General features: G+C 39.2%; 1 protein-coding gene across 3 annotated transcripts; it reads right to left on the reverse strand.

The window, feature by feature from the left end:
- Positions 1-18361: 18361 nt before the first annotated feature.
- Positions 18362-81294, reverse strand: fam222aa (family with sequence similarity 222 member Aa). Of its 3 annotated transcripts, XM_051894323.1 has the most exons (4): positions 81189-81294; positions 80248-80302; positions 44318-44475; positions 18362-21636 (listed from the first exon to the last, which is right to left on the reverse strand). In XM_051894323.1, exons 3-4 carry the CDS (start codon positions 44421-44423, stop codon positions 20174-20176), a joined length of 1569 nt encoding a protein of 522 aa, XP_051750283.1. In that variant the 5' UTR covers positions 44424-44475; positions 80248-80302; positions 81189-81294; the 3' UTR covers positions 18362-20173. The 3 variants fall into 3 exon arrangements, with proteins under 3 accessions (XP_051750283.1, XP_051750284.1, XP_051750282.1); XM_051894324.1 differs by lacking the exon at positions 80248-80302 and having other exon boundaries at positions 81189-81292; XM_051894322.1 differs by having other exon boundaries at positions 80248-81270.
- Between the last annotated feature and the right edge of the window lie 33805 nt (positions 81295-115099).

The following is a 115099-nucleotide window of genomic DNA, read 5'->3' on the forward strand; positions in this document are numbered from 1 at the left end:
TGAAGAGACTCAAAGAACGATTCGTTGACCAATTTCAGAACATGAATGCATTTTTAATCATGATTTGTTGAAAAAAAAAATGAGACCATTCATGTGGAAAACACACTTTTAGAAGAAGAAAAAAATAAACATTTAAAATCCTACTGTTGCATTAAAAACATTTTTGTCCTATGGTCAAAGTATGCAAAAAGTCAAGACTAGCTTCTAGATGTTTGTTAGTGTTTTTATGACCACTAGATGGCCATAGAGTGCCATATGTTTACTGCTGCTGCTGCTGCCGTCAACTGAAACTACACTTTTCTCCTGTGCACACAGATGACAGCTATTGTAGTTTTATACTTTTTTTTGTGTGTGTGTTTAATTTGTGTTATGACTATTAATTGGTCATGTTCGGCTAAGGAAATTAAGCAAAGTTTGTAATATGTATTTACATGTTACCCTGATGCTACATTATGATGCCAAAATTTTTACTTTTTTGTTAGTGTAAACAGAATGAAAATCACACATCTTCAGACCAGACCAGTATTATACTTCAGAATTTATAACCTTCATGCACAAATATCCACTCATACATGAACAGCTACGACTCCAGGACCCGGAGACCCGCTGAAGATGGTCCAGTGCACCGTCCACCGCAAATCAAATCACTGCTGGAGTAGCCTACTGATTCGCAAGAACACCTGCTACAACTCCCTTTGTCTTTGCCGTCATTTTCCACCACCTTGGTGACAGGCGACATTTTGACCAACCTGCAAGATACAATTGTTATTTTGCATGCTCAGTAGCAACCTGCGAACTCCCCCCTCTCCCCCTTCATCCTTCTCCTCTTCTGCCTCCACCGCTGAAGGACATGCTGGATCTATTGCCACCTCTCCGAGGAGGCTAATCCTCTTTAGCTCCAACTTTAACTAGGCCATTAATCCCACAGGAGTTTATCTAAGCACTGAGCACCTCGCACTGCTGACACTTTAGCCTACCCACCCTCCTTCTTTCCCTTCTCTCTCTCACACTCTCTGTAAGTAGGGCACGGTCTGGGCCGGCAAGTGTCACCGTCAGCACCTCTGTAACCACAGCAGAACCTAAGCGGCTCAGCACCCGACCGACAGCGAGAACGACAGACCACAGGTGAGAACTGCAGGAAAGAGAAAATGCGATAGAAAGACGCAGGAAGGAAATGAATTAGAAAAGAGATGGATGAGACGAAGAAAGATGAATGTTTGGCCTCAGAATTATGAAGCAATAGCTGTGCGATGTTTGCCAGCGCTGGACTAACGTTGATTTAACTCTGCCCCCCAGGCCCGAGCAGATGGCTTATTTGCCAGTGCACTGATACTGTGAATATAAGTGTGAGACTGTCCTCAGAACCCAAAGAAAATTGCCCTTTTTCATCTGTGTGGGAAAATGAACACTTGCAAAAGATGAATCCTCTTTTTAAACAATATCTTTGTCTTGGTTTCCAGTAAAAACATACAAGCCATACATTTAGTGAGGTTTATGCAACTGCCATTTCTTATTTTATTTTAAGTGAACAAATACAATTAAATCTTAAAATACATACACATAAAGTACATTTATATTCAACAAAATCTTAAGTTCTAAATATTATAATGCAGTTTTTCCTCAGGTAAACTGATTTTATAAACTGCTGAGATCCGTTTGGGGTCATTGACACAGCGCCCCCTAAAGGGACATGAAAAAAAAAATGAAATGGGAAGAAACTTTGTTTGTCTGCAAAACTTTTGAGATAGAAATAATTTGAAGTGGGAGATAAAACTATATTTCAGTCCTTTTGCAAGCAGACACAAAATTTCTCAGGGGAATGCAATAGTTTTGCAAGAGAATGCAAATTTTCTTGGGGAACACAATACTTTTTCACACAATTTAAGTATAATTTTTCCTCATATCTTAATTTTTTTTTTTAATGTCCCAGGGGCTCCATACTCAGAAACCCCAATTATATAAGTGAAAAATATTAACTAGTAATTTCAAATTCTTATTTTCCCTTCAAATTCAAAGTTCCTTTGACTAATTAGACTAATCAGTAGACAGATATTATTGAAGCTTTAAAGTTTTACCATAAGCTCGATGCATTTTTCAATATCAGGAAAAACACTGTAGAACAATGCAATAAAAGAAACCAAAAGAAACAACTGGCGCAGTATGTAATTTTGCAGTGTATATATACCAGCTAGAGAATGATAGGATCTGGAAATTCATTGTATTTAATGATGTTTTATAGCTTCAAACCAATGTAACACTTTTTTTTTTTTAACTGAAAAAACAAAGATACCGATTAAATACAGAATAATCTTTTTCAGTGAATGTGTGGGATGCATTATAAACATTGCACACTGGGATGTTTTTCCATCAGAATGAGCTATACAGTGTCAGTCCTATTTAAAAGTCAAATCTAACTGCCCATGGGTGTATTATTGGATCCATGACTTATCTGAGCACTCATTTGCTCCAACATATGGGCAAATGGCTCGGCTAATGGCTAACATCGGCTGGCGTTGGCCCTGCTGACCTAAAGGCGGCAGATAAAGAAGGTTATGGTATTGACACCGTTTAACCCCTCTCTGTTCTTTATTGGTTCAGACATTCCTCTTCTCCCAAGTAAATGTGTCCTTTCTTTGAAGAAGGAGGACGGCAGAGATTTCAGACACAGTGGTGAGATTCGTCGCCAAAGTGAGACATTTCTGAATGAATGAGATTTGCAATATGAGGCAACAGAGATGGGGGAGAAGTGGGAGTTTCCTTGTTTAGAAACAGATTTTTGTGTTCTTACATCACCTCATTGAAAACACAGATGCTTCAAGTCTTAATCTGCTTAATGGGGGAAAAACCTTTGTACTTAATGATACAAAATCAGCAGTGAAGTTCACAAAGCAATATCCATCATTTTGGCATATTATTATCATTTACATGTATCATTCAAGATGACAACTGGGTTTCATGTGACAATCATAGTGAAGTCATGTGTCAGTATAGTAAAAATTAGGTAAAAAAAAAAAAAAAAAATCGCTGGATGACCTAGTGTCATCTGATGGACACTTGACTATTCCATGAGGACATGGAGGAGGCGTTGTGATATTTGTAAATGGCAAGCAACAGCAACATGGCTGATGTCATAGGTAACATCAACATGGCGGATTAGTATGTCGAAACAGTATTTATACTACACACTTTTGATGTTTACTGTACTTTATTAATGGTCAAGTTCTTCATCAAATGCAGTACATACTCTGACATTATGTGATTTCAGGGCTGAATTTGGAATTTGGAAACTACTTATGTAATGTCTTCATATGCAGAAGTAGTAACCTAGACAGCAACATAGTGTGGCCCAGATCCGGCCCACATCTGGTACATGTGGTTTACATGCGGACCAGATGTGGGCCGGATCTGGCCCGACACTATGTTGCTGTCAGGGAAGTATGTTATTCCAAATTTAGCCATTATCTGTTGTTTACTGAGGAGGAAGTTAAGTTATAAAAGTTACAAGTAGCCTATTGAAAAAGGTTAAAACAACTACTAATCCACCACATGTGACCAAGAAGAATTTAGTTAAAGTAGTAAATCAAGTAGCAAATACAAAAAATGTATTTAGTATACCAGCCTAGCCTTCATCTTGTAAATGTAGTTCAATTATTCATTTTTGACAGCCGTCGGTTTGCTAATTTGCTGCTGGCTAAAAGGCAGGAAGATGTGCAGGTGAGTGAGTCTGGCTGATAAAAGGCTTCCTGCTCACTGAATTTGTTCTTCTGACTGATTAAGTCAGAAATCATTGCAGAGTTAATCAAACACACTCATGTGCAGCTGCACCTTCGCTCGCAAGCCTTAATGAAGTCAGACACTGCTCGGCTTATGGGTGGAGTGCTGATGGCACAATTTTAGGTGCTTGAAGTTTGATTTGTGAGAAATTTCTGCACAGTTGAATTTTCACGCTGTTATTTTTCCACGTTCATGGTATTTGCATTTCTCCCTCCAAACCACAAACACGTACCCTCCTCCATCCCCCCAACAGCTTTCTCGCTCTCTCTCTCTCTTTTTTAATAGTCTTCTCACACACAGAATGATAAACCATTTATTTGTGCACCCACCAGCACCAGGAAAGCTACTTTAAAACTGTATCTTCTCTTTATTAGTATCTTTTTAAGTACATTGCTATCTGATAATGTTTTTTCTTTTGCATTTTTTTCATGAACAACCATCCCAAGGGTTTACAGAGAATGGTCCAATAAAGAGACAATATCCAGTGAGTGGTAGTTCTGTGTGTGAAAGTATCTTGATTATGCCAGAGGCCAGAGGAGAATGGTCAGACTGGTTCGAGCAGATAGAAAGGCAACAGTAACTCAAATAACCACTCATTACAACCAAGGTCTGCAGATGAGCATCTCTTTCCGCGGTTGAAACAACATTCCTTCTGATGTTCATTCATGTTTATTTGATGCTATAAATGAACTAGTAGGAAGAGATGATCGGTTCACAAGCCGCTTGAACTGAGGTGCTAAAGCGATCTGTCACGACACATTAAAGAGCCACAAAACGGTATTTATTGTTTAAATTTCTTTTTAAAAAAAATTACAAAATTTGAAATTTGAGACTTTGTTTCATATCAAAAGTAACCTGTCTTGTCTGTCGACGCGTTGTCAGTGTCCGCTTTGTTGTATCCATCTGCTACTTCCAGCAGGATGACACACAGAGAGCTTGATAAAGGTGAAAGCAAGCAAGAAAGCTTGTTTTTTTTTTTTTTTTTTTGCTTTTGTTTCTTTCTTTCTTGGAATATTTTAACTATTTCAAAGAAGTAGAAAGTTTAGAAGTTGAACTGGTTTGACCTCCAGCTGATCAGAGCTAAAACTGGGTCAGACTAGTCTGGAGTGAGTCTGGAAAGATCTTTACTGTTACTGTGACTGCATTACTGATTTAAATGGGATCAATCATGCCTTTTACAAGCGTACAAAATATAAAGGCTATCTCCATCTATATTCCTCTCTTTCACCCCGTCCCTTCTGACAGTCCTTCACTATGGTGCTAAATATGATGTTGAATCATATCTGATGTTAAAGCCCTGAGCAGCTTTTTTTCTGTTTGGCTCTTTCTGTCCTCGTTTGACTATATCACACAGAGAAAACCAACTAAAAGCTTACAACGAATCATCCACAAGACCAATATAATTCAAATAAAACACTTGAGACACAAATGAAAACAATTAGCCTGAAATATAACAGAAAAACACAGACATTTACAATTTATGCATTAGCCAGACGCTTTCAGAGGAGGGGAGAGTAAGTTATCAGCATATCGTTCATGTCCTCTTTGTCTTCATCTTTCAAATAGTCAGACTAACAAGGTACATCTCTTTTAAAAGATAAACAGTGTCTTTGTCAAGCATTAAACTGCATGTATGACAAGCAAAGCCAATCCTCTGAATGTCTAAATTCATTGTTTAAAGCTTTTGATTAGTTCTCTTTTGTTTTTATCCACACATTCTTCATTTATGCGTGCTGAAAACATCGCGGAACTGCTTCTGCTCAATCACAGATGTATTCTCAGTGTGAGCCCAACAAAACAATACAGCAATTAATGGGAAATAAAACTGCTGAACTAATCTCCAGACTGTCTAGTGCTCTTTTTACATTAGACAGTGAGAGAAACAGCGGCGTTTTGAAAAATTTTCAAAGGGTGGGAAATTTGCCAAAAGTGCAGTGAAGTGTAGTTATGGTAACATTAAAAGGAAACTGCTCATCCCGTGGAGATTGTGTTCAGCTCAGCTGAATGCACTTTGTTCGGTTTCAGTATTAAAGCTCTTTGAGTGAGAGAGGCTTCTGAGCAGCGTTTAACTCTGCATACATTACTACAAATGATGCCAGCTAAATCTTTAATCCAATTTAGCGACAAATACAAAGCTCTTTCACCCTCCCTCTCTCTCTTTTTTCTGTGTCTCTTTCATCTGTGGCTCAGCTATCTTCAGTTTCACTGCAATTCCTCCGAGGAAAGGCCAGTGAAGTCCACGCTAAAATCTTCTGGCTTGCAACTTGGCAAACAATGCAATTGTTCTTTTTGTCTTTTAGTTTTGCTGACTGTCTGACTAAAAAGAGACTGCGACTTTCAGTTGCCTTTCGTTAAAGATACCAGTACAAGAAGTGAAAAAACGAGACTTGTACTGAATTCAATGAACTTCTCATCCATTTATGAAGCATGTCTGTGGGTGTAAATACATTCCTGCATGTACTATATCTGCCATGTCGACACTGCACTTTGATCCATGCGTTCAACAATTTACTTCTTAAATGCACAATTTAACCACGAGGAACATCTTTCTTGATACGTGAGGAACTTAAAAAGAGTCGCTCGGCTCACAGTTCACCTCCTTTTTCTGTCTTTTTGATGCATCTGATGGTTCCTCAGCCCCTGTGGCCTTAAGTGGTTGCACACTTCAGAATGAGTATTTATTCATACGATATTCTACTCATTTTGCATATTGTGTAACAGTGAAGGAGGCATATTTGGATGCAGATAGAGGATACAAATAACAGATATAATTTTCATTAAAATGTGTCACTTGCACTGTGTCCTAAATAGTATGCAAGATTAAAGGATTAGTTCACTTTAAAATGAAAATTACCCCATTATTTACTCACCCTCAAGCCATCCTAGGTGTATATGACTTTCTAATTTTCTGATGAACACAATCGGAGTTATATTAATAAATATCCTGATGTGTCCAAGCTTCATTATGGCAGTGAACGGGGGCAACGAGTTTGAAACTCAAAAAAGTGCATCCATCCATCATAAACATACTCCACACAGCTCTGGAGTGTTAATAAAGGCCTTCTGAAGCGAAGCGATGCGTCCAAAATGTCCATATTTAACAAGTTATAAAGTAAAATATAGCTTTCGCCAGACCGCCTTCCATATTCAACTTGAAGACGTAGGAAGTAGCGTAAGCATAGCGTAAGCATAGCGTAAGAACTGCGAGAGGCGTTACACTTTCTTTGTTGAATACTGAAGGCGGTTCTCGAACTAGTAACGTACAAAACGTTAGACAAACCTCTAACTAAAACGTTTCAGAAATAAGACATTTTATTAACATATAAATAATGTTTTTGTGCTAACATTTCAAGAAAACTTTAAAAGTGATAACTCTGAACAAACATTCTAATAACATTACTAGAAGAATGTTTGTTCAAAACTTTTGAGAGAACCGTGCCAGAACTTTAGCCAAAGTTCTAGTTAGCTGGGCTGCATGACTTTCTATATTTATTTATACAATGAAATTCAGTGGGGTCCAGTATTGTTTTGTTCTTCAAAACATATCTGTTTGTGTTCCACAAAAGAAAGAAAGTCATACGGGTTTGGAACAACATGAGGGTTGGTAAGCAATACAGGAAAACTCTTTTGCAGTACATACTTCCGCTTACCAGTGAAGTGCATACTTTCAGTGCATACTATAAGTAGGCGTATTGGGATGCAGCCCAGTGAACTCCTGACAGAACATTAAAACATCTAAAAATGTTATACCATCAAAGGAGCGTTAGGTTCGTATGGGCCGAGTTACCCAGGATGCATTGAGGCCCCTGGCATCGATCGGTTGGATGAACATCGGGCCTGTATCTCTTGTTTATATGCGTAGTATGTATGCTGGAGTGCAGCCAGATCACAAGCAAAGCTCTCCATCAGAGTACATACATTCTGCTCTAGAGGCAACACTCTTTTAAAAGCAATGTGTTGGTTTACATGCACCTCACTGAGTTTGAGCCACAATGGGGGCAAGACCTACAGTTTGTGTGATTATGTGTTTGTGTGCGTGCCACGCTCGAAACGCAATGCCAGAGATCTGCGGTGAGAGCAGCTGCCCTTATTTTTATTTCGTTTTTCTGAGCGAGATGGATAAGGAGAAAGGCAGAGGGATGCTTTTATCAGCACGCCTTGTTTTTTGGCCTTGTATGCACACGCACACTGAAGGTTTAGACCCTGCCATCAAGCACACAGGGGAAAGAGTCTCTTGTGGTTTGAACCAGAGGGATTATGGGCTTTAGCTCTCTATCAAGCTCACTGTGTTGCCATATCTCTCCCCCTGTTACTGGCTCCTGTCTCTCTCCCACAGGGCCTGTGCCCTTCAAATACTTGGCTGTGTAACAATGGCCTGCTGTGCACAACGCCACCAGTGTTGCCTAGACGTAGACGTGAATCTAGATCTAGATAATGCTGATATAGACAGGCGGGGCAGAAATGCCACTCAATTCATTCCACTGGGGAAAAAAGAACTATTTTGACGCATAGTTGTTTGCTGTGCACGTATGATTTCAACCGAGTCACATTCACTGATAATATAAAGCAGAGGTATTTGATTAAAGTTCCAAGAGGTCCAATCTCTACATCTCCTTCCCAGCAGGGACAGTCCAAACAATCATAGCTTACACTGTATATATGTAGTATGGCTATGAAACAAAAAACAAGCAATGCAAACCATTATAACTTTTAAAGTCATTTATAATATTACAAAAGATTTCTGTTTCAAATAAATGCTGATTTGAACTTTCTATTCATCAAAGAATCCTAAAAAAAGTATCATGGTTTCCACAGAAAATATTAAGCAGCACAACTGTTTCAACCTTGATAATAATAAGAAATGTTTCTTGAGCACCAAATCAGTACATTAGAATGATTTCTGAAGGATCATGTGAAAGACTGGAGGAATGATGCTGAAAATTCAGCTTTACCATCACAGAAATAAATTACTATTTAAAATATATTGAAAAAGAAATCAGTTATTTTAAATTGTAATAATATTTCAAAATATTACAGATTTTTACTGTACAGATGTTGCATGAACATGTTGGAGATTAATATTTTGTAAATAAAGTGGTAAATTATGCCTTTTTTGCACAAACAAAGCACTCATACGGAGCCTGACATGCAAGAAAAAAAATTAAATCATGCGCACGATTTACTAATTCGTTCCCTCGATTTACTAATTTGGGCGCACGATTTACTAATGCATTCCCTCGATTTACCAAATCATGTGCACGATTTACTATTTCGTTCCCTCAATTTATAAATTGTGCATGATTTATAAATCGAGGGAACAAAATAGTAATTCGTGCGCACGTTTTAGTAAATCGAGGGAATGAATTAGTAAATCGTGCGCACGATTTAGCCTACTATTTTTTTCCTGCATGTCATGTCATGTCATGCTTCATAAAATTGAGATTAAACCAATGGATTCACATGGATTAATGATGTCTTTACTACCTTTCTGGGTCTTGAAAGTGGTAGTTGTGTAGGCTGTCACTGGAGGGACAGAAATCTCTCAGATTTCATTAAAAATATCTTCCATTTGTGTTCCAAAGATAAACGAATGTCTTACGGGTTTGGAATGACATGAGGATGAGTAATTAATGACAGAATTGTCATTTTTGGGTGAACTAACCCTTTAAATGAATGGAGCTTTGTTGAGCAACAGAGACTTTTTTTTTTGTGAAATGCGTGTTTCATCATCATGTAATAGGATTCAGAATTGTGGTAAATAAGATGGTTTACTGTAGCACTGGCTCTCTGTATGTTGTTTGGGGGTTACTAATCTCTAAATTTACCTAAAATTTACCCTTAAATCAACTCTCCTCATAGAGATGCCATGCATGACAGGCAAGGTTGTGGAAAAAAATGATGCTGTCCATGACCAGGATGCAAGGGCACGCCAATCATCATGTGCAGGAAATATTAAGGCAACTTCATTTTTCTGCTGCCAGTAATTGATTTGAAATATTTTGCACAGTGTGGAATTAGAAGTATGACAGATTTGCTAATAAGGCAAAAAAAAAAAATATAAAGAAAAAAATGCAAAACAGTTCTCTTAATTAATGTACTTGTGCACAGTTGTTTTACTCTATTAAATATCACTAATTAATAATATTTTCCTATGAGTTTTGGTACCCTAATTGCTCAAAGTAGCCTTGAGGCAAAAATTATTCATAAAGATATTGATATGAAATGAGATGTAATATAGTTTTTTAAATGGAAAAGAAATGTGTGCTTTAAAGGTTAAACCTCAAACTGATAGCATTAGAAATGTTTCATCAGCCCTACCGTACACTTTGTGTAGAGATGCAGCTGCACTTCTGCAGTATAAAAAATAAATAAAAAATAGAACTTCTGAGTGGAGTGGCTGTTTATATCAATATGAAAAATGATTCACGGCCCAGGTGGAACCAATACTGGGTTCAGATGTGGAGCACAGTACACTAATTGGTGACTTCTGATATATAGGATGGATACATACAGGCTGTAAGTCCTCTAAAATCATGTTTACCTTATAATGGCAGAGAAGAAATGATTCATATGGTAAAGTCAGAGAGCTAAACCCAGAGCTTTTTTGTCTGACAGCTGAACAGAACCAAAGATGAACTAATTAATGACTGTAGCACTGAACCAGCAGAGAAGAACAAGAGTGCTGCTTTAGCCATTTAAATTACAATGAGAGGGTGAGAGAGACAGAAAGAGAGTGCGACAGACAGAGAGAGAAAAAAGACCCCTCAAGAGAGACCGGGTATTGAATGAGAGCCCACATATGGATCTGTTAATGGGATGCTCTGACCCCCTCTGCCACTTCAATGGTTAAGTGACAACAAAATCCGCTCAAAGTGGCTGAGCATGTCAAGGTATGTGGGCATAAGAAGGAGGAAAGTGAAGCAGTGAGGCTGAAAGACAAAAACTTCTACAGTGAATTCAAATGAAGACAGAATGCAAAATCTGCCTCTCCAGCAAAGCCACCTCAAAATCAACATGAAACGGCCTACACAGCCCATTCTACTTTCATATGTGATGCATTTCATAGTATATTTCTGAATATTTATCAAGATAAAAGTAGGCCAGGGCTTGATTTAATTCATGTGGAATTCATGAAAATTGGGCGTTCCTCACCAGAACCTACTTTTAAAAAGGAGATGTGAAGGTTAATTTTCACGTTCACCTTCCAGAGCATCTCAATATATCCCAATGGTAGCGCTACATTTGCATTTACAGTACATTCATGCATTTGGCAGACACTTTTATCTAAAGCGACTTACAATGCATTCAAGGCATACGTTTAATCAGTTCATGCAATCCCTGGGAATGTAACTCATGCACTTAGCATTGAATCATGATGTTGCCTTGTCAAACCTTTGTTATTTGCTAATACTTCCATTATTTTTATTACATTATCATTAAATGACTGTCAACTACTGGCAAGATTATAAAAAGGCTACATTATTTACAACAGAAGCCTAAAATGCTACATTATTTTTTACAAAACATTATTTCCAGCCTAAAGGCCCATTCACACCAAGAACGATAACTATAAAGATAACTATAATGATAACTGTATTTGCGTCCACACCAACGAACGATAATGGTCTGTTTATTCCAAGCTTGCTCACTGCAGTTTCAAAGTGTGTAACGTTACAACATGTTTTTACTGTTCTTGTTGCATTTACACGGCTTTAACCAGCCGATGTCCTCAGCATGCTATGTTTCGAGTGAATAGCTAGTGTAATCAGTCTAATCTAACACTGAATTTAGCTGACAAAGTCAATATGGTGGAATAAAAACAACACCTAGTCCTTTTCACTGCAACTTCAAAGGAAGCAAGACATGTTGCCGAAACTAGCGCTGGATACTGAAGTAATTTTATGTTACACTCAGATTTTTACCATGTTTACTGTGTTTTCCATATATCCATTTTCTTTAAAGTATTCTTGAAAAGGGGGTATTACTTGTCAAACAGTGGTGGCTTATTCTGGACCTCGGCGATTAACTTCTCCGCAATGTCGTCTGCCACTTTAACAAAAACGTGTGAGCCTTTAAAGGGTTAGTTCACCCAAAAATGAAAACAATGTCATTTATTACTCACCCTCATGTCGTTCTACACCTGTAAGACCTTCATTCATCTTCAGAACACAAATTAAGATATTGTTGATGAAATCCGATGAGTCAGTGAGGCCTCTATTGAGAGCAAAGCCATTGAAACTCTCAAGGTCCATAAAGGTACTAAAAACATATTTGAAACAGTTCATGTGAGTTCAGTGGTTCTACCTTAATATTATAAAGCAACGAGAATACTTTTTGTGCGCCAAAAAAACCCACTACTTCATGAAGCTTCTGAGCTTTATGAATCTTTTGTTTCGAATTAGTGATTCAGATCTCCTATCAAATGGCTAAACTACTGAAATCACACGACTTCGGCGCTCCAATCAACTGATTCGATTCGTAAAGCCCTGAAGCAGTGTTTTGAAATCGGCCCATATAGATATTGTTGAAAAGTCATTATTTTGTTTTTTTGGCGCACATAAAGTATTCTTGTCGCTTTATAATATTAAGATAGAACCACTGAACTCACATGAACTGAACTTGAGAGTTTCAATGGCTTTGCTCTCAATAGAGGCCTCACTGAGCCATCGGATTTCATCAACAATATCTTAATTTGTGTTCCGAAGATGAACGAAAGTCTTACGGCTGTAGAACGACTTGAGGGTGAGTAATAAATGACTTTATTTTCATTTAGGGTGAACTAACCCTTTAAATTAGAATGGATTCAGTGTTTTATCGTTTAACAGCTGGAAAAAAATCTTTCTGAAAGTGATCCCAATGATATCGTTTTTCTATATCATTGTGGTGTGGACAGTGGAAGTTGTTTCAGAAGTTATGAACGAAAACAAAGACATTTTTTTTTCTTCTGAATAATGCCCACCAAAAAATTGTGCACAATAGAAATGTGCATTAAGAATGTGAAAAGGGTCTAATTTTGATTTTGTGTCGACTTGAATAATGTCACAATAGTGTATTTTTATCAGTTTTATGATCCTCATTAAATGAATCTGATAAGTATGTCTAATAAGACAGGCCTGAGGTGGAGTCGTCTCACTCTCCGTCTCTGCAGAAGGGAATTGCAGTGGCCCGGTTCACGGTGCCTGAGGGGCCAATCTGCACACGGGGCCACAGAGGCACACACTCAGAGACTGGAGACTAGAGCACTAGCAACGCTGCAATTATCCTGATTACCAACCAGGACGACTTCACGCTCCAGGGCTGCTCTGAACCCCCTGCCTGTTCGGTCTCTTTCTTTCTCCAAAGTCTACCTTCCTGTAACACTGCAACAGCACATCTGAGTGCCAGTCAGCGCAAAGCGTAATCCTTCTGAAAACAAATGATCACTCAAAGAGATGGTGCTTCAAAGGACAGGTGCAGCTGGTGATGGTCCATATGTCTTCTTAAAGCCAAATAAGATGAGAGGACTCGGCTCTCTGAGATTCTATACGGGGTCTAATGCTATTATTCGTATGGACGCTAAGAGGCCTATTGTTCCTGACACCAATCTGTCCCTCTGTTTGCATTAGGGCTTGGGCCAGTTCAGCAAGACGCTAAACAGAACTGGGTTACACTTAATAAAAACTTTAATTCACATAATAGAATGCTTAACAGATCAGCAATTTACCTATATATATATATATATTATATATACATATATATTAAACACTTATCTCAGTTTAATATGCAGAGACAACCAAAATCCTTTGTAGGTTGACTTCCTGGGAAGTGTAAACACTGTCTCTCTGTGGTGCTTTCAAAACATTGTTCTGCTTGAGTGGTCCGACAGGTCAACATATGGCATGAGTTTGAGGCGGGACAAAGTATTTGTCCAAACAATGGAGTGGTTGAAAAAACCTGTTTGGAAAAGATAATCATTTTTGAGATTACATTTGGAGCTGCTAAATATGTTTGACAGTCTGTTTCATGATATTTCAAACTATTGAATGTACAGTACATCAACTTGTTTTATTAAAATAAATAATAAAACAAAATTATAAGTAAAATTATTTTAATAACTTTACTGTAAAAATATGGAAGCAACATTTTGTTTTACGGATTGAAATTAATTCACAGTAAAGAATGCATATTTCATTAACTGAAAGAATGTTAATATACCAAATAATTACTAACATTTTTTACCTTTATAATATACTCACAACCACCTTGAAAACACAGGTGGTAAAGAGAAAGCCACATGTAGAACCAAGGTTCATTACAAGTTGCTTTTCCATATGTATATTGAAAATATTATGACCACCATGCCTAATATGCTGTTGGTTCTCCGGGTGCTGCCAAAACAGCCTCTTCAAGACCCCTGAAGGTGTCCTATGCTTTCTGGCAACAAGATGTTAACAGTAGATCCTTCAAGTTCTGTAGGTTGCGAAGTGGAGCCACGTGGATCATACTTGTTGGTCCTGCACATCCCATAGATGCTCAGTTGGACTAGATTGAGGCCAGGGCAACACCTTGAACTCTTCATCATGTTCCTCAAACCATTCCTGAACAATGTGTGCAGTGTGGCAGGGTGCATTATCCTGCTGAAAGAGGCCACTTTCACCAGTGAACACCGTTGTCATGAAGGGGTGTACCTGGTCTGCAACAATGTTTAGGTAGGTGGCACGTATCCACATGAATAGCTGGACCCAGGGTTTTCCAGCAGAACGTTGCCCAGAGCAAGAAGGCGACCTTCTTCCCCTGCTCCAAGGTCCAGTTCCAACGCTTGTATACCCTTTCAATGGTGGACAGGGGTCATCATAGGCACTCTGATTGGTCTGCGGCTACGCAGCAGTGTGAGACGTTTCTCCCATAACCATCATTAAAATTTTGTGTGACTTGTGTCACAGTAGACCTTCTGTTGACTCGGAATAGAGAGTATAGCCTTCCTTGCCTTTGTGCATCGATGAGCCTTGGGAGCCCAACACTCTGTTGCTGGTTTGTGGTTTGTTCCTCCTCGGACCACTGTTAGTAAATTCTCACCAATGCTGATTGAGAGTAACCCACAAGCCTTGCCATTTCAGAGATACTCTGACCCATTTGCCTTGCCATAACAATTTGGCCCTTGTCAAAGTCGCTCCATTTCTGCTTGTAATCATCATGTTGATTATAAGAACTGATAGTTTGCTTACCATCTAAAGCCGGGTGCATACTGTGCGATTTATAATAGTCCTTTTATGATCATTAATCGGCTGTCGGTGAACATGTCAAACTAGCGATCAAAGACTACAGATTTTCGCCTAGGATTATAGGAATCTTTTAGGATTCTCAAAATTTGTCTCAATCTGTCATAGTGCTATCTATCTATCTATCTATCTATACACATCGGCCACTTTATTAGGTACACCTGTTCAACTGCTTGTTAACGCAAATATCTAATCAGCCAATCACATGGCAGCAACTCAGTGCATTTAGGCATGTGCTGAAGTTCAAACTGAGCATCAGAATGGGGAAGAAAGGTGATTTAAGTGACTTTGAATGTGGCATGGTTCTTCTCAAACTGGTTTCTTGAACATGACAATGAGTTCACTATACTCAAATGGCCTTCACGGTCACCAGATCTCAATCCAATAGAGCACCTTCAGGATGTGGTGAGGAATGTCAATTTACATTTTTTCACTGTAAATTATAAGATGACGTGCTCTTTTTCACTTCCAAAAACTACATAAAATTACATGAAATGTCACATTAGGACATTTATGATCATGTTATCTGAAAAGAGTAGTATGTCCAAATTCACAGTATATAAAACAGTAGGCGAAAAGTACCCAGATGACCTACTATTCCTGGTGAGATGCATTCGATAGACACTTTACTATCCTATGAGGCCATGGGAGACAAGTTGTGAATGGCAATGAAGCAATGCAACTGATGCTGGTGGGTCACATTACGAATGTAGTATGTCCATATTACTTTCATACTACACATATCCATATTATATAGAACATAATTTTTTAGAGGTTGTGAAGTAATTGCTTATTCAAAAGAAGTACCTATGGTGTTTTGGATACAACCAGAATGCAGCGACTGACCAATCAGAAGCAAGTATTCTAGAGAGCTTTGTGATAAAATACTTTTTTTTTTTTTTTTGATAAACTGCCTAGAGTTTTAAATTGTTTAAAAAGGTTTGTTGAATGGCTACAAAGCTTCTTGTCAATATATTAAATTTGACTTTTTTTCAGATCAAGTGTATCTGTACACCATTAAAAGAGAGAATGACTGTTAGAAGTTGCACATTGTACAGTATGAGAGCACCATCAGCATCCAACTGATTAAACCAATTGTAAGTCTAGATAAAAATAAAAGATGCACTCTGAATTGTAGAGGGCAGAACACGAGAAAAAGAAAGAGTCCTTTGCTGCAGCGGACTACTCAAATCCATTAACACAGCAGAGATAGAACATAAAGGATGACAGCAGCAGGGAGGCAGAGAGGAAAACCCCCAGGGATGTGATCAGACGCACATCTTTCAAGCTGACAAAAACTACACACGGAAAAAAGACAGCGTGCACTCTGAGATGTTTATAGACTGTTACAACTCTGGTTTCTCTAAACCAACATGAGCTCACATACTTCAGAGCACATTTATCTAGGATATCACCCCTTATCTAGCACAAACACAGCACTGGATGACTAAAAAAGTGAGAAAAAAAAAAAAAAAAAAAATCAGCTTGAAGACTTTAGTATTTTGGAAACAGAATGTAAGCATGGCCAACTTCAGGTGTATTGCCTGTATTCCCTGCAGGTCCCCTTGTTTGTCTTCAAAGCAAGCGGTGCACTATTATGAGCTAATCTACAGCAGATCAATACGGCACACTCCAAGCATGCTCAGCCTGACTAACACAATCACTTCTTACATGGGTTCTCTGCAGAGACACAATGGATCTCTGAGGACATGCACTGTAGCGTATCTGCAGATTTCTGAGGAGAAACACTTTAACAAAGCATTTCAGCTACTCCACGACAATGTTTTTGCATTAGTCTTTCAAACTGGGAAATGGGAAGTTACATATTTGATGGAGCAGTCAAAATATTTTTGAGGACTATGTTTTGGAATGTAACTAAAGTCAAGATGAGCGGCTGAGTTGAAAGATTGTATATTTATGCATTTTACAAACACTTATTTACTCACTCTCCTATTATTTCTTTGTTCTGTGGAATTTTAAAGAACATTGGGGTCCAAACAACAGAGCAAGTCATACAAGTTTGGAATGATGACATGCTGACAGTAACCATTTTGGGGTGAACTAACCCAAGATTGTGGTGCCAAAAGTTTGTGAAATTCTAGAATGGCACAGTAGCGGTTTAGAAAATAACCAATTATAAACCATGCTGCATACCTCTTAAATATTCGTGCATAAAAGTATCACATGCTGTGTATCTTTTTTTAGTGTTTGAGGGAAAATGTTGAACAGTGACTGAAAAGCAGTAATTACAACAGGTTGCATGCTGTACTTGTCAAATCAATGTTGTTAACCTCATAAATACGCAAATAAGAATCTTAACCCAGGTTTTGCAGTGTCAAGTCTCAAAACCTGACTACTCGAGACTAAGGATTAAGTTAACCTAGGGTTAAAAATGACACTGGGATAATGATTTCAATTGTGAGAAACTCACTAATGCGCATTTACTAGAGATATTTATTCAGTTCAAGCAGTGTTGGGGAAAGTTACTTTGTAATGCCTTATACCGCATTACTCCTTAAAAAAGTAACTATTGGCATTACTTTTTATGGAATTGTTACTTTTTGCGTTACTTTTTCTCACATGGGCTGGGCTTGCTTCTTTATTTTTTATTAAAAAAAAGTTATATTTTTGGCAAATGTAAAGGCCCTTTCTGAAACAAACACACACACACACACACACACACACACACACACACACACACACACACACCAAAAAATGAATATGAATAAGCCTCTGGCTGAAGGAAATGCAAATTCATACGTGTACAGTAGAGGGTGCAGCTCAAACAAACCTTTCAGCTGTGCTGCCATTCTGGATTGCAGAAGAAAAGGATGCAGGATAAGTTCATCACTTACTTTAGCAAAAAATGAAACAAATGTGATGTTTATCAAATCATTTCTGCTTATTGGTATGGTTGAATTTGGATCATTGAGGGTCAGCAGTAAAGACATTGGTTAATCAAATGAGATTAAATACATAAAGTATTTTTGTGAAATTTAACATTTCATTACTGCAGGTTTGTGTAATATTCTGAGTTTGCATTTCACTGTTTTTATTCATTTTGAGGAATACTGAATCTGTTTTTGTGCAAGTGCGATGAGTAAATGCATGTTCACATTTAGTCTAGAAATACACTAGCCATGTTTACACAGCGCACACAACGCCTCTGCACTTCCGATTTCTCTCAACATGGGGACAGAAGCTGTGTAAGTCGATAAATGGGAAAAAAAGTAACTTGCGTTACTTATTTGAAAAAGTAACCCAGATATTTTCATTATTGCTATTAACAATTTCATTTTTGTAATACAGACAAGGTCGAAGCAAAGACATGGGTTTCTCAATAAATTCTTGAAATCATTTTATTTTGCACCTCAAAACAAGAAGGGAATGAGTATGTGGTACATTGGGAATGTAGACACAGCTGTAGTTTTACATTTTCTTTTTTTTTTGGTGTAAGCTCAGAGAAAACAAAATTGTTAATACAGTCATAATAATTGCACTTCATAAATCTAGACTGTAGCCAGCTTTTTGCCTCTGCCAGAAACACCCCGTCGCCTCTCTCGAGTTTCTAAATTCAATTTACCAATGAAATTTGACTGACAAAAGAAATGCTAATTTAACGCCAGGGACCGCTGTGCCCATCCAATTTTTCTTTATTTCCCCCCTCTCTGTCCCACAAGGCATTAGTCTTCTCAGTAATCTAAGTGCAGTACATTCACAGGAAAGTCACAGTCGGAATAAATATTTCAGTGTTGAGACAAAGCTTACGAGCGGCCTCAACCTGGCTCGACACCGTTAGCACAGAGCTGAGAAAAACGCTCGTCCCCTCTCCTTCCACCTCTGTTTGAGAGAGGCACCACAATGATTGTTTTTATCGTTTCAAAAAGAGGAATGGTCAAGCGACACCTCTGATAGGTTAACTACCCTCAGGTCTTCGTTTAATGGAGTCACTTGTACTTCTAAACTTCAAAGCCATGAGGGAAAAGTAATTTGATCCCTAACCAATCAAGAACAAGATTTCCAACAACAGACAGCTCATTTTCACAATTCCAATTCAGATTACTTTTGGCATGTCAGAATGTGTTCATTTGATGTTTCTTTTCAAAAAGACCTGATCGGTCGAACCTTGTTAATGAGGGTGGTCTCATTTCAGAGCTTTACTACAACCGATTCCTTTTATATCTGCTTATTTGGAGATTTGATTCCAGTGTAGGTAAATAAATGAGCGTTCTGTTGTTTAGTTCTCGGTGGTGATTACACCTTGAGAACAGCAGGAACTTATACTGCAGCCAAAGGAGAATAAAATCAAAATAAATGACCCTTAACGAAACATTAAAAAAAACTAAGCATTTTACACTCTTACTCCCTTAGCAGCCAATGCATATTATATACTACAAATATATATAAAATAAAACAACAAAAATAGGTTCAAGTCTTCAAGTTCTTTAAATACATTATATTCAAACGTGTAATTTCCAACCTCCCAAGACTTTCACACATTTTTACACCCCAAACAGTGCAATTTCTATGAAAAACAATTATCGCTAAGGTTTTTCCATCTTATCCATTAACGTCACCTAAAAGCACTGATCTAGTTGCCTTTTTGGTCTTTGAAATGTTGTAATGTGCGAATACCGTTACCTCTTACAGTGTTTTGTCAGCACAGGTTCAACCGTTTCTTTTATAGACAACCGTGGTGCTTAAAGACCATCATTCTTCATCACGTTAATCCAATCAGTTACTTGCAATGTGGGGAGGAGAAGAGGCCATTTACTTCATTTAAACCATTGACTCTCACCAAAAAATTATTAGTCTGATAAAATAATTCAAAAAGAAAAAAGATAAACAATTGGAAAACAACCAAAAAATCCCTCTTGGTAAAAAAGAGAGAAAAGAAAAGAATCACAGAATCCACATTTAGGAACATTCCAATTCCCAGCCAGCAATTCTCTCCCAGCTCTGAGCTGAGAGGCACCGATTGGCTTTCCAGCATTCACCCAACCATGTTTTGATCCAGATCTCCCCCAGTCTGCTTTGAGCAGGATCAAGAAACTCCACTGCAAATCTAGGCAATGGCAACAACTGCAGTTCGTGATTAAAGATTTTCCAGTCGCTCTTTATATTGGTCAGCCCGGCTCTTCTTATCTGTAAACAGGGAGGCGAATGTGTGCATGCTGGTGGTCCAATAGTCTCGGCACAGACACAGTCTCGTATCCCTTCCCCAACATCTGCTCCTTGATGCAGGGTGGATGGATGTCATTGATCAGGTATTCCAGGGACTGCAGACTGCTGCTCAACACTGATGTATTACATAGACTCTTACTGGGCAAACTGCAACACAGACCACCCGTGCTGTCGATGGGGGGGTGGTGGTGATGATGATGATGGTGGTGGTGATGATGAGGGTGTTGGTGATGGTGGGGGAAAGCCAGCTCCCTGTGCCCTGTCACCGGTCCAGCTGTGGTGGTAGCTCCTGGGAGCTCTTGTGGGTTGTAGCAGTCGCTGTCTGGCGTCACCAGAATGCTGTTCCATGGAGGCGCAAAGTACTGGCCGACAGAAAAGTTCCCATGCATCCCTACACAGTTCAAAGGGGAAGAGCTGACCTTGTCCAGTCCACCCCCGCCACTCGTACTGGCTGTCATTGGATAACCTCTGGAGGAGGACACCTGTGCCCCTCCGAGCATGATGGACCCTCCTGGGGCACAGGTTTCGGGTGACTTGCTAATGGCACCTCCACCTCCGCTCCCCCCACTGTACATCCTCAAAACTGCCTGCTGCTGCTGCTGTTGTTTCTGCCACAGCAGGTAGTCCATACCTTCAGGATACACCCCAGCCTTCATCACCTCCCCATTCTGCCCTGGTAGCACCGTCCCTGAATAGGCCATGTTTCCCTGCGGAGCCACACTAGTGACGTAAGTCCCCCCTGAGGAGTTAGCGGTGCCCTGTTTGGATGGGCTGGGGTTCGGAGGTCCTGTAGATGCCCCATTCTGACACACCTGCTGCAGAGCCTGGGCTTGGCAGTGCTGGTTGATCTGGTAAATGATGCTCTGGATGGAGGGAAGATTTGACTGAGGAGGGAGGTTCAGTCCTCGGCCCCCTGCCACAGGGATCACAGAACCGGCCACAGTGACATTAGGGGGGACTGACAGAGTGGTGGCCTCTGGCGGTTTGGGATGCCCTGTATGGTACACAATCTGTCCGTGGCAATGACCTAAAGTGCTGCTGTTGGGAGGCGGATAAGGAGCCACTGCTATCTGCGCCGGAGACAACTTAGTCCTCCTGCCCTCTGAGTTTTTGAGGACGCCCTTTGTTGAGGGTATGAAAGATGATGAGGAGGATGAGGATGATGACGATGAGGATGAGAGTTTGACGATCGCTAATAGACCCTGGTAGCCCCCAGTGTGGAGATGGGGATAGGGGCTGTAGCGCTGTCCAGTGGTGTCGTATCCATTCACAGTCCGGTTAAGGTGCTTGTGTTGGGGGACCCTGATGTTGGTGGGGAAGATCTTGATGGACAGAGGGCTGTTGGCTGTCTTCTGCGCGTAGGCATCCAGCTCTGCTGCACTGGGGTAGCGCGGGGAAGGCATGGGGACAGTCAGCTCACCTGCAAGACAAAAAAATATAAGAATATCTTTAGTCAGACTTTGGTAGAGCTGGAATATGGCGCACGAGTGTAGACTTTATGGCACCTTTTTGTCATTTTGGCAGATAATGATGCTACCGGTCTGGACATTCTTCTAAAGACTTTGGCACTCTATAATACAGTACTTGTGAGCAAATCCCAATCCATTTTAGTAGAGACAAGTGTGCCAAGCTTCCAGTAAAGACCTCCATCTTCGGTTGAAGGTCACACAGTCGTTGCCTTCAGGTGTGTAACAACTCTTGGCATCACCCTAAATGACCTGCTCTGCTTGGTGGATCACATTACAACAGCAGTTCTGCCTTTTCCACAACACAGACAATAAGGCCCTTCCTCAACTTATATACATGAATTGTATGTTCTCAGCTACCCATTTAGTATTTGGCATTGACCTTGTGTGAGTAGTTTCTTCATTCCAATCTTCACTGGTAAAAAAAATGTCTGCTAAGAATGAAAAATGTAATTGTACAAACCACAGATACATAATTCACAAACGATGTGAATACTGAATGTTTTAAATTCAGCCTCTCTATAGAAACTATATTTAATTCCTTACCCAGTTCTCTCTCTCTTTCTCACTTTATATTCCAGTAGAGGTTTATCCCTGGATAAATAGCTCTTTTTTAACTTGAAATCAGGCACCTAAGGCATTATTAAACCAGTGCTTTGTGAAATTAATTTGGCCTTTCTATTGTTCAAAATTGGGTTACCCTTGGAGACGGAAAGGAGAGCGAGCAGGAAGTAAGGAGGATAAAAGACTTGTTTAATTGCACTGACACATTTGAGATTTATAAGTAGCACCAGTAGGTCTTAGCCCTGGCCAGGCCAATTTCTCAATTATTCAATCAGACCATCTCCAAATGAAGAGACAGACCTACATTACCCCTCCCACAAACCCCCAAAAACTCTACTCCCTGGGAATTCGTAACCGGGTTTTTTTCAGCCTGTACAGAGAAACTGTGAGACAAAATGTACTGCACAAGCTTTGTCATAAAACATGATTGAGATATCCATTAAAAGCTGTGCTGCTAAAACTCACTGACTCACTCCTATTAAAACGCAAAGACCCACATGTTGGGCAGGGCAGGAAATGATAAAAAACCCAATAAGCCTTAATGTCTAATAGTACCCAGACAGCAAGACAAAGTGTCCTTGTAGATGGACTCTGTTTTGGCTTGATCAGGGTTTTGAATTAGGCGTTTTCAGAGAAACCTGGGGCTTTTGGGATTCTGAGAAAAACGAGTTGGGGAAACAAGGAGAAAGAGCAGCGAGAAGCAGTGCAGAGGATGAGCGGAGGTGAAGGGCCGTGGTGAGATTGGATTTAAACGACATTATTCAGGCAATTTCATGGCTACTTAGTTCAGTGCTACAAAAAGGCAGAGCGGGAGCAGGCAAAGCACTCAATTTACAAGTGATAAATCAACTGCCACAAATGACTACCAACCCTCTCAAAAATTATATTTTTAAGAAAAGTGTGCACATTTATTGGTTGTTTTTATCATTCTGACTAAAATTAAACTGCCATAAATGACTGTGTCAGCAAATGTCAGAGTGGTTTTTCCAGAACTCTAGGGATCCAGCTGTGAGGAAGTTGTTGCATTTCTGATTGTCACACTTTAAACATCCTTTACTCTCTGGCTTCCATTAAGCTGGCACAAGTCAATCACTCAAGAAGCTAAATCTACACCATCCATGTGCTCTAAGCCCTTAAAATCTAATAGCACATGGTAGAAGTAATTCCCAGGAGATAAGTGATGAAGTTGCATATCTAGGCAGATACCTCGCATATATATATATATATATATATATATATATATATATAACAAAAATATAATATTATAGAATAAAATACAAAACATTATTTTATATTTACATTATATATCATTTATAAAATAAGCTTTTAAAAATAGTTTACAATTATAATCACATACTGTATAAAATATTTTATACTGTTAGATTAAGATGTGGCACTCCAAAATATTGTCTATATTAAAATTTATTTTTTAAAGATAAACAATACTTCATAGTGCCTTGTCTTAATTGAACAGTTTGAACAATTAAGATGATAGAGGAAAAAGAATTTTAAAAGAAATTCAAAACAAAATTTCAAATAAACGCTTTCTTTAGCTGCTGCACAAACTTTTCCAGTGTATAGAACAAATCTGACACATCCCTCTACCCAAAACAGTTTTATTTCATGTATATTTATAGGATGTCTTGCTTGAGTGGCCTGCCTCAGACCACAGCATTTCAAATGGAATTGGAACCGAGACTCCAGAGAAGGCCAAAAAATGCAAAATTGCATCTGTTTGTGCTGCTGCTGTTGTTGTTGATATACATGTCATGTGGCATCACCCTACTTCTTTTGGGTTTTAGATCACAGACAGACACCCTGATTTTTGCTCAATGACAGCAAGATTTCCATAAACGTATTCACAACATAGCATGGCCTTTCACACATTATTGATTTTTTTTATTATTATTTTATTGCTGCTTTTATATCAGAGTCACTGTCTGAACTGACTGATGTTTTGTTTCATCTATGACCACCTTTTTATGGACATCATTATTTATTTTCAGGCTATTTACTTAAGTATGAGAGTTAGGTCATATTTTAGGCCACATCCAAGCAAACAACCTCGTTCAACATTCACTGTCTCAGACTAGCTCTTTCATGTCTAATAAGTCTTTTTAAAGCATTCCTGAGGCTACAGAGGTCTGCAGAGTGTTTAAAGCGCGTATGTTAGCTGGCATCTTCTTGGGCAGCGGATGAAAGGATGCTCGTCTCTGCGCTGTCACAGTCTAATTGGAGGTGTTCTAAATGGGTCAGATGAAATGGGGGGCTGTCGAGCATCTGTCCAGCCCATGCAGGGCCAGCAGAGGGGCCGACACTTTCAACCCCCTCGGTGACAGCAGCGCCACTGCGCTTTGATGTTTCTCCGACAGCCAGCACAGAAGGGTGGGTGGGAAGGGTTTGTGCGTGTGTGTGTGTCTATGTGATACGACTAGACTGACAGTTTCCTCACTTCATTGGATCCAAAGAGAAAAAAAAAACTGTGGATTTCAAAGAGGCGTCGCTGGTCCGTATGCAAATAGACGAGCCAATTTTCTGATCTCCTTTACGTAAGGGGGGTTGGATCGGGTGACTATCTTTGATCATCACATGGTTTAATTAAGGAGCCATGCTTTGCCATGTCACTCTCCCTTAGCCTTCTATCTCTCTCCTCCCTTCACTTCATCTCGCTTCGTGATGGGGCCAAAATGTGCTAATTATCATTAAAGCGCAGCTAATGCTGTTGCTGCCATGTGTTTTTGGGTGACAGGTCCATATTTTCCATTCCTAAACTGCTCCGTTGAATCCTCTCGTACAATGGATAAAGCTGCTGTTGCTGTCTTTCTCTCTGTGGCCCGCTCTTGTTTGTCAACAGGCAAAAGCCTCCAGCACCTGACCTGCCATCAAAGGGTTTCACACTTCACAGGCCACAGGGATTAGATGCCTTTCAGACCCATAGAGAGCTGCTCCAACCCACAAAGGCCTCTGGCCATTACTGCAGCTATGAGCACAACGCAGGAGAGAGAAAGAGAGGTTTGAGGTAGCCATCACTGATTTTCTCTGGTGATTCTTTACTAAACGCTTTTAAATTATAATTAAATCCATGTCAAGCTCATAAGCCCACACAGAATCTGCCCGAAACGAAAAAACGAAAAGAAAGGTAGCGTTGCCCTCACTGATGTAAAGCGGCGTGTGTGATTCAAATCAAAAGACATACAAATCGTCTACTAAAGAAAACATCTGTTGCAACTAGCACATTCTCTAACAACTTTTTCCTCAGTGGAAATTAGTGTTAAAAGTACCGACTTTGATACAAAGTCAGTACTGAAATTTTAAAAATGTGACACTTTAAGCGCTGCCGAGCGGATTCGTAAACACCTCTGATTGGCCATTGTGTTCAAGCGCTCAACATATATGTCTGTGTTTGGCTACAATGATCAATGCACGGGAGCGTTTAAAAGCACATGGAAGTGCTTGAATTTGAAAGTGGAAGCGTTTGAAAGCAGACCGGTCTGCTGATAGACTACTGCTTTCAAACACTTCCGTGTCGATCTGTGTAAGCGTTCTGTGAAGAGCGTCACTGATGTCTATTTACAACATGTTTTTGAAGCGTTGATCATTGTAGCCAATCACAGACATATCTGATGAGCGCATGACCACAATGGCCAATCAGAGGTGTTTTACAAATCCACTCAACAGCTCAAACGGTCACATTTTTGACATTTCAACGATTTTTGACAACACTAGTGGAAATCAAGGATGCTAGAACTGCACATGTGGTGACACACCAAAATGAAAATAAGGATCAATATCACAATGTTTTTACATTTTTATACAGATATAGATAGCTATAGCAGGGTTGAAGATAGATTATGCAAAATACAGTTTCATGGCCAGCTGAATTATTTGTGTTTACATTTATTATTACATTTATCTAAATACATTTCAATGCACTCACCACTGGCAGGCTAGTCAGTTCTAAGTTATTAACTTGATGTTTGTTTATCATGATGAAATGGGTTTCTATGAAAGCACCAGATGGGCAAACGCTGAACTTTTAAATGTGACTTGTTTGACTTGTTTTCCTCACACTTCCCCCTGCCCAGATATTACACTAACATTATCTGTCACGTAGGCCATCCCCCGAGTGAGTGCGAGTGTGAGATCTTTCATCAACTCAGACCTGCGTGACTTATTGGTGCTCAATGTCTCTGATCACGCTTGCGAGTACAGCGCAGATGGCGTCCTGTGATAAACACAGACAATCACACCTAAACACACGCACCCACACGATAAACTCAATAACAGATCCACACAAGAGACACGTTCGCAGCGCGAACACGCTACAAATGAAAACAAAACATACTCCAGTAAATAGGCAGACATGAAACCACACACGCTATCACACACCGGCTCAGTGGAGTGAAGCGTGTTGTGGTTGCTCCTGTTTGCAGTATGTATGTGTGTTTTGCGTATGTTAATGTGGGGCAGGAGTTCTAACAGGTGTCTGCATGGGCGACAGTCTGCAATGCCTCCTGGGCAAAATGCTTCACACTTGCTTCATCTCGACATGCGACAGCCTTGTACGGATTAATTATTTCCCTTGAGGAAGGTAGCAATCCATTCCTCGCTAGCTCACAGAACAGGAGCTACTGTGTGTGTGTGTGTGTGTGTGTGTGTGCACTCAGTCCCACAAACACAGCAAGAGCAAACCGAATTACACAAGCCCTGTCCTGTCCATTTATTGCTGATTATTCCTCTTCACTTTACAGAAATGATCCATCGCTTTGCTGGCTGTTTTGATGCCGCACGTTTACCAGCAATCTAATATCAGTGCTGTCCTCAGCGAGCGTATTCAGTCATGCATTGTGCCTTTTCCCTCTTCTGGCATACGGACAAATGATCCCATCCTGCCAGGCACAAAGCGCTCGGGGAGGACGGGAGGGGAAGATTGCGGGAAACGGGATGGCAGGGGGATAATTAGCGGAATGACCTCTGTCCTTAATCACTCGCGGCTGGCACTGAGTGCCCGTGTGTCAGAGCGGCAGTTCTCTAAATGCCATCTCTCATTACCGCCGACGCACACCAACCAGAGAGGACTTGCACATACACAAACACACATAAAGACAACAGGACCTGATCTCCGCAATCTCCCTGCCATCCCGCTGCAGTCTCACATGGCAAACGGACACCTGCAGGCTGAACACTGACGTCCTGTCATGGGGTAGATGGGTCAGGGTGAGCGGGGCTAGGAAAGGCCTGGGTCAGCTTTGGATGCAGGTGCAACGGAAGCCATACGGATAACGCACGTCCTTCACGCTGCCTGGACCGCCCTTGAGCGAGCAGGCAGTGTGGAGGAGGCATAATCCTAAATACTCAATTAACACTACTCTAATTAGCAGCAAGAGTGCGTGTGTGCTGGAGGGGGGCATCAGAGGGATATGAGTGAATGTGAGGGGGAAGAAAATTGCAACTGGAGATCCTAAAAAATGGGAATTGTCTATGTAGGCTGTTTATTCGTTCTTTAAAGCAATGCATCAAGGCAAAGAAAGAAAAAGAGAGCGAGTAAGGGGCCAGATGTGTGCATGCATCCTCAGGGAGGCGTCTGCAGGAAATGATGCAGAGATGAAAGAGAAGTGGTGACACAAAATAACTGAATATTTTCAGAGCGTCGCATTTACAATTAACTTCCCACGAAGAGTAGCACTCTACAGAAGCACAGATGACGTTGAACACTTCAGCCCTATAAATATGTGAAGCATCTGTAACGGTTGAGAAGTGAAAGAATAAATAAAACCTTTGAAATGTCCAGCCGTGTCGATCATGTCTGCAGAAGCGGGAGAGAAGGGGTTTAACAGCCGCTGGGTTTCAACAGAACAAAGAACACACAAAACCACATCAGCTTTGGCTCAACAAATATGGGTTGTGGCAAGGCACAGATAAACAGGAACTGATTCTGAGAAAAACACACACATACACTGTCAGATGCAATGCAACATCCAGCAGGTTTACAGCGTTCCTCCCTCCTCTCAAAGTCTGAGTTGTTAAAGCGTAGAAGTGGTCAGCACAAACGCTTAGACAGGCACAGCCATCATCTTTATGTGCCAGCGTGCGTGCGAGACATCTGACCCTGGGAATTTTGGGCCAAGCCCAGTTTCTCCTCCACTGTAGGTGCCTTGGTCTCTCATTGTGATTTAAAATAAATCACACAATTTGAAAGTGTGAAAATATGTCCTACACTGGTGTTAGGACAGTATACACTTGAGTATACAGACTACAGTGTCATTTTTACACTGTATCTGAGGCTATATCAAACAGTATTATAAGGTCTTGAGAAAATAATTTGAAATATTTATTATTGAATATTGCATTCTATTTCATATACTACTTTTTTATTTCGAATATTCTTACAAAAATTACAAATTCACTTGTAGCATTAAAAAAGTTTTTATTTTTATTTTTAATTAATTTAGACAAAAATAGTATTGAATTTTAATATCAGCCATTTATTGGGAATCAGTCATAACATGAAAATAATTATCAGCCAAGATTTTAATATTGGTGCATCTCATGGTACACTATTGGCACTGGATCTAATTTCCCCTCAAAATTTCACAGATTCACTAACGTGACTTCAACTTCATGAATTTAGCCAGGAAACTTTCGCAAACTAAACCTCTTTCGTAACACAAAGGATTGTGGGCAATATTACAGTAAAAAACGTGCGGATGCTCAATAGTTAATCAAAGGTCCTATGGATTTTCAGTGTCTTAGAATGTACAGTAGTAATCCGAATATTGCATACTATGTAGGACAGATAGTATGCAGACTGGGATTCAGTTTTGGCCAGGTTAAACATACACAAAACAGTCAAAATACAACTCCTGCATGCACTCCACAACACAAGCAGGTCTCTCTCTGAGACCCTCTCAGCAAAAAGGTTTCATAAAAAGTGGGACATTGAGAGAGCGAGCGAGCATGAGGGACTTCTGGTGTCGTTGTATTCTAAACAATACCTGCCTGTTGTTAATGGACGTGTCATCTGCTCTTCTCTCACACTGATTACTCAGCGATTACTAACCCAGGCCCCCAGTCGCCGTAACAACCGTTGCCGGCACAATGGAACCCTGAATGTGGCAGCTGTTTGAAGCTCTACAATTAACCCAGCATGCCTCTGTGTGCCTCTCTGGCTCTAATTGAGTGGAGAGCTGAAAGAACGCGGCTGTCCTCCCCCAGACCTCCTGCACCGCAGGCTCGGGTTCAGATCTCTGCCCCTCTCAAACACACACGCTAATGACAATAATAGAGCAGGACTGTGAACCTGTCTGTCCAGACCAAGAGTCCTACAGAGAGAGACATCTGAATTTGCATGCACTGATAAAAATAGGTATGCTAATGATTCAGACTAATTGCTAAACGGATTGCACAAGTAAGTGGGAAACACAAACAATGCAAAGTTGGGATTACTTACAGAATTACTTACAATACTTACAGAATTATGGGTAATAAGTGATATGATGCAAGCAAATGATGTGATATGCAAGCAAATCTTATGGGTTTGTGCTGTCACTAAAATATATAGTTCACCCATAGTTCGCCCAAAAATTATCCCATGATTCACTCACCCTTGAGCAATTCAAGGTGTATATGACTTTCTTCTTTCAGCCAAACACAGTCGGAGTTACATTAAAAAATATCCTGGCTCTTCCCAGCTTTGTAATGGGATTAAATGGCGCCCGAGTGACCTCTGACCTGATACATCGGGTCAGAGGTCAATCTTCCACCGGAACTAGACTCACGTATGGCTGTTGCCTGAAGCCAGGTTTTACAGTATATAATATGGATAGAAAAATATGGATATTTTTCTTACAAAAACCCATCACTTCAGAAGGCCTTTATTAAGCCGTATGGATTACTTTTATGATGGATAGATGCACTTTTTGGAGCTTCAAAAACTTGGGCGCCATTCAATCTCATTACAAAGCTGGGAAGAGCCAGGAGATTTTTTTTTAATAGAACTCAGTCTGTGTTCGGCTGAAAAAAAAAAGTCATATACACCTAGGATGGCTTGAGTAAATTAGGATAATTTTAATTTTTGGGTGAACTATCCCTTTAAGTTGCCCTCTATGCAAGGAGAAATTATATCAAGAGGTAAAACTAATACACATAATAACATTTCTGGATGTCTGTTGATGTCAAGTGAAAGAGTGATAGAAATATTACTAAAAATATGAAGAAAATGTAGGTCATTGACATTAGGGATATAGACAATTAAAAACAAGAAAAGCAGACTTGGTCGGTTAAAATGGAAAAGCTGTCCAAAAAAATAATCTAATATTTACTTAAGGACACACTTGGCTCCGATTTTAATTGATTCATTTCCTGAACTGGCAAAACATATTCAGGTTACTTAGCTAATTCCCCATAGATACAAGCGAGTATACCCAATCAAAGGTGAATCTCAGAGCTAATAAGCGCAGGGGCTCTGAGTCAAATTAAAATGCACATGAATAATAATACGCATGATACTTGAGACCTTCTCAGAGGAAATAACATTTTAGGCAATATCCACCCGAAGACGGCGCGTGAAGTTTTAATTTGCATTACTCTTCAGCGTGACACCATTTAAAAGCCAATTCCAACATTTAATTCAATGAAACGACACACATTGGAGATGCTCTCTCTGTTTGGTTTCGCACTCGCACACACAACCCATGTCATTATAAATGTCTGGAAATCTCTTTATTCACTCACCGCTATGTACTCGCACTCTGCCTTCCTTTCTGAAAGTCCTTCCTCTCCTCTGCTCCTGCACTCTCATCTATCTCTCCATCTCCCTCTCTCTCTTTGAGTAAGCGAGTTTCATTGGGGTGCTTGCCGACTGGAATCACCTCAGGGCGAACACTTTATTATCTGCGGTCAAAGCGTCACTACAAATACCATTCTACACACACAAGTGTCACTTTGCATTTGTCTGCTTTCTGCCTGCATCGGGCCAGCAGGACCAGGCTGCCTGTACACACACTCCAGATCACACACACAGCGTGGGAAAACAGACAACACTGATTTCTCTTCCTACTAGTACAAGGCCTGTCCGCACTGATATATATAATATAATATAATATAATATAATATAATATAATATAATATAATATAATATAATATAATGTTATAAAGTATTGTAATATTAAAATATTGACAATATTTTAGGATATTACAGGAAGTAAGTTTTTAGTGCTTAAATGCAATATCTAAATGTGGACCTTTTTTATCCTTTGTGGGTTTTGTGCTACATTTGGGCTTTTTGTGCAGCTGTTTTTGTTATTCAGCACAGAACAGCTTTTCTCTGCCCTCCATACCGAGACGTAGAGCACAAGGTATGAGAGATTATAAAGAAAGATGAATAAGAAATTCTCTAAGCTTGTAGCAGCGAGGGGAAGATAACAACCGTTCCTCTCCCAGAGGAGAACCCCACAGACCCCATCCACTCGCTCTCCTCCTAACGCCTCCGAGAGCCCCTCTTCATCATCCACAACAACGGAGACAGCAGGCAGCGAGCGCTGTCCTCTCCGTGCCTGTGTGGAATGCTAACCGTCAGCAGACATGTCAGGGGCATTGTGGGACGAGAACTGGGCGACTTTGTTTTCTCTCACACTTCATGCCACACGGCTCGCTGGCGAATGAAAACAAAGCACAAACAGAAGATCAGAGCAAACTGCAACGGAAAAGCTCATACTGCACTTTTGTGTCGTTCTAGTGTTTGTCAAAGCCAAAGAAATTATAATTCAAACAACTTCAGAAAGAAAAACTCTACAATTCAAAAAGTGTTATTATTTGTTTATAATTATCTCATTGCAAAATACACTCACAACATTTAGGGCCTAATTTATTGGATGCAACTTCCCATGGGATCATTCAGAGATCAAAAAGGAATCTTCAGATCTACAGAATTCCAACAAAGGCTCTTCCACAAAAACAATCAGAGAAGTCCTAGTTACCATGCAAACTAGAATTGCAGCAATATAGTTCCCATAAAGCATTGCCAATTACATAAGTCAGTGGCTTATACTGTCAACAGTTACAGGGTTAGCTCACCCAAAAATGAAATTTCTGTCATTAATTACTCAGTGCAGGCTTCCGATTGGCCAGCTCGTAAACAAGGAAGCCTGCACTGAGTTCACTACGTCAACTACGTATGACAACGGTTCAAATTGTTGAATAAAGTTTTGTTTTGGCAGACAAAAAGTATTCTCGTCGCTTCATAACAATAAGGTTGAACCACTGTAGTCATGTTGACTATTTTAACCATGTTTTTACTACCTTTCTGGACCTCAAAAGGTCAAAGTCGTTGCTGCCTGTGTGTGGTTCAGATACCCTCGGATTTCATCAAAAATATCCTAATTTGCGTTCCGAAGATGAACGAAGGTCTTACGGGTGTGGAACGACATGAGGGGGAGTAATTAATGACAGAAATTTCATTTTTGGGTGAACTGAACCTGTTTGAACGTTTTGCTATAAACTTTAAATATGGGATTTTATAACCAAAAACTTATAACAAATAGTTAATTTTGGTATTTTATATAGTTTCAGATTCAATAGTCATTTGCAGTGCATCATGGGATGAATAATTAATTCCTTCATTCAGTGCCATTAATTTGGCCTGCAAATATTTCTGATTTTCAAATACTTTTTTGCTTTAAATGAAAAGGTTTAATATTGTGAATCATTCATATTAAAATGTCTTTGAGAAAAATGAAAGGAAAAATACTTTGAAACCAAGGCCACTGAAAAAAAAAAAAAAGTCATTACTGATAGACTATTTCTTGATTCCATTTGTTTTGCTGGTATTTGTGTTAACATGTTTTGTCTTCATATTTTTACTTTTTTGTGTCGACACCTGCCTCAAGACAAATTCCTTGTATATCGAAGATCTTATGAAGTTCTTTTTATCTCATAGTCCTCCTCCCTTCTCTCTCTCATGTCCTTGGTTCTTATCCTGACCGCCAACACACAACACGCCCCACTCCTCTCAGTCTCTTCAAATGCTGTTTTGTAGGCGTTTCTCTATGCTGAGGTCTACCGACAGCCACCCACGAAAAAACAAAACATGAAGCGGCCCATTTCACTTTTATACATCAGACTCGTCTGACTTGAATAAATCCCTCATGTGCATTAGAATTGCTGGGGTCACAAAGTTGACAGTGAGGACAGGCCACTGCTCTATCTGAAGATCTTCCTGGGAGAACGAGAACGAAAGGAGAATTGTAACGGCAAGTGCTGAATAAAATATTCAGCTGTAGGGGATTAACAATGTTTTTTTTAAGTAATATCCACGTTAAATATGTCTTAAGCCCTATTGATTGCCTTTGTGGTATAATTTTAGAAAATAATTTTGACATTTTGTTCTTAATTTTGTAAAAAAACAAACCAAATAAAAAAATGTGTACTGTAACACACTTACAATGGAAGTCTAAGGAGCAAGTGTTGTACACAGATACTGTTGATAGAGTTTTACTTGCATTTATCCTAGAATATTCCTTCTTTTATCATTGTGTGGTATAAAAAAAAAAATGTTCTCTGGGTGACAATTAAAATAAACTGAAAGAACCGAGGAGCAGGACAGGAACAAACGCTCCTCCGTCAAATGCAATCTTGGAGAACATCACAAGCTGCTTGATAGAGTTAAAGATAATGAAGAGATAACTCATAATGTGAGCGAGGAAATGAAGAAAAAAAAAAAGGGTTCAATTTCACTTGTCTCTGATAAGATGACCTCTTTTCTGCAAGATTCGTATCAGGAAAACTTTCAGAAACAATCATTCACACAGACACACACACTTTCTAAGATACACGCACAAATACGCAATGTGTGGTAGAGAGACAAATCGGAGAATTCAATTGAGATAGAAAGATGACCAAGATCTCAAAGATACTAAGAAACAGATAGAAAGAACTAAGGGTGTACAGTATGTGTGTGTGTGTGTGTGTGTGTGTGTGTGTGTGTGTGTGTCCTGACAGGCCGAGGGAGATCTCACAGTGCGAGTCTGCAGGTAAATAGAAAAAGAGGGCTGCCTGCAGCTAGCCTGGAGCAAGTCTCAACCCTTCTGCTCTCTCATTTAGGAAACAAGGTCTCCATTGCTTCAAAATGAATATTAAACACCATGCACACACACAAGTGCTGGTAAAACCATATTAAGCCATTGACCAAAAAGCCATAAATCAGCGTACTAGTAAAAATTTCACAAGACGGCCAAACCACTAAAGGGATCTCTTTGACACGCTACAAACAAGATCTATTTTCATCTCTAACACTTGTTTATTTATATCTAAACACGTCTTTGTTTGCTTTTTGACAATGTGTCTGAGAATATTAGACCACAGAGACGTGTATGGACAGGAAACAAGAAACCCAATCAAGCACACCGAGTCTTTCATACTAATGCTTGTGATACTAATTTGCAAGAGAGACTGTTAGTGCACATACACTCTTTACCCAGAGGAGAGCGAGTGTGTCAGGCAGGCTATTCTAATTGATGTTAAAGGTCCCAAAGGAGCAACAATGTTAGTTTAGCACGTCATGTACTGTCTGTCTCTGTCTCTCTCTCTCTCTCTCTCTCTCTCACACACACACACACACACACACAAACCATGTGAATATGATCTGTTCATCTTTCTTCACTAATCTCCTCTTTCATAACACATTACATGGCTGCTTTTCAACGAGCAAGACAGATGGATGGACAGATAGACAGAGAAATGGACAAGATAGAGAAACATCTCTATTTATAAAAGATAGAGAAACAGATAGATTGATAGAGAGAGAGAGAGAGAGAGAGAGAGAGAGAGAGAGAGAGAGAGAGAGAGAGAGAGAGAGAGAAACAGATTAGACAGAGAAATATTGGATGGATGGATGGATGGATGGATGTTCAGACAGACAGTCAGATGGATAGATTTAATATGGGATACAGAAAGATATACACTTAGGCCGTGTCCATCAAAGCATTTTTAGCCAGCTGAAAACACTAGGCGCTCTGCTGAAAATGCCTAGCTGTGAGAGCGCTTCGGCAGCGCAGACCTTTTTTTTTTTTTTCAGTTGAGACGATTCACTTGCTCTGATACAGAATATCTGCAGAAGTGTTACTAGTATCTCATTTCACAGATAGTTTGTTTCTGTACTGTTTCTATATAAAAATGTCGATACAATGTAAAGTATTTGCTCTGCCTCTTGTTTTAATTATTATTATTTTTTTCCATTTTTATGCTTGTTGTTGTCAACTGTTGACATTATACAAGCAGTATGTGGTGGTTGGTCGTTGTTGTGTTTGTCCCGGCCCTCCTCCACTGTGATTGGACGGCTGTGTAAAAAGTGACAGTAATGACCGCTGCTTTTTTACCCAAAATTGAACATTCTTCAACACTTGGCCATGGGTAAAAAACTCAGAGCACTCGGCACTTCAGCATGAAATAGACCAGTGTTTCCAAACTTTTCAGTCACGGCACCCTTTGAAAATTTTAAAAAATTTGTGGTAACCCACAAATACTACTTTGATACGAAACCTTGAAAATTATAATTTTCAATACCGCAGGGAAGAACAGCCGTATATAGGTCTACTGTCATATAGATATTTTTTATTATCATCTTATTTCTGTCCATCCATTGAAAGTCTAGGAACTCAGTAATTTCTTCTTAAGAGATCACTTTGATGACAGATTTTAAAGGCTTTTATTCATATATAAATATTGCTCAATTACCATTACAACTATCTCACCTAGCCTAAATATTTGCTCACTTAGTGTATTTGTGTTTTTATATTGGGATAATTTTGATAGCTTGTTTTTAATGTAAGTTAATATATTTTATAATGTAATAGTTTCACAGTTAATCTCCAAATTTATGTAGAAACAACATAAAGACAGTATATTTTAAATACTTGTTTAATGGCATCTTTTTATGAATGAAGGCCAGTATCACTGATACTTTTTTTAACATTAATTATTGCCATTCATCATTACAGTGTAATTGAAAGCTATCAATTTTAACATTTATTAGGCTCTAAAAAAATAAAATACAACTTTTAATTTAAGTGAACTTAAAACAATCTTCACATAAACCCATAATAAATGTCATATTTAGGCCTACCTGTGGCAGGATATATACAGAAATTGAATAAAGTCATCAAACAGTCTGCACTAGAAAAATTATAAATTAAATATTTATTAATCCTTATTAAAGCTACAAAAGTTCTTTAAGAGCAGTAAGTAATTTTCTCTGTTACCTTTGTTCTTTGATTAACATTAAAGATAGACAGCTGTCTGCGCGCACGAACATTCAGACAGTGTTCTCGTTTGTCTTGTCAAGCTTGAATGTTTTAAAAGCATTTGCATGAAGAAGAGTGTGATAGTATAATGTAACGCTAGCCAAAGAATGACAAACAAACGGATGCTGCGTTAAATGCGTTAAATATTTTAACGGGTTAAACAGATAAAATCGATCGCATGCGTTAACGTTGACAGCACTACTTATAGGATATAACCAATGTGTTTATGTGAATACGAGGCAAGACATACATAGTAATAATATTTTCGTGTGTATTTGACCGTAAGCGCAACAAGCCATGAAAAAGAGGCGGGTTTATGTGTACGCACTTTTAAAAACACGGCGCTCCCATTGAAAACAATTGGAAAAATACGCTAGCCTTGGGAAAAGCGCTTTGGTGGACACACGGCCTTAATGTGTGTGTGCTCATATTCTGCATTTTCTAACTTGTCTCCTGGCCCCCAACGGAAGGTCAGTCTCCGAGTGTGATCTCATTTCCTCAACTGCTCTAGGATTCTTGGACCCCCTCCACCTCTTCCTCCTCTTCTCCTGCCCTCCCTTCCTCCATCCAACCCATACATACACCTGGGAGGCCCACGCGCCAGCTTAAAGGGCATCTCGCTTACGTCTGCCAAATCCATGGCAACAGCCGCTAGCATCCCAGGCCCCCTTCCCCACCCTGCTCTGCCCTCTATGCCAATGGCACCCAAAGCCCCAGGATGGGCACCGAATGAGTGGCAAGGCTGGTAGGTCCCCAGCAGTGCCCGGAAATGAGCCTCTGGGTGTGTCTGCAGGTTGCTGGCAGGGCAATCAGCCAATCGTAACCCTGGGAGGCAAAGAAGACTGCAGGATCGAATACAAACAGCACTAAAAAACCTTTGATTGCCACTGCCTAGTCAGTTATTGATGTTAATATAAATGCTAATTGAGCATCATGGGTAATATAAGCTCTAAAGGGCACCAACTGAAATAAATAAATCTCTTACACACCTCATAAACATGAAACAGAGGAAAAGATCACTCAGTATAAATACAAATCCCTGCAGACAGAGGGCCTGAAAGAAAAAAATGATGGAGGCAGCAGGGCAAAGAGCAGCTGTCAATTAACTAAGATGTAAAAAGGCGAAAAAGGGCAGAATTGAAACTAAGGCTAAACCTTGTGATATGATTTGTTTCGTGTACACTGAACTCTGCTGGACTGGAGGAGCATTGCACTGCTGAAACAAAGACATTCTGGCAGAGATCATCATCTCATGACCCTTCCACAAGCCCTTAGCCACTAATGTGAGAACTGAAGGCTCAGTCTAATTCTGATGTCTTGTCAGTATGATGCTGTCTTCTGCTTCTCATATGGTTCAAATCTTTCCCATCAGGCCTTCGGAGGTGATAATCTCTCTCTACCGGATTGGACGTTGTGACCCTGCAAATGATGTCACAGTGCCATATGTGCATCTGATTGGCTGCCAAAGCCTGCTGTGGCTCAGGGCAGAGGGAGAGGAATGTTGTGATTGGACCTGAATCACTCACAGACACCTTATACAGGTGAGTGTGTGTAACGGATCATGTGTAGCATAAGCTCCATAACACTATGGACAAAATTAAACTGCAGAGGGAAGGAAGGAAAGAAGAAATGAAACAGCAAGACATAGGAAGAGTGCAAAAATAAAAATGAGTGAGCAAAAAGACTGAAATGAGCAGGTAAAACAATGAAATGGCAAAGGAAAAGCAAACAAGAGTGAACAAAAGAGAAAACAAAAGTGCATGACTGGAAGAGAGTGAAGGGAAGAGTGAGAGAGAAAAATAAAGACTGAGCAAAAAGAATGCAAAAAAGGAATAAAGAAAAGAAAGGAACAAAGGAAAAATAAAGTAAAAAACAAAATAGAAAGAAAGAAAAAGAAAGAGAAAAAAGAAGGAACGAAAGACAGACCAATAAAGAAAGAATGAGAGAAAAAGAAAGAAAAAACAAAAGAATTAGAAACAAAGTAAAAGATAAATATAAAAAGAGAACAATAAAGTAAAAGTAAAAGAAAGTGTAAAAACTAAGTAAAACAAAGAAAGAAAGAAGAAGAAAGAAAGTAAAAGAGAAAGAAAGAAGAAAAGAAAGAAAGAGAGAAAAAGAAAGAAAAAACAAAAGAATGAGAAGTAAAAGAAAAATAATCAAAGAGTAAAAGTAAAAGTAAAAAAAACAGAAAAGAAAGAAAGAGAAAGAAAGTGAGCAAAAGAGAAAACAAAAGTGCATGACTGAAAGAGAGTGAAGGGAAGAGTGAGAGAGAAAAATAAAGACTGAGCAAAAAGAATACAAAAAAGGAATGAAGAAAAGAAAGGAACAAATGAAAAAATAAAGTACAAAACAAAATAGAAAGAAAAAGAAAGAGAAAAAGAAGGAATGAAAGACAGACTAATAAAGAAAGAATGAGAGAAAAAGTAAGAAAAAACAAAAGAATTAGAAACAAAGTAAAAGATAAAAATTGAAAAATAAAAAAAGTAAAAGAAAGTGTAAAAACGAAGTAAAACAAAGAAAGAAAGAAAGAAAGAAAATAAAAGAGAAAGAAAGACAGAAAGAAACACTTCATCTCAAAAGACTGAAAGAAAGAGAGAAAAAGAAAGAAAAAAAGAATGAGAAGTAAAAAGTAGAAGTAAAAGATTAATAAAAGTAAAAGATAGTAAAAAACAGAAAGAAAGAAAGAAAGAAAGAAAGAAAGTGAGCAAAAGAGAAAACAAAAGTGCATGACTGAAAAAGAGTGAAGGGAAGAGTGAGAGAGAAAAATAAAGATTGAGCAAAAAGAATACAAAAAAAGGAATAAAGAAAAAAGGAACAAAAAAAGAAATAAAGTAAAAAATAAATGATGAAAGAGAAAAATAAAGTAAAAGAAAATGAAAAACAAAGAGAAGAAAGTAAAACAGAAAGAAGGAAAGAGTGAATTAATGAAAAACAAAGGAAAGAGCAAGGGATAGAAAGAGAATGAATGAGAGGAAATAAAGATTGACCAAAAGAATGAGAAACAAAGTGAAAAAGAAAAAATGAAAGAGAAAAAATAAATGAAAAAAAATAAAGAGAAGAAAGAAAGAGAAAACAAAGGATAGTGAAAGAGTCAAAAGAAAGAGCAAAGGAAAGAAAGAGCGAAAGAACGAACTATAAAAAGGAAGAAAGGCAGAAAATCACCCAGAATGCATTGCAGAGGTCAGTGTCGGAGTGGCTGTGATGTGTCCGGCCCCGGTGCTCCAGTCCCCAGGGTGCTCCGTGATGAAGGGAGATCTGCCCTCCGCTCAGACTTTCATGTCGCCATCTAAGCTACTGGCAGACAGACACTGGCGGGGGGCTGGACGACAGCTACAAATGTCACCCAAACAGGGAGATTTAATTAGGAATGACAAGCCCTGACGCGTGAGAGTGCCGCCACATACTCTGAGAATTTAGGCATGCTGAAAGCGAGCGGCTGTGATTTATAATTTAACTAATGCCTGGCGTTTCTTTTTCATTTCTTGGCTAGAAGGGGGAAAACTCAAAAGGCCTCCTCACTGAAGCTAATCTAATACGATATTTTTAAGGGCAGGCGGTCAACGGCTTCTTAAAAAGCATGTTGCTCGCTCACTCTCTCTCGGCCTCTCGCTACCTCCACTTTGCAACTCGCCCGGCTTTCTCTCTCGTTTTTTTCAAGCTCTTTTTCTGCTCAGACAGGGAAAGAGGTGTGATAATGAAAACAACCTTTCCTATCTCCCACCTCTCTCTCCCTCTCGCTCTTTCTCTCGCCCGCTAAGCTCCATGCACTCTGGGGAAATTGATTGTCTGGCGGGCCGATCTGAGCGCTCGCAGCTGATGCTGGAGCCAGTTAAGTCCTTTTTTTATTGAGGGTATGAGGCATTTTTAATGGGAGTTGCATCAATGAACTGTGCAGGCGCTCGGCATCTGCATGCAGAGGGGGGCTTTTACTTAATACTTATTTGAATACCCTTTCAAATCCTCTCTCTCTACTCATGCTGGATCTGAGAAAGACAGCAAAGTAGGTACCCGTCCACCTCCATCGTCTTTCAGACATCAGCCCAGAATGTGTCTCACTCTCTCCCTTGTCCAAAGCCGGACACCTGTCTGCAGCCCCAGACCAGACGGTGCGGTCCATATATACTGAAACCACAGCGCAGACACAGATACTCCAATCAATGACACACACAAAGCTCTTTTACTTATTGTTACGAGCTTGTGCTCTACTGCAGCGTTCTCTCAATCAAAAGCAAACTGATGCCAGGAAGAGTGACTGTGTGTGTGAGGCACAGAGAAAGAAACTGTTCTTTTCCCATTGATTTCAGCCTCAGACCCCCACTGACTGCTTCTCAATAAGAAGTCCAGAAAGGAAGTGGCTAAATCCTGCTGAAATTGGAGGGAGGGAATCAATTTAAATCAAGCATGGCGGTCTCCATCTCTTCTGCTCTCTCATTCTTCTTTTCTTTTTCTCTCAAACATGCATTTTCTTTTTTACTTTTCATGCAAAATCATTGAAGCTTCTTATTCATCGGTTCATTCATTTGTCAGTCTACTCATTCATTCTGCCATCCATCTAGCCATTCGTCCATCCACTCATTCATTCATCAATCAATCCATCCATCTGCTCATTCATTCAATCAATTCAACCACCCGCTCATTCATACATCTACCATCTGCTTCTTCACTCATCCATCCATCCGCTCATTCATTCATTCATTCATTCATTCATTCATCCATCCGCTCATTCATTCATTCATCCATCCATCCGCTCATTCATTCATTCATCCATCCATCCATCCATCCATCTGCTCATTCATTCATTCATTGATCCATCTGCTCATTCATTCATTCATTCATCCATCCATCTGCTCATTCATTCATTCATCATCCAGCCGCTCATTCATTCATCCATCCATCCGCTCATTCATCCATCCATCCACTCATTCATTCATTCATTCATCCATCCACTCATTCATTCACCAATCCATTCAATCACCCACTCATTCATACATCTACCATCTGCTTCTTCACTCATCCATCCACTCATTCATCCATCCATCCATCTGCTCATTCATTCATTCATTCATCCATCCATCCATCCATCCGCTCATTCATTCATTCATTCATCCATCCGCTCATTCATTCATGCATTCATCCATCCGCTCATTCATACGTCCATCCGCTCATTCATTCATTCATTCGTCCATCCGCTCATTCATTCATTCATCCGTCCATCCGCTCATTCATTCATTCATTCATCCGTCCATCCGCTCATTCATTCATTCATTCATCCGTCCATCTGCTCATTCATTCATTCATTCATTCATTCATCCATCCATCTGCTCATTCATTCATTCATCCATCCGCTCATTCATTCATTCATTCATCATCCAGCCGCTCATTCATTCATCCATCCATCTGCTCATTCATTCATTCATCCATCCACTCATTCATTCACCAATCCATTCAATCACCCGCTCATTCATACATCTATCATCTGCTTCTTCACTCATCTATCCACTCATTCATCCATCCATCCAACCATCCATCTACTCATTCATTCATCATCCATCCATCCATCCATCCACCCATGCACCCATCCATCTGCTCATTCATTCTTTCAGCCACTCATTCATTCATTCATCCGCTCATTCATTCATTCATCCATCCATCCATCATCTGCTTATTCATTCATTCAGTCATCCACTCATTCATCCATCCATCCATCATCCATTCATTCATTCATCCCTCCGTTCATTCATTCATCATCCATCCATCCATCCATCCATCCGCTCATTCATTCATTCATCATCCATCCATTCGCTCATTCATTCATCCATCCATGTTTTATTGCATTTTGTAAAGATTTATTTTTGGCATTTGCCTTTTTTGATATAGGATGGTTGGGGGGGAGGGGGGGGTTAAGGGATCAGAAAAAGGTACCCGAGACGGGATTCGAACTAAAGCGCAAAGCGTAACCACGTTACATGTTAGAGCGCTGCCCATGAGGCTATCAGCTCCAACCACTCATTCATTTCAATCATACTATTAAAGCTCTTTCACTTCTTCTTCTCAAACTTAGCTTTCTCACAACACATTTCTTAAAATACAAAGAACGGCAGCAGGTGTCCTTGGATGTCCTTCCCCAAAAAAGCTATCCTTTTAACCTTTTTCTGTTTTCCAAGAAGGAGAAAGCAGAACGATGCTACGCTGATCAGTGGGCAGCAGGAGGACGATGCCATCCTATTACCTTTAAGCTGCTCTAAGCTTAGAGCTGAACCTAAGGGATAGTGGTTAGAAGTTACATGTTCCTCTGATCGTCTGCCTGTCCTCACAGTAATCAGCTTGTGCATATGGAATACTGCCACGCCAACAAAACACAACTGAAGGCATATGGAACCTTCTAAAAGAAGCACAACCCCCTTTTCCTCTCTATTCTTTCCTTTCTTCTCTCCTTCTCATTACAGGAAGAGCTCCCTCAGTTTAAGTCTAATCTGAAGCTTTAAGCAGAGCCCTGGGATCTTTGGTCGGAAAAAACAGTAGGCTGTGCTTTACTTTCTTTAATCTCTGAGCCAGCCTGAACGAGATTTGTCGATCTGTAAAATTCCTATGAACCTTAAACAAACATGGAGATACACATGAAAATATGCACAAATGTAGTGTGGCAACCTGTTGTACATGGGTTACTTGAGCATATGTGTGAAACCGACTTATGGAAAATGAGCATATTTGTTTCAGCATGTGTATATTTGCATACGGGTAGGTCTGTAAGGACATCCTCCACTGCAAACGTTTAGCTAACCTGAAGGTCGGGGTAGAGCAACAAGCCTTGAAGCCATGGCAGGGAACCTTTGTAGTAAAGTCTTTAATTTTTGCTGATTCAATGGCTATTGAACAAAAAAGACAAAACACTACAAATGTTTTATATAGTCACAAGACCCTGACATTCCTCACAGAGCAGCACATTGAGAAGTAGAGGCTGAGTAGAGTATAATGGAGTAGAGTTGATTAATTCAGTTGAGTAGGGTTTTTTTTAACTAGGGGCTGAGGGTCTACAAGAGGGTACTAGGATGTCTACAAAACATTCGAGAATTTATGTTTTATTTTTTGCAAAAGGTAGTTTTAGGGCTGTCAAAGATAATGTATGCAGTTAAGATATTATTTATTTATTTTACTTTATGATAATATAAAAGCCAGTTATTTATTCAATTTGTTTGTATGTATAATAAATGACATATTTTTCTCACACAGTATACATGTAGCTTGCCCTGCAAGTGGATCATCATATTTGGGGATCCTTAGCATCAAAAAAAAAACAACTATAAAATACTACAAGAGAGGAGAAGAGACTCAAGCACAAGTACCAAAGCCAATAGGACTTGAATCAAGGCTGCAAAAAACAAGATGTTAACTATTCATATCTAAACAATACCACTGTGAGCGGAGTGAAGCTTCTTGGGGCATGAAATGAATGTGATGTGATTTCAAGGGTCATGAATGTGCTTCATCATACTGACATAAAAAAGCTCTGTTAATAGAACAGTGTGAAAGAAAAGTCTATCGTCAAAGTTCATTTAACTCATCCTCACTGTCGTCAGTGCCTAAATACACAGTCACATTTAATTATTCAATCTGAGCGTTCGGTTTCATCAGAAGGAAGTAAATCTAATATACTGTGCCAGCAATCAGCAAGCCAAACCAGTTTGCTGTCAACCATTTGTATTTGCCATTTATGATAAAATTAATCTAAAACCAGAAAAAAAAAAAAAATCTAAACTCTGAAACACAGGCTTACATTTGCGGTTGATGTGTTGCGTTGGCTCAAGACTCTTGCTGCTGCTGCAGACGGCCGTGGCGTGCTGGGGTGCAGGGTTCTGCCTCCTCTGCAGACAGGCCAGCATGACTGCGCAAACGCAGGTATGATTCTACAGACACTGGTTTTCCGAGGCCGACCTGCAAAATAAAATTGTTAAAATGGTTAATGGTGTAGTCAGAAGATTAAGCAAGACATAAAGGAATTACACTCATTTAAATGGGAAAAGCAGTATTATAAAATGTCATTTGGGAACCAGAGGACATGCTTCTGGCCACATTTATTAAAAAAAAAAAAAAAAAAATTATATATATATATATATATATATATATATATATATATATATATATATATACACACACACACACACACAGTATATTTTTTAAAATAAAAAATAAAAGTGAATATTACAAATAGTAATATATTTCAAAAAGACAAAAAAATAAAGTCTAAGAGTATTAATAAATTAAATATTTATATTTGTTAAGTATAAATAAAAAATGGCGTAATATAATATATAATATAATATAATATAATATAATATAATATAATATAATATAATATAAATAGTAAAAGGACCAGAAAATGCTGCAAGCCAGATTCAACCACTAGGCCACGGCTCCAACGTGTATATGTATTTTTAATTTAGTTCTTTATCTCACACCTGTAATACACAGGAGGAGGACGACACACACAGAAGTATGTGAGGTGGAGGTTTAATGCTGCTCCAGCTGCCTCTCGGCTCTGTGGGCTGAATTACAAACACACACCTGCTGCATCACATGGGAATCTAGCAGCCCTGTCCTTCCTGGCCATCCCACAGCACCCATCCATCAGCAGCCTATCACTTCCCTCAGTCACAAGAGGAATAAAGCACCCATCACTGCTCACAACACACACGGTACGAACAAAACCCTGCACTGACCTGCTGAAACACTTTCAAGGCTTTTTTTTTTTTTTAAATGATGGGGATGTCGAGAGAGAGAGAGAGAGAGAGAGAGAGAGAGAGAGAGAGAGAGAGAGAGAGTCTATCTGCAGATCAGATGGTGACTGGTGTTTTGTCTAAAAAGGTCTCGAGGCGATTTCCAGGAGTTTCTGCTTGGAGTGTAAATGTCCATATTGTGTGTGGGTGTATGTGCAACATGCTGATGAGTTGGGTGGGGGGCAAATGCCAAGCGCACATCAGGGCCAGTGACGGGCGTAATCAATCTCCCCCCGGGCCATAAATCTCTGGCTGCATTCCTACTCTGCCTTCCTCCATCTTCAGCTCTTTCGCTTCAGAGGAAGAAGAGAAAACGGGGCGTGCTGCCAGACAGTCGATACAGGAAACAGCAGCTCTGTTGGAGAATGCGTAATAGGACCATCTGACTACGTTTCAGGCAGCAATGCCGCCCACCAGCCGACAACAAGACTGGCAAAGAAAGTGTAATAGTAAGTTACAGGAACAGGAACAAAGTAACTTTAAGTGAAGTGCCTTGCTTAAGGGCACAATGGAGGGTTGGAACCTGCAACCTTTTGGCACAAGCCTAGATCGAAACCACAAGGCTACCTAGAACAGGACATTTGTGATTTCAGCACAAATGTGCAAGCATATTGATCTTTGAAAATGCATAACGACTGACAGACAGATGTGTTGTCAATAAAGCACAATGACCTCCTGAACTTAATACAGACATTAAGGTTAATTTTCAGCTCTGTTTATGATATGGAATATTACGGTTCATGGTTTTGATTGTGTTTGTTTCAAAACACCTTACTGTGGCCCAGACACATAACAAAACAAAACAAAACAAAACCGAAACAAAACAAAAAACGAAACTAAACAAAAACAAAATCAATTATGTGGAGTGTTAATGTCAAGTGAACTATACAAAAACTAAATGAAAACATTTTTTAACCAAAAACTAAAAACATAGGTAAAATTGAAACTACACAAAAAAAAAAATAAAATCTCATTGCTCCAAATATAAATGAATAAAATAAAAAGCTTAAAACCTTTGAAATCTTTACAACCCACCAACATTAAACATGTAAATGCTTCTATAGCAATAATAATTGCAGAAATGTAAACAAACTTTTAAAAAAATTATACCATTTATCGCATTAACTTTGGCAGCCCTAAAATACTAGAACCAAAATAAAAACTGAAACTAGAAAACGAAGAAAAAATTAAATAACTTAAAACAGTGATCGACTGAAAACTGAAAACTAAAACTAAAGTAAATTAAAAAGAAAAATATAAAAAAAAGACCAATTAAATAGAAATAAAACCTTTTTTAAAAAATCCAAAGCCATAATAACCCTGGTGAAACGCTTAACATGGTTTGCCTAAGTAGGTACGACATGTTCCTGGCTGGATCAATATCCTTGTTGGTCTGGAACAGCATTCCTGTCAACCAATCAGGTTTTAGGATTAGGCTTATGGCTGGGGTTAGGGGCTTGAACAACATTCTTAATCTATTATCCCTGTGATTGGTTAGGGTCAGGGGTACAAGTAGGGCAATAATTTATAGGTATGTTGTTCCAGCACCAACAAAAGATCTAGGAACATGTCCTCCTTGGCTAAATCAAGTCATTCCAGAGGGCAACTGTGTAAATTACAGGCTCTTTAGATGGCAACGTGATTAAACTGAAGCAGAAACATCTTGAAGCTCAGTAAGAACGCCTGACAACCCTTTACCACCCATCTTGTCAGTCAGACTTTCAGAGGGAACAAATCCTCAAACTGTGAACAACAACCGAAAACATGCAATCCAAGAGTGTGCTGAATCGCTCCATTTTATTGACATGTGAAATCAGTGTTATTTAAAGATCGCAGCTCATCGGTAAACATCTCTCTCTCGCTCTCTGTCTCCTCAATGGCTTTCTGTCACAGCGGGGAAATGGATTAGCCCTTCCTGAGACTCTGTTTCCAAAAATCTGCATGTGAATGCAAGCAGATGATGAGGAACTGAGCAGAGAATGAGAGCGAGATCGACAAGCGACTCAGGTCTGTCTGTCTATCTGTCAATATTTATTTATAGTAAACACGCATGAACTTTGAAATTGTGTAGCTGTGTCAGCTAACATGTGCTTATCAATGTATGTGAATAAATCAGCTGTAACACCAATAAAATCCCCACCACTATAGACTCATCATTGTCCCCTTTCAGTCAAAAGCACTACCAGCTCAACACAATGAACAGCAAACGCTGAAAGATTGCTGCAATTGCACTTGTGTGTCTGCTTCCTGAGATACGAGGCACATTACGTATTTGCAAATTCTCTTATCGCTGTTATTTCATAAAATTAGAGGGTTTATAAGCAGTCATTGGGAACAAACCACACCTATACCTGAAAATACCCATTTCTTAGGAGATATGACTGAACTCTTGTACCCCTACAAGATTAAGAAACAAGGTATGCTTGTTTAGCTAAAGCCAAGACAGCATGGATTTGGTTTGTTGTTATTTAGCATATGATTTTCATCTTAAGCCCTACAGCCACACCGACTTCATAGACATCCCTCTTGAACATCCTGGTGTTAAGTCTCTTGGTTAAGGTGAAGGCTCAAGTTGCAAAATGTGTTTAGAGCCTTCAGCCTGCACATATTAGGGCTGGGACAATACATCGATTCACGATACAATGATTCTGGATCGATTCTGATATTTTCTCTCTCGAATCGATTCTGAGCTTAGTTTTGACAGCAGATGGCGCTCTAGGCTAGTTTTTAACCACACATTCAAATGCTTGCGAAGAAGACAGAGAACGTGCGTTCAGCTGAGTCATGTAAGTGGTTAAATATACTTTTACCTCGGCTCAGAACGCTTTAATGACGCGAGATTAATGTAAACACAGCCCACTGCAAACACCCTTGTAATTTGTAAACCTTTTCAAACTTTATGAATGATTATTTTAGGTTTAAGTGGTGTGTGTAAAGGAACTGAAGCAAGCAGAGTACGGGTGTTTCTAAAGCACGTAGTGCCATCTGCTGTTAAAAACTAAGCTCAGAATTGATTCGAGAGAGAATTGCGATACATCGGAAAATATCAGAATCGCTCCAGATTCTTTGTATCGCGAATCAAGAATCGATGTATTGTCCCAGCCCTAGCACATATATTTAAATTCTGACAGAAAAAGATTTATTTTCATGTTACAGCAATAACAGATAAATGTTAAACCATAAATATTAAAATTTAAAACTAAACTCAATTGTTTTTGAGATTTACTAAACTATAACAGGTGTTATAAAATTATCATTGTTTGTTACCGTAAAATGAGGTTTAAAACTTTAATTAAGCGTTAGATGATGCCAAAGATCATCTAAATGTAATAATAAATGAGCATGCACAATTAAAAATATCCTATAAAGACCAACACACACACACATATGTGTGTGTGTGTGTGTGTGTGTGTGTGTGTGTGTGTGTGTGTGTGTGTGTATGTATGTATATATATATATATATATATATATATATATATATATATATATATATATATAAATTGACGATTACTGATATGGTACAGATATTCACACTGTGCTGGTTGCTAGTTTTTCTTATTGGGCTGACATCCAATTTTATGTAACTGCAAGTCTGCATTGTTCTGATTGACTACAACTAGGTGATGCTACACAGCATTTTTTGCTTTCAGTGTGGACACACAATCTACACTTACAACTGTTCAGAACAAAACACTCTGAAATCTCCAACTGAGACATGTAGCTTAAGTCAAAGTAGTCTGTGCATAAATCAGTTTCCGTAATGAAAGTACTTATGACTCTGTAACAATATACAGTTTCAGGTACACACGCACTTAGTTTGTGTGATGCATGCCGAGATCTCTGGCGGGCGAATTAACCTGGCCTGAGCCCCCTGAATTCTCTGAAGTGCATTTCTGTGAGAGAGCTGAAAAGATCGATATGCTGGAAAGTGAGGGGAAGGTGAAACGAAAAGAGGTGTTAGTGAGGATAAAAGAATCTAAGACAAAAAGCATGAGGGGTAAAAGTTGATTTCCTGTCTATAAAATCCCTCATTGTGACCAATATAAACTCAGCCTGTAAGGATTTTATGTATATTGATGTTAAGGAGGGAGAGAGGAATGAGCGTTTGCGTTTGTCTGCGATATCTGAGAGCTGAGGGGACAGATAGGAGGGGGGGATTCTCTTCCTAATTGAATGGTGACCTGCCAGCTCGGTGTGAGTGTGTGTGAATGTCTGTGTGTGTGTGTGCGTGTGTGTGTGTGTGAGACAGAGAGCCCCATGCAGTGCTTTTAAAAGGCCTGTGCGTCTCCCCTCTTAATAAGCCCAAACAAGTTAATCCAATCGACACACCCAGACCCTTTTCTTCGGCTTTAACAAGCAGCCACTACAGTCCCCCATAATCCCTCACACACACTGCACCGCTGAATGGAAAGCAATGAAAGAGCCCATTAGAGGGACAGACAGAGTCCCCGACCCCTTAACTTCACTACAGAGCACACACACACAATCTTAGACACTCAAAACTATTATATAAAACCCACACACACATGCTGCTGAACACGCTGAGCAGGCAACATTAGAAACAAAATCAGAATAACACATCAAGTCACACACACACGGATAATGCAACAGGACAAGGACAAACGAGAATGCAAAACACTCACAAACAAACAAACAATCCTTCAGAGGGGACATCTGCAGACGGGCACGCACAAAGGGACATAAATCCAATGACTGTTAACAAGACACGCACACACAGGAGACCCGGCGCTTCCTAACAGCAAATGAATACAGGAGAGGACGTAAAACCCATAGAGCGCAAACAGTCCTGCTGACAACAAACAAACAAACAATATACGCACATGTTTCCACTATACATACAGTCTCATTCAATAGCTAACAATATTCGCACACAATATCCACATCTGCTAAAGAGCCAGCCTCCATTCCAGGGTTAAACACAGGTCAGCCATTGTTGCAAGCATAAGCAGATGGAAGATGGTTTATTTTGCAGCTCGAAGAATGAACATAAACATATTGCAGTGGTAAATTCTTGCTAACTCTTTAGCTCTCCACAAGGCCTGCAAATGGGAGCCGGATGATAATACGATGAAGTCTATCTCTGTCACACCATGCGAAACCACACGCCTGTTATCTTGAATCACGCTACAGTAGCCCACATTAACGCTGTCACATCGGTGGCTGAAGCACCAGCTAATTGACCACTGAGACGAGACACTGAATGAGTGTGTGTGTGCGTGAGATCATGTGGAAGAACTTCCTGTCTAAAGCAATGTTCAAGGTGTCTGAATACATTTTGGTTTGACTGTGTGTGTGTGTATATATATATATATATATATATATATATATATATACATACATACATACATACATACACACACAGTCAAAGCAAAATTTATTCAGACACCTTGAACATTTCATTCATTAGTATAGTTTATTCACTATAGTTTAAAAAAATGGTTATAAAATATGACAAGATTAAACGGTGTCAGAAATTCTTTTCATGTAATGGCCACATAACTGATAAATGAATTGAAATGAACTGATATTAAAATTAAAATTCTACTTTGTCCACATAAATAAGATAAAGAAAAACTAGCCATTAGCCAACTAGCCAGAAAATCAGCCATTTTAGATGCTTAAGTTAATTTAGTCATCACACAATTATAATGTAGAGTATGAAAAATGGATATTCACTGTGAGATTACATTTAAAAGGTTTATAAAATCATTACTTTTATTAAAAGATTACTTTTAAGTGAATGTTAGATGATGGAAAAGGTAACCTAAATGCAAAAATAGTAATAAAATAATAGTGACCATGCACAATGCACAAAGAAATATTTAATACTGGTCAGAATGAATGAATGAATGAATGAATGAATAAATAAATAAATAATGCAAGCTACAGCAATTTGCATGACTTATTCTCTCCTTACCAAGCATTTAAATACAACGAATTTTAAAAGAAAGAATGCACAGCCCAAGTGTAGAGTTCACACATCTAAATAAAGACACATCGGAGCAATTGGTTGTCCGTTAAACTGCAACAATCCACAGAAAAGAACAACTAAACTAAAAAAAGCACAGCGCTGGCCATCAAACTGTTTGTTACACATCTGAACTCATTCACATAACACAAGGACCCTGTTTAGGATTAACACAAAATGAAAACAATGGCCTATTCTATGCACAACACCCCCACCCCCTGAAGGCATTCATTTGTTAGTGTGAATATTCAAGTGTCTTCTCTTGCCGTATTTTGTTCATTGTTTGTGCTGTTTGATCACAGCCTGAGGGGCTGAAGTCTAAAAGATGAGCTGTTGTCATTTGAGGGAGGGAGAAAAAGACAAATAATCAAATCATGCACGCTGATGTTCAGTTATGATAAATAAAAACGTAATGTAACATCAATAGTTCAAATCAATAGAAAATAATTGAAGCCATCTATGTACTATATCAGTGTTCTCTGAGGACAAACTGCAGTATCCCAGAATCCACCTGCAGGCCTGCTGACCTCAATTTCCATTACCATTGAGTGAGGAACAATCAATTACTGGAAAAAATACATTTTGCAAGCACAATAAAAAGTAGCTATACAGTTGGCTAATAGGCCTTTTATACTCACCATAACAAAGCTATAAATGATAAACCAACAACAGACTGTAGTGTGAGCAATAAAGACGAAAATTTTTGCAAAAGAGTGAATGTTATATTCCACTCACTCTTTTGCCAAAACACAATGTCATTCAGTCATATGATCCAGCCATCATAACATCCATTGCCACTTAACCTTCAAAGCATAAACATATATTTATGTGCAGGGATATACACACACATATATGGTTTATCAGACATCGTTTCCTGTAAGATTATCAGTTTTCTGTCCAATAATCAGAGAGAGATAGTGAGTGAGCGAGCGAATAACGGCCTTGCCTGGCCCTAGTGGCAGGAAATATCCGGCACCTTCCATATCACACAGCTGTCCTGATAAAGACCCGCGTTATCATTCCCCTTCCAAGGGACATGAAGTAGTGAAGGTGAGGTATGTGTGTAATTCACATGCGCGTGTGTATCTATGTGAAGGTGGCCACTAAAGAAGGAAATGTGTGCGGAATGGTAATCTTTTGATAAGTCTCAGATATGTGTACATGCTCACAGAAGCCTTCAAAGAAAAGTATCCCAGTTCATCGCTGCTGAGACATTTGGTCGGCTGCACTCGGCTGACAAAGCTGCTTTGCAAAATGACATACAAAGCAGATCGCTTCCAAACACACGCCAACTCTACCTGACACGCTTGTGTAATCGCACAACCAAACGTGACTGAGAACATTAGAGGGTTTCATGAAGTCTCCTCGGCTAGTCTTGAAAAGCAGCACTTTTCAAACTGAGTCAATAGTGGATGCTTATAGGTTATTATAAAAAATATAATTCAAAAATACAATAAAATAGTGTTCAGAAATATTGTATTAAAATAAAATAAAATAAAATATTTTGGTATAGTATAAATGAAAATAAAAATAAAATAATGGTTACATAAAAAAATAAAATAACATTTGACAGTATAAATTAAAAAAATATTAAAATAAAATAAAAAATAAAATATTTGACAGCATAAATGAAAAATAAATATAACTGAAAATAAAAAACAGGTTCAGAAAAAATTGGAAAAAAAAAATTTAAAAAAAAGAAAAATGACATACAAAGCGGATCACGTCCAAACAAACGCCAACTCTATGCTTGTGTAAATCGCACAGTGACTCTCTCAGACAAACATTATATTCTCAGAGAACATTACAGGGTTTTGTGAAGTCTCCTTTGCTAGTCTTGAAAAGCGCTCTAGACAGCTTGACAATCATAAGGTCAAGTGAGGCTTGGGAGATTCATCCGATGAGGCCAAAGAACTCAGTTTATTCAAGAACACTGTTTATCCGGAGGATGATGTCATAAAATCCTTGCTCAAAACAAACACCAGGCCTGAAACCCCTCATGCAGGCATTCGAGAATAGGTGCAGTCATGCAAAACCCTGCTTATGATGAGACGTGCCCTCTGACCTCTCTCTCTCTCTCTCTCCGGCGTGGCACACACACACACACACACACACACGTCCCTAAGCAGAGTTCAGCATCTTAAATTACTGCCTGCCCTTTCCCTCTGTGTGTTGCCCTCCTCTCCTGACCCCTCCGCTTCGCTGACGGGGAACTGTTCATAATTAAATGTTAATCTAAAAAAAACCCTTTCCTTCTTCCTATCTCTCGCTTTCTCTCCTCTACATTTTTTTGGGAAGAGATCTAGTTAGAGATTGCATTAGCATGAAAAAGCAGGCTGGTAATTGTCTTCACCCAGCGGAGTGATCTGTAGCTCTGTGAGCAGAGAAATCTGAGGATTAGTTTTTAAAAAAAGAAGGCAGCAGCTCTATCTCTGCTCAGAGCGCAGATGCTGCCCACAGCCACAGAGTCTCCGATTAAATTACACAGTGAAGAGGATGTGGCCATTGACTTTAAAAATTAAATAAAATAGACCAGTGGGAGACTGAAGCTCGACCTCCGTTTTAACTGCTGAGCTTATCCACAAACCCCTCGTCTCGCTAATCTATTAATATGCATTTCTGCTGAAAACGAGGGAAGGGATTGGGTCGGTGGTTAAACGTGGTTTCGAGATATGGCATGGTGTATTAAAGGGGTTAGATATCCCAAAATCACGCCTGTAGGCCCTACTGCCCTCCTTTAATCCTCTGTGTCACATTTTAGCTTCTCTGCTTGCCGGATCCACACTTCAAACACACATATACCCAGAGGGAAAAAAATATTGCTCAGAGGTTGCTCTTTCAAAGCTCAGGAGACTTAATGTTCTCAGTTGTTTTATTCAAAGAAATAGTTCATCCAAAAATGAAAATCATGCCCTCCAGGAGCTCACAAATCTCATTTGCATATGCGCATATTTCAAACTTGGAAGGTTAAGACTGTTGTGGCAAGTTTGGTGTGAATGATAGCAAATGTCTCTGGATGTCATGGATGCGCCATGTCTAAATATGCAGAACCGCCAATGAGATTTGAGCACACTTGACATTTATGCTGCTTTTGTTTCATTTTCGGAACCAAAAATTCTTTGGAATGTTTCCTTTTGTATTCCACAGATGGGTGAGTAAATGATGACAGATTAATTTTCATTTTTGGATGAACTATTTCTTTGTCTCAGAAGTTTCTCCTAAAACACAAATAAGACATACATAATTATTAACATACAGTAGGAGAATAGAGATTTAAAATCAACATGGAGAGCATAACCTGTGGACAAGTGGATGCTAGGAACTTTACAAAAATCTTCAAAGAATCGTGTAATAAAATGCATTAAAATAAAATATTTTGGGATAAGTTTTGTATAAAGTATAAATGAAAATAAACAAATTGGAGCAGGAAAAAATAAAATAAAAAATGACTATATATTTAGAAAAAGTGTAACAAATATAAAATATTAATATTTAATAATAATAGGGGTTCAAAAATAGAATAAAAAAAAAATTTCACAGTATAAATGTGTCTTTATAAATTAAAATATATAGCTGCCTTTATATTTTAGGAAGGGGGAAACCTTACAACGGGATCATCATGTTTAGCGGTCCGTGGCATCAAAAAGTTTGAAAACACCTGGCCTAGATAATAGACCTAATTGTTGGAAGAATTTGGTAAGAAATACTTGCGTTCATATTTAAATCACGGATTTCTGATTGCAGACAGGAAATCTAAGCAAAGTGTATGATACGGTCAAAAATGAAGCAAAGACTTCAACTAAAGTTCTTTTAATGTCATTGCTGTCTAGGAGAAACAGCAGAGCTGTTACAAAGATTTTTTAGTCTTCGGAACATCCATTCATTTTGGCCTTATGCCACATGCCACCAAATACATCAGAGATGAGAAAAAGCACTTCCACCTCCAAGGCAAAACTTCAGCTGCCCAATAATCTAATATTTCATAAGCTCCTTTATTTCTCCTCACAGACTTCCTTGAGATGAAACATTTGCCCTGTGAGCAGTGCAGAGCGCAGTCTGACTCGCTGTGGGATTAATGGCGTTGTCAGGGTGGAAGTTAAGGACCGACAACTGACCTTCTCCTCTGCCCAGAACTCAACGCGCAATTAGCTACATTCAACGCACCGTGCAAGCCCATAACAGAGCGTCTCAGTTTACAGTTTACAAAGGAAATAACAGGGCAAAAGGGCGGTTCGCACGTGTCTCGAAACACTTGTGAAGACCTTGAAAAGCGTTTTTCCTTGGCTGCTCCTTTGAATTTACCGTAAATAGACCAAAAGAAAGGATCTGTTTGTATGGCAAGCACAGCATGTGTCCCGTCGGAGGGGTAAGCGGAGCTGACGAGAGATTGACAGATTGAGTGTACAGGATACGGGTGAGGAGACTTTGTGTGGAGATATACGACTCCCTCTCTGATCGGCAGTCCCTGACCTTCCGATGCATGCTCCTTAACTTCCTCATTAAGCTGTCACACAGCATGCCAAAAACAAACCAGAGCTCAAAACATATCTCCCTCCCATTCAACCACACAACCTTCCTTCTAAAAAAAAATAAGAGACAATCGAACCAGGGGATGGCTGGATCGGTTTTCAGCATCTCATCTTCAGCTTGCCCAGCCTGGGTAAATGTGCTCAATACTTGCAACGATTAAACTGGCCGCCCCGTCTAGCCGTAGACAGTCTGCCTCTGTCCACGGCAATCATACCCTATTAGAATAATGATAAGATATCCCGTCTCCATCTCCTTCCCTTCCTCTGTGCTTTCCTGGTCGGGTCTCTGATAGACATTAATTCTAGTTTCATCTATAAAGCCAAGCTCATGCATATTTAACAGAATCTATTACTTTAGGATTAAATTATAAAAGACTGTCCCTCTTAAATTTTTTATAGTCCACATAATTGGATGCAGGGCCCAAACAGGATTTTAAAAACCCCAGTTTATTAATAAAAATAAAAATAAAACAGGGCAGGACATAAAAAAACAACATGAAAGCCTACAGAAGTCTGTATAAGCGTACACACAGTTTAAGCATGTGCTTGGTATATCCCACAGATACAAACAAACATACAAACAAACAAACGGTTCAGCCACATTAAACTGCCCTGTCCCGACAGTAAGAGATTTTCCTTTTAATTGGTCCCCAGGGCTGGAGGGACCCCTTGCAGAGAAAGGACACCTCCACAGAGGTTGGACTAGATTTCTGATAGCCTTCAGTCTGAACGGAGATTTAGATGACAAGTGAGAAATTTAGCCTAAGAAATTATAAATGCCTGGGAGCATGACGTTTTGTCATGTCCACAACAGCATAAAGGGGCTTTCATTTCACACTGACAGCAATTTGCAGTGACAAAGCCACAGGAAGTCATTCGTTTTCAATAAAAGTTGGCGTTTTGAGGTGACTTGAGTGACAGCAAATGTTGCCAATGCGACAAAGTTGAGCAAAGTTCCACTCTATGCAAATAAGCAATGATGGGAGGTGCGACTTCCAATGGCAGTAGCGCTAGAGTGCCATTGAGAATTGAGAATGTCTTTTAAATTCCAATTCAATTACTCAGTTTAAACTGAATTTGATTTTAGATAGAAAACAGGATTCAGAATTGATTCCTTTATTTAAATTAAGGAATTTTCATATAACCACTTTTAAAGGGTTAGTTCACCCAAAAATAATTACTCACCCTCATGTTGTTCCACACCTGTAAGAACTTCGTTCATCATTGGAACACAAATTTTTGATAAAATCCGATGGCTCAGTGAGGCCTCCATTGACAGCAAGTTAATTTACACTTTCAATGCCCAGAAAGCTACTAAAGACGTATTTAAAACAGTTCATGTTACTACAGTAGTTCAACCTTAATGTTATGAAGCGACGAGAATACGATTTCAAAACACTACTTTATGAAGCCTCGAAGCTCTACGAATCTTGTTGAAGCAGTGTTTTGAAATCACCCATCACTAGATTATTCAACAATAAGTCTATTTTTTTTTTGGCACACAAAAAGTATTCTTGTGGTTTCATAACATGGAAGGTTGAACCACTGCTGTCACATGAACAGCTTTAAATACGTCTTTAGTACCTTTCTGGGCATTTGAAATTTTAAATTAACTTGCTGGCCTCACCGAGCCATCGAATTTTATAAAACATATCTTAATTTGTGTTCCGAAGATGAACAAAGGTCTTACGGGTGTGGAACAACATGAGGGTGAGTAATTAATGACAGAATTTTAATTTTTGGGTGAACTAACCCTAACAAATTTGCCTTGTTTGAAAGTTTTGAATAAATGATTAAAAAGGGTTTAAAGGTGAGATAGATAGATCAATAGACAGACACACAATCAGAAGGACAGATAGACAGACAGATTCCACCTATATGAATTTGTATATCTATGTGTGTGTGTGTACCTGGTATTCCCTACATTATGGGGACCAAAAGTCCCCACTAGGATAGTAATATCAGTAAATTTTGACCTTATGGGGACATTTTTTGTTCCATGGAATATCCCCGTAAAACATGGAAACCAATTTGTGTGTATGTGTGTGTATACAGTGGTGAAAATGGCTGAGATTCACTTGGAGGACCCTAGTTTTTGGATATATTTTTAAACCATAGATGCAGAAAACATTATGTATGAAATTTGCATAGCATTTGGAGGATACTACATGGATAAAAAAATGGAAATCCTCTACATTTTGAACTGGAACTCTATCCCCCTTGATTCAGCTCAGCCCCCACCCACACACACACACACACACATTATATATATATATTATATATATATATATATATATATATTGGTTCATATTTAATATTTCAAACATTTCATTTCCAAGAATGCATTACCTGCGTTGAATTTCTTTAAAATTACAATTCAGTAAATTCCTCGTTCCGATTCCTAAATTGAAATTTAAGGATTGGAATGAGGAACTGTCTATCAAGGGCATTTCCTAACAAAAAGAGAGGAAAAAAGAGGGAGAAACCTCTGGATGTCATCGTCCCCCAAATTAACGCTGAAGGGACATTCCCAGAGCTTGTCCCCACCGCCTGCCAACACTCGGGCGTATCTGCGCAGGGGGGAAATATTTCACAGCATATAAATTATTAAGCGTGTGAGCGAGGCCGGTGTGCTAAGCAGCACGCAGATAGGCCAGTTATTCACAGCTCTGCTGGGACGGCGGCGTCTGCAGCCTCCGCACGCTCCTATCAGATCGTTTGTCACCAGCGATAGACAATTTACTACACAAGCCTTTTTCAATTTATTCATTGTGCTGTCACTGCAGTTTTCTCCCTCGCGCTGAAAGCCGCCATACTTGCAAACGAACCCCGCCTGATGGAGAGAGCCTTTGAGCCGTGTCTATTTGGACACACAGACACACACACCTGCTGAGGCTCCCTCTTTAGTGTGGACAAAGACAAACACTGTCTGTTTAAATCTTCTTAATTTAGAGTAAAGGAGAAGAACCCAGGAGACACAAAAGGCAGATGTCCCTTTCCACTCTCTTTCTCTCCCCCATGCCAAACCTCGGCTACTAAAACAGTGTGATAAAAGCATGCGAGGTGGGAAGAGCACATAGAGACAGCAAACACCCATCCGCCTTGTCTCAAATTAGCTCCAGGCTGGCTTGAGGAGATAGCCAGTGAGTGCTTCCATTAAGAGCAAACGAACCCCTCTGTGACCACTGCAACCTTCTCTTCACCAATCTCTCTGAGGCTCAGAGGTACACAGGGCTCTTCTGGGAACACCAGAAAGATAGCAGGGCTGTGCTGGCAAAGCAGAACTGCAGTTACCTAATACTGAGGATTTTTGCAGGTAAAACCTTGTCATCTGTAAGACTGAGATAAAACACAAAAGCAAAAACACTATTACAGAATTTGTTTCACTACAATACAGTACAAAATTACTGTATGAAGAATCAAAGTTGAAAATAATGGACATTACAAAAATTAAGGACACATGTAATTAGAACATATTGTGCAAAATGTCATTAATTGCCATGAAAAAGGATGTTAAAGGGGACCTATTATGCCCCTTTTCACAAGATGTAATTTAAGTCTCTGGTGTCCCCAGAATGTGTCTGTGAAGTTTCAGCTCAAAATACCCCACAGATCATTTATTATAGATTGTCAAATTTGCCCCTATTTGGATGTGAGCAAAAACACGCCGTTTTTGTGTGTGTCCCTTTAAATGCAAATGAGCTGCTGCTCCCTGCCCGCTTTCCAAAACAGATTTAACAGATTGCACTTTGGTTGCTCAACAACAACAAAGCTGGAGAATCTCACGCAGCCAAAATGACGATTGTCAGTAACGGTGTTCAGCCTTACGTTGTTCAAACCGGAGTCAGACACTGATGGAGAGACTCAGGAAGAAGTTACAACTTTTAGAATCCAACTGGACGTTTCTAAAGGGTTAGTGGATAAATTTATGTAGTTGCTGTGGAGTTGATTCAACTCATCGACTAGCATGTGCTGTCATGTTAATCTTTTGTGCAAATCCAGCGTTGAATTGACCCTTGTTTGTGGAGCAGTCCAGCGTAAAATGACGGCATGGTAACAACACTCTACTACAACAACTCTTCCTCTTTTCTAAAGCAGCCCAACATGGCCTCACCCCCTTTGTTGTGTGTCCCCAGGGGCAGTGTTTATGTAAATTTTGGGGTTTGTGATGTCACCAATGTCACCAGCCGTTTGTTGTCGCCCTTTAAAAAAAAATTCTGTAAAAGAAAATATCTCCCTTTGCACTGAACTTTGAACATCGTAACTTTGCAGATGTTGTTTATGCTCAAACAGCAACATTACACACTAACTAAAGTTAAAAAAGTGAAATCACAACAAAAAAACAACTAATCTTAGAAATTTTTACAAAGTTATACAAACAAAACTTTTCATTATGCAAAACATATGCTATTTTTAATAATAATAATAATAATAATAATAATAATAATAATAATAATGACAACAACAATACTATTATTACACGAAATATTTTGCATAAAGAAAAAGCCTGTACTACTATTGTTCACATAGGAACAGTAAAATGCATCTTTACTAAAATAATTTTAAAGAGTTTGGGTATGGTTTTCTCAGATTCACCATATAGATTGTGAATCTGGTTAGACATTAGGGCAGATAAGGGTTAAAGTCTCTCTGGAACATTTTTCTACAAGGACAAAAAAGTTTGGAGTGCTACAGAGTTGCTGTCAAGCTATTCATTTGAAAGATTTCAGCATCTCTGCGTTTAGCACCACATAACCTTGCTGCTGGATATGTGAGTCTCTTTGATTAGTGGCTTTAATGAGCCACACAATTAGATATGAGGCAATAAAGGGCTCGTTTAGGAGCGGTGTGGTCTCTGACGGCTGAACCGGAGTTAATTGAGATTTACGTGACAAGATGCTGCAGCAACTAACAGCCTTGGAGAACGGTCAGGCTAAACTGTGAGCTATTCTGGATCAAAGAAATGACCAAGCAGATAAGAGAGCAAAAGATAAGCCTGCTGACATGCGCTTGGCATCGTATTTTGTATTTTCTGTCAATTTGATACTAACTTGAGGGAGGGAAAAGGCTGAACACTTTGTTTTCATGGGTCTTTTCGCATTGGAAAAAAAAAAATGCATCAGTGGCCATGACAGAGCCGGAGCCAGAGAGGTTAAGACTGCTGTATACGTCCTTCATGTGAAGCCAATGCCATTAAATAACAGCAGAGAGGAGCCTCCCCAAGGACCACAGTCCTCGTCATAGTACACTGATCAAGGCAAAGCAGCTGTCACAACAGCCAAAGTTTTGGCACACATACTCACACAGATATATGCAGGTCTTAAAAAACAAAGGTCCATACCAAAGTTATAAAGTTTGGGGTCGGAAGATGTATTTGAAAGAGGTCTCATACTCACTAAAACTGCATTTATTTGATCAAAAATACAGTAAAAACAGTAAGATGAGACTAAAGGTCACCTGTGACCTTTCCACTGTGATTACGTAATGCGTGGCGCATCGCAGAGCTAGTGCAAGACGAGCATTTGTGGTTAAAAAGTTTTGTTTTTTTTTTTTTTTTTTTAAATGACAGATTTTTCGCTAGATAAGACCCTTATTTCTCGGCTGGGATCATGTAGAGCCCTTTGAAGCGCAACTGAAACTGCAATTTGGACCTTCAACCCGTTGGTAACTGTTGAAGTCCACTATATGGAGAAAAATCCTGGAATGTTTCCCTCAAAATCCTTAATTTCTTTCGACTGAAGAAAGAAAGAAAACATCTTGGATGACATAGGGGTCAGTAAATCATCAGGAAATTTTAATTATGAAGTGAACTTATCCTTTAAATCATTTATTAAAAAACTAAATAGGGCCCATTTTGATTTAATGTAAACGGAAGTATTATGTTTTAAATGGGCAGCACAGTTTGTCCACAATCCAAACACAAATACAGACCTCAGTGTCCTAAAAGGACAGTTTATGGAGATTTCAGCTGCACAGACAGATCCAGAGCTTCTCCAGTGTCTCGCAGGAAGAATGATGTCAACTGTGCAACTATCTCAGATGTCCCCTTTGAAAGCCCTGTTCCAGACTTTCTCTCTCTCTCAATAGAGGGAATCTGAAAAGGGCTGAGATGAGAGATAGATGTGCTCAGAGCCTGGGTGTCTGGCCCTCGTATAAAACACACAGCCAAAATATCCAGAGAGGGCACCGTTTGTACGAGGGACAAGGTGACCCTGTCTCCCGGGAGCCTGTGAAATGACACAATAGACGCCTCTCATCTCTACACACACACACACACACATATCCACACACGCCAGCCAACTATCACTGTGCTGAAGAGGGAGTCGGCACAAAAACGAAGAATGGTTGGGGGACACCGCCCCACTCCACCCCACCCCAGCGCCACAGCCCTTGAGCCCCTATTCAGGCAGAATCCGGTGACAAGCCCCCTGCATACACCCCACAGACGGTGCCGAATTCCACCCTCCGCCCTGAGCCCCTGCCACAGGCCCGACAGATGGAGCGGCTATTGATCGAACAGCTCGCACCCTCCCCGCCCGCTGCATCCATCCCCTGAGGAAACAAAGGGCTGGAGAAGTCAAGAGAGACGCCTGAATACGGGGAGCAGGGATGGGGCAGCCGCAAGGGTGGGCATGGGGGGGCCGAAATGCTTCCACACAGCTGAGTTATGCAGCAAGTGTCTGGGGCTTGGGAGAGCGGAGGCATTTCAAAGCTTTGAATGCACTTTTATGATCCAGACTCGGAGGAGACAGGTTGTGTGGAGAGCACACAAGATCAGCAGCGGCTGTGTTTGCTCGGACATAATGGACAGTAAACACTGCCGGCGGAGATGATACGGTTACTGACAGACAGAGCATCATCAAAACAAACAGCTCTTTTTATCAGCAAGCTGGGAAACTTCACAAATATTTAGACGGATAAATTGTTTGGCTAAACGAAATAGAAGAACATGATCTCATGACAAAAAGAAAACTCTTAAGTCTGGAAAATGTACAATTTACACACAAAAGAAGAATATGAAAAAATCTTTCCCAAAATGGAAAAAAACATTGTCTGATAAAACATACAAATAATATTATTATAGTAAAATAATAAAATAGTTTTATATTAATATTGTAATACAGTTAAAAAAAAAAAAAAGTACTAGTGATACTATCATATCCTTCATGCTGGTACTTTCCTTTTCAAATCCAGTCTACAATATCCAACTGAATATGTTTTGACAAGGAAATACATCATATTAAGAAAGCTAAATAAGTTTTGATTTCTTGTCATGCTGTCTTAAACATTTTATAAGCCATATAAAAAGCTCACTCAGTCTAGACTCTCTGATTTAGGCTCCTTTTTCCACTTTTCTTTTCTCTTTCTTCTAAATTAAATAAAGAAATACATATTAACTGGACTAAATCTGTGGTAACCAATGGATACTCCACATGAGAAGTTCTGCACCACCTTATCTGCCTTGGTTGGGTGTCCTGCATAGCAAAAACATGTTTTTCTGGAAAGGAAATTCAATGGAGCTTCATCCCTGAGCGATCCTTGGGAGAAACCCCTATCGAGTAGCAACACTCTGTGCATCACTGAGCCCAGCCAACCCTGTCTGGAGCTTTCAGCCCGCTGGATCGAGTTTCCTCAGGTGGGGACCCGAACACCTCAACCTAATTGGGAGAAGGGGGCCAAGGGGAAGCGAGGACATTGGCTCAAAACAGAGCGATTAAAACTGTAAAGTTCCTGGGAACCGATTACCATTTTGTCTTTGAGTAAGACTCCTGACCTCGTGTTGTTCCAGGGGAGATTGTGCTTGCAATTAGTATACCATGAGTCACTTGAATTTAAAATTTCTGCTTAATGCCAAATAAGCAATTAAAAGAAGCATGTTTGAACTAATATTAATAACCTTGCTTTACCGTAAAAATGTTTAGAGGCTCTGCAGTGTTTGCCTCAACTCACTAGTTTTATACTTCTTAATGCCTCCTACAAGGCAGCACTTCATTAACAGCGAGAGTCTTTTCGGCAGAACTGCCTGCTGGTTTTGTGATAAAATGAATTTGTGGCCTTGCTTTAAAAGCTCACATGAAAGGTTAGCATTGATTTCTCAAATGTCTGCTGTTTGACATGAAAAAAATAAGGAAAAATAAATCTCTCCACATAATTAGCGGTGTTTGCTAAGGCAAGTATCATTATTACTATTGCTCATACTTGTGGTTAGGACTTTGTTCAAACCACTACAAAACCAAAGTGTTAGACATGAATGATACCTCAAATCATGTGATCTGTTGTTACTTTTCTAAATGACTAGACTTACAAATTTCACCTGGTGGACAATAAGGCAGTCAAAACACCCTAGAAACCACCCAAAACACCTTAGAAACTGTGTAAGGCAAAAAAAAAAAAAAAACTAACCACTAACCACTTGGTAACATCTCGCAAGACGTTTTGCAAGGAACAAATAAAATCTAGCTATAATAGAGTTAGCTTAGTGGAGGGTTACTGATTCCTATGCCTCAAAGGACACACAGGATGTTAACTTTTGTAAGCGGCATGTTTGTTCTAATGTGCCTGTTTTTTTCCACTGCTGTTGTGCCCTTGAGCGAGGCAATGAACTCACATGATTTGCTCCAAGGGCGCCTGAACACGGTGATTCTGCATCTCCTGGCCTAAACCCATGACCTCGGTGCAATGACCTTTCCGAAAGAGCGGAGACCACCCAGTGACCTCCCTCTACTAAAATAAAGGTTAAAGCGAGTCACGTGGACTTTTTTTCGACAAGCAAATCACACCGAATGGGCCAACGGGTTAGATGAGAGCGAACGAGCAGAGGGCCGAAGGGATATCAGGTAAAACCGGGCAGACTGATTTCACAATCACCTCACCATCTGCATGTTGCTCATCTATCATTTGCTCTCTGACAGATTAGATTTCTAATATTGTGCGCGTTCAGAAAGCTTCGGTTTCTCCTTAACAAAGAGAACGAGCCCGTTATGTTCCCCCCGTTCGCTCTTTTTCAGAGTGGTCTCCACAGCGCGCTCTCAGATTCCAGAACACAATGCTGCTCAGGTCTGGCTCGGATTTAAAAGATTAATAGCCCTCTGTCGTGACAGAAATGCAATCGTCTGAGTTTTCTGTGACAGCAGGGAGGGGGACGTGCAAAAAACGACGAGTGTGAAAACCGAAAGAGAGAAACTATTGTCCACGGTCACAAACGCAGCTGATGAGGACTGATTGCTATCGCTACTCTCTCAAGTTTGCCTGTCAATCAAAGCCGGCAACATCAATGGGACGAATTTGAATGATAAAACGAAAAGTCACAAGCGGCAGCATTTCGCTTGTCACCGGGGTTAGCGAACGTGTCGACGTGAAGAGGAGGGGAGGGGAGAAGTTTGCACAGAAATCGGGTTTTGGCGAGAAGATGCCGTCTCTGCCCTTCAATCATAACACAAAGCATTACCACCGAGCGTCTGCTTAACAATCCCCGATTCAATACCCAGCACAAGTCTGTCACTCGCACGCGCAAGAGAGAACAGAATGGGCCTGGCGCTGCAAGACACGTCGTAAGTGACACTCAATGGGAGAGTTTCATGGCTTGTCTCTGCTCCATCAGTGCGGATCAATCAAGCATTCCCCAATAACCAGCAGCTGTCACCTCGCAGGAAACATCAATCAGATGTCGTTCAAAAATAAAGGCGGTAATTAATGTAAGAAAAGAACATATAAGACTTAGTGGATCCAAACGGGACCAATCAAAAATATACTTACGATATATAAGCATACGATCACAACCATATGTCACTATTCACTCGAATATATTCATCAAGAACTTAGAGCTCCGAAGATCAAAAGCCCTTCAAAAACATCACTGGTCCAACATCTAGAGGAATTGATGTAAAAGTGTATGATAAATGTTTGATGTGCAGTGGATTTGAACCTAGAGATGGGGCCAAAGAAAGCAGGAAAGCAAGAAAGTACATTTTGAACAGCTGTTCTCACTACAGTCTCTTCCCAGGAGAAATTCTCCTCCGGCCTTCTTGCTCTTCCTCCCTCTCGCTCCCGAGGACCTGAAAGCCTTTCCCCTCACATCAGAAAACTGACTGCTTCAACGCAGTTCCTTTCAGCCTGATTCTCCCATCTACTACCACCATGACTAGAAGGACGAGGAGAAAAAAGGGTGACAAGATGAGCGAGAGAGGGAGGGAGAAATAGAGTGAGATATCCCTGCAGGCTCTCGTCAGTTCCAGGCCATTAGCTCTCCCTCACTGGGACTTTGTTTACAGGCGGACATAAATAGAATTCTCCTCCTTTATCTGAAGCGCCATCCTGTGCCACTGATGAGGGATGGGGCTTCAGACTGGAGCCTCTCAGACAAGCGGTCAAGAAAAAGGCGCTATGATCTAACAGCCAAGAGATAGTGCGCGTTAAGAACTGGTCACACAGGGCTCGTCTTACCGTGAGGGGGAAGAGGTTTACATATTCACAAAACAGGGCAAAACGCCACACTAACTAATGGTAGAGGATGTCACACTTGCACAGAAACTTGTGAATTGTGACTAACTTTAACTTTAGGTGGAAACTACGAGTCACAACTGAAAACTGTTGGGAACCTGAAACGAGAAATCTGAGTATTAAAGACTTTTCGTGTATTGGTTTATTTGAATGGTTCTTTTCAAAGGAAAAGGTTAAAAAAATGATTCATCGATTCATCACTCAGATTACTTGATTGTTTTGAGTAGTGAACAATATTTTGTTGAATAAAAGAAAAATTACATTGAAAAGTCATTTTTTTTTGTTTCAATGAAAATTATTAATTAATTACATTGGAATCGCATTTTTGTAGTAAAACAAATGTGACCCTTTACCACAAAACCAGTCATAAGTCGCATGGGTATATTTGTAGCAACAGCCAACAATACATCGTATGGGTCAAAATTATGCCAAAAATCATTAGGATGTTAGGTAAAGATCATGTTCCATGAAGATATTTTGTAAATTTCCTACCGTAAATATATAAAAAAAATTATTTTTGTGAGTGGATATGCATTGCTAAGGACATCATTTAAACAATTTTAAAGGCGATTTTCTCAATATTTTGATTTTTTTTACACCCTCAGATTCCAGATTTTCAAATAATTGTATCTCGGCCAAATATTGTCCTATTCTAACAAACCATACATCAATGGAAAGCTTATTCATACAATCTCAATATTGTATCAATCTCAATTTTAAAAAATTGACCCTTATGACTGGTTTTGTGGTCCAGGCTCACAAATATTCAATACTGTTGTTTTTAAATGAGTTACAGATTGCCAAATGTTGCTATTTTTATGATCGCAAAATGTTGTTCACGTCATTTGTTCAATATAAAAAGGTTGAGTAAAAAAATATAAAGTCAATGAATTATTACAACATGTTCATTTTAATTTAATTACGGTTTGATTTTTTCTGATGCCTTTAAATAAGTTTTATAGATTGTGTCTATAAAATGTTGCGTTTATAGCCCTAACAAGTAACTCATTTCATAGTTACAGTTTGACAAAAATCATTAAAAAGAACAATTTGCTCAGCAATCGGATATCACTACATAGGGAAAAAGAACCGCTCCACAGTTTTACAGAGTACAAACCACTTTCTATTAAAAACATTCTGAAAATGATATAAGTTGACAGCATTACTTGGAAATCGGGATTAAACATGAAAAATCACACAGAGAAAAAATAAAAATTAGGAACCATCTGCTGCTCACATCTCTGCACATTATTGGTAAACAGGCACAGAGGGAGTGTGTGTGAGTGTGTTTGTGTGTGTGTGTGCGCATGTTTGGTGTAAAAGCACATAGCAATGCTCCGACACACTCTCATATTCCTCAGAGAGAGAGACAGACACACGCACAGACAGACTACTCCAGCTACACTTCCACAGTTACTGCCCACAGCAGAATCTGATTGGCTGAGACAAGATGACAGCTGGACAGATGTTCCAGAGGAGGCACACATGGGAGGTTAGAACGTGTGCGCTGTGTTTTCAGCATGTCTGCATTCTGACTCCATGAACAGGAGAGCTGTCACAGCCGGTCTCACAGACGGATCCCATGGAATCGGCGCGGAGCCGCTTGAGCGAGGGACAGGATGAGACGACAGAACTCTAGAACACATCCAAAATCACATCCGTCGACTGCAATTTAATACGGCAGTCATGCTGATTTTAATGTGAAATGCAAATCAAATGACATGATGGCTTACTTTAAAACTCGCCCTGCACTTACGTCAACATCTAATTTGTTTCTGATCTATGAACCGTCAAAGAGTTCAGACTGATAGTTATCAATAATTAAGCCATATCCTCTAACCATTACCTATCAATATAAATAACTTGTGTACATTCAAACACCAGACAGATAACAGATCAGCAAAAGTGCCCAACAAAGCATAGTAAACCATTACCAGTTCAAAGTTCTGCGTTTCTAAGACTAACCAGACAACTGCTAGGCCAAGCTACACTCAGAATGAGCCTTAACAAACAGAATTGTGAAACAGTGTATAATAAAATTCACAAATGAACATTTCCAGCAGTAAACCACTGAAGAATCTGCTTATTTGAGATGGTTCAAACTGCAATTAAGGTGTTTCCAAGCCTAAAAGAAATCAAAACTGAAATGTCAAATTAAAAGCAAGAGATCCTTGATTTTTAACCAGAGTCTAATTTAGGCTTCGAGGCTCTCGGGAAGCTCCAAATTAATTTTCATCCCAACCTGGAGAAGCAAGAGGAAAGTCTTCAAAGCTGGAGAGATAATTGGCCGCACACAAATTATGCCTGAAACTCGGCACAAGCTAAAAGAACATCAATGACTTTCGTTAGGAAAAGGCAGTGTGTAAATTGGGGTCAGGCTCAAGAAGCACACATGCACGCGCAATCACGCATACAGCGGAGGTTGCAAATGTGGGATTTTATAAACAATAAAAACTCTTTTGAAAGCCTCTCCTGTCTACCTTTCAGCAAGTGAGGTCTGGAGATAAAACACTCGGCTTTGGGCCAACCATATCTGCCAAACCTCTCATCTCTCTTTAAGTGGCGCAGGCAGTTCATTAGTCCTTGGAGGGTCAGCAGTTCTGACAAGAGTCTGTCTGTGTCCCGCAGTACTACAAACCACACCCCTGTAAGTCACGCCTACTACTACAAGTTACACCTCCCGTGAAAAAACAAGACTCATGGTAATTCTAGCTAAAAACCTACCCTAAACCTACCCCTTCCTTAAATTTAAAATTTAGTGTAAATTTCATCATTTAAATACTTTAAAAACTGAGGGAAAAAAAAACAGGATGACTTACGGCATCTGGTGATCTATGTAATACGATCTGTATGCCTTATCATTAGGTGGCGATAGCTTAAAAGGCAGGGAAAGTGAAGTAGAAGAAGAGCTATAGAGGGTATGCATTGTTGTCACTTTCCTGGGACACGCTCCCTCAGCTGGACTGAGTGGCAAAAGAGCCTGCTGCATGACTGGATTTAATATGGGAAACTGCGAAAACGTGAGTAAAACAAACAATTACACTAAAGGTTGGGCTCGATAGTGTTCCTTATAACATGTCAAAGAAACCTAATCCATGGATTTTGACATGCAGCTAGGAATCGTGTTTCCTGACATTTATATGATTTCGACGCCGGAGAAATACATAAAGCAAATCTGCCTGTGAACGTTTTACATAACTACAATATAGGTAGGTCTAAATCGTGATCAATGTTATATCATCCAGCCCTAAAACTTTTAGTTTTTGTCAGTGTTTATTTAAAAACACCCAATTATTCAGAATATAAGATGGTAAATGTTTAATTGATGAGTTGTCAATACAATATATAACAATACAATATATAGGGTACAATTTTACCTCAAAATACAACATTTTGACACAAAATGATAACTGCAAATCCTTGTTTCTCTCTGCCTGGAGTGCAGTTGTTTCTTTGATTTGCACCGATCCATTTACTTCTCTTTTCTGTAGCTTTTGGCAGTCTATAAAAAAATATACCTCAGATTTTGGGTCAAAGCTGTTTGTACAGTCAGTTGCAAAGCTCTTTCCCGTTTTGAATGTGTTTTGTGTGTTTTTCACTGCATTCACGCTTCAACCAATGCTGCCACTCAGTCTCTTTGCCACTCAGTGGGCGTAACCTCAGTCATAGCAACTGATGGTGACGTCACGTGCATACCCTCTATTGACGACGTCTGCGAATCCAGAGGGAGGGACTCTGATGACATCCTGAATGACTGTTTCATTGTGGGGGGCGTAACTTGTAGTAGGGGGCGTGGTTTGTAGTACTGCGGGATGCAGTCGGACACACTTGGCAGTTCCACCAACTCAATCAAAATGTTAATAAAACTAAGAGCCAAATAAAGAACAACAAATGAGCCAATGAAGGCAATATCGCCATGTCATCACCCTGCAGTAGTTGTCATATCAAGGACCAAAGTTCCCTGGGAAGATGTTGTCTACAGTTTTTAGGGTATAGCAGTAACTGATCAACAAGGCTGATAATGCAAAAGTACTTTAAAAAGATGGCCATTTGTGTATCTTAAATATACAAACCAATTGTTTTAAATCAATCCAATGAACTGGCAAATGCTTCCCCAGTGCTTTTCTTCAAATCAATCTGGATTTCACTACAAGAGAATCTTTTCATTAAAACAAACAGCTCAAATAAACCAATATACAAAAAATGCTTAATTTAAATGCTTAATTAAATCTTTTTCCATAATTGTGGGGGGGCTTTTTAATTATTTATGGATTGATTGAACATAAAACAAAAAACACAAGAGCCCAAAAAAGCGAAAGTGAATGGACAATAGAAGGTACCGGAACATGATGCTAGCTGAAATCTAATCCGCACAAGAACTACAGCACATGCGCTAATCTCTAGACCATCTCAAACTGACCGTTCCAAATTGCTGCAATTCTAGAAATATTTCTATTAGACAGTAAACAGGCAGTCCACAACGCCCGGCTTCTCATACACCTGGCCGTCATTAGGTGGGTTTCAGAGAATGAGAGTGGACTCATAATTATACATGACATCTTTGAGAGATAAAAGTGATTACTATGGATAAAGGGTTGGGGAGGGCGACTAAAAATTGCTTAGCAACCAGTCATTACCCCTCCCCCTGAGGAGAACGAGGTGACCGTCCATCCATATAACCCCCCCTCCACCCATCCAAATACAAACAGTGATAAAAAGTGGCGCAATCGCTCTTGACACACAAATAGGTTAACACAATAAAGCTGCCTATGCCAGGCTCACTCGAGGGAGGAAAGCAATTCCAGCAGCAGGCAGGAGGTAATAAAGCAGGAGGTTTGGCTGGGTGTGTGTGTGTGTCCGTCCAGTCTTCGTCCTGGGCTCCTGTGCTCGAGCAGAGGAAGGCATGCAGAAAAGTAGACGCCCGAGGGCCTAATATCACTGTTGGTTTAGAACCTTTTGACAAGAGCAATAACACTGGCCAAGAATGGCAGAAACCCCAGCCTACAGCGGCGGAGCGCTGTACAGAAATAATAGCGTTACATTAGAGGCTTGTGTGCGCTTTGCTGGTCGCCACTGTCTCTGAACAATAACATTAACATGGGGGAAAAGCCCTGTGCAATGGCTTTTTCAATCACAAATCTATCGAAGGAGTGAGATATTGTATTCTGACCCATTAACGACATCAACAATTAAACATCTACGACTGGCAATGTGTGATACAAATCTCTAGAGTTTTTATTATAACGTGTTGCATTCCCAGCACACAGCGTGAAGTCGGCAGCGGGGGTGTGGGATTGCTAATCGCAAACGGCCGAGGCCGAAGGCATTGTTTCCTGCAGTCGGTGGAAATTTCATTACCTCTCGACGACACTACAAGCTGACTAACTGCCTTTATAAAACGCACAGAGTGTATGATATAGATTGCATGTATTTGAAGAGATTCTTGGCCATCTAAGTCACCGCCAATGACACTTTTGTTCAATGTCGCTACCTTTATTTAGTTAACCCACTTTGAATGCGAACTGAATCAACTTTTGTCTTTGTGGCCACGGTTAAGAGTGTAATTAAATGTGTTAAACTTTCAACCGCACCACATGACAAAACCCATTTTCCCTGGCAGTAAACTAAACAGGATTTGTAAACAGGTCACAGTCTAAGGCTCTCACTACATTTTAATAGCCTTAATATGTTGGAAAAGTAATGCAAGCACGCAATTCTCCCCCCACTTTAAAGGCTGCCCACCACAATGTTAATAAATAAGACTCAGAAGCACAGTGGGAGTATGATATTAGTCACACCCTCTGCCAGACAACCTTGCTAGTAAATAGAGGCGAATAAATACGTCTACTCTATTCATTGTACCTCCACAAAATAATTTTGTACGCAACCATAGCAGTTAACTTTTCACAGCTCATTTGCTGTGTATATGTCTCTTTCAATAGCACTAAATACAGAAGATATAGGCATGCTATTGGAAATGCGACCGACTGACAGACGGATAATTAAGCTTTGACTTCCAGGGCAGTCTGTCTTACCCTCCTGGGGGATTAAGAGAACTTTCCACTCCGTGAGAACACCAGGCACTCTGTTTTGTGCTGCAGTAAGCCCATATCTCATGCATGTGTCATGTCCTATCAGTGAGCTCCATATGTTCAAACAATAACACCGTTCTTTATAATAACAGGGTTGACATAGTTTAAGGGTCAACAGGAGCATTATAATGATCCAAGATAAGCTATGGATTTCAAGTCGTGAGAGATGTAACACTTGTGTTGCGAGAGATCGTGAGAGATGCAACAGTTGTGAGGCTGCAAATATTACAAAGCACAGGAACACAAACAGGCCTGATTCAAGCAAAAATAAAAATGATACGATCATTTATTCACCCTCATGTTATTCCAAACTGTATGACATTCTTTCTTATTCGGTAGGGCTGCACCATATATATAGAAATTATCGAAATATTGCAAATGTACATATTGTGATATGCATATCGCAATGGCTTATGATAACTGAATGACTTTAATACTTCAAAAGATTCTGAAAAGTCCAAGTTTTAGGTTGACGCAGACAGCAGAGAATAGGCTGGACACATGACTGTTACATACGTGTGACATCCATAATGTGCATAGGTGCAATAAGCAAAGAATTCACATGCAGATAAAGCCACTACTCGGAAAGCGCATAATCTAATTTCAGTTCTCTACAGCAGCTTATATGGCCAAACACAAAGTTATGTCAAAATTCCCATCTTGGTGAGTATTCACGTAAACAGTCAATTATGTCTTAAGTGGAGTAAACAGTTAAGAAAGATAGCCAGCGTGTAACAATATATTGGATCCGTGCAGCTCTTAAAGTGACAGCAGCCTCATAAACCTGCTTCCATCTGTGTGCTTAATGTTAATAAAACAACAAAAGACAAAGAGAAAATCACTGCTCTTGACTGAATTACTAATGTAACATTAATAAGAATCAGTGTATATTTAATTTATACAGTGAAGACTAAGCAGTGTTATTTTTTACTTTAGGTTTATTTAACAACAGAAATTGAATAATCAAATGTAGTTAGGTTTGCACTGACAATAAAATGACACTTTTTATATAATGAAACAGTAAAACACTGCTGCTCACTTTCAGCTGTATGGATCCATTCTTCTCACAAAAAGAATGTGAAACATGTATGCTGGTTATTTCATTTTTTTTGTCAGGTTTTAAATATATTTAAAGGCCCGCTGAAGTGTCTTGGAATGCGCAGCATAATTCAATGTGTTGACGTAATTTCAACTGAAACAAGAAGACAGGGCGATATATCGAACAGCCCCGCCCCTTTTTAAAAATAGCCAATAGCGTTTCGTTTATATCACAGCTCGGCCAGAGCCGTTAAACTCAGTAAAACCTCTGTTTACTTTTAATATCTAACTGTTTGTCCTCCTAATCTCCCCTATATCACTTTAAAATACAGCATTCTGTGCAGAATTTAAATGCGTCCGATACCTTTTGTGGTCTGAGCCGACTCGCGGATATGATCCGCTCTGTGCTCTCGTGTACCTGGGCCAGAGCAGACTGTGCTCGCGCTGCGGCGGTTCACGTTATACTAACGCAAAAACAGACTTCATTCGCGTCAATGGAAACATATACTGTCGGAATCGTTACCCATTCTCTATATAGTGCACTGTGTGCCATTCATCGTATAGAAAATAGTAAATGTGTGAACAAATGATCGATTTCAGCCGCAGCTTCAATGTCTGTTGATAGTGTAGGAGGGGGCAAGACTTCAGATTCTAGAGAGCATTTGATTGGACAGAAGATTTGATGAGAAGCTGAAGTGCGATGTGATGTCATGAAAATCCGTGATCCATTTTAGCGGAAGTGAGAGACTCTAAGTTTTGAATGCTTATAGTCATTGTTTTGGAACACACCAGCTTATTCATAACATTGAGACTAACATATTCATACAAAAAGCTAAAAAACTTAAATTTTGATTTCAGGGGGACTTTCATTTAAATTTACATTTATTTTATACACTTAAAGCATTATCGTATCGCATATCGAATATCACATTATTTTACGAGTTATCGCATTTTTCTTCAATATCATGCACCCCTATTACCCGGAATACAAAAAATATTTTGAACAATGTGAAGAAAAAAAATTAAAGCATATGTCCAACTCCAAAAGAGGCAAAAAAAAAAAAAAAAAAAAAAAAAAAAAGAAGTCTACACAACTAATGTTAATATTAGTTTATTAAGCACTGTTGTGTGCCATTCAGAATTGAATTGATAATGATGAATTTGAATTGATGTAGCAAACGGGATGCAAAATTGCAGCTCGGATTTTAACTAAATGAAACACAAAGTTTGTCAAGACAAAGCTTGAATGTTGAAAAAAAAAAAAAAAGAAAAAAAAAAATCACTGTGTGAAAGTTTTTAAAAGAGAAAAAAAAAATGTGAAGAGTCTAATTTAAAAGTTTATAGGCCTTATGGGTGGAGAGAACAACAAATAGATTGTTGTATGTAAAAGTGCAATACAAAGGTTCCTTAAAACATCGCTTTTTGTGTTTGGAGAAACATGAGGGAGTGAAAATGATGGTTTTTTTTGGTGAACTATCCCTTAAAGTAATGGTGAAAAATTTAGTCTAAACAGCCCAGCCTTGGATTGCAACGATAGTTTCATTACAGCATGTCACAATGATGAAATGAACCATGGGAGGGTATGAGAGTCAGGATATTGCCCAAATCTTTCGCAAAAATGGGGTAAAGAACAAAGATATCTGCAACGGCATATAACAGAGCTACGCTGAAAGCATTTCGCTGAATTATGCTGGCAGAGAAACAATAGTGAAGGGAGTACAAAGTCACTAACTGAAAACACTAAGCCGTAACTCATGGAAATTGAACTGCTCCCTTTACAAGGAGGAACAGGATGCACTATGAATTCTCCAGAAAAGTTCTTTAAAAAAAAAAAACACACTCCCATAATTCTCAATGACTGATGCCCAGGCAAACTTTTCAGTCCTTCAGGAGCAGCGTGCAGGGCCACTTTCCCAGCATCCCCCCACTGTCACCAGCAGGAAATCAATCTACCCAAGAGGCCGATTACACAGCCGTTTGTTTTTAGGAAGAACAATTTGCCCTTCAAAGGGGCGCTCTTTGAATATAATTCCCGTTCGCTAGTGCGATTAGCTATGAAGCAGAGAGGATGTGAAGTTGTACATACACCATTTAATCTGCCGTTCTTCTTCTGCACTCAGAGCCATTAAATGACAAACATGCCACAGGTATCTCTCTCTAAGCCTGAAGGGGAAAAAACAGCTCCTTCAAATGCTCAAAGAGAGTTTGATGGGACTTTCAAGCAATTCAGTGTTGCTCTATCCTTAACAGAATGTAAAAAGAGAAGATTCTGGCCAAACTATCCAAAATAATTTGCTAATTCCAATGTTTTGAGAAGTACGGAAAAGGCAAAAACCTTCAGTAAGTTGTGAAATCATCATCTCCTTGAAGCTGCAGAGATGCCAGAGAAGGAAAGACCTCGGAATGGCTAAATCAACAAGCTGCAGCCCAGCGTCTCATCTGGATGAGGATAAAGCTGGTGAAATTGAAACCGCAGCAAAGCAAAGGTCAAGTAAACAACAACAACACAAGTTATCCAGAAATTCCATTTAGAGTGGTGCATCTTGACACCATTTCCATGCTTGGATTTTCTTCCCGACACTTTTAATCAATATCACCTACGAAAGCAACGCGGGCTGAGCCTTTTATGTAGCGACAGGGGAGAAAGGAATGCCATAAAGGAGAGAATCAAACAGCCTCCACCGCAGGTGTTGCACGTTAACAGATGTTGGGAACATTAGCATTGTACGAACAGTTTGGGGAATGGAGTGGGGGAGAGAGGATAGGAATTGTGGATTACCAGGGGCACAGATATAATAGCTCTTCCGGAACAATGGCACCTCCTTAACACTCAATACTCGCAGGAGGAGCTCTGTAGGAGAGCAGCGAGACAGGAGCATTCACAATCCATTCACCGCACTTTCACAACTAACAAAGACATTTTCTTTTGACACTCTTTTCTATTCTATATTTCTCAGCAGCCACGGTAAATTGGTCTATTCATTTTTCAAAGTACCAGTGATTTCAAAAAATGCACAAGATGGAGACCCATTCTGTTGGTGAAGGTAAAAGAGACCAGTAAGTTTAGACACTTTTTGTGTGTGCTACTCTGACCATCAGGGCTTCCATTTTGAACAATACCATGGGCGACAGCTGAATATGGGACAAGGTCGACATCAGGTCCTGCCTCACCCCACACACCCTCCCCTAACTTGTGTTAAAATTCAACTGAACCTCAAAAGAAGACAAACATATGGTTTGGATGGCAATGACCTCTTGCATATTACCAGAAAACAACAAAAAGGGAATTAAACAACACACAAATCCCATAAACAACTAGACATGTGCATGTTTCCTTCATGCATGAACTTATTATACTTCAATCGTCCCGTCAAAACTAGCGCATAAGAATGAGGCCGTGCCCCAATCCTTGAGAGATAGTGGGATATTTGCACCTAATGACCCACTGTTTGGATGCTCCAGAGAGATAAGTTCAAGGACCATGTCCTGCCCCATCCATCCAACTAACAGCTCCACCAACCCCCCCCAGGGAAAAAGGAACTGGGGTTAAACGCAAGAGTGCTTGTATTAGGCCACGTGTTCATTGCAGCTCTTAAAGATGTGTTACTGTAAAAGCCTATTTATGGTTAAAGAATGGGGGTAAAAGCACTGTGTATGCAGGCTACTCACTGTCGATTTCTAGAAAGAAAGGTTTGATTATATGACCAGGGAACTAATACTATACTAGCAGACAATACCTAAAAACAGATTAATATATAAGGCAGGAAATTAAAGTTTTGCTAATATAACGATATTCATGAGCGAAGCCCTCGCTCTCCCTGGTTTTAATAAGAAAATGGTTGAGTGATTTCACCCCATGGCCATCAATCAATCAATCTACACGCTTATCTCTATATTCAAATGAACAGCGCACACTTCTTTAATAATATCCTACTGAAATTAAACTATCCATCAACATCTGCGGCAGAGGCAGAAACGGTGAAACGGGTATGAGTCCAAATTCATACCTCTGGAAATTCGCTCTTGATTTAATCTCATTAAGATCTTTCCCGTTCAATACAGTAAGCAGAGGTTGAATTGCGCCCAAACAGCGTTTCTCCATCAAGAGAAACCTTTCTGCTGACGTTGGTACAATAAACTGAGTTTTTTTTTTTTTTTTTTGGATGGCTTTCAGGGCATGAAGTCCTTCCAAAACATCTTGACATCAGTTTTCTATTGTCATACTCTTCTTAATTACTTTGTGTGGAAAAGTACCTACAGCACACAAGGAAAAACACAAGTTTCACTCAAAACTAATAATGTGTGCAAATGTCCCAATGTGATTGAATCAGATGTGGAAAAAGTCAACAAAAACGAGAAACTGACAAAACGGAAAAATTAAATAAGCTATGAAAAATGAGAAACAATGCTAAGACAATTCAGTGACCTAAATATTAGACCATACCATCTCGCCACCAGCTATCTCCCCTCTCCCCCACGCACTCAGCTCAGTTGAGATTAGCATTATGCTGGAAGCTCTATTTGTTTAGGTGAGATCGAGCCACAGAGCTAATACCGGGCCAATTTGCTCAGCGGGTCACGGATGTGCAGCAGGAGTAGGAAATGAGGCAACTCTGGCCCCCGGAGGTGAACCTTTCCACTCGTACATCACTGAATGTTTTATTCAATAGAGTGGTGAGCATACTCCTTGACAGGTGCTATCTCCACGGGTGGAGGGAGTCGCAGCCCTCAGAGTGAGGGACTCTGCTGGGGTAATGAGGCTGCCAGGCCCTGAGGAAGACCACATGCTGGAGCCGAGCTAAGAGCCAGAGCCCTAAGCCTCCAGAGTGATGACTTGCAGAGTGGAACGTCCACCATGGAGCACGGGGCCAATCGCATTAGTCAGAGCAGCAGAGAAATGACGGGGGGCCTCGTGAGACTCAAATTGTGATGTATGGGAGGAGAAAAAAAAAACCTCTCTTTTCTGACAGAAAATCAATATGCATACTCACACCAGTCTATATAACGTTTTTTAATCAGCTATACTTATTTTGCAATGTTAAACTACTTGGACTGCTTTTAAGAATAAATTCATATTAAAAAATGCCTCAGTTCAGGCTGTTTTGCATCAGATATTGATTGGACTATAGAGTAACATATCTCATGCAGCAGTGCTGTAAAGGTTGCAAAATGTGTTTTTTTTTGTTGTTTTTTTTGTTTTTTTTGCAGCAATGCCACAGAATAACCATAACCAACAATAACCATGTTACTGATAAAAATAATAATAATAAAAAGTTTAGGACATTCAGGGTGGGCCAAGCTCATGATTAGGTGGGCCAAACCCACCCAGGGGCCCCCTGTGGAGCCGGACCTGGGGAAAAAAACTTTTTACTAACTATTGTAGTTAATCTCAGAAAGACTGCAAATAACGGGTTAAACTCTCTTGTAATAAAAACAAAACATTTGTTTAGGCCAACTGATCTGCTCTCACGGCCAAATAAAACCCAGGCTGTAGTTTAGCCAGTACCCGAGCGTTCACTGATTAGATTTCATAGAGATAGGATATGCAAAACGTCAGTTCTTGGAAACTGCAAACGATGCATGGAGAAGGAACAGCTGACATCCGAGTGCTAGGATAATAGCTTTACATGAAAAGCCTGTTCACGACCAAGCCCACCATCCAAATGGGCCCTAAACATACAAAGCATTTAATCAATCAAACCTTTCACATCTTGTCATGAGCCACTCCTGAAACTATTTAGTCAAGCGTTTACCCAAAACATCTTACTTTTAGGGGGCCGGTGCTCCTGAGGCAACCTGAGGTTAAGTGCCTTGCTCAAGGGCACAACTGTGATAACTTGAACCTAACTCTTCACTTACTGGCCCAGAACTTTAACCACTAAAGCTACCGCACCGCTATTTAATTTCAGTAGTTAGAGATTAAGTCATAAAGGAAATCATTGACACACTCTGTGCTGAAACTAAGACGAGGGGGTGCAGGAAAAGACTTTCACACCTTTTATTCAGATCCTCTCGCCTGCCATCGTGTTGTAACCAGATTTTATGCTTTGAGCGCATTCATCCTGTCAGCGTACTCTTTAAAACACCCATAGTGCACATCAAAGCGCGTCCTGGGGCCATTCAGCGCCTGACACCTCCATTTTACTGCACTTCCTTTATTTATTACAGGTAAAACCTTCAAACAAAGGTTATATGTTCTGCCAGGGACGCAAAAGACGCCAACCTATATCACTTCACACGATTATATGACGACAAAAGCGGAGCGTTATTCAAATGAAGCTAATCATTGCTGAAAATCACCATTCAGTCAGAGGCGATTCTGTTACTTACAGTCGAAGTTGCCATCACACATTTTGCATTATTGAGATTTCACTAGTTGCAATGTAACTGTACACTTCTTTCATAATTTAACGCTCATGTGGAGTTTAACTATGTACATTGTCGTGTTTTTTTTTTTTTTTTTTTTTTTTTAAATCACGAGTCACTAAAGTTAGTGTTATCATGATAAAACTGTGGTAACTTGGTATGAACCACAGCTGTTATTTAAAAATATAATATTTTTTTTTTAACAATACTTAAAAGATACAACATTTTTGTAAGGGCACTGCATTAGCCTACTGCGACTTGAAGTATACGTCTCGAAGAGCGTTAAATTGTGACAGCTGCATACTTAAAAACGAGTAAAAACCTAATTATGGGAAAAACAAAAGGTCTTTAACATGTATATTTTCATTGAAAGATCAATTAAGGCTTAAATTATGAATAGGAGAGAGTATATTTACCATAAATCGCTCTGTGGTGCTGACTAGATTTCCATGCAGGTTTGTGATGACAGGACTGTGGGAACGCGAAGCGGCCGAAAGAACAGAAGAGGGGAAATGAAGGGAAAAAAAAAAATCAATAATATCTCATTCTGTTCTTAGATTAAGTGGAAAAAAATTATAATCCCTGGTATATTCAGTTGACTTGTTATGAGTTCCTTTTATCTGCGTTTTTCACGCGCGTAAAAAAGGAAAAAGTCATCCAAAAAAAAACAAAAAAAACCAGCTTATTCTACAGGATCGTTGGGCAGTTTTTGCTTGCCTTTCGGATAAGATTTCTTCTTGTTTTTTTAAATGAATCCGATCTGTGTTCTTGTTAAATAGGCGACAGCGGATCAAGTGAGGAGCTGTTCCCAAAAAATGCCGTCTGTCAACTGCGCTCCGTTAACTGCGTTCTGAACTATCGTAAATGATTCCGTCGGTCAGGATTTTTCTTTACCCGTTTACTTACTGGAATAATCTCCGAGTAAGGCTTAGTAGAAAATTGCAAACTCCAGTAAAAAAAACGACAGCTTTTCTGCTGACACGAATCCGATAAATAAATAAGTGCTTTGCCAATTAAATAAACTGCGATTCGCAAACGTCCTTAAATCCAAACAGCGAACAGACTTTGGCGTATACAATCAAGAGGAATATTTTATCCACGGAATATACTAGAAAGCCCTCGTTGTGTTTAAGGCGATATTCCTTGAACAGAAGAGCAGGTGCGGGAATTTAATATACGCCGTTTAATCCTGGGGAAGAGAAATCACCGTTCACTTCCAGCGGTTTTCTTCATCCCCTTGCTCGGAAACCTTCCGTCGCGATTTCAACTCCGATGTCCGTTTAATTATTCCTCTGAAGGAGTCCAAAGGTTGCAGCTCTTGTTCATATTAATATCAAGCAAGAATTAATGAACTTACATCAATAATTTGTCTATATTCCGCGTCTCTGTGACTCGCTCATAGGCACTGCGCCTCTCCCCCTGCGCCGGGCTGCCAAGACTGACAATAACCCGGAACGGTGCAGACTCTCACGGCTCCACAGACCGCCCACCAGCCAATCAGCGCTAAGGGGGAATTTAAATATTCCCACGGGTCGGCCAATCATGGGTAATTGAGGGCTGTTACCACGGTGACGCTGTCAGCGTCCAAACGTCACGTTAAAGCGCGTTTATTATTTGCGAAATTATAAACGCTCAGGGACTGGACAGTGAGCTTGTGAAACTGGGGACAGCTTTAGCAACGGTTATAGGCATCCGCAGCAACCAATAACAACAAAATTCAACCATTTACTGACATACACAGCAGGGTCAATATTCTTATAAATAACCTTTTCTTATACTCGTATACTTTGACCCCATAAAGGCTGTATTTTCGTACCTTTGTACATGCAGTCGGCAAATGTGCCGTAAGTCCACCTTAATACTGTTAATAGCCTAATAATAATAATGTGAAGCATATACTAGCATACTAAGTAAATAGGCTATTTAGAAAAGAAAAAAAAAGTACTAGAATATGACTTTTATGCAGTTTTACCTCAGTTACTTGCATACGGCCTTTTTCTCGTTTTAAAATGCTGCTTTTGAGCCAGTGGGGAATTATCCAGTGTAATATGACATTTGACACATTTGTTTTGTCTCGCGCATACATAATTCATTAGCTTTATGCGCGCTCATGCAGCCAGACTGCTCGCGTTCAATCTTTATTGCAAATTGCGTCCACTCTAATCAAACTTGAGCAAACACGTGCGGAATGTTAGTCGAGTCATCTGCTTATGGAATCAACAGATAAAATGCTCTCCCGCACGCATGTCATAGCTGGAGCTCAATTGATTACCGATGGATTGTTCTCAGAAAGATGAGATTGCATGGTTACCAGGTATAGGAGAGAGTGAAAATGAAAGAAAGCACAAACCACACTGCTTTAGTTCTATTCTATTCTATAAAAAAATAGTACCATCTTTTTCAAAGCAATGTAACCTCTCCCTTAAGCTTCAGTGAATCTGACTGTCTGACATTGAAAACATCAGAATTATATAGAGAAGGCTAGATCCTATAGGATGATCTTATAGGGAGAAGCTGACGGCCTAAGGAAGAATTCTGACAGCAGACTGCAGCTCTTACTAATGCCTTTCCATGCCTTTCACATCTGAAATCAGCCCAGCAGACGTCCCTGTTGGGTCAGTGTGAAACTATTTTAGTTTTTAATCAGTATATAGTAATGATATGGAGTCTTATTGAGAACCTGAAAGAAAAAGGGAGAGGTTTTTCCAGTAAAACTTTACTGAAACTGGTTGTTTAGTCATTAAAGTACACTCAAAGCTTATTGTTTTAGACAAATCATTTTAAGTATTTAAGTAGATTTGTGCTTGTCACAAAGGTAAGTTCATAAATGGGGCAAGTTGTGACGTTTCATATGTATTGATTACAATTATTGTTTATCAAAACAATGGTTTGATTTTTTTTTTTTTGTACTGTAAAGTTTTCTATCTTTGTTGTCTCAAGAGTTGGTTTGTGTTTTATAATTATTTTGCTGTTACGGTTTTACTGAAAAGCCTTTTTAATGGCAGGTTCCACTGAGACAACATGCCCCGCTACAGGTCAACATGTGTCAAGTTTATTTATTTATTTTTTTATTTTTTTACGTTGCAAAGACTTAAAAGGTACAGAAATAAACTCAATGCAGAGTAAAAAGTGTGACAACTGGCCCTGGTCTTTCCTATGTTATTTGTGGTTATGGGCAAAATCAGTGGATGTGGGTGAAATAGACTTACATCTTTCTGCTCTCTGATGGATGAGATTTTACTATACGGGAAGATTGTCTCAGTAAATAGCATTTATATGACTCACCAGCTTCTGAGATGCACAATGGCAAAATGTCCCATCTGTGCTTTGGATAAACTGCTCATTCTAACAAAACTGTCACTTGACATTTCTGCTGCATTGAGGAATTGAATCTGAACTGAGACAACCCTCCTTTACCCTCTTCCTTGATCTTTCTCTCCTCATCTTGTCCTCAGCCTTATGTTTTGGTTTGTTCCTTTGGCGAAGTAAGGCAGTTTAATTGAGCGAGGTTCGAATCTTCACAAACTGCAAGGTAACAGAGAGAAATCAATGGAAACAGAGGCATGGGAAAAAGAGATAACATTGATTTATCTGCCATCGATAGGGCTGGATCACTGAATTCCACTGCCAGGTGAAACGTGTGCTGTCTGCCAACAGGATCTGAAAGGGTGTCAGGTGGTCAGAGGACACAGAAAGAGACTGAGGGAGCGAGAAAGAGAGAGAGAGAGATTGAGAGGGAGAAGGCAATGTGATGATGGAGAGCATGGAGGAGGGCAAGGGCAAATAGATATCAAGCTGAAAAAAAGAGCTGCTGATGTGATCTGATGAGATTGAGAAATAGGGAGTCGGGTTTAGGGTCATAGGTATCGCACACACACACAAACACACACACATACACTGCAGGTGGCTGATGCCGCTGTGTGGCCTCAGGCTCAGCAGTAAAGGTCAAAGAGAGATGTATGTTTTCCATGGAAGTTAGCAGCACAAGTACACTTAATTGTGGTGTTTGTGAGCAGCACCTGACTTGACCACATTTAAAAGGCAGAAAATGTAACCTCTATGGAGTATACAGGTTGTTGTCAATAGAAACTACCTATTTTAAAAAGGATCCAAACTATCATTTTTCATTCCAGTCCATGTCAAGTGGTACTAATCTCATCTTTCCAGACATATGTTCTTCCAGGGTTGTGCACCATTCAGAATTAAATGATAATCCTATTTAAATTCAATTCCTTAATTTGAATTCTGAAAAAAAAAGAAGCATGATGCAGAATTGCAATTTGAACCTAAATATATGGATGTAGAAATACGGGAGGTCGGGCGCACAGCAAATTGGGATTGGTTCAAAATTTAATATAGCTGCATATTACAAATGTTCCAGTTGGCTGTGATTGTGTTGTTGCACAAATATTAAATATTTTCTAATGGGATGTGTAGCATTTTCGCTTTCAGCGTGCAGACAAATTACGTGTCTCTGCAAACTTTGCACCTGGATAGGACACGGTGTAAGGAACCATTGTGCTCCTAATCGCCCACTATTTAAATATTGCCAGGGTCACTTTATAATCTTTTTAACGTATTATTTTATCTTAATAACAGCCTTTCACGAGAAAGGGAGACTGTGTTATATGGGGCTCTGGTTAAGTATGAGTGAAATTTTACAATAGGTAAAGTTTGCATTTGAGATGTAAAATAGAGATAGGGTGTTTTATAGGGACAATGACATTGTGTTCCCTGATAGTCTAACCGAAGAGCTGTACTGTGGAGGATTTTGGCTTTGTGTGTGTTAAACCTTTGGGTGTGAAAGCCCACACTGGCTCCGGTGGGTCTGCTTACCTGAAGAATCTGTTGAAAGTCATTTACTCCCCCGGCTTTCCAATGCAGAACAAAGGGACAGCTGTGATCCAGGTAAGATAACAAAGGGATATTGATGAGATAAGGCCATCCTGTGAGGAAAGGTGAATTCAACCTGGATTACCTTTATCTGTGAATGTGAAGGGAAATTATTCCACCTGGCCTGAAAATAAAGCAGTTAAAATGTTTCTAAAACTCAATCTCCTTTTAAAATGCAAAACAGCTCCAAGTCACAGGCACTGCATGGCCAGAAAACTGAACAAAAGATCATGACACCAAGCCCTGTGCTCTCCCACAGAAAAGACTCTTGCAGACACCAAGCGTCTCCGTTGTGACAGAAGCCACCAGTGAATTGCCAGTTTTCTCTGTAATCAACAGCTGATTTGGACAGAGCTGCCAGAAACAGGCCTTTTAGGCCTTTTTTCACCATGCCGTGTGTCAGCATCATGCGTGGCTCTTTTAAAGGCACTTTTAACAGAGGACGGAGCATTAGTGTGCCTGACAACATGAGAGATCTCTGTGTCTGACAGCAATTGTATGGTAGTTAGGGTGGAATGGTTAACATTAATGAGGATGATGATAAAGGTCTACATGCATTTTTTGTACATGCAATTTATGGCAAATGCTGTACATACTGGCTCTAAAAAGCTTTTGGACACTTAAGCCGCTTTAAAGAGATAGTCCACCCAAAAATAAATATTCTCTCACCATTTGCTCACCCTCAGGTCATTCCAAACCTGTATGACTTTCTTTCTTCTGTGGAACATAAGAAAGATATTTGTTTAGCAAACTGTTTTGGTTCCCATTTATGGACAAAAATACAATGGAAGTCAATGGGAACAAGTCAATGTTTGGTTACCAACATTCTTCAAAATATCTTCTTTTGTGTTCCAGATAAAAAAGAAAGTCATACAAGTTTGGAATAACATGAGGATGAGTAAACGATGACAGAATTTCCATTTTGGTTGGACTATACCTTTAACGTTAAGGCTTTAGATAACAAAACTTTAAAATTAGAAAAATGGCACAAACACACTTAACCCCTTAGCATTCCTATGGTCTCTTTTGAAGGGTATGTTTACCACGAGCGGTATGGTGGAATGCTAACAGGTTAAAAAAACAAATAAATAAATAGGTTTACACGTAAGGTATAACTGACAACGGGCCGTTGAATTATTAGAAAATAATGCACACACATGTAATGCGAAGTGAAGTGGCCGTTACATCTTGGGTGTGCATTATTTTCTAATAATTTAATGGAGTCAATTATTCCACTTTTACTAAGGTTACCATATCTCAAGACGTTGTTCAGATGTTGTATTTCCAAGACATCTGTCAGGTTTTTGTCCTTAAATCGCTCTAGTGTGTAGGACTAATTTCTTACGCATCTCATGCCATGCCTCCATTGCTAATTCCAAAACGTAATTTTACAGCTAGTAACGGAGGCTTGAGCCATTGATAGCAGACTAATGCAGTTATTAATGCAGTTATTAGAGAGAGAGAGAGAGAGAGAGAGAGAGAGAGAGAGAGAGAGAGAGAGAGAGAGATTAATGTGAATTGAGTCTCTCAACAGTGTTCAGCAGCAACATCTCTAGTAATAGCGAAGCTGTGAGTTTATCTGCTTCAAAAACAGCGCCGTTATTACTTAACTAGTGAAAAATGTCATGTAGCACTGAAGTTGCTAAACTATTTTACTGATAAAACCATCAGAGCAGCTCTGACATCACGTTTCTGCGCGAGTGTTTTCCGTACTGTATGTGTGTGTGAGTGGAAGAGAGCGGGAAAAAGAGAGTATGTGCCATTCCGTACATAATAAAACATAATTTTGTGGCCAAAAAAACATGGAAATAATTTGTTGTTTTTATCTTATTGTTTACTGTTTATTTGCTTGGTCAGTGTCGTTGTGGGTTTTGGTTCTTTTGCTGTTGTTGTAGGCTGTAAGGACCTTTGAAATAACTGAAATCATTTGTCAAAGTGATATAGACATGTAATGCTGTCAAGACCTGCCTGGAACTACCATATGTATTTCCCTGGAAATAATTGCACACCTTAGAACATTCGCCAAACAATAAGATTAAAGGGATAGTTCACCCAAAAATGAAAATTATCCCAAAGTACTCACCCTCAAGCCATCCTAGGTGTATATGACTATCTTCTTTCAGATGAACACAATCAGAGATATATTTAAAAATATCTTTAGTCCTCCAAGGTTTATAATGGTTGTGAATAGGGGGCCGGGTTTTGAAGACAAAAATAATGTTTCCATCCATAAAAAAAAAAAAAAAAGTAATCCTTACGACTCCAGGGGGTTAATAAAGGCCTTCTGAGGTGAAGCGATGCATTTTTGTAAGAAAAATATTCATATTTAAAACTTTATAAATTCAAATAACTAGTCATCCGTACGCAGAATGCACAAGTCGACTTGCGCCAAATGAGTAATCCTCTGATGCAATGTATGTCACAGGATGTAGGAGTATTGTAAGCTTAGACGCCTCTCGCGGTTCAGACAAATAGGGCTGTGCAACAAATTTAAGCTCCTCTTCTCTTATCGAAATCCTCCGAAATTTCTCTTTAAAAATAACCGTTTTAGACTTCGTGACCCGTGATTTGTTTTGCTCTATCCTCTGTGCCTCCACGTTCGTCATTACGTTGTGCGTCAGGTCAAAGGATATTCTTCTACCGCAAATTGATTTGCGCATTCTGCGTACAGTTGTCCGCCAGAAGCTAGTTATTTGAATATGGATATTTTTCTTACAAAAACGCATCGCTTTGCTTCAGAAGGCCTTTATTAACCCACTGGAGTCGTATGGATTACTTTTTTTTTTATGGATGGATGCATTATTTTTTACTTCAAAACGCAGCCCCCCCATTCACAACCATTATAAACCTTGGAGGACTAAGGATATTTTTAAATATGTCTGACTGTGTTGGTGTCATGTACACCTAGGATGGCTTGAGGGTGAGAAAATCATGGGATAATTTTCATTTTGGGGTGAACTCTTATGGGGCATTCAACAGCCCCATAAGAAAAAAAACAATACATTTGTTCTAAATTAAGATATGCCTATTAATTAAGATAACATGTTCACGATAGTGATAAATGCTAGTTAAAACTAAACAAGTGGTTACTTTGTTAGGAAACCTTTCTGAACTTGTTGGTTTGCAGATGCCACTTGATTTGAGATTTTATTATCTAATGCAATGAAATACCTACATTTTCATGGCTTTTGTGTACCATTAATTTTTGAAGAAACTGTATATGGGTACACGTATGGCTATATTAAGCAATATTGAGCATTGAATTGCACTTTCCATTATGATCCATGATCGGGTGTTTTTAGGAGTGCAGTTCATCATTATTGTCCCTCGCTGAGGTCAGATAAAAGAAGACTGATCATGTGTGATTTTGGAGAACATTCTGCTCTGACCAATTTCACACCTCTTTTCTCACCTGATACAGCACCATTAATTCTGACAGGTCCTCTTTGCCATCTGGGATTTTAAGTGCCCTCTTCCGCTCTCTCTACCTCACTCTCTCTCAGAGCATCATCATCTCTTTCCATCTCTCAGTCTTTTAAAGATGATAGGTGCAGGCTGAGACGGATACAATAGCAAAGGTGCAAAGTCCAAATGAAGAACGTTCTGCCCTGCTTTGCCTTTGGTATCTACTTCTGCTCCACTTGAAACAGGCCTTTGATCACAGAAGAAATTTTAGTATCACTTTAGATTAGGGAACACATATTCACTATTAATTTATTAGCATGCATATTACTAGCATATTGGCTGTTTGTTAGTAGTTATAAAACACATATGATGGAAGAATTTGCAGCTTTGCTCACAAACTACAATTCCTGTTCATCAATAAGGTGAGAACCAGACCTGCTATGAACTTAAATATATTATAATTAAATAAATTGATTGAAAAGTGTACTATCCAAGTAGTAATAGAAGATGTTTGCTGTCGTAATGATGACAGTAGTGCACACAAAAGTAGTAGGTGTTCCGTGCTCCGGTGCTGTTAGCGATCACACTACAGAACATGCGTACTGTGCCCGAGCCCACTTCTTCAAGTGGGGCGGGGCACGGTATGGAGCGATCACACTAGTAAAATGAACCATGGGGGTCAAACGTGCTTGGGCATGCATACACCCTAAATAACACAGAAAGCAGCAGGTTTATTGGGCTGCTGTCACTTTAAGACAAAATGCACAGATCTAATAAACTGACAAGCATACTTTCAGTTTATTACTTTCCCAACTGTTTATGTTCACTTAAGACATAACCGACTATGTTTAAGTAAAAACTTTGCCAAGACAGGCATTTTGACATATTTTTGTGTGTATTTGTTCGTTTAAGCGTTCACGAAGCCTAAAGTAGCCTATACTTGTCCGTGTTGTCCGCTCCATCTCGGATTGCGCGCACAGAAAGCTGCATGGGGAACAGCGTCTCTTTTGCAGCTCAATAAGCTTTTAACTCTTTTTTAGTATTGCCCACGTCCGGCAGAAGACTGTATATTACGAGAGTCATGTTACATAATTTGACTGATGTTACGTACACAGGAAGGGCAATGACGCAAAACTTTAAAGGAAAGGAATGGAATGCAGCATCATGTTTTCATAATCATTGGAAACCAAAATCAAAACCGAAACTATCACATCCCTAGTCATTAATTCATCTTTGAAAGCAAGGGGGGCCCCTGGTGGTTCCCTATGCAACTTGTGAGACCCCTGTGCTGTCACGGCAGGATTTCTGAACTTTTGTGCAGTTTAAAGTTCAACTAATTCACAATTTGCCTTTGAGACTAAAATGAGATATTCTTATGGTCATTCACTGCATGCTTTAAAATCACCAATTGTGTGTCTGATTAGGGTCAGACGGGCACTTTTATTAAGTCCATTCATGAAACATCTTTCAGCAGAGTAAAAAAAAAAAAAAAAAAAAGGCAGCACATGCTTCAAAGGAACCTGGGAACTTGTGACCTTAAAAATTATGCTTTATTAGAAGGTTTTCTCAGAATAGGTTTGCAGCTGAATAAAACAAGAAATGTCACAGTCTCTTTGCTTTCAGCATGAAACACTTGGTCTGAAATATGTGCATTATTAACTACCTGCCCCATATTGCCTCTGGGAATGGGGTTTATGGAGAAGAACAAGATTAGATGACTAGAAACACAACAGAAAGAGAGAAAGAAGTAACATGCAATCAGTACTCGAGGGGGAGCCCAGCTGAAGGAAGTGCTGTGCAATTAGTAAAGTTACAGGATGGAGAGCTGTACAATTAAATAGTCCATATACCATTCCAGGGACATAATTGATTCACAAAGTGGTTTTTATTGCTAGTCAGCTCCTGCTATGCCATAAAAAGTGCGAGCTGAAAGAAGCTTTTAGATAAATAAGCTCCAGGTGCTCATTTCCATGCTTGCTCTTCCGCTGGCCCCCCTTCCATGCAGTTCACTGTGTCACTTGGCTGTTGGAGGGGTGTCTCTCCATACCGCTTATGCCTGTTAATATGCTTGCTTTTCTCTTTCGCTCTCTGTCTCATACGTTTCATTCCTCTCAATGCAATTTTGATGTCTGGCACTCCACTTGCCCTCATACCTCCCAGTGTACACGTTTTACTCATTTTACCACTCTTCTTTTTTTCTGTCTCAGCAGTTCTATATTCAATATTCACATCAGTGGAATAAGTAGAATGCCAACCTGGGCCATTTGCATATGTGGAGTGGGGAAGTAAAATCAATATGAGAAGAAATAAAATTAAAATTTGCCAGGAAAAATGTACAAAACACTATCGACATAATGCAAAATTGTTTACTTACATAACCTTACTTTGTTTTGAAAAATGATGGCAATTAAAATAAATCATGACTTGTTAATTCAATTAAGCATTAAAAAATGAGGGTTTTTTTAATAAAGCAAAATTGCAGGGAAAATTAAGATCTTAAAAGAAATAATTCCACTGTTAGCACAAAAACTTCAACTGAATAAAAATGCTAAAAAATAATTATAAAAAAAAAAAAAAAATAAAGAAAAATTTAGGATTTAAACAACTGCATGACTACTTGTACTTGTTTGAATGAAAAAGTTATAACTATAAGTTATATACATATATACATACATACATATTATATATGTATGTCAGATAACACTTAAGCAAAACATGGTCAGGTCAAAGTGTCTGAATAATTTTTGGTTCCAAATTTTTATCAAATTTACTGACAGTCCACTGTATGAAGAAATTTTAGATATAATATGTCACAGTTTACTTTATTTTGCTATCCTCACTTACATAAATGGAATTATAGTGTCCTGCACCCACTAGTAAAAATATATCAAAAACAATTTTTGGTTTGACTGTATATTACATATATATATATATATATATATATATATATAATTTTACTATGCCTGTTCACAATTTCTAAATTTCCCAATGTAGCACCTGCTCATTTCTGACCATAAAAATCTCTTTGTATAATGCCCACTGAAAGATCCTTTGCGCCTGAACCTGGTTCTGTCTATCTCTGAATCTAATTCTTTCCCCTCTGTTTTCTTAAAGGTTGGCTGCCTCTCCTCCCTCTCCATCTGTCAGTCAGTCTTTATGTGCAAATCCCCATCTTTTGCTCCAGCCTTACTGTATTACTGCGTTTAAACACCATTTGTTTCACAGCTGGCACGATAAGCGGCCAGCTCCCCTCCTTGCAAAGCACCGCTGCTGCTAATCGTCCGTCCACCCACATCCCTGCACTTCCTCTGCCTCTTAATATCTCAGACCGTGAGTTAGACCCCCGTCTCTCTCTCTCTCCCTCCCCTCCTTCTTTTCTCGAGGAGGCGTTTAGGTGTTGCAGGCTGTTTAGCACCTGGAAATCAGTTTGTCAGGAGACGCGTCTCTCTCAATGCAGCTATTGTCATTCACTAATGCTGGGCTGGGTCAAGGAATCCTTCCCCCAACATGCTTTAATTGGGTTCTTGCTGAGAACTCACACACACACACACACACCTCTGAACGAAGGTGAGGAATGTAACTGTCACCATGTGACTGAGATTGGACGGGAGCAGTAGCCAAAAACAGCACTTCCTGTCTGGCTGCCTCTAAACTGCTGGGTGTGGGGAATCATCGTGCAGCCGAGCTATAATGTCAGACACTTTGAAAGTCTCGCAATCTACAATCATGCGTCATTTTAATCTGCAGTGGCTCTCATCAGTGACTGTTCCCCGCCGAGAACAGGCCCGGCTGATTAGCGGCGAATCTCTTGCAGTCCGAGACTCGGCTCGCTCAGACGAATGTAAGACTCACAGGATTTCAGGTCTTTTCTGTTTCCATCACCGATCCTTTGAGACTTCCTACTGAGAAAAGAGGCAGAACTCTGCAGTCACATCAGATAAAATGAGATTACCTTTGGGTGACTTTATGCAGCGTTTTAATCTCTCCATTTTTTAAGGCCATGTAATCAACTGCCAAAGCAATTCCACCACTCTATTTCGCTTCTCTCTGGAGGCTCTGACAAGCGTAAGACCGTCTGGGCCTGTCTTTTACCCGATGCTAAAGGTTTTACCCTTCGCAGTTTGCAACTCTGATCCCACTGCAAATGGTGGCAATTCGTTGCCCAGGCAACACACTTCCCTCCTGGCTAGTGTTATGTTAATTCAGCAGAGGGTGAAAAGTTAAGAGAACCAATCCATTCACATCACTCATGTCTCGGAGAGAAATCTTTAATAACACAAAAGCTCTGTTCCAAAAACCCAGTGAGAATCTTACTGCTTCCAAGGCAGCATCCTGACTGAAATGTAACCTCAGAAGTGACCGATCTGTAACGTCCTACTATGTGTGTCGTACAAAGTGTTCCTCATTTAAATCACACAGGAAATTACAACTGACAGTTATTGTCAATAGTGTTTTCTATAAGTTGCTAAGCTATTAAGCACAAAAATAAATAGCACACTAAAGTATTTGCAAAAAACATACCACTTTACTATTTTTATTGATACTTTTTATTATACACTTAATACTTTATATATATTATTATATTTTATTAATGTTTTATATTCATAATATGAATTCATAATCATAATCACACTGCAAAATCCTATTCTTAACAAGTATTTTTTATTTAAATTTTCCAGCTAACATCTAAAAATCCTTGAAACATGAAGTTACTTGAGAAGCAACATTGCATAATATATTAGGACTTGTTTTTATTCATTAAAGGAATAGTTCACCCAAAAATGCATCCATCCAAAAAAATAAAGCAATCAATACGACTCCAGGGGGTTAATAAAGGCCTTCTGAAGTGAAACGATGCGTTTTTGTAAGAAAAATATCCATATTTAAAACTTTATAAATTTAAATAACTAGCTTCCGGCAGACGACCGTACGCAGAATGTGCAAGTCAACTTGCGCCAAATGAGTAATCCTCTGACGCGATGTATGTCGCAGGATGTAGGAGTATTGTAAGCTTAGACGTCTCTTGCAGTTCAGACAAATAGGGCTGTGCAACAAATTCAAGCTCCTCTTCTCTTATATCTAAATCCTCTGAAATTTCTCTTTAAAAATTATAGTTTTAGACTTATAATCCGTGACCGGTGATTTGTTTTGCTCTATCCTCTGCGCCTCCGCGTTCGTCAATACGTTGTGCATTAGGTCAAAGGATACTCTTCCCCCGCAAATCGACTTGCGCATTCTGCGTACGGTCGTCCATTGGAAGCTAGTTATTTGAATTTATAAAGTTTTAAATATGGATATTTTTCTTACAAAAACGCATCTGCCATTATAAACCTTGGAAGACTAAGGATATTTTTAAATATAACTCTGATTGTGCTCATCTGAAAGAAGTCATATACACCTAGGATGGCTTGGTGAGTAAATCATGGGATAATTTTCATTTTTGGGTGAACTGTACCTTTATTATGAGTGTATTTCAGGTCTTGATATTATACATACTATAATACTTCCCTATTGTATAGTATGCTAGAAACAGCAGTATGTCCGAATATATAGTATTCGAAAAACAGTAGGCGAAAAGTCCCCGGATGACCTACTACTTCCGCCGAGATTCTGAAGTGTGCATTCAATGGACACTTTACTATCCCATGAGGCCACGGGAGAGGATTTATGAATGGAAGTGAAGCAATGCAGCTGACGCTGGTAGGTCACATGACAGTAACAACATGGCGGATGTAAATTCAAATTCAAACGTAGTATACTCAAGTCAGTATGTGATTTTGGACGATCTGTCTCTCTCTCTTCCTGTCATTTTCTCTCTTCCAGTTCCATGTGTTGCAAACACCAACAGAGCAGACAGTTTATTTTTGACCTATACCTTACAGCCTGTGCACTATAATCCTGAGTGTCAGAGGATTTCCTGTCTAGAGCATGACAGAGGCTTGGTCTTTAAGAAAAAAAAACAACGACATCAAAACAAAATATAGACGTTCCGTCCCTCAAAAGGAAAAGCGTGGTACTATACTAAAATAATTGGATTTGGAGTCTCTCTCTCTCTTTCAGGGCTGGAGTGCCCATGTCCTTAATAGGTAGTACCCGAACAGATGGAACACAAATTGCTCTTTCCCTGCACCTCTGGGTTCAAGGCAATTTTATCCTGTGTGCCTGTGAAGTTCTCAGATTGCCTTCCTGGCCTTTGAGCAGTGTGTGCTTCAAAGGGCTCTCTCTCTCACACACACACACACACACACACACACACAGACACGATGTCATCCGGACATAAGTCTTTGTGGGTTGACTGAACGTACAAACAGAAAGAGAGCTCGGGTTTGCAGGTCACCGTCACTGTGTGGCTAAAGGTGGAAGGGGTGTGGCCTGACTGAGACATCAGTTCCTATGTGTCTTTTTTTGTAGCTGCACTAAAACCCCTCTCTCTATGCAAGTATGTGAACGCAGTTGTTCCTAGCTACTAGTGATGGATGATACAGCTTATTTTCCTTATCCAGCACAAAGTACAATCAATGTAAAAATCATCAATATCAGTACAAATACCTCTATTACATAAAAAGTTTTTACATTTTCAAACGTTAAAAAGGGTTAAAGCCATTCAACTTTACCAAGTTTTGTAAACATTTTAACATTTCATTGGCCTAAACTGCAAATTATTAGATCCATCAGATTACATGCATTAATTTTCATGCTAAAATAATAAATTAAATAATTAAAATTTAATAATTAAATGGTTAGAGCTGCAGTCCGTAAGTTTTGCCTCTTTGTCGCCATCTCTGTTTGAAACCTGCAATTGCAGTTATTTTTACATGGGTTGTGTATTGGCACGGCTCCTCAGCGCGGATGAATCTAATGTTTGCTGTCAGTCACCACATCGGTGATACTGCACTTCGGAGTTCGGAACCACAGATTCTACGTCTTGGATGTATGACCAAAAAAAAAATTTTCACCAGAAAATGTCATCTGAACAAGTAACATGTCTGCCATTTTTGACCAACTGAGAAAAAAAGCATTACAATAAATCGTGCTGCCAATAGTGTTTAAATCTAACGATCACTTAGCTCAGATCACGTCAAACCATGCAAATTATTATTATTGTTATACTTTATTCTCGAATTTTTAATGTTAACAACATCAGCATTGCGTGACTATGTATATTTAGTGTGTATTAGCGTTACCTGTAGATTTCAATTTCTGTAGCCACTCCGCAGTCCGATGTTTTTGCTTTTAACTACGAGTGAATCTCCAGTTGTCACTGATGATTGTCATTTGGATCTTTCTTGATTACAATCCACCATCAAAACGATAAGTTTAATTATTCCAGCTGCTATGAGAAAAGGCTGATCCGCCGCCTGTAGCATCCTCCACATGCCATATAGCTTACTAGCTGGGACTCGTTCTTTATGTAAACAGACGTGACGCAATGACACAAAGACGAACGGCTGCGTGCTTGAATTTCCCGCGGAAACACACCAGTACCACCCGAATTAGAAAACATTATTACAAGCTTACCGTTGTGAATCGGGCTAAGGTAAGGAGATTGTTTTGAACACTGGCTGGTTATGTACTTGCTCAAAAAGTTACGGACTGGAGCTTTAAAATAATTAAATTCGGTAGTTTAAAAAAATGCCCCAATATTTTTATCAATATTACTTATTTAAACAACACTTTCAGTGTAAGAAGAGCCATGGCCTACTTGTAAAATCATGTGATCTGACCTGTGGTGCTTATGCAGATAATGTTCAAATATGTCAATTTTCCAATCTTGTTCCTCCTTTTCTTCACATCATTCTTGAATGCCTGTGTACATAAAATGTATAAACAAATTAAAATTAAATTTTTTTTAATAAAAAAAATGTAGATGACATGTACGCTGTAAAAGAACTGGAGTAGTTACTTTTTTACAATTTTTCACTCAATAACTACATAGAAAAGGCAAGTAACACTGAATTAAATGTGAAATTTTAATACTGAAAATAGTAAAGGTAAAAAACTGAAATAGTATTTTCTTGTAAAATATAATCCAATAATCTTTTATTTACAACTTTTAAAAAAATTACAGTGATGTTTGGACTGGAAACACAATTGTTTCCACACTGTCTAGGTCATTTATTTAGTAAAACAAATTTGTCCATCACCCTCTTTGCTCAAATACAATAAGGATTTAGACTCAGCGATGGAGCCTTTCGAGGGAAAATCCATGAAGGCGATTAAAAAAAAAAAAAAGACTCCAGCCCCATTGTTTACCGGCCCATTAACAAACAAACATCAAGCCCCATCTCTCTAAAAACTGCTGACAGAAAAGGCGACGATTAATCACCATGGCAACCAGCCTCTTGATTACAAACTGCTTGATGGGGCTTTGGGATGCAAGGGGACCAGCGGAGAACGGGAGGGGGGGGAAAAGGAGGAGGGGGAGGAAGCGAATTTAAAGAGCATTGTGCTAAATTAGAGGCCTTTATGAGCAGTAGCGACTAACGGGCCGCCTGATCTGCATACCAAGTGAAGGGTTAACCACGTCCCTGAGGTAATTTTGAACAATCAGAGCTCCAGTTAGCAATTAGTGAATTAACTGTAATGAGTCTGTGGTTGCCATAACAACAACGGTTTTTAAATGACACTTGTCAAAGTGAAGAACACTTGAACGTTGTGGAGATGAGCCCTTTTTATTAGAAAGGGAGGGGGGGGTGTTCGTTTAGTTGAGGTCCATTTAATTATCTGAGAGATGATGAGCATTATTTGTTTGTCTGAATAAACATAAAACATACCAACAAAACAATGTAATTAACCTGTGAAATCAGATCGAGACGAGTGCATCATATAAAACTTTCAGCTTCAGTGGATGTGTGTGTGTGTTTCAGTGTATTTCCGCTGTTCCATTCACAGGCAGGTGAGGGGAGCGTAATAAATGCAGGCAAACAGGGTTCAGTGATGTTTTTGTGTGGGTTGGAACTATTATTTTATAGAGTAGAGACGCAGAGTGAAAATTCGGAGAGGTGTAAAATGGATAAATAGCTCTCTCTCTATACTAAATAGAGGCTAGAGCAAGATTTGTGAAAAAGAACAGATATACGTATGGATAGAGTGTGGAAAAAGAGGAAAAAATAAATGACTGAAGGATGGAGATGATGTGTGTGCAATAGCACAGCCGTCATGCTTTCTCAGGCTGTGTCAAACTGAGATGCTCCAGGTTTCTGACAGACAGCGCACACAGTGTGGAGGAAGAGCACCTTAAACTGCCTTTAAACAACACTCAGAGTTTAGCGCTTTGTCTTCCTTCAGCCCTTTTGCGCACATTCAGCCTTTTTAATGAGAAAACTGTCTGAAATATGGGACGCAGACAGTCTACTGACGCAAGCGAGACTGTCACACAGACGACCATGATGGAAAAGCTCCAGCAGCAGCAAACACCCAGAGTAAGTAAGAGAAAGTTACTAAACAAACAAATTGGTCACAGTTAAACTATTGCCAAGGCTAATGAGGAATGTGCATCTTTGTATAATCTCTGAATTACATTTCCTTATTGTGTCTGTATCCCTGTAAATATACTGCAAAAAATTTGCATGCTTTCATTGTTTTTTCACATGCAGTAAATTCAGGCTGCCTATGGGGAATTGATGTATTTCACCCATATTATTAAACCCAGCATGTAGACGGTGGTGGTATTGTGTGCCACTCTGTGGGGTTAGCGTAAGATAAATCACCACTGTTGCTACATTTCTGCTGAGAAGCTTTCCGTACACCGCGGGCCGAGCTTGTTACGTACTCTCATATGTGCACACATACACACATTGCCGAAGGGTTTTCAGATGACTATATGTCATGCGGTTATTTGTGTTTATGCCATTAGTGTTGAAACATCACCGCTGTGCCCTGCAGAAACCACAACAACAGTAAAAAACACTGCACATATATAGAATCTGGTTTATTAGCGCTGCTGTGAAATTTCTGTGTAAAATCATCAAAGCTACCATTGATTTTAAGAGAAGTACAGTGTGCCTTAAAAAAATATGGCTGTATCATGGAACAATGATGCTATCAGATGGTAAAACCATGGAACTTTGATGTAATACTGAATAGGGATTTTAACACTGCACTTAACCCCGTCATTTACTGCCAAAGTGATATAACAATTATAGCATTATAAATGTGTATTCATTTAAATGAAAATATTAAAAACTTTACTAGATTTGCAATGTTGATAACCAGTGTTGGGGAAAGTTACTTTGAAAAGTAATGCATTACAATATTGCGTTACTCCCTTAAAAAGTAACTAATTGCATTACTTCGTTATGTTTTAAAAAAAAGTAATGTGTTATGTTACTTTTGCGTGACTTTTTTCACCTGGGTTGGGCTTTTTTTTTTTTTTTTTTTTTTTTTTTAAAGTTTTATTTTTGGGAAAATGTAAAGACCCTTTCACACCAAAATTTAAATAATAAGCTTCAGGCTGAAGGAAATGCACATTCATGCATGTACAGTAGAGGGCGCAGCTCAAACAAACCTTTCAGCTGTGCTGCCATTCTGGATAATGGAAGAATAGGACGCAGGAGAAAATTGAAAATTCTGTCATTAATTACTCACCCTCATGTCGTTCCACACCCATAAGACCTTCATTCATCTTCGAAACACAAATTAAGATATTTTTGATAAAATCCGATGGCTCAGTGAGGCCTCTATTGCCAATAAGATAATTAACACTTTCAGATGCCCAGAAAGCTACTAAAGACATATTTAAAACAGTTCGTGTGACTACAGTGGTTCAACCTTAATGTTATGAAGAGACGAGAATACTTTTTGTGCGCCAAAAAAACTAAAATAACGACTTTATTCAACAATATGTAGTGATGGGTGATTTCAAAACATTGCTTCATGAAGCTTCAAAGCTTTACGAATATTTTTTTTCGAATCAGTGGGTTGGAACATGTATCAACTGCCAAAGTCACGTGATTTCAGTAAACGAGGCTTCGTTACATCATAAGAGTTTCGAAATTTCAATGGTTCACCACTGGGGGCAGTTTGGCAGTTTGATACACGCACCGAACCAAACAAAAGATTCATAAAGCTTCGAAGCTTCATGAAGCAGTGTTTTGAAATCGCCCATCGTTAGATATTGTATAAATATAAAGTCATTATTTAGTTTTTTTGGCACACAAAAAGTATTCTCGTTGCTTCATAACATTAAGGTTGAACCACTGTAGTCACATGAACTGTTGTAAACATGTTTTTAGTAGCTTTCTGGGCATCTGAAAGTGATAATTATCTTGCTGGCAATGTGAGCCACCAGATTTTATCAAAAATATCTTAATTTGTGTTCCGAAGATGAATGAAGGTCTTACGGGTGTAGAACGACATGAGGGTGAGTAATTAATGACAGAATTTTTTTTTTTGGGTGAACCCTTTAACTGAATCATCGAAGGTCAGCAGCAAGTATAGCCGTCAACATTTGAAGTGGATCAAAAAAGTTCATCAAAGTTGTCCAAAGAAGACGGTTTTAGGACAACTTTGATGAAAGGTTTTAATCCACTTCAAATGCTGACTACTGTACATTGGTCAATAAAGTGAGATTAAGTGCATAAAAATATTTGTTTTATTTAACATATTTAATTATTGAAGGTTTGCATAGTATTCTGATTTTGCATTTCACTGATTTTCTTTATTTTGAGGAACATTGAATCTTTTTTTTTTTTTTTTTTTTGTGCAAGTCCGATTAGCAAATGCATGCTCACATTTAGCCCAGACCTACAATAACTATCATGATAACACACAACGCCTCTGCACTTATGATTTTTTTCAACATTGGGACAAGAGAGCTGTCACTCAATAAATGGTAAAACAAGTAACTGCGTTACTTATTTGAAAAAGTAACTCAGATATTTTGTTGTAAATTTTAAAAGTAATGCATTACTTTACTAGTTACTTGGAAAAGTAATCTGATTACATAACTCAAGTTACTTGTAATGCATTATCCCCAACACTGTTGATAACTGGTAACGCATCATCACAGTCATGAAAAGAGTCCATTATGTGCACATCAGCAGAACAATGCATGTGTGAGAGCCATTAACAGAACCGAAGATCGAAAATTGGAACTGGTTCTGATATGAACGGATGCTTGGTCCCTAACACTAATTAGTCTAGTTATCTACCATATTTACATGATAATCCAAGGTACCTCAAAGAATATCATAGTACTATTATTGTACATGTCCAAAAACATGGTATTACCATGGTAAAATTTCTTCAAGTTCCTTTGTTGACACGTCACAATGTGTTTGACGTTTCAGATTGGGCCTTGTATCCGCAAATAAAGGGCACTCGAGCATGAGACTCAACAAATTATAAAATTATTAAAGTTTAAGATGGGATGGAAGAGGAATGCTGGAAGAATTGCATATATCCTTAGCGCTGTGATTGGCGAGTTTATATGGACATTCTCCTCCCATCTGAAACTCCATTAAGTGCTTTCATAAATCTGACCTCATGGTCATATACTCTCAAAGCAGAGAGGGGTCATGGGCAGATTGGTGGTTGGATGGTTAGCACTGTTCCAGATATATTGTCATTCTCTTTTTTATGCTTCATGTCAAGACCGATTTTGTCAGTGCCTGTCTTTTTGTTACATTTTCACTTTGCCTAAGGAAAGATGCCAGAATGAAACAAACTGGTGTTTGAAACCGTCTTCTTTCTTAAGGAAGTGCAACTTTTCTGGTGGGTAACTGAGGTGCTTGTACAGTAGTTTATAAAAAAAAAAAACATTAAAACACCAAAGACTTAACTGCGGTGCCCGCCCTTTTTTCATATCAGATAAAATGGAGTTCTCATTAGGAAGAGTTCAGTGAGCTCTGGGTGGTGAGCCCAAATCACTACATCAAAAAAGAGCCCACACAGGTCAGTACCCGATAGCAGATTTAATGATTCCTAGAACTATAACTAAATTTGCAAAGCACAGCTCGTTGTCTCTAACAAAAAGAATTTAAATGAACACAGCTCAAAATTTCAGTTATGCACATTGTTCAAACAGTGTAGCTTATATTGGATATAGTTACTGTAAGAGTAATTCAGCAGTTCTGAAGAATTAGAGCTACCATTCATGTTGTGCCCTTCATATCTGGCCCACTTTGCAGATTATTCAGACTACAAACTGCCTATTTAGGTAGGTGAGAGTCTGAAGATAAAACAAAAATAGATTGGTGTGGGGAAAACTTCCATTACAAAATAAAATAAAATAAAATAAAATAATAAAAAGTAAAATAAAATAAAATAAAATAAAATAAAATAAAATAAAATAAAATAAAATAGTTATCCGTTAGACATTATCCATTATCCAGACAACAAAAATCCATTCCAAAAAGATTGGCTTATGCTTTTAAAAGCCTCAAAACAAACAATAAAATAAAATAAAAATAAAAGTCATCTACTAGTGCAATACGCATTATACAGTTGTTAACTAACTGTGGGCGATCCATCTGAGACTGAAACTCTATGTGATACCGCCCAAAAAACACTCAAAAACATAAGGGTGTATTCTCAGGTTTGTATTCACTCTATATGAGAGCATTGGCATTTTTATGCCAGCAAAACCAGACCTTTTTTTTTTTTTTTTTAACTTTCTAAAGCAGAATCCAGAACAGCATTCAGAGAGTCTCATATAGTACAAGCCACAACAGGAAATAAACTGATGACCCTCTAGACAGTGTTATGTTTATCACCAAAACATTCACAGTGCAAGGCCAAGGCATTTTTGACAACTAATGTCAATATAATTCTCCAATCTCAATATAACACTTCACAAAAGCTGTTTGAGAGAAACTGCCCTCTGAACAGGGGTGAGAAGAAGGCATTCAGAACTCGCAAGAAGTCAAGGCCTGGAGAGAGTCAATAAAAGATTCTGAAATGATAATAACAAGAAGTGCAAGTAAGTGTTGCTCATAGTGTTGTTGAAGTTACTTCGAAGCCGTACCTTGCCAAGCTAAAAACTATTCAAAATTTAAACCATATGGTACATAGATACTTAAGGGGGTGATATTTTTAAATATATAACTATCCAATTAAATAATTTATTTAACCACAGCCAATAATAAACAACCTCAATTAAAGTGACAAATACACTAATTACAACTAAAAAAACAAGAATACTCTCCAATAGTTATACAAATGAGCATTGAATATTTGCTATAAAATAATCTAAAATGCTGCACAGACTTAAATCAGTGAATTGATTAACGGTCCGAAAGTGCAATTCACTAAAAAAGTTACAGCATTTTGAAAGCAGCTGAACTACTGTTACTCAACAAAACTCAACACAGAACTGCACAGCACAATACTGCACAGTATAAGCATTTTTTATATATATATATATAAAACAAGGACTAAAATGCTGCATTCAAATCAGTGAATCATTTTGAATCTGTTCATTTACATGAACTGTCCAAATGAACCAATTCACTAAAATGAATCAAACTTTCCTAAGCTACATTCAATATTGCTTAAAAGTTTGGGGTCAGTAAGTTTTTTTTTTTTTTTTTAAGAAATCAATACTTTTATTCTTTATTTTATACATTAAATTGGTCAAAAGTGACAGTGAAGACATTTATAATGTTATAAAAGATTTATATTTTAAATATTAAATGTTCTTTTGAACTTTCTATTCATCAAAAAAAGTATCACAGTTTATACAAAAATATTAAGCAGGACTGCTTTCAACATTGATAATAATAAGACATATTTCTTGAGCACTAAATAAGCATATTAGAATTGTTTCTGAAGGATCATGTGACACTGAAGACTGGAGTAATGATGCTGAAAATTCAGCTTTGCCATCACAGGAAGAAACTGCATTTTAAAATATATTAAAATAGAAAACAGTCAATCAGTTTTTGATTAAATAAATATAGCCTTGCATGGTTTTGGCTCGGCTTTAAAGATGCCTGCAATGTGACTTTAAAAACAGCAATGTGTAGCATTGCATTTAGTCACTACATCTTGTTACTGGAAAAGCTACACTATTTTGAATTACAGTTGAACTACTGTCACACTGAAGATAGTAGTGCAGCTGCTTTGGGTTAGATACTCTCCAACACTGGTTGCTTCACATCGTCTGTCTTCATAATCATTTAATAAGAGAAATGGGCATTTCAAAATTAAATATGCCACTCTACGAGAGATTTTATACAAGCACACAGCTGGAAGCACACAGATACCAGCTGTTAGCCTCAGAGACAGAGAGGGAGGGAGAGAGTATGGGATTGTGGGAGATTTCAGAATTACCTGAGGGTAGGGTAAAGCTAGATAAAAAGAAAGACAGTAGATTAAAATCTTAGTCTGAGGGACAGACTTATTTACACATAGATCCAATTCACTCCCGAGCTTCATACAATCTGACAGAACCATCCGTGAGGCCTGACCAAAAACGACAGCCTGTCCTGCGTGTGTATGTGCACATTTGCACACTCACAGGTTGACCTAGTCAGCAGTGTGTCCAGAGCTCTGAATGCGGCAGTAATTAAAGTGAATTAGACATGTGCTGAACCTATTTTTCACAGAGACTGGCCGGCAATACTTTTATTATTGGGACGGATCAAACTGGCTTATACGGTTGGGGATTCGAGCCAACGGAGGAGAAAAGGGTGAAGATTTATTCACAAAGAAAAAAACCCTAGAAATCTCAAGGCTCTCAAATGCAGGTGGTGGTGTGGAGAAAATCACTTTCTCTCTTTCTTCCCTTCCTTTATTCCAGAGGGACGGAGATGACAGCAGCAGGAAGAAGTGGAAGTACCAAGGTTCAGTGGAGGAGGAGAACGGGCATGCACATCAAAGACTCTCGGCTGGAGTGCGTCCACACCTTTCTCTCTCTCTCTCTCTCTCTCTCTCTCTCTCATTTACTCTCACACAGACGTGCACACACCTCTCACAGACTCTTATCCGCCAGACAAACGGCCGTTTTTAATTTGTGTGACAATACGTGCGGATGGCCCCTTATTTGCAAGGGGAAGCCTGGAGCTGCTCCCATTTGAATAAGCACACATCTGGGTTATCAGGGATCAGGAGCCTGTGCACATAGACAAGCAGAGCATGACGAGCCAGGCTTGGCCCTCACCACTGGGGCATGAACCACACCACACAGCAACACAACACAACAAAGCACAGCAAAACACCAGGGTTGTGTGCCATTCAGAATTGAATTGAGAATTCCCAGATTTTATTTGAATTTTGGCAAACTGCAATCTGAATTTGAATGTAAGGAAGTGGAATTAAAATGAACTGAAATTCAAAGCAATTTTTTTAACCAGAACAGCAAAGTTTGTCAAGATAAACTGAATGCTGGGTTGACAAAGCCTTGAAAATGTTTTGAAAATTTTGATGGTTACTAGGTCTTACAGACAGAAGAGACAGAAAGATAAATGGAAAGATAGAATGATAGACAGATATAATGATATATAGAATGGTAGACAGACAGACAAACAGACGATATAACGATAGATAGATAGATAGATACTGTAGACAGACAGAGAGAGAGACAGATAGATAGAGAATAACAGACAGAGATATAGATAGACAGACAGAAAGATGTAGAACAGTCAGACAGATAGACAGATAGATAGATAGATAGATAGATAGATAGATAGATAGATAGATAGATACTGTAGACAGACAGACAGACAGATAGACAGACAGACAGATCGATAGATAGATAGATAGATACAGTATCTCACAGAAGTGAGCACACCCCTCACATTTTTTTAAATATTTTATTAAATCTTTTCATGTGACAACACTAAAGAAATGACACTTTGCTACAATGTAAAGTAGTGAGTGTACAGCTTGTATAACAGTGTAAATTTGCTGTCCCCTCAAAATAACTCAACACGCAGCCATTAATGTCTAAACCGCTGGCCACAAAAGTGAGTACACCCCTAAGTAAAAATGTCCAAACTGGGCCCAATTAGCCATTTTCTCTCCCCGGTGTCATGTGACTCGTTAGTGTTACAAGGTCTCAGGTGTGAATGGGGAGCAGGTGTGGTAAATTTGGTGTTATCGCTCTCACTCTCTCATACTGGTCACTGGAAGTTCAACATGGCACCTCATGGCAAAAAACTCTCTGAGGATCTGAAAAAAAGAATTGTTGCTCTACATAAAGATGGCGTAGACTATAAGAAGATTGCCAAGACCCTGAAACTGAGCTGCAGCATGGTGGCCAAGACCATACAGCGGTTTAACAGGACAGGTTCCACTCAGAACAGGTCTCGCCATGATCGACCAAAGAAGTTGAGTGCACGTGCTCAGCGTCATATCCAGAGGTTTTGTTTGGGAAATAGATGTATGAGTGCTGCCAGAATTGCTGCAGAGGTTGAAGGGGTGGGGGGTCAGCCTGTCAGTGCTCAGACCATACGCCGCACACTGCATCAAATTGGTCTGCATGGCTGTCGTCCCAGAAGGAAGCCTCTTCTAAAGATGATGCACAAGAAAGCCCGCAAACAGTTTGCTGAAGACAAGCAGACTAAGGACATGGATTACTGGAACCATGTCCTGTGGTCTGATGAGACCAAGATAAACTTATTTGGTTCAGATGGTGTCAAGCGTGTGTGGCGGCAACCAGGTGAGGAGTACAAAGACAAGTGTGTCTTGCCTACAGTCATGCATGGTGGTGGGAGTGTCATGGTCTGGGGCTGCATGAGTGCTGCCGGCACTGGGGAGCTACAGTTCATTAAGGGGGACTATAAATGCCAACATGTACTGTGACATACTGAAGCAGAGCATGATCGTCTCCCTTCGGAGACTGGGCAGCAGGGCAGTGTTCCAACATGATAACGACCCCAAACACACCTCCAAGACGACCACTGCCTTGCTAAAGAATGTCTCCAGACCTAAACCCTATTAAGCATCTGTGGGGCATCCTCAAATGGAAGGTGGAGGAGCGCAAGGTCTCTAACATCCACCAGCTCCGTGATGTTGTCAGTGGAAGAGTGGAAGAGGACTCTAGTGGCAACCTGTGAAGCTCTGGTGAACTCCATGCCCAAGAGAGTTAAGGCAGTGCTGGAAAATAATGGTGGCTGCACAAAACATTGACACTTTGGGCCCAATTTGGACATTTTCACTTAGGGGTGTACTCACTTTTGTGGCCAGCGGTTTAGACATTAATGGCTGTGTGTTGAGTTATTTTGAGGGGACAGCAAATGTACACTGTTATACAAGCTGTACACTCACTACTTTACACTGTAGCAAAGTGCCATTTCTTCAGTGTTGTCACATGAAAAGATATAATAAAATAATTACAAAAATGTGAGGGGTGTACTCACTTCTGTGAGATACTGTAGATAGATAGATAGATAGATAGATAGATAGACAATCCGCATGTATTGTCACACAATGAATTCTGAACTCAATACATTACAGCTCTCTACAACAAATGTAAAAACTTTTTACAGTTCAACATAAGCAGAGGACAGGAAATAAAAACAACAGAAATAACAAAACAACAAAATAAAAAAACCACACACACACACAAAACACAGGTCTCCAGACTCCAGAAGTCTGCAGGGTTCCACTTCCAGGCTTCCCAGTAAACCTCAAATTAAAGACTACACTAAGATGCAGCAGCGCTTTCATAAAAAAAAAAAAAAAAAAACCCACATTGGGCTTTTCCACCGTGTCGTCCTCATGTCTTATTCCCTCATGAGGCGGGAAGAAAAACCTGAGTGAACAAGTGAGCATTCTCCCAGAAAATATCATTTCCTCCCTCTGTCAGAACAGCTGAAGACACGTCTTGTTTGTGCTTTTTTCCCGTGTCAGCTGCAAGGCCCTCTTGGCGACAGCAGCCCGGGGAGAGAGAGAGAGAGAAAGCTGCTCCCCTGGGGGGAGGAGTTGCCTCAGGCCTCAGAAAGCCTATTTACGACAAGCTGTGCTTGTTACTTTCATCAAAATAGAGCACAGAGCTTTTCTTCTCCCCTTGTTTTCTTGTGCTTTTGGCAGGAGGTTGTTATTGTAAAGCACCAGGTTCCATTGTGCTTGACCGAGCAGTGAAAGTAAAGAAAGGAGGACGGTCATTCTCAAAAAATGTTGACTTTATGACTTACAAAATGGTGACATTTTGAATACAGTCTCCAAGAAGCCATTAGTAAGTATGTATTAATTTCTTGACATTATTACTAATCATACAGGACAGTTTGACTTTATTTCACAAGTTGTCCAGATAATCTATGAGTGATAAAGGTGAATAAATTTGGCTTATTAGCTCTAATCTCCCATCTTTGGACTATTAAATAGGAGATTTAGGAAAATATATTTTAATTTATAATTATATTATTTTATTTCCCGAATGCAGCATAGGTTGTAACCAAAAACACTAATACCACATACAAATTCCCATAAAAGATGACTTTTTATGAGAATTGATGAGACTAAAATCAATACATTACACTAATAATTTTTTATCTTTCACACAAACATTAAACAGTGAAACGCCATTAATGTGTATATTAACCAAGTGAAAAAAATTAAAGAAAATAAATTCATTTTTTAATTTTCAAAATGCTAGTTTTTAACACCAATGACATGAAAATAAAGGGTAAAATGTTCTTTATGTATGTAAGTAATTACAATATATATATATATATATATATATATATACATACATACACACACACACACACACACACACACACACTTACATTTACATATAATGAATTGCTTGCTTTTTTGTACACTTGCTAGACCTTGCACTAATGTTTAACATAAAAAATACTTATAAATAATTAATAAATGAATAAAAATAGGGGACAAGACATTTTTCATGCACCTAGCAAATTCAAATTATTTTAAAAAAATGTTCAACATTAATTTAATAAACAATTATAGCATAAAAAGTTTCATATCTGTTCTTTTTTTAATATTTAAAATCCTTTTCATGACTGTAAAAGTCATCATATTTTGAAAATGACCTGGAACATGAGCGAGGGAAGGGCTAGAATAGAGAATCACACCTTTTTCTTCCACCAGTCTTTCCTCTCCACGCGCACCGTCTCTCTATCTCCACCAGAAGAGAACCTGTAATGTCACAGAGTGTGCGCAACCTTTGATCCTCAGCTGTACTCCATCAAGTTCAATTAGAGCCGCTGCTGTCCCTGGTGGCCCCGTTTGTCATCATCTATTGGCCCGCGCACATTCCACATATTGAAGGAGTGGACAGAAAATCAATAAATAGGATTGAGCTGCAGAGGCCTGCAGGGAGCCCCTCTCTCTCTCTCTCTCTCTCTCTGGTCTCTCTTTAGCTCTCTCTTTGTCTTTCTCTCTCTATACGTTTCTTCTTATGGAGCCTCCGCTAAAGCAATTTTCAGATCTGCCCCATCATGCCCGACGATTTTCACCCACTTCTACACTGTTTCAAATTTCATCAGCAAGCAAAAAGCTAGTTTGTAGGTTATTTTCCCACTTGGATTGATTGCGAGTAAAATATAATGCAAACACTACGTCTAGGGAAAATGCGCTAGGCAGGGTGTCTGAAATCTTACGTATATTGCATATTTCAATAAGTGTGAGAGGGAGCATGCAAAGTTGCAAAACAATTTCAATAGCATTTTACTTCCACCAACTGCAAAACGAACTGGAGCCATAAACCACCATTTTTCAGTAAACCACTTGTACACCATCCAAACAAACTGATCTCTACCATTAAACGCACTCGGTTCAACACCATAAACTCTAATGTGATTCTCTCCATCCTCTTCTGTCGCTCTCGCAGACACTTACACTCATGGTCACCCACTGTGTTTCCACAATGCAATTGCTCAGTTTGACTTCCTCTCTGAAGTGCTTCCTGGAGCGTGACCTTTCACCCTGCACCCCTGCATGACGGCCGGCCCACACTGAGAGAAGTCAGACACGAAACCCAAGGCGTTTGTTCACCTGAGAAAATAAGAAAATGCTGCTTGATTATGTTTCATATCACAGAAAGACATGAAAAGTGACACTACAGGGTTGAAATTATCAGAAGTTGTTGCTATTTTTTAGAATGCTTTATGGGGATTGAAATCTTGACACCATGATGAATAAAAACCAGCCAGAAGGTCTCCAGAGAAACAGGAAATGCTTATTGAAACGTTATTAAAAAGTGACACAATGACGCTTAAAAATCTAGCTGAAGGACAGTTAACAGTTTTAAAAAGAAGCAATGAAATAAAAAGGCTTTTATATTCACCTAAACGCTCTCTTTCTTTCTCTTTCTCACATACAATAATTTCATCAGTGCAGGTGCAGAGAATGTTCCCCTGAGGTCCCCCCGCTATCCCCGCTGACAGAACTCTTCTCTCTTTTACCTGCAGGAAAAGTGACAAAGCCACTCAAGGTCAGCGACTCCTTGACAACCGCTCCATCTGCAAGGTATTATCATTTCATTACCTGCCTGCGTCAAAAGGCCCTGCTGTTTTCCCTGAGATTCCATCGCCATAGTAACTATTGATTTATTGTTTGTTAGAGGCCAGTCGTTCCTGGATGATTAGCTCTTGATAGCGCCATATGACAAACAGCTGCTCTTTGAGGCAGAGAGGTTGTTGTTGCAGCGTTTGTGTATGTGCATGTGTGCGTACACCCCAGAGGCGCCCACCCTGAAGGCTCACTTTGTCTGTTTTGATAGACAGAGACCACGTGGCTAACTGGACTCGAGTGAAGATGGCTCACGGTGACACGTTGAGTTCTCAGTGGACCTCTGTGGTACACGCAGCTGGCCAGTGGTTTGTCAAATAGAGTTTGATAACTTCAGCTTTCCTCCAGAAAGCTGCATAAACGGATAAGAAACCCCCTCCACCCTGCCACCCACCCTCCAAGGCAGCAGGATCTATAAAGCCCTCCATCAAAATCAGCTCACCTCCTTTACGAGAGCATTAATCACCACTCTCTGCTCTTCAAAGCACCTTCACAGTGCTGTCTTCAGCCCCACGCTGCCCGGCCCAGCTCGACTGTTTATCTCAGAAGTTAATAAGAGAGAGCGAAAGGCTAGAAACTGTCTTTAGGTGCGGTCATATTAGCGAAATTTCATAAGCAAAACAGTTCGACTGTCTATTAAAAAATAGTGTAGCAATGTATGAAGCGCAATTCACACTGAAGTCACTTTCTAACCCAAGATGCTTTCTGTTATGGTTGATACATATATCTTTCGCCATTATGTGAAATTCCAGATTGGATTTTGCATGTGAAAATTTGCTTAAATGTAACAATGACAAGCAATCATCTCAAGTTGATAATGAATGTTTTGTCATATGAACAGGGGGGAAAAAAACACATTAAAGGGTTACTTCAACCAAAAATGAAAATTCTTTTATTAATTACTCACCTTCATGTCGTTCCAAAATCGTAAGACTTTCGTTCATCTTCGGAATGCAAATCTTTTTGATGAAATCTGAGAGCTTTCTCTCCCTCCATTGACAGCCTATGCAAATGCAACTTAGATGCTTCAAAAAGTTTGTAAAGAGATCGGAAAACTAATCCATATGAAACCCCCTCCACCGCAATTGCGTAGGCTGTTTATGTAGGGACAGAAAGCTCTCAGATTTCATCAAAAAGATCTTAATTTGTGTTCCGAAGATGAACGAAAGTCTTACGAGTTTGGAACGACATGAGGGTGAGTAAATGATGACAGAATTTTCATTTTTGGGTGAACTATCCCTTTAAAGGCACAGTATGTAAGTTTCGATGCGAGAAGTCGCATATTTAAAACAATAACAAAGGCGTTACTTGATGATGCTGTGAAGGAGCGTGGAATCATGAGAGTTGTTATCTTCACTGCTGATGGAAATCAATCCGACAGGACTCACAAATCATGTTCGTGGATGAGGTAATTAAATAAAGTTTTATAACTGTTATGTTTGATCACATGATTTTATTTCATTCTAATCAATTAGCTACATAAGTGGTTTTTGGATATTATAATGCAAAAATCTTACATATTGTGCCTTAAATCCCATACAATCAGTTGTATGTGGTTTGAAATCTGCAGATTTCAAGTCAGATTTGTGTTAGCGCATCTGAAGTTGAAAGATCAGAATGTGATTTTTCCATCATCCTTCGTGTGACGGGTTGTTATGACAAAAAGACTTCATTAAAACATTGCATATGTCAACAGCAAATACGCTACCGTTCAAAAGTTTGGGGTCAGTGATATTTCAATTTTGTGGAAAAAATTGACACTTTTATTCAGCAAAGATGCATTAAATTGATCAATGTGACACCAAAGCCTTTTACATACTTGGTATTCTATTAAAAGAACCCTGAAAAAAAGTATCACAGTTTCCACAAAAATATTTAGCAGCACAACCATTTTCAACATTGATAATAATAAAGAAATGCCTTTAGAGCACCTAACCAGCATATTAGCATGATTTCTGCTAGGTTATGTGATACTGAAGACTCAGCTTTTCCATCACAGGAATAAATTGTTTAAAATATATTAAAATAGAAAACAGTTGTTTTACATTGTAAGAATATTTCATAATATTACTGTTTTTGATCAAATAAATGCAACCCTGGTGAGCATAAGAGACTCATCAACACACAAAAAATGTACTGATCCCAAACGTTTGAACCGCAGTGTCTCAGTTTGAATGATCAGATGAATATCATGTATTTTCTCAAGTCATTGGGTGGCGGGTTGTTACCTCAGGTAACAGACTTCATTAAAACACTGCATATGCCAACAGCATTTTTTTTTTGCAATGTCATCTTCGTTCAGAATTGGGATACTGCTCTCATGAAAAAAACGGTGAAAACATCCATCTAAATGGTGAAAACATCCATCTAACATCCACAAATTCATGATGTTACAATGTCAACTGTCAATTTTGACCAGGAAAATTTTTGACTTTAAAAATGAAACACCCTTTCTGCTCTAGACATTTATTGTTATCAGTGTCGGAAAACCAGACGCTACTTTACTTAGTGATTGTGCATGCTGTGAAGCAAAAATTGACCAAAGCCTGGCAGCTTTAAGAGTTTTCTAAAGCACAACCAGAGTCCCATTAAACTGTGACCAATCATTGCCTCCGCTCACCCTGCCCTGTTAAAGAGCTCCATTCACATAATTTACGGCGCCTACTCTTTAGTTTTTTAAAGGGAGAGAGAGAGAGACAGAAAGCAAGAGAGGGGCAGAGAAAGAGAGCTCTCTGGAAGACCATGGTGAGTCCCAACGCTGCCACTGACTCGCAGTAAATAAATTAGGCAGGCAAACGAGGCAGGTCGCGGGCTGGGAGCACAACCTCACTCAGGCTAATGACAGCCCTGGCTGCAGCCGCACCGCCCTGGAGCTAACAGGTGGAACTGCTGATATTAATGACTCCAGGTGGGCCTGCCAAGCAGGAGGGGAGACGAGAGAGAGAGAGAGAGAGAGATTGAGACAGAGAGAGAGAGGATTAGAAAGCTGAGACCAATCCAAAAGCAATCTCTCATCTCCAGTCCTAAAGCTATTTTACAGATATGCGCATAAGAGAAAAAGGCAACAAAGCAGTTGTAAATACTCAGTACAGACTAGTGGCTTTAGTTGTGTCATACTGAGGCAGAAAGAAGGGTGTAATTTAGGACCGGTGCCATTCAGATAATCCTGCAGAGGAAAAAAGAGACATGGGGTGTTGTCTCATTCCACTCCCTAGTTCCCTGTGATTCTAGTAGGCTATACTGTCAACACAAATTTGAACACTAGCAAGAACCTTGATCTACTTAAAGGGTTAGTTCACCCAAAAATGAAAATTCTGTTATTAATTACTCACCCTCATGTCGTTCCAAACCCGTAAGATTTTCATTCATCTTCCGATCACAAATTAAGATATTTTTGATGAAATCTGAGAGATTTCTGACTCCTCCATAAACAGCAATTTAACCACCACTTTCAAGGTCCAGAAAGGTACTGAAGACATCGTTAAAATAGTCCATGTGACTGCAGTGGTCCTTAATTTTATGAAGTGATGAGAATACTTTTTGTACGCAAAAACAAAACAAAAATAACTACTTTATTCAACAAAATCTTCTCTTCTGTGTCATTCTGTTTACATTCAGCGCTTCCGGGTTCTACATCAGAACGCCAACTCATTATTGGACGGCTCCTGCGTCAGCATCACACACATTGGTGTCTATGGAGGAGTTGTATACTCAGATTTCATCAAAAATATCTTAATTTGTGTTCCGAAGATGGACGAAGGTCTTACGGGTGTGGAACGACATGAGGGTGAGTAATTAATGACAGAATTTTAATTTTTTGGTGAACTAACCCTTTAATAATGAGGCTCTGACAACATATTAAAATAAGTGTTTAGCATCAACTGAATAACACATCATAACCAATATTATTCTTGTATGATTTGTATTATGTATTGTGCATCTTTGTTGTTAAAAAGTGCAGTAACATTATGAGGTATACAGAGTACAGGTAGTATATAGGTACAGAACGATAAATTAGGTATATAGGTAAATAATGATAGATAAAACTATATGACAATAGATAAAATGAAAGAACGATAGAACAATAGATAGAACGATAGATAGGTAGAATGATAGATAGATCAGACGGACGGATGGACGGACGGACAGAACAATAGACAGAATGATAGAACGATAGATAGAATGATAAAACGATAGATAGAACAATAGAACGATAGATAGAACGATAAAACGATAGATAGAACGATAAAACGACAGATAGATAGACAGACAGATGGATGGACGGACGGACAGATAGAACGATAGACAGATAGATAGAACGATAGAATGATAGACAGATAGATAGAACGATAGAATGATAGACATAAATAGATAGACAGACAGACAGACAGAACGACAGAACAATAGATAGATAGATAGAACGATAGAATGATAGATAGACAGATAGATAGATAGACAGACAGAACGACAGAACGACAGATATAGATAGATAGATAGATAGATAGAATGATAGATAGACAGATAGATAGATAGACAGACAGAACGACAGAACGACAGATATAGATAGATAGATAGATAGATAGAATGATAGATAGACAGATAGATAGATAGACAGACAGAACGACAGATAGATAGATAGATAGATAGATAGATAGATAGATAGATAGATAGATAGATAGATAGACAGACAGACAGATAGACGGAGCGATAGAACAATAGACAGAACAATAGACAGATAGAATGATAGATAGATAGATAGATAGATAGATAGATAGATAGATAGATAGACAGACAGACAGATAGAATGACAGAACGATAGATAGATAGAATGATAGACAGGTAGAATGATAGATAGATAGATAGATAGATAGATAGATAGATAGATAGATAGATAGATAGATAGAACGATAGAACGATAGATAGAACAATAGACAGAATGATAGAATGATAGACAGATAGATAGATAGATAGATAGATAGATAGATAGATAGATAGACAGACAGAATGACAGAACGATAGATAGAACGATAGATAGAATAGACAGAACAATAGACAGAATGATAGATAGACAGACAGACAGAATGACAGAACGATAGATAGAACGATAGATAGAATAGACAGAACAATAGACAGAATGACAGATAGATAGACAGATAGATAGACAGACAGATAGAACGATAGACAGAACAATAGACAGAATGATAGAATGATAGATAGATAGATAAAATTGACAGAACAATAGATAGATAGACAGACAGACAGACAGATGGACGGTCAGATAGAACGATAGACAGGTAGAATGACAGACAGATAGAACGATAGATAGAACGATAGATAGATAAAATGACAGAACAATAGATAGACAGATAGACAGACAGACGGACGGTCAGATAAAACGACAGAACAATAGATAGACAGATAGATAGACAGACAGACAGACGGACGGTCAGATAGAACGACAGACAGGTAGAATGATAGACAGATAGAACGATGATGGATAGATAGATAGATAGATAGATAGAACGAAAGAACAATAGACAGATAGAA

The sequence above is a fragment of the Ctenopharyngodon idella genome, chromosome 5 (assembly GCF_019924925.1).
Source record: "Ctenopharyngodon idella isolate HZGC_01 chromosome 5, HZGC01, whole genome shotgun sequence".
NCBI classification, from domain to species: Eukaryota; Metazoa; Chordata; class Actinopteri; order Cypriniformes; family Xenocyprididae; genus Ctenopharyngodon; species Ctenopharyngodon idella.

Bases quoted from the DNA above. Each gene is read 5' to 3' on its own strand.
- fam222aa (XM_051894323.1), bottom strand. From the start codon at position 44,423: ATGCTGGCCTGTCTGCAGAGGAGGCAGAACCCTGCACCCCAGCACGCC. The intron at 21,637-44,317 runs GTAAGCCTGTGT...TTTGTCTTGCAG, and splicing joins GCAACACATCAACCGCAAAT to GTGAGCTGACTGTCCCCATG.